Source organism: Pistacia vera, unplaced genomic scaffold, assembly GCF_008641045.1.
Source record: "Pistacia vera cultivar Batoury unplaced genomic scaffold, PisVer_v2 Contig250, whole genome shotgun sequence".
NCBI classification, from domain to species: Eukaryota; Viridiplantae; Streptophyta; class Magnoliopsida; order Sapindales; family Anacardiaceae; genus Pistacia; species Pistacia vera.
In genome coordinates this window covers 1,534,642-1,649,108 of record NW_022196058.1, presented here as the reverse complement: position 1 = coordinate 1,649,108, position 114,467 = coordinate 1,534,642, and the positions used below count along the sequence as shown (strand labels likewise).

The 114,467-nt window shown below is 35.6% G+C and overlaps 4 protein-coding genes and 2 long non-coding RNA genes across 15 annotated transcripts; 4 read left to right on the top strand and 2 right to left on the bottom strand.

Annotated features, from left to right (window-relative positions):
• The first annotated feature begins 3,711 nt into the window (after window positions 1–3,711).
• LOC116132344 lies at window positions 3,712–5,224 on the top strand. Its single transcript, XM_031417990.1, has 5 exons — window positions 3,712–4,002; window positions 4,408–4,475; window positions 4,679–4,826; window positions 4,911–4,991; window positions 5,153–5,224. Exons 1-5 carry the CDS (start codon window positions 3,736–3,738, stop codon window positions 5,222–5,224), a joined length of 636 nt encoding a protein of 211 aa, XP_031273850.1. The 5' UTR covers window positions 3,712–3,735.
• A 6,382-nt stretch (window positions 5,225–11,606) lies between these two features.
• On the top strand, window positions 11,607–58,663 carry LOC116132315 (serine/threonine-protein kinase TOR). Its single transcript, XM_031417970.1, has 58 exons — window positions 11,607–11,933; window positions 12,045–12,383; window positions 12,470–12,544; window positions 12,916–13,088; window positions 14,257–14,355; window positions 14,770–14,929; window positions 15,064–15,207; window positions 15,366–15,541; window positions 15,636–15,840; window positions 15,917–16,111; window positions 16,693–16,845; window positions 17,935–18,056; window positions 18,943–19,042; window positions 19,195–19,290; window positions 19,698–19,828; window positions 20,391–20,493; window positions 20,572–20,751; window positions 20,910–20,912; window positions 29,311–29,403; window positions 29,508–29,543; window positions 29,964–30,062; window positions 30,154–30,252; window positions 30,374–30,536; window positions 31,906–32,030; window positions 32,173–32,225; window positions 35,226–35,349; window positions 35,439–35,624; window positions 36,453–36,605; window positions 36,675–36,827; window positions 38,678–38,749; window positions 38,861–38,995; window positions 39,096–39,157; window positions 39,351–39,448; window positions 40,520–40,629; window positions 40,703–40,876; window positions 40,968–41,033; window positions 43,854–43,922; window positions 44,051–44,161; window positions 44,348–44,488; window positions 44,593–44,721; window positions 45,077–45,242; window positions 45,316–45,530; window positions 47,599–47,805; window positions 49,043–49,156; window positions 49,229–49,432; window positions 53,224–53,304; window positions 54,633–54,707; window positions 54,784–54,850; window positions 54,937–55,097; window positions 55,295–55,468; window positions 55,609–55,737; window positions 55,831–55,914; window positions 56,713–56,774; window positions 56,854–56,926; window positions 57,027–57,161; window positions 57,749–57,922; window positions 58,009–58,274; window positions 58,400–58,663. The coding sequence occupies exons 1-58, from the start codon at window positions 11,811–11,813 to the stop codon at window positions 58,416–58,418; spliced, it is 7,434 nt and encodes a 2,477-aa protein (XP_031273830.1). The 5' UTR covers window positions 11,607–11,810; the 3' UTR covers window positions 58,419–58,663.
• LOC116132316 lies at window positions 23,144–24,318 on the top strand. Its single transcript, XR_004128392.1, has 3 exons — window positions 23,144–23,221; window positions 23,533–23,691; window positions 23,825–24,318. It is a non-coding gene; the product is annotated as an uncharacterized LOC116132316 (long non-coding RNA).
• Window positions 25,367–26,302, top strand: LOC116132317. Its single transcript, XR_004128393.1, has 4 exons — window positions 25,367–25,446; window positions 25,675–25,794; window positions 25,886–25,919; window positions 26,118–26,302. It is a non-coding gene; the product is annotated as an uncharacterized LOC116132317 (long non-coding RNA).
• A 3,773-nt stretch (window positions 58,664–62,436) lies between the features above and the next one.
• On the bottom strand, window positions 62,437–69,133 carry LOC116132374 (inositol-tetrakisphosphate 1-kinase 3-like). Of its 10 annotated transcripts, none has more exons than XM_031418020.1 (10): window positions 68,674–69,133; window positions 67,321–67,402; window positions 67,000–67,032; window positions 64,576–64,696; window positions 64,361–64,453; window positions 63,846–63,965; window positions 63,577–63,753; window positions 63,260–63,315; window positions 63,070–63,154; window positions 62,437–62,914 (listed from the first exon to the last, which is right to left on the bottom strand). In XM_031418020.1, exons 1-10 carry the CDS (start codon window positions 68,835–68,837, stop codon window positions 62,877–62,879), a joined length of 969 nt encoding a protein of 322 aa, XP_031273880.1. In that variant the 5' UTR covers window positions 68,838–69,133; the 3' UTR covers window positions 62,437–62,876. The 10 variants fall into 10 exon arrangements, with proteins under 10 accessions (XP_031273880.1, XP_031273878.1, XP_031273882.1 ...); XM_031418018.1 differs by having other exon boundaries at window positions 62,439–62,833; XM_031418022.1 differs by having other exon boundaries at window positions 62,439–62,833; window positions 64,576–64,688; window positions 68,674–68,812.
• A 36,778-nt stretch (window positions 69,134–105,911) lies between these two features.
• LOC116132343 lies at window positions 105,912–106,319 on the bottom strand. The gene has a single exon (XM_031417989.1). It carries the CDS (start codon window positions 106,317–106,319, stop codon window positions 105,912–105,914), a length of 408 nt encoding a protein of 135 aa, XP_031273849.1.
• Window positions 106,320–114,467: the final 8,148 nt, after the last annotated feature.

Genomic DNA, 114,467 nt, shown 5'->3' with positions numbered 1-114,467 from the left:
CAAGCACCCATGTGTTGCACCAGGTTGTCACCAAACAACCTTGACAAGTGAGATCAGTCACTGCCTTTCGACAGGGTCGTTCAACACTATGATAGCCTTACCGTATTATCTGTGCCCTTACTTCAGAATAATACTGGGGCTACGGACGTTTCTAGAATGGCCACCATATGTGCTCATAGGGTTCTCACTATCAAGATCTGAAACACTTTATACCCTCGTCACGGTTATACCATTCTAAGGACATATATCAATACATATTGCAATAATAATGATTTACGCGATATAGAATAAAATGCCTTTTATTATTGATTAATGAACATTATTACAAAAAGTCAATTCTACAATAATTGATTGGCTCTAAGGCATCTACTCTAACAATTTCAGCATCAAATCGGTTATTGCACGATAATATTACCCTCTATAAAGTGACATAGACCAACCCTTTCAATTTAATAATCTTCCTACAGCATAAGGAGGCGAGGAACTTACCGAAAACCACGATTAGAGTGCTGTTGGGAGCAAACAGATGTTGACAAAGAGCAGAGGTTGCTGTGATGTAGATGTTGGACCAACGACAAAGGCAAAAAAAGTTAGGGTTTGAAATTGCAATCCAAACAAATCACGTTGCAACCATAAAAGTAACTGAAAATGCAATTCATACACACAATTTCAGCAATTTCAGCCCTAACACACATAAAAAAGAACACACCCAACCAAACCTTAAATAGAAAAAACAAAGGAACCCTAACTCAAATGTAACAAATCACGACATTAAACCCTAAACCCTACTGCCATTACAAACTATTTTCATGTAATTTCAGGATCAAATCGGTTATTCCATGGCAATATTACCCTCTCTAAAGTGAAACAAACCAACCCTCTCAATTTAATAATCTTCCTATACCATAAGAAGGCGATGAACTTATCGATAACCGCGATTAGAGTGCTATCGGGAGCAAACAGAGGGCGACGAAGACTCAACATTGCTGCGACAGAGATCATGGACCAATGACAGAGGCAAAATGGACAAGTTAGGGTTATGCATTGCAATCCAAACAAATCACGCAACATAAAAAGGAAATAGGGCAAAGGACTTACTGGAAATAGCGATCGGACTGACGAACTGGCGAACGAGATCGACGAGAAGAAAACTCCAGCAGCGGCGAACAAGTTTTAGCACAGAGAAGGAAATCGTGGCTGTACGGTTGTGAATTTTTTTTTCATTTATACTGCAGTTTTAATGAAGTTCAAGGGCATATTGGTCACAATAGGCAAATATCTGAGGATAATATTGGTACACCAATCTTCATGGCATTTTTGAAAAAAATGATAAAAGCAGGGCATTTTCATTTGGAAAATAAAAAAACTAAGGATAAATACGTCTGTTTGTGCAAATTGACTATTTTGTAATTATTAATAAACCAAAGGATATTTTCATCCGCATAATCCACTGTTTAGGGGCAAGATTGGACAAAAATTATGATTACCGGAGGAATGTTTTAATAACAACCCCCCTTTAGGTAATATTATTCCTGGCAATTTACCCTTTTTTTGGCACTATTTGTCATCTTCTTTTTCTGAAATGTTTTTGCACAAAAATGTCAAACACGGTTATCTACTCAATTAAACAAATATTACCCACGTTAAAAAATTTCAACCCGATCCAAACAGCCCCTATATGTATTACCATGCGACATATTATAAACTTAATAAGGTGCGTTTGATTAAGAGAATGTTGAATTACTGGAAAGTTGATTACCTTGAAGATTACTGGGAATCTTTAAGAAAATGTGTTTGGTTAGTTAGAATAAATTGGTGGGTATGTTATATTAATATGTTTGGTTGGGAGGAATAAATTGGTGGGTATGTTATTTAAATTACTAAATTACCCTCTTTTTAAATATTAATATAATATTATTTTTATTACTAATTTTTGAATAATTTATTTGAACCCCCAACATTCAACGTTTCAGATTTAGCTAAAATACCCCCGCTTATATAAAACTTTAATTTATAACAAAATCACCCCCACCAACCCAAGCCATTGCTCGCCACCGCCATCCGCTGCTAGAAGTCGCCTGGAGTCGCCATGAGTAGCCGAGAGATACCGGGAAGCTCTGATATGGCCGTTTCTAGCCATATTGATGGCAAAAAATGGCCATATTAACTGCAAAATCCATCAATTTGGTTGAAAATGATTAAAATAGATGTGACAATTTTCATTCAGATCTACTCTAATATGGCTATTTTTTGCCATCAATATGTCTAGAAACGGCCATCTTCTTGGTGTCTCTCAACTACTCACGGCCGTATCAGAGCCTCTTTAGTTGACTTCTAATTAATAAAGGCAATATAAAAAATATTGAATTAATAAAACACTTTAAAACGCGCAATTTTAGGTTTGAATCCTCTAACTCTCAAAATTTAAATAGGTGATCATGGTTTCGGGTATCTCCAGCATATGAAAAGTGTGATATAGACCAAAGTTCATTGTCCAACACTAGGTAAAGATTTGGATTTTGGACGAAAAGTAATTATAAAGTTTTAGATTTGATCTTGAGTGGTTGTTACCAAAATGATCACTACTTATGTTGGCTGATGTGCGATTCAATGGATTCATCCCATTTTGGACCAAATCAATATGAATATATAAAGCCCATAATCAGATGATGCATAAAAGGATTCCTACCAAAAACCATTATCATGTAATATCCTTTTACGTTAGGAGGCGTTTGGTCGGGATTATCCCATTATTAAGGTAATGTTATTTTATATTATTTAAATTATTTCATTTGATTATCAAATAATATAAGATTTCGATAATCTTTCAAAACCAATAGTAATTTTCTCAAGTATTTTAAGATTATTTAATAATCATAATTGTATTACAATTTTACCCTTAACTGTTGAATTTTTTGATAATAATGCCCTTGTTTTGAAAACAATTTACCAAAATATTTATGGACTATTTTATTCTTATATACAAAATTTTTAGGACATAAATACCCTTAAACTTGAAAAAAATTACCCAAGGCTGGTGGCTAGATTTGGCCACCACCGCTGGCCGCCAGCTATTCCGACCACTGTCGTCACGATTGGCAGTGACTTGGGGTACGTGAGGGTGATTTTGTTAAAAATTAAACTTTTATGTGATTGGGGTGTTTTAACAAAATCTCAAATGTAAGGAGTTAAATGAATGATTCAAAAAATAATAATAAAATAATATTATATTAATATTTAAAACAAAATGTAATTTATTAATCTAAATAACATACCCATCAATTTATTCCTCACAATCAAACGTATCAATATAGCATATCCATTAATTTATTCCAATCTAACCAAATACATTTTCCTAAATATTTCTAGTAATCTTCAAGGTAATTTAACATTCTTAATAATACAACATTACTAAAACTAAATCTATCTCTTAGAAATACTATCTTAATTTTTGTGTTTAAAACCGAAATATTATTTTTATTATATTATATGTGAAATATAATATTACTTAAGTTCTTAATTACCTTAAAAATTTCAAAGAAATGATCGACGGCCACGTAAACTCAATCCACATCACTAACATAAACGAGTGGTGGAATTGTTCATTACAAAACTACAGAATCATGATGGTTCATCCAACGGTAGATGACGATCCACATCCATGTTATCCAATCCCAGACTCTCACCATATAAAAATCCAAACATATAAATTCTCTTCGTTGAATCTTATCAAACATGGCAAATCTTCCTCGTCTAACGCTGCACCACAGGCTCCCACTCTTTGGTGCTCTTTCTTCTGCTTCAGTCTCTACTTTTTCGTGTTCTACTTCTGTTTCGAGTCTTTCCAAAGCGCTGAACAAGTGTGGCATTGGAATTAGAGCGCCTCGCCGTCTGGTGTTGGGTCTGGGAGCCGCATGTTGGACTCAGTTTTTTAGTATGGCGAGTAATGTTGCCTCCAAATCTTTCATTGCTTCTGCAAGGCAAAAGGGTGCTGTTGAAGAGGTAAAGTTTTCATCTTTAATTGCTGTTAGCAACAAGAATTCTTTTGTTGGTTATTGAATTGTGATATATTATTGTATTGGTGCATTCTTGATGAAATATGATGGGATAGTCTTGGAATTCAATTAATTGAGCTTCTGATAATGTAGCAATTGAATCATCTATTCAGTGATCGTTTTGGTTCAAATTAGTTGGGTGCGTCATGTATGTTATGTGCTCTTGTGTTTGAGTGGGAAGTCGTTGGCAGTAATTGACTTGGTGGAATATGGCTCACTGCAGTTACATTCTTGTAACTAATGTGTTTGGTCTTAAATCTAATAGATATTCTTAGATTTTTGAGAATTTTGAGGCCATATGTAAGTATACGGTACCATTATTTCAATAATTCATTTCACTTTCATCTCATAGATATTGAAGAATGTTGAGTGGCCAGAGCAATTCCCTTTCAAGGAGGAGGATTTTCAGCGCTTTGATGAGTAAAGGCTCTATACTTTATTTTCTTGCTTGAATTAAACTCTATATCAGGGACAATGCAAGCTGCTCATCTAAATGGCCACCATTTTAGCTGAAACTTCATAATATCTATTTGTAGTTTCAATTGTTACGAATCCCGTCACTGCAAGCTTATATACAGTGTTTGAGTTTTCTATATCTGAAATACAATAATTGATAATTTCAGGACACCTGATTCAATTTTCTATGAAGCTCCTCGATTTGTGACACACATTGATGATCCAGCCATTGCTGCATTGACTAAATACTATTCAGAGGTTTTACCTCCTAGCAATACTCCAGGAACAAGCATTCTAGATATGTGTAGTAGTTGGGTAAGACATATTTATCTGTATGACAGTGCCATTCCATGGTGCATCTTATATTATCATAACCCTCACTCTTGGCTTCACATTTAGGTGAGCCATTATCCACCAGGGTACAAACAAGATCGTATAGTTGGAATGGGCATGAATGAAGAAGAGCTCAAACGGAATCCAGTAAGTTTTTACTTTAACTGGTTATGATGTCTTTTTGTTAATTTTTACTGTAGATATTTCATTTAACTGATATAATTCGACGTTCAAAAATCCAAAATTTGTTACCGCTTTGGCTGATTTTAGCAATTGCAATTTTATTAACTTAATCAAATCTTGATTAGGGTTCCTCCTTCAAAATTGTTATTGGTTGGATAGTGGTTGTCTCCTTCAGTTATTTCCCAACAAAATATTAAACAAGGAAAGGCTAGTATTTTTTGCAGGCATTATTTTGTTTCCTGTAGATCAGTACGATCAGCATAACTTCATAGGTATCATGTATCACGAGACAAATAAGGAAAAAGTATGAGCATGTAAATAATGACAAAGTGACACCCCTCTTTGAACTGGTTGAGTTGAAACCTTTGTCTATATGACGCTGCTATAGTGGACATCATAATCATGGACTAATTTGCACACATATTAGTATATGACCATTATATTGATGAGGTAAAGACATTCAATGCTTTGAATTATGTCTCTACGGGTTTTGACTGAGTATGCTGTTCGAGACATAAATTTAAATCCTAAACTTCCATTTGAAGATGATTCCTTTGACATCATTACTAATGTGGTATGTACATCTTTTACATCTCAAGAATATTTCATTGTTTTTTCATGTACATACTACTAGTGTATGCTTTCCTAATACTGCTAAACAAATTCTTACCGAAATATTAGGACACATCTGAATTAATATGTTCTTTTTCCTTCTCATTTGTGTATTACTTGTCATTATATTTTAAGCTTCAGCTGGTTACAGCTTAGAATCACTTGACATGTCACAAGCAAGTAGACTGATGACATCTAAACTAAACTGCGACCCACTAGGTTGTAAGATAGGCTTCAAAAGAAGAATAAGAGATTTGCATGTACTGACAGAAGAATTACTTATACAGATGCTCTCTCATGTGATATTACGACAATAAGGCATAAGCCACCATCCTATTTGTGAATTTGGTGGCTCAAAGTACTGAAATGATGGGTATACTATCTGAAGTTGTCAGATCTGCTAAAGATCTAGGCATCATTATAAATCTGTATGCCTTTTTTCAATATGATCCATAAAAACCACCAAAATAATGACAATATTTAGAATGCAAAACTAGGGTATATGATCTACTTCAACATACAGAGCAACAACCACATCAATATGTGAACACGAAAGGACAATTGCATAAACATCAATCAGTGTATCCAAATAAATCACTAGCTACTAGGAAAAAAAACCCCTTACATTGACCAACCATATATCTCTAAGAAAAGAAAAATGGCCAAAAACAATTACCTTAAAGCTCTCTATGTTAGTGGACCAACGACAGTTTTCAAAAAGTTGTCTTTGGGGAGCAAACAGAGGGCGATAAAGAGCCGACGTTGCTGCGGCAGAGATGGTGGACCAACGACAGACAGAAAATGGACAAGTTAGGGTTTAGGGTTGCAATCCAAACAAATCATGCAACATACAAAGGAAATAGGGCAAACGACTTACCGGAAATAGCGATTGGACTGACGAACTGGTGAACAAGATCGACGAGAAGAAGACTTCACCAGTGGCGAATGAGTTTTAGTGTAGAGAACTGAGAAGGAAATCGTGCTTGTTTGTGCAATTTAGAAATTTATTTTTTCTTTTATCCTGTAGTTTTAATGAAGTTCAAGGGCATATTGGTCACAATATGCAAATATCTGAGGATAATATAGGTATACCAATCTTTGTGGCATTTTTGATATAAATGATAAAAAGCAGGGTAGTTTCGTCCGGAAGATAAAAAAACTGAGGACAAATACGTCTGTTTGTGCAAATTGGCTATTTTGTAATTATTAATAAACAAAGGATATTTTCGTCCGCATAATCCATTGTTTAGGGGCAAGATTGGACAAAAATTATGATTACCAAAGTAATGTTTTAATATCAGCCCCCCATCAGATAATATTATTCCCGGCAATTTGTCCCCTTTTTGGCACTGTTTGTCATCTTGTTTTTCGGTAATGTTTTTGTACAAAAATTCCAAACACGATTATCTGCTCAATTAAACAAATATTACCCATGTTAAAAAATTTCAACCCGATCCAAACGAGCCCATAGTATTATTCTTTTTTTTTTTTTTTTTTTAAATGTGAGTGTAATATCTGCAAGTGTGAAGAAATCTGTAAAAAATAAACAAGCAAGATTATGTAGTAGATAGGGAGTTGGCTTGTGTTATTTCTTCTTGTTTATTTCTTTTTTCATTTGGTTCACATTAAACACCTAGGGTGAGTTTGGAAAAATGATTATACACCAAACTGATTATGAAAGTTTGTAATTCACCTAGGGTATATTTTGTAATTCACATATGTTTTTCAAAAGAAATTCAAAAGCATGTATTTGTAGCTTTTAGAATCTAAAAGTTGATTTTGGAAGGGTCAATTACAAAAAAACTCTAAGATGAACTTAAATTATAAATTCTTTTTATTAAAAATATTAAAAACAAAATAGTTGAAAACTGGCCTATGGAGTCGTCGACTAGCAGTTGTTGATAGTGGTTGGTTGCCCGTTGGCGGAAAATTCTTTGGTGAGTAGGTTGACACCGTGGCATGATTTCATAGATGGCCTACCAGTGGGTGCAACTATACCGACGATGTTGTAAAAATGGTGGCATTTGCCCACAGTGATACAGCAAAGTTCGACCAAAACTTTGCAAGCTTGCTGCAAATCAATGGTGCAACATTTGATGACACTGCCGACACAGTTGCACTCGTCGCTCGATGATCTACCCAATCATATCAACAATGTCAACTCACTTGCACCGGAAAATTTTCCACGACAGCAACTGCTAGTCAATGAATCCGTGAGCCAATTTTTAATTTTTAAAAATTTTGAACTTTTTAATGAAAAAATAAATAAATTTCAATATACTTAATAATAGAAACAAAACATTTAAAAAATACTTATTTGGGTCTTTTTGCATGGGTTGTAACTCATTTCTCAAAATCAAAAGTAATTTTTGAATAAAGTTAAATTACATTAATCCCCTTGAGGTATGTTATAATAACAAGAATCCGTTTGGGGTCGTTTGGATCAGAGGTATATAAGATAACGGGGGTAATCTTCGTTTATTTTGCAAGATTTTGGTGTTTGGTTTGCAAGTAATAAAATATTACGGTAATCTTTTATTGCAAATAATGTTTACTATTGGTAATTTGGGGGGTAATCTTATTACCTTGTTAGTGGGTGTTATTAAAACATTACCAGGGTAATAAGATTTTTCTACTTATTTTGCCTTTAATTAAAAACCATTTCGAATACAAGTATCCTCAAATGTCTACCAATAACTATTACACAACCCCCCTACATTTGAGAAATTAGCTAAAACACCCTAACCACAAAAAAGATTAGAAGTTTACAAAATACCCCTAACCACCCAAGACCACCGTCAACCGTGACTCATCACCGCCAGTCACCGATGTCAGTCAATGTAATGGTGCACAACTAGTGGGATATGGCTAGTCGTGCGCCGTTAAGGCCTTCTCTGTGATCCATGGCTGTAAACAGCCAGATCTGGTGTTTCTATGGTTGTTTCATGGCCAAAGATGTGGCCGTGAAAATGCCAGATCTTTTGATGTGAAATGGCATGGCCAAAGATCTATGGCCATTTCAATGCAACATCTTTGGCCATGAAATAACCATAGATCTAGCCGTTTTCTGGCCATGGATTTGTGATCCATGGCCATTTCTGGATTTGTCGGCGCACAGCCGGCCATATATGGCCAGTCTGCGCCATTTCGTCGATTGTTCGCGGTAGTTGGCGATGGTGGCTAGCTGCCAGTAGTGGCTTGGGGTGGGTGGGAGTGATTTTGCTATAAATTAAAGTTTTATATGACTGTGGTGTTTTAGCAAAATTTCAAATGTAGGGGTTTAAAAGAAATGATTCAAAAAAATAATAATAAAAAATATTATTATATTAATATTTAACAATGAGGGCAATTTAGTAATCTACATAACATACCCACCCATTTCTCAACTAAAAATATTATTCACCAATTTATTCAAACCAACCAAACATATTTTCTAAACATTCTTAGTAATTTCGAAGTGATCTTTTTTCCGTTAATATAATATATCCCTATAATAAAACATTATATAATCCAAATGCCCCCTTTGAGGTTTTTGAAATAACATCGTTAATAAACTATTAGTGAACCGTTAAAATTTGCACTATTATGTGTTAATAAATATTACCAAATTGCCCCCTTACCGTTTATTTTAACACCTAAACTTAATAGCAAGGGGATTTCTGTTATTTCCAAAATTTTCATTATATCATATCTTAAGGGAATTAATGTCATTAACTCTTTCAAATATATATAACAAAACAAACACCTCATAGATTATTTTTGAAGTTGATTATTTGAAAAATGGACCTATAAATGATTATGGTACATGCTACAATAATCCCAAACTAAGCCTTATTATGATGCGGGAAAATGTCAATGCCCACTTCAATTCCAAATTTGAGCATTGGTGGCTTTGAATACTAGTAACTTTTTGGGTAAACCCGTAATTGTCTCCCCCGCGACTGAAGATAAGATCCTGGACAAAAGTAACTATCGATTTCATTACAATGTACAATGAAGAAAGAATAATCATGCAAAATTCGATTATAGTGTTAGGTAAAGTTATTAGTAAAAGTAAACTTATTATAATTAGTTTGTAGAATTAATTTTTTATTTAAAAATAGTCATTATTTGATAATTTTTAGGGCCAAAAAATGTCCTTGGCCCAAATAGGGTAACACTTCTGACAAAGAGGAAAGCCTAGGCCCAGTCCCGATGTAGCCCAAGCTAGAATTCCCCAGATGATGCCCATTCGATATGAAGTGCAGTCGGTCCATACCATCTGGACCCAGGCCCCCTGATCCTAGCATACCCTCTGGGCTTATGGTCAAGTTTGGAGCCCACAGTCACCCACGGATTAAACTCATACTTAAACTCTGATAAGGAAGTTGACTACTGTCTCAATTCCTCCAAAGTCTGTATCCGAGTCATGCTCGAACTCCCTTTCACGCCAGGATAAAGGGGCCAAAGTATACACCCCTGGGAGGAACAATTACTACGAGGACTCCCAATCCCATCAGGATTGGAAAACCATACAGTCACTATTTAAACAAAGGCCAGCCCTCTCACAAGGGAGATGACATTACACCTTCAGACCCTGGAGTTCCCGCTTGAGAACTTCGCAGTACAGCCGTAGTCATGTCCCGACTAGACTTCTAGTAACCTCTCTTCTCTCTAGCCCTCACTAAATTAGCCTCTTTCAGCCTTGTTGACTTGAGCGTCGGAGTGCCTATGGCAAACACTACCCTGGTGTTTTCCGTCACTTCACGTTTGTTTCCTTACGTGTGCAAGTGCAGCATATCGCTAGTGACCTTAATCTCACGGGATCAGTCCCTCTTTCCGTACAGGTAGATTTTTACGTCTACTATAATCTTAATACATAAAAGCTCTTTAATAAATTACTTGAAAAAATTAATGAAATAAAAATTTAAAAATAAGGTGATGACATTATTAACATTTCTCCTATAAAAATGTCAATGTTGGTCAAAAGGAGCAGCCTAATTTGATTGAATCATCAGGTTCCATTATGTTATTTTTGGCAGCATGAGACAATCTAAGCTGCCACAACCTTATTTGGCCAAAATCAATGTTAGAATCCGATGTAATCACCAAATTCCTGTGGATTTGGATTCACCGGTTTCCATAGAACCAAATATGACATCAATGTGCCACCGTTGATCATCGTTGACCACTGGTCAACAGTGGTTGCTTGATGCCATAAGTCCAATATTTTGAATATTTCTAAATTATTAATTAATCAATAATTTATTTAATATAAAATTTTAATACATTTTAAATATTTATTAAATACCTATTAAAATATCAATTTTGAATTTAAAAAAATTAAAAAAATAAATGTAATTGTTGGTCATTATACATGCAACAACAATTAAAAATCTAATTTATTAAACACATTACATATTATTTTTAATACAATAATTTCAAACTAGCCATAGGTTATTTTTCATATAGGAATTGGTTTTCAGATTGCATAATGCTATACATCACAAAATTCACATCCCAAATGACTTGTCATTTTGTTTGATATTGTCATATCATTCAATAAATCATTTTTATTTACATCTTAACACCATATAAGATTACACAGTATTTCGGAAGAGAAAAATAATTTTTGGAATGTGTATTATTATTGTTCTAGATTACTCTCTTTATATTGCATATTAATTAACAAAAAACATAAAAATTATGTAAAAGAAGAAATAAGAAATGATAATTCATTAAACACAAATATCATAAAAAAAGACAAAATATTTAAAAGAAATTTAAGGAAAAGGAAATAAAATAACATATTTGATCCCCAAAAATCATGGCAAAAATTAAGAGGGAAAAAAAAAAATAATAATAAATAATAGCCAAAAGAGTTGGAGACAGTGGGAGCATAAGCTTGGAAATTATCAGACAAACAAATAAACACGCGTAAAGTTAAAGCCTACCACTACTATTATGACGCCGTTATCATCAAACACAACTTAATTCTCAATTTACAAAGTACTTGTTCTCCTCTCTCTCTCTCTCTCTGTGGCTGGCTCTCAGTCTCAGAATCCAAGAAATCATTTAATTTATTTGGTTTGCTTTCAATTTCTTGAGAAAATTTAGGGGATCTGATAGTATTCAGAGAACGAGAGAGTGAGAGAGAGGTTAGGGTTTAGGGTTTGAGGAGCAGGCCAATCAATGGCCTCCACGTCGCAGTCCCTTCGCTACGGCGGCCCTGGAGGAGCCTCCGCCCCGAGCGGCGGTAGCTTCGACGCCCTTAACAGAATTCTCTTGGACCTTTGTACGCATGGCAATCCTAAGGTACGGTTAGTTGTACGGAAAGACAAGGAGAGTTAAATAAAGAAAGTGAGAGTGAGTTATGTGGATGCTTCGAGTTTTACTTGATTGTTTTGTGTAACTGTTTTGCAATAGGAGGGTGCTTCGTTAGCTTTGAAGAAACACCTAGAGGAGGAGGCGCGTGATCTTAGTGGAGAAGCTTTTTCTCGATTTATGGATCAGTTATATGATAGGATTTCTAGTCTATTAGATAGCAACGATGTTGCTGAGAATTTGGGCGCTTTAAGAGCCATTGATGAGTTGATAGATGTGGCTCTGGGTGAGAATGCCTCCAAGGTTTCCAAATTCTCGGGTTATATGAGGACTGTATTTGAGGTAAAGCGTGATCGAGATATTTTGGTCCTTGCAAGTAAAGTTCTTGGCCATCTAGCCAGGGCTGGAGGAGCAATGACTGCAGACGAAGTGGAGTTTCAGGTTTATGGCTATGTGCATTTTTTGTTTGGTGGGTTGTGGTTTGTTTATGGGAGCAGCATGTGATGAGTATTGTTTTTTGGTTTCAGGTAAAAATGGCCCTTGATTGGCTTCGTGGGGATCGAGTAGAGTATCGCCGATTTGCTGCCGTCTTAATCTTGAAAGTAAGTGTGAGCATGTTGGTTTACTTGTTGTCTACAGTTATTGGCTAGGTTTTATTAATTTTCTTCCTCGCATTTAGAAGAATGGAAACTTCGCCTTGATTGTACATTTATGCTATAGTAATGTTCTTTTTGTTTTTTCTTGTTTTTTAAATTGGAATGTTTGGCTTTTTAATTTTCGTTAATGCAGAACTGTTGTGTTCCAAGTCCATCCCATTCAATGTAGGGTGACTTATCTACCAACTTTTCCATTATCACCCCAAAATAACCGATTACCATTACATTAATTAAAAAGCAAAATTTATTAGTATAAATTTATTGCATATTTTGGATATCTTTTCACCTTTTTAATTTTTTTTGTAATTTTATAATAGGAAATGGCAGAAAATGCTTCAACCGTGTTCAATGTCCATGTACCTGAATTTGTTGATGCTATCTGGGTTGCACTGAGGGATCCAACATTGGCTGTTAGAGAGCGGGCGGTGGAGGCATTGCGTGCTTGCCTTCGTGTTATTGAAAAGCGTGAGACACGCTGGCGTGTGCAGTGGTTAGTTTTTCATTTTCTGAATTTTGAATTATAACTGTTAATTTATCATTGTGTATAGGTCCTTTTGCTTTCCCATGCTACTGCTTGTTTAGTGGCTGCTTTTGAATTCTGTAAAGCCCCTCTTTAGTAATGCAAATAAGATAGTTTCTTATAAATAACAATAAGAAATAACAGTTGATTAATACTTTTTGCGCCAAGAACCCTCTTTTTTTTTTTTTTTTTTTGTTATTAAATGTAGAGAAAAGGAAATAGTAAGGGAGAAAGTAGAAAAACCTGAGTTGAAGCTCTATTGAAATACACGAAGTGACATATGGTCGGTGTCTTGATTTACCATGTGCAACCGTGCCTAATTTTTATGTTCATTTATGATATCTTTTTGCTGTTATAAATTTCCACTATCCAGACTGTGGATCAAAATTTGGGAGGAGCCACAATCCTATCATGTTATGGTTGGAGCAAGCTTGGAGAGTTTGATAAATTGAACCAATTGATACGACTCCATACCTATTTGAATTCTAAACTTGTTTTCAACTCTTCGAACCACTTTGTTGTGTAGTACAGAGTTGTTAGTTTTATACTAATATCATCTCTTTTTCAGTTGCATGTGAAGAGTTTGAAGATACCTTTTTCTTCCTGATTCATCTTAACTAAAGTGGGGTTCTAGGTTGATTTTGTTGTTGTTTTGGGGTTGCTTTAGGTGTACATATCATACAGCTAATGAGTCTGTTTTCACTACCTATACAAAGTTCTTATCAATATTTCTTGTACAATTTTTGCCTCCCTCTTCAAGAGGTAATCTTACACCTTAGTGGAGTTGATGCGCTTTCCTACTTCTCTCTTTCTTTTAACATACTTTCCTGTTTCCTATAGAAGAAAAATAATCTTAACATGACTAGTGAGCCTAGTTGTCTGTACTTATTTGATGCTCTGTATCTCTTATTGAAGAGGGACAGTATATTGTTGAGGGTGGTGATGCTACAAATATTGTTGAGGGTGGTGATGCTACAAATTCTAATGTTTCCTTCCTTGATACGCTAATTTCTTGTTGGTGCAACTGTATGTACACAACTTTTAAATTTTTCAAACAATTGAAAAACTCTTGCTTGGTCATCTGTTTTTATTATTTTTTGTGTGGGCAATGAGTCCTGATGTAATTTCTTTGTGATAGGTATTATCGAATGTTTGAGGCTACTCAAGATGGGTTGGGCAGAAATGCTCCAGTACATAGCATACATGGTTCTTTACTTGCTGTTGGGGAGCTCTTGAGGTAGGTGAAAATTTACAATTATTGTCAAAATCTTTGGCTTCTGAAGTTTTTTGAGTAGAAAAAACCACTTCTCTCTTTCCAATTTATTTTTCGTATTCCTTTTTTTTATTTTTTTTTTTATTTTCCTTCACCTGGTGGTATATAGGATCAAGTTTGAAACCGAGGTTTTGTCGTTAGCATCTTTATTTTACTTCTTTAGTCTCATTGCCCCTTTTTCGATTTCTTGTGGAGCTCTGATTTTTGTATACAGGACACAGGAATTGTGTCCCTTTTTTAAAATCTTCCAGATTTTGTTGAATAGAGGATGTGTGTTGTTCTCTATCAAAATAATATAAATCTGGCCATCATTTGGCCTGCTTTATTTAACTGATTTTAGTGTTTGATGTGGATATAATGGAAATGTTTTCTGGACAGGAATACGGGTGAGTTCATGATGTCACGGTATAGAGAAGTTGCTGAAATTGTACTCCGGTACTTAGAGCACCGGGATCGGCTTGTTCGCCTTAGTATAACTTCCCTACTACCTCGCATTGCTCATTTCTTGCGTGACCGATTTGTTACAAACTACTTAAAGGTTTGTGGATTGCTTCATTTTCTATCATATAATTGTATCTAGCATGGAGAACATTTTGGATAATGGAGTTATCCTTATCTATATAGCGGTAAGTTACGCTAGTAATATGTGCATGCACTTGTGATGTGTTGCAGATATGCATGAATCACATTCTCGCAGTTCTGCGAATTCCGGCTGAACGTGACAGTGGATTTATTGCTCTCGGGGAGATGGCTGGTGCTTTGGATGGGGAACTCATCCATTATTTGCCGACAATTACGTCTCACTTACGTGAAGCAGTAAGACGTAAAGAATTTTGGTTGACATAAGTCTTGTGCCATTAATTTAGTTCTCTTTTGTTGCATGTTCTTTGTCACCACAATTGTTTTTGAGTTAATGCTGTTTTCATTTGGTAGGCAACGAGACTTCTAATTAATGGCATATTTATGATATGTAGATTGCTCCACGCAGAGGCAAACCCTCACTTGAGGCTTTGGCTTGTGTTGGAAATATTGCAAAAGCAATGGGTCCTGTAATGGAATCTCATGTGCGTGGTCTCTTGGATGTAATGTTTTCTCCTTCTGCTAGTCTTTCCAGTACACTTGTTGATGCCCTTGAACAAATTACTGTCAGGTACACTGAGGCATTCTTGTATGTTTTCTTTAGTTGCTTGTTATGATTATTTTATTAGAGAATTGACCTTTTATATAAGTGGTTGCTGTTTCAGTATTCCTTCTTTGCTGCCTACTATTCAAGATCGGCTGCTTGACTCTATTTCACTAGTTCTTTCAAAATCCCATTATTCTCAAGCTAGGCCAGCTGCTCCCTTGGTTCGAGGAAATATTGTGAATATTCCTCAGCAAGTTTCGGACCTTAATGGTTCGGCCCTAGTGCAACTTGCATTGCAGACTCTTGCTCGTTTTAATTTTAAGGTGTGCATCTAGATTTTTTCAGATATGAATCCTATGTTAGCTTCATTGTTCATTCTGACTTTAATATATGGTTTAGGGCCATGAACTTCTCGAGTTTGCAAGAGAATCAGTTGTTGTATATCTGGATGATGAGGATAAGGTCACACGAAAAGATGCTGCCCTATGTTGTTGCAAACTAGTTGCTAATTCTTTCTCAGGAGTATCATGTACACAGTTTGGTTCCAGTAGGTCCAATCGAACTGGAGGAAAGCGAAGACGTCTTATTGAAGAGGTTTGTATACATCAATATTTTCTTATTTCATAATTTTCTGTGGAGCTAAGAAATAATGTTAATACTAGAAACAAAGATCAGTGAGCACAAGATCTAGTGGTCCAGAAGTCCACTTGAGAAAAAAGTAAAAGATGATACCGAGAGATGCAGAGGAAAAAAAAATTAAGAAACTTAAGTGTTCCAACCTCTTTAGATAAACAATTAAGCTTCTCTTGAAGATGCTTAGTTACCACCCCCAAAGATGTCTTGACATAGACACTATTTTTCAATTTTTTTTTTATGTGTACATATATTTATCTATTTATACCCTGAACTTTTACCTTTTGCATTAACCGAGTTCTGAACGGGGAATTTAAAATCTTAACGTCTTGGTTGACATCAAGGATTTTTATCATGATTTGAGCTCCTTTCCTAGGAAAATCAAAGTCCACTTCAGGACCATCTTCAAAATATTTCCTGTTCCTATTTCTGTTATATTTTCAATGTTACCATGCCCATGCTCTGCTTTTTTTAAATTTTAAATGTAGCTGTCCTTTTTTTTTTTTTCCTTAATTTTGATTTTTCTATATGGGCTTCTGCAGCTTGTGGAAAAGCTTCTCATTGCAGCTGTAGCTGATGCTGATGTTACTGTTCGCCATTCTATCTTTTCCTCTCTGCATGGGAACAGAGGTTTTGATGAATTTTTAGCACAAGCTGATAGTCTGAGTGCAGTTTTTGCTGCTTTGAATGATGAGGTATGATTTCAATTAGTTCTTGATATGTGACTTTTATGGATATATCAAATTGAACTTTCACGTTTGAAGCCAATGATATTCTAACTTTTATCCTTTTACCTTCCCATTTTGAATGTTGTTTTACACTTTGGAATCCTGTTTGTGTATGACCTCTTTATTAAGTACTGTCATAATGTTTGTCATATTTATTTTCTATCTTACTATAGGTTTTGTTAGTTCTATTGACAGTGGAGGAAAAATATGAAATAATGAGAGGACTAGTAGTTCATAATATGCTTACATAACAGTGTTAAAGAAAAGAATACATGAGTCAAGGAAAGAAGAAAATCAGTCTAAACAACATTTTTTCAATCCCGAAATAAGGAAAGGTTATGGAAATTCCTCAAAAACTGTTGAAATTTAAGCCATAAGTGAGCAAAAAAGTTACTTCACTCCAATGTTTTTCAAACTTTTTGCAGAAGGTTCTAAATCTTCACCCTAAGTGAACTTTAATGATATTCTGACTGAACATCTCCATAAAGTTTTACCCTTCTTTGGAGTTTATGAGAGAAGAGGTGGAAGTGATGGCTTTGTGGCAGTGGGTTTAGATTTGGGGAGGTTAGAATTTTCAGAGAAAACAATAATGGTGAGGGTGTTTAAGTCCATTTAGGTTAATTAACTGATTCCATAGACACCTGTTATCTCAAGGGGCTATTTTACTTGTATTTCAAAAACTGGCTTGATTTCTGTCATGATAACTGGAATTCAAGTTGCAAAAAAAATTGTTGTATTTTTGTTTAAAAGAAACTAAGCAGTATATTTTTTGTAAGAGAAGAGAACATCACAGGAAGGGAGTGAACCGGAGGCCAATTTCAGTGAAACAAAGTAAAAATTTCCATAAGAACAATAAAAGCAACCTAAGTTCTTTCACTTTAGTCACTACTCACTCTGATTGCAAATAACTACAAAATTATATTTTACTTGTATGAAGCTGTTTTGAAATTGCAAATTTTCTGATGCATTGCAGTAATAAGTTTGATGTCCTTTTTATTCAATTTTAGAATTTCTGGTGTTGCTTATGTGAAAAGCTAAATGTTTCTGTTGTGATAGGATTTCGATGTTCGAGAGTATGCAATCTCAGTGGCTGGGAGATTATCAGAAAAAAATCCTGCCTATGTTCTTCCCGCCCTTCGTCGTCATCTTATACAGTTATTGACATATTTAGACCAGAGGTAATGTTGATAGGGCTATAGACTTGGGATTTGGTTTGTCTTGTCCATTCAAGTCTTGAATACATCTTAATAGAAGCCATTGAGACGTTTTCGGTGGTTTGTTTTTCTGCTTTGATGAGAATTCTCAGATATTTTTATCTGAATAGATGAAAGCCTAACTTTTTGGCTTAAGTTTGAATCAGAATTGAATTAATTATTTCATTAAATTTTATTCTCTAAAATATCCTTACATAATTAATTTATTTATATTCTATCCATTTGAAATTATTTCTTCTAGGGATTATAAATAATGTTAAAATCTCTATTATGAAATATTTTGATAGCATAATATTTTTTTATATCTTCATTTTTAATTCAATGACTACTCTATTACAAAGTTGACTAACAAAATTAAATTAAAAAAAAACTATGTATTATACAATCAGATGAATTTTTAGTATTATATAATTAGTTGAATTTCGTACTAAAATAGTATTTTCTTTACTTCTAAAATGAATTATCTAAATAAAGTAATTGAGATTATAGCTTTTTTTTAGCCTTTTTTTAGATAAAATGCCATTTATTATCTGTAAAGATATATATGTTAAAATATTAGTTTTTAGAAATATTTGGTGTGTAAAAACAGACAATTTAGTATTTATGTTCAGATGTTGTAAAAATAAAAAGTCATTTAGATTCATACATCAAGTCTATCTAGATTTTAGACCAATTAAAATATTATCCGATTTTAGATGAAAAACAAACCTAACTTACAATTGTTGATGGCTATTTTTGAAATTATTTTTGTCAATTGTGTTTTGCTTTATCTGGGCTAGAGAAAAGAACATATATTATGCTTTTTTGAAGTTAAAGTGCCATATATTGACTTCTCTTGCGGCGTCAGCAGTGCAGATAACAAATGCAGAGAAGAAAGTGCGAAGTTACTTGGTTGCTTGATACGCAACTGTGAGAGGCTAATACGTCCATACATCACTCCAATACACAAGGTTTTGTCACTCATGTGCTACTTATGGTTATATCTCGTACTATTCATTCTTCCTTTCCTGAGAAGTTTTTTTTTTTTTTTTTTTAAATTTTTTATTAATAATATTTAATGCTCTTTTTCCTCCTTCATGTGGTGAGTATCTGGATTTTGCAGGCACTTTTGGCGAGACTTCTTGAGGGTACTGGGATCAATGCCAATAATGGCATTATTAGTGGAGTTCTTGTAACCGTTGGGGATCTTGCTAGAGTGGTGGGTAAACTTGTACTCGTAACTTTTATTTGAAATAATGCTTGAGTCAAGTTATAAATTGTGTTTAACTGGTACATGTTTGATTGAGAAGAACTCGAGTACACTAACCAACTTCAGAGCTGGCTGTTAAATTTCTCGCTCTCTTTGAGTGAGTTTGTAGTGAAGTCGTTGCATTCGTGTTTACCTTTCTCTTTGATTCTGACTTTTGGTTCACCCCTATGTAGAATATATTAAATGAAGAAACTTTTATTGTGTCTAATAAAAAAAATATTTTTTTAATCATTATCTGATGTTATAGTTTATTAGGGTATATGATAAGTATCCTAGCCTAATTGCAATACAATTAAGCTTATTCGGCTCACATAAAATGATTTCTGATAGGGTTTTGCACTCTTACTTTTGTTTAGGGTGGTTTTGGAATGAGACAGTATGTATCCGAAGTTATGCCTCTAATTGTTGAAGCTTTATTGGATGGAGCAGCTGTGGCAAAACGTGAAGTGGCTGTGACAACTCTTGGACAAGTTATCCAGAGCACTGGGTATGTGGGATGCCTCTTTTGTTGATTTATGGTCAATAATTTTCTTAAGAGTTAAATTTTGCGTCACTTTTGATAAAGATGGAGATTATGCACATTCACTTTCTGTTCAATGAACCAATTTTTGAAGTCACTTTTTAATAATTGATTCCCATATTTGATGACTCACGAATGAAATGTGTTTTTTCCTTCTACACTGATGCATTTTACATGTTTATGGATGCCTTTCTGCAAAATCAACTGTATAGGTAACATAGTACGATATTGGTTATGACATGGCAACAATTTTAACTAGGTGCATGGCAATCTTTTAGGGAATTAGGAAAATATTTTCTACTCCTTTAGTTGGAATAAATTCAGTACCCACTATGTAGACATTTTTGGTTTTAATGCTTGTAATATCCTCTATATGTACTTTTAATATCTGTTTTGTTTTACCATTTTGTGGTGGGCTGTTGGTTCTCCATCTTTGTATCTATCCATATGATTTAGTATGTTTAGTTCCATGTTTCTCATCCAATAAAAAAGGGTACTCCTAAAACATTTTGTTGTACGATTTTGGCAGGTATGCGATATCTCCATATAATGAATACCCACAATTACTTGTCTTGCTCTTGAAAATGTTGAATGGTGAGTTAGTTTGGTCTACAAGACGGGAAGTGTTAAAGGTATAATTTTGGACTGGAATGCTTTGTTATATCCTCTAAATGTGTTGCCATGCTAAAAGCATTTTTGGACACCACCAGGTGCTTGGGATTATAGGTGCTTTGGATCCTCATGTGCATAAAAGAAATCAGCAACTATCAGGGTCGCATGGAGAAGCTACCCGTGCTGCCAGTGATTCTGGCCAACACATTCCTTCAGTGGATGAGTTACCAATGGACCTTTGGCCATCATTCGCTACAACTGAAGATTATTATTCTACGGTAATATTTAAAAAATAAAATCATAGCAGTTATACCTGTTATGTAGTATTTTTTTCTAGCTCGTCTTAATTTCTCTATGAGCCCATGAATTTCAGGTTGCTATAAATTCTCTCATGCGAATTCTTAGGGATCCTTCGCTTGCTAGTTACCACCAAAAGGTGGTAGGATCTCTTATGTTCATATTTAAGGTATCTTTAATTTAAAGAATTCTATTTTCTTTCTCTGTTATTGTTATTTTCTTTATTGTCTTACATGATGTTTATTAATTTTATATGTTTCCTTGCGAGGTTAGTCAATGGGCCTTGGTTGTGTTCCATACTTACCAAAGGTTTGTCTTCTAACTTCTTAGTAATAATAAGCTCTTATCTGCAAAACCATACTCTTTGGTAGGAACTTTAGTTTCCGGAGCATGATATATCATGTGAAAATNTTACACTTGATTGAAGGATCTATTTAGCAGCCATCATGATTTTTGTTAAGCAACTAGTTGACTTAAATGTTTAAAGATGATATTTAAAAGGCTCACTATAGTGTTGAAGCTCTAAAGTGTCCTCTAATGTGAACTTGCATGCAGACTAAAAACAACAACAATCGCCAATACAACTACAACCACAAAAAATTTATAATTCAATTAATGTAACGTGAGGGATTCAAACATCAGATCTTTGGTCGACCTAGCTTTAATATTGTGTTAAGTAATCATCTAATCTAAAAGCTTAAGATAATAGATGAAGGTGCAACAATAGGATTTAAGTTTGGTGCTGAATATTGTATAGAAAATATGCTATAAATATCTTTGTTTGTTTCACTAACTTGCAAATCTTTTGGTTGATCACTGGTTTATCCTACTATTTTGTATTGCTTTTAGATAGCTATAAAATTATTTTCATTCCTATATATATGTAAAGACAACTGTATTTAAGATTTAACTCACTCAAATTAGAAGGATGCCAGCTAATAGGAGATTGGGATTAGTTATCCTCGTTATCATTGAGAGGTTTGAGTGGTTAGGCTTGTGGTTTTACGCCCATTAGTTAGGCTTGTGGTCTTAGTGAAGATTTTGGGCTTCAACGGGGACCCTAATCTTGAATTTGTGTTCATTAAATGGTTTGGCAGAGGGGTTTGCTGAGATATCAAACTAAAAAAAAAAAAAAAAAAAAATTAACAGTCTTCAATTTATTTTGCCAGAAACAACATGATTTCTCTTTGGTGACACTGCCGTGCTTCACGAGGTAATAATAAGTTTTCAGAATGAGATCAACAACAATCAGAAGTAGAAAAAGAAAGGGAAAACTGAAGTTTCTAGAGTTGAGGAGACTGAGCAAAGACTCTACTCTCATAGTTTAATTTTACAAATATTGTTAAAAGATTATTTCTTACTAGGACAACTGTGCCCATGAATTTGGTGAAAAACAAAATATAGAAGGAAAGTATTGGAATAGATAGCAGTGTTACTCTTTATGCTTACCAGTTGGTAAATTAATCTTAATGAGTTTGTCCTCTGCTTTCTGTGGTATTTTCCAGAAGAATAAAAGACAACAGATCATCTTTTCCTTTCCTACATGGTGGCTTCATTTTTATGGACTGAAGCTTGAAAAGAAGTTCACTTTCTGTGGGCTATTTTGATATCTGTTTCTTCCCTTTTGCTGAAAGTTCTTGTTCTTTTGGTAAGGAAATGTGCTAAGACCTTAAGTAAGTGAGGGGAACTGGTTCATCTTTGGATTGATTTGATGTGAAAGAAAAATAGGATTTTTGAAGATGTTAAAGTCTAGATTGCAATGTTTAGTGGGTTAAAATGCTTTTGTTTTATATTATTTTTATGAGCTTCAGTTTCAAGAGAGTTCGAAGATGCCTTTTTATTCTTGATTCATCTTAACCAAAGTGAGGTTCTAGGTTGATTTTGTTGTTGTTTTGGGGTTGCTTTACATGTACATATCATACAGCTAATGGGTCTATTTTCACAACCTATACAAAGTTCTTGTCAATATTTGTAGTACAATTTTTGCCTCCCTCTTCAAGAGGTAATCTTACACCTTAGTGGAGCTGATGTGCTTCCATATTCTCTCTTTCTATTTATATACTTTTTGTTTCCTATAGAAGAAAAATAATCTTAACATGACTAGTGAGCCTAGTTGTCTGTGCTTATTTGATGCTCTGTATCTCTTATTAAAGAGGTGAAGGTATATTGTTGAGGGTGGTGATGCTATAAATTCTGATGTTGCCTTTCTCAATGCGCAAATTCCTTGTTGGTGCAACTTTATGTACACAACTTTTAAGTGTTTTCAAACATTTGGAGAACTCTCGCTTTGGTCTTCTGTTTTTATTACTTGTTGTGTGGGCAATGAGTCCTGATGTAATTTCTTTGTGATAGGTATTATCGAATGTTTGAGGCTACTCAAGATGGGTTGGGCAGAAATGCTCCTGTACATAGCATACATGGTTCTTTACTTGCAGTTGGGGAGCTCTTGAGGTAGATGAAAATTTACAATTATTTGCAAAATCTTTGGCTTCTGAAGTTGATGTTTGAGTTGAGAAGACCACTTTTGTCTTTCCAATTTTTTCTTTTTTTTTTTTTCTTCGCTTCCCCTGGTGGTATATAGGATCAAGGTTGAAACCAAGGTTTTGTGGTTGGCATCTTTATTTTACTTCTTTGTGTCATTGCCTCTCGTTGGATTTCTTGTGGAGCTCTGATACTCATATATAGGACACATGAGTTGTGCCCCTTTTATTTAACTAATTTTAGTGTTTGATGTGGATATAATGGAAATGTTTTCTGGACAGGAATACTGGTGAGCTCATGATGTCATGGTATAGAGAAGTTGCTGAAATTGTACTCTGGTACTTATAGCACCGGGATCAGCTTGTTCGCCTTAGTATAACTTCCCTGCTACCTCGATTGCTCATTTCTTGTGCGACCAATTTGTTACAAACTATTTAAAGGTTTGTGGATTGCTTCATTTTCTATCATATAATTGTATCTAGCATGGAGAGCATTTTGGATGATGAATCATCCTTATGTATATAGCAGTAAGTCACCCCAGTAATATGTGCATGCACTTGTGATGTGTTGCAGATATGCATGAATCACATTCTCACAGTTCTACGAGTTCCAGCTGAACATGACATTGGATTCATTGCTCTTGGGGAGATGGCTAGTGCTTTGGGAGGGGAACTCATCCACTATTTGCCAACAATTACATCTCACTTACGTGAAGCAGTAAGACGTAAAGGATTTTGGCTGAAATAAGTCTTGTGCCATCAATTTAGTTCTCTTTTGTTTCATTTTCCTTGTCACTACAATTTCTTTGAGTTATGCTGTTTTCATTTGATAGGCAACAAGACTTCTAATCAATGGCATATTTATGATATCTAGATTTCTCCACGCAGAGGCAACCCCTGCTTGAGGCTTTGGCTTGTGTTGGAAATATTACAAAAGCAGTGGGTCTTGTAATGGAAGTTCCTCTTGTGGATGGTCTCTTGGATGTAAGTCTTTCCAGTATGCTTGTTGATGCCCTTGAACAAATTACTGTCAAGTACACTGAGGCATTCTAGTATATTTTCTTTACATGCTTGTTATGATCATTTTATTAGAGAATTGTCCTTTTATATAACTGGTTGCTATTTCAGTATTCCTTCTTTGATGCCTACCATTCAAGATTGGCTGCTTGACTCTGTTTCACTAGTTCTTTCAAATCCCATTATTATCAAGCAAGGCCAGCTGCTCCCTTGGTTTGAGGAAATATGGTGAATATTCCTCAGCAAGTTTCTGACCTTGACTATTTTTGATCTCATATAGGGTCAAAAGTAATAAATGAAGTCTTGGCCTACGGGAAATCTTAATCTTTCTTTAATGTCACAATGAGAACAAGAAAGAAAAGGTTTTGGTTTGAAAAGTCAGTAGGTCAAGTCAAATAATTTCTTTTATTCTCACCTCAGTGTTTTTAAATGATCTACTTCTCAGAGGAGCCTATTTATGTCAACAATCTAACTCTAAGGTTGGGTACTCAAATTACTTGACGTACAGCCTCCAGCACCTTCAATGGGTACAAAAAATAGCTATATAGTTAACTCGTAGCTAATAGTGATGCTATATGCCATGTAAATAAAATGTTATAGCTAAATACATTAATTAGTTACAATGTTTTACTATAGGTAATACATTGTAACTAAATAACTAGTTATTGTCACGATTTTAATAAGTTAAAGCAAGAGAAGAATATTAGCTTTGAGAAAGGAAGTCGTATCACTAAAATTATTTCAATTAGTTATAAATATTGACTTTTGTTGCTGTAAATATGTATTTGTTATAGTTTTCCTTTCTGTAGCTAATTTTAGTAGCTATGTGTCTATAATGTTGTAGTGAGCCTAGATGATTTGTTGTATAATTTATTTATTTGAAGGGAATCAAGGAATGTGTATAATGTAAGCCTGTTTTTTGTGGGTCTCATTCTTTAATTATGAGGGTATAAAGTTCAATATGTATACAAGTTAACATCAAAACTTCAATATGTATACAAGTTAACATCAAAACTTCAATATGTATACAAGTTAACATCAAATTTAAGTTAATTCAAACTCATAAGTTTAATTTTCTCTTCTCTTTATTGGACAAAAATCATGAAGGCTGAGGCATACTGCTGCGGATGGAATGTCAAGACTTGCTGGCTTTGTTGTTGCCTTCCAGTTTGTTGTGTGGTAAGAGTTTCTGCAATTTTTTATTTTTTTTTTCAAGGAAAATATAAAATAATAATTATTATTGTTGATTCTATTGAAATCACTTCATCTTTGGATCACATTTTAACAAGGGTAATGATAAATAACACTATAACAAGGTTAATGAAATATTTGAGTCACATACTTTTGCTTTGTTGGATTAATTTAATTTGTGAAATAAAATAAATTCGTCTGAATGTATGGATGTAGAAATGTTGCTACTATTGTTCTTGTTCTGTTGCTGAAGAATCAGAGCCAAAAAAGAAATGCTGCACGTGCAAGAAATCCAAGAAGCCAGTGAAGAAAGAGAAGGTTGACGATGAGATATCGGTAAAGTTCATCGATAGAATTATTATTTTCTCCCCTTTTTCATGTGCTAAAATTTTCTGTTCTTACATTTATTGGTTTTGTATATGTTAAGCAAAGAGGAATTGGAGAAGACATTCAATCAAATGGTAAGTTAGAACGAGGTCTTGCTTCACTAACTTAATTCTTGTATCAAATTGATAGCTAACTTTACCTCAATATTTATCTTAGATCTGCTAACATGTTGTGTTTGTTTGTTTACCTTCTTAATTTCTAATTTAAATAGTTAATTCAGTTAAATGTTGATGGATGTCATGTAACATGATGCATGATGTCTAATGCCACAGGATCAAAAGGAGAACAGGCTGGGGAAGGTGGAGAAGAAATCTGAGGCAAAGAGAGAAGAGTGCTCAATAACTCGTAAAATGAATTGTGGGAAATGCAAATAATGAGAAATGCAAGAAGGTCCATCAATTACTCATCAGTTTCAAGTGCAATTTGTTATTCTGTTTGTATTAATTATCACTTAATCGGAAGCTTAATTTGATTCACTCTAGAGGCTNTTTTATTCAATTTTAGAATTTCTGGTGTTGCTTATGTGAAAAGCTAAATGTTTCTGTTGTGATAGGATTTCGATGTTCGAGAGTATGCAATCTCAGTGGCTGGGAGATTATCAGAAAAAAATCCTGCCTATGTTCTTCCCGCCCTTCGTCGTCATCTTATACAGTTATTGACATATTTAGACCAGAGGTAATGTTGATAGGGCTATAGACTTGGGATTTGGTTTGTCTTGTCCATTCAAGTCTTGAATACATCTTAATAGAAGCCATTGAGACGTTTTCGGTGGTTTGTTTTTCTGCTTTGATGAGAATTCTCAGATATTTTTATCTGAATAGATGAAAGCCTAACTTTTTGGCTTAAGTTTGAATCAGAATTGAATTAATTATTTCATTAAATTTTATTCTCTAAAATATCCTTACATAATTAATTTATTTATATTCTATCCATTTGAAATTATTTCTTCTACTGATTATAAATAATGTTAAAATCTCTATTATGAAATATTTTGATAGCATAATATTTTTTTATATCTTCATTTTTAATTCAATGACTACTCTATTACAAAGTTGACTAACAAAATTAAATTAAAAAAAACTGTGTATTATACAATCAGATGAATTTTTTTGTATTATATAATTAGTTGAATTTCGTACTAAAATAGTATTTTCTTTACTTCTAAAATGAATTATCTAAATAAAGTAATTGAGATTATAGCTTTTTTTTAGCCTTTTTTTAGATAAAATGCCATTTATCATCTGTAAAGATATATATGTTAAAATATTAGTTTTTAGAAATATTTGGTGTGTAAAAACAGACAATTTAGTATTTATGTTCAGATGTTGTAAAAATAAAAAGTCATTTAGATTCATACATCAAGTCTATCTAGATTTTAGACCAATTAAAATATTATCCGATTTTAGATGAAAAACAAACCTAACTTACAATTGTTGATGGCTATTTTTGAAATTATTTTTGTCAATTGTGTTTTGCTTTATCTGGGCTAGAGAAAAGAACATATATTATGCTTTTTTGAAGTTAAAGTGCCATATATTGACTTCTCTTGCGGCGTCAGCAGTGCAGATAACAAATGCAGAGAAGAAAGTGCGAAGTTACTTGGTTGCTTGATACGCAACTGTGAGAGGCTAATACGTCCATACATCACTCCAATACACAAGGTTTTGTCACTCATGTGCTACTTATGGTTATATCTCGTACTATTCATTCTTCCTTTCCTGAGAAGTTTTTTTTTTTTTTTTTTTAAATTTTTTATTAATAATATTTAATGCTCTTTTTCCTCCTTCATGTGGTGAGTATCTGGATTTTGCAGGCACTTTTGGCGAGACTTCTTGAGGGTACTGGGATCAATGCCAATAATGGCATTATTAGTGGAGTTCTTGTAACCGTTGGGGATCTTGCTAGAGTGGTGGGTAAACTTGTACTCGTAACTTTTATTTGAAATAATGCTTGAGTCAAGTTATAAATTGTGTTTAACTGGTACATGTTTGATTGAGAAGAACTCGAGTACACTAACCAACTTCAGAGCTGGCTGTTAAATTTCTCGCTCTCTTTGAGTGAGTTTGTAGTGAAGTCGTTGCATTCGTGTTTACCTTTCTCTTTGATTCTGACTTTTGGTTCACCCCTATGTAGAATATATTAAATGAAGAAACTTTTATTGTGTCTAATAAAAAAAATATTTTTTTAATCATTATCTGATGTTATAGTTTATTAGGGTATATGATAAGTATCCTAGCCTAATTGCAATACAATTAAGCTTATTCGGCTCACATAAAATGATTTCTGATAGGGTTTTGCACTCTTACTTTTGTTTAGGGTGGTTTTGGAATGAGACAGTATGTATCCGAAGTTATGCCTCTAATTGTTGAAGCTTTATTGGATGGAGCAGCTGTGGCAAAACGTGAAGTGGCTGTGACAACTCTTGGACAAGTTATCCAGAGCACTGGGTATGTGGGATGCCTCTTTTGTTGATTTATGGTCAATAATTTTCTTAAGAGTTAAATTTTGCGTCACTTTTGATAAAGATGGAGATTATGCACATTCACTTTCTGTTCAATGAACCAATTTTTGAAGTCACTTTTTAATAATTGATTCCCATATTTGATGACTCACGAATGAAATGTGTTTTTTCCTTCTACACTGATGCATTTTACATGTTTATGGATGCCTTTCTGCAAAATCAACTGTATAGGTAACATAGTACGATATTGGTTATGACATGGCAACAATTTTAACTAGGTGCATGGCAATCTTTTAGGGAATTAGGAAAATATTTTCTACTCCTTTAGTTGGAATAAATTCAGTACCCACTATGTAGACATTTTTGGTTTTAATGCTTGTAATATCCTCTATATGTACTTTTAATATCTGTTTTGTTTTACCATTTTGTGGTGGGCTGTTGGTTCTCCATCTTTGTATCTATCCATATGATTTAGTATGTTTAGTTCCATGTTTCTCATCCAATAAAAAAGGGTACTCCTAAAACATTTTGTTGTACGATTTTGGCAGGTATGCGATATCTCCATATAATGAATACCCACAATTACTTGTCTTGCTCTTGAAAATGTTGAATGGTGAGTTAGTTTGGTCTACAAGACGGGAAGTGTTAAAGGTATAATTTTGGACTGGAATGCTTTGTTATATCCTCTAAATGTGTTGCCATGCTAAAAGCATTTTTGGACACCACCAGGTGCTTGGGATTATAGGTGCTTTGGATCCTCATGTGCATAAAAGAAATCAGCAACTATCAGGGTCGCATGGAGAAGCTACCCGTGCTGCCAGTGATTCTGGCCAACACATTCCTTCAGTGGATGAGTTACCAATGGACCTTTGGCCATCATTCGCTACAACTGAAGATTATTATTCTACGGTAATATTTAAAAAATAAAATCATAGCAGTTATACCTGTTATGTAGTATTTTTTTCTAGCTCGTCTTAATTTCTCTATGAGCCCATGAATTTCAGGTTGCTATAAATTCTCTCATGCGAATTCTTAGGGATCCTTCGCTTGCTAGTTACCACCAAAAGGTGGTAGGATCTCTTATGTTCATATTTAAGGTATCTTTAATTTAAAGAATTCTATTTTCTTTCTCTGTTATTGTTATTTTCTTTATTGTCTTACATGATGTTTATTAATTTTATATGTTTCCTTGCGAGGTTAGTCAATGGGCCTTGGTTGTGTTCCATACTTACCAAAGGTTTGTCTTCTAACTTCTTAGTAATAATAAGCTCTCTTCTGCAAAACCATACTCTTTGGTAGGAACTTTAGTTTCCGGAGCATGATATATCATGTGAAAATTATTTTTTCATACTTTCTTTCTACTAAACAAGGAAAAAAAAAGTTCAAAATCTTGAAACTGTAGTATGTTTGTAATCTAAGGTAAGTATTTAGACGAATTAACATTTGCTGGAAAAAATGGGTATCTTTGAATGCCTATCCTTGATCTGAAACTGAGGATTTAAAATTTTGGGGGATAACCTTGTGTTTGGTGAAGTTTTGTTTTTGATTTTATTCTTGAATATTTCTTTTCCTTGTGCTGAAATTCATTATCTTTCTTGACAACTTTGATTGGGTTATGCTTGGTGACCTGTAGTTTCCCTTGGTCATTTTCCTGTAGGTGCTGCCTGATCTCTTTCTCACAGTTCGTACATGTGATGATTATCTGAAGGATTATATAACATGGAAGCTTGGAACTCTTGTGTCTATAGTACGACAGGTATATATAGATGTGAAATGTTTTGGCTCATTTAATTACTTTTTGGTTTTTATGGGTATCAGGATATATGGAATTCTATGTTCTTGTGCAGCACATTCGTAAATATTTGCAAGAATTGTTCTCTCTAATTTCTGAATTATGGTCATCCTTCAGTTTGCCAGCTACTAATCGTACTTCTCGTGGTCTTCCGGTATGTATATTTTCTGTGCGTTTTTTATCAGCAGTTATGATAATAATATGCATGTGTATTGTTTGATATATTTATGTGTTCCATTCTCAATGCTTCCTTGGATTCTTTCCCTTTTGTGCAGGTTCTGCATCTTGTGGAGCAGCTTTGCTTGGCCCTTAATGATGAGTTCAGAACACATCTTCCTGTTATTCTTCCATGTTGCATTCAAGTTTTAAGTGATGCTGAACGGTGCAATGACTACACCTATGTTCTTGACATTCTCCACACCCTTGAAGTGTTTGGTGGTTGGTTTTCTCTATCTCATGATAATTTGTTAATTATTTAACATCTTGCTCATCTGAACCGGTGTTTTTTTTTGGTCCAGTGATGAAGTATATAGTGAAAAGAATAATCATTTGTAGTTTGAACTTGGTACTAATTTTCAATCTAAAAGTAAAATGCCGTTTGGAATTAGTCATTCAATCTATCGACTTTATGTTAACCGTGGGTTACTTATCATGTTTAAAAAGAAAAAGTAAACACCATGAAATAAAAGAGAAATTTTTGTTCTCTCTTTTCTTTTAGTTTGACAGAAGAGTTAATTTATTTCATAGAATTTATGCCAAAAAAAAAAAAAAAACATCATTTGGATGTGTGGATCTGTGCTATTTGTTTTCTTTTTGTAGGGCCGAAGAAAGTCAAAAATTTGTTAGTATGGTATGACTTGAGTTTTATACTCTTCTGACTGATTACTGCTGGTGGTTGGACCTCAGAACTGTGGTGGACCTAGAATATTTGATTTAGGGAAACCAGTGTGTAAAAGAAATTACTGGAGGGATCATGATATGAAGAATTATAATTTAAGAAATATTCATATGCAGCTTTTTAGTTATTTAATTACTTCCTCTATTACCAATGTGGTTCTGCCATTAAAAGTCAATTAAGGTCATTTTGCCGTAGTGTTTACAACATTTGTGGTGCTTTAATGTGTTCTGAAGAAAAGGTGCTGAGGGCTTTTTGGTAGGTTTGGAGTGCTTCTTTTGTGTCGGCCTTGTGCCTCTTATTGAGGCATTTTTGTAGATTCTCTTAATTCTTAGTTTCTTATGTCTTGTGAGACTTGTGTATTGATTTTAAATATCACCTAATCAATTTTGGCCGTTATCTTCCACCAGAAAATATAAGAAAAAGAATAATTTGAGTCATTAGAAGAGAGCAGACAGAAGGCTTGCTTGAAGAAAAAATCTGTTTAAATAATTTCTAGTATGGAGCTTGGAAAGGCTCATTGGTTGGAATCATGATGTTAAATTCAAAAAATGATACAAGATAGGATCCGTTATGGAACTCGAGGGAGCTATAAAAATATCGCTTTGCTATATTTCAAGCTTGCATTCATGCAATGCCCCTCATTTTTGACATATTACGATTCGAAGTTGACCATTAGATCAGTGGACTGTGCATCATTGAGACCACATTTTCATGCATGATTAATAGACTTTGAGATGATAGTTGCAGGGTATATTCTTAACCATTCAAAGTCCATTTGTTTGATGATCCCCAAGTTGTGTCGTAATTAGTATAAAAACCATCGTGTTCATAGAGTCTATATATATATATATATATATATATATAAAGTTGCAACCTGGTAAAAGGTCTCATTGCAATTACATGATATAGGGACGCTGGATGAGCATATGCATCTGCTTCTTCCTGCACTTATTCGATTGTTTAAAGTGGATGCTTCTGTGGATATAAGGCGTGCAGCTATCAAAACTTTGACTAGATTGATACCTCGTGTGCAGGTTGGCACCTTAGCTTTGTCCAATTGATTCTAGAATAAGATTTCTTTGTATATTCGAATTTCACTTTCCCCCCCTGAATTTCTCTCAATTGTTTTTTTTTGGTGGTTCTTTTTTCATTTTTTGTTATTGCTTTTTCCCTTAGGTTACTGGTCATATATCTGCTCTTGTGCACCACTTAAAGCTGGTCTTGGATGGGTTAGTTTCCACTTCCCTAATTTCAATTATGTGATCAAAAAGCTTGCTTTTGTTTATGCTTATGTTTGTATTTGTGCTTAGGTGTAGTATCCAAGGGCTTAGGTTGAGAGGGATTAATCAGTAGGATAACTTTGTTTAATTGTTCCCAGTTGGGTTGAGATTCAAAAGCTGCCGTTAGTTTTTGTCAAGTGGAGAATTTTACTTGAGCAATTGGAGAGCATTTTTTTTTCTTCTTTTTTTAATAATAAATTGTTTAAACTTTGTATGCACAGAAAAAATGATTTGAATGAAGTGAACTTGTTGTCCACATAAATCTGATGGAATACAATGAGCAAAAAGGCCGGGAGATCTTTCTAACCAAAAGCTTAGGGTCCGTTTGGTTCATTTTTTTGATACTTTTTAGAATAATATTTAAAAAAAAGTTAAATTAGGTGGGTATTACGATTTAGGATTTGGAAATTAACAAAAATACCCCCTATGTTTGTTTATTTACTAAACACCCCTATAATAAAATATTAAAAGTTAACAAAAATACCCCCAACCCACCCATTAAATACGAACAGCCGCCACCACCTCCGGAGGGTGGTCGGAGTCGTCGTATCGACGCATTACCGGCTGGATCTTGCCGGTCGTGTGTCGATATGGCCTTTTCCAGCCAGATCCACGGTGAATCTGGCCAGAAAAAGCCAGATCTGGTCGCATTTGGTTGTCAACGACGGCCAAAGATGTGGCCGTCGTTGATGGTCAATGAAGACCATTTTTGTGCCGTCGTTGACGACTGGCTACAGCCAGATCTTTGGCCGTAGATCTGGCCAGAAAAGGCTAGATCGGCGCACTACCGGCTGAATTATACCAGATTCTGGCCAGCTTTCGGCAGTGGTGACCGGAATCTGGTAAATGTGTGTTGCTGGGGTGTTTTTGCAATTTTTAAAAAAATATTTGGGGGTGTTTAGTTAAATTAACAAATTTAGGGGGTTTAAAAAAATTGAATAATATAATAATATTTTGAGAATAAGTCAATTTTACTCTTTAACTTTATTGGGAAAACCCATAATAGTATTCGGAAGAGTGTAACAAACGGACCCTTAAGTCCCAAAAAAATCTAAAAATTAGAACCCTAGTGATGTTGGACAGGACAGAGAGATAGAAAGTGAAAGAACGGAAAAAGGGAGGAAATGGGAGAAAATTTAGGTAGATGATACAAAAAAGTAGTGATTAGAGAAGAGCAGAATCTATATAGGAGATAATCTTCATATACTTCTGTTTATCAAAACAAGTTGCCTTCAATTATTAACTTAAAGTCTATAAATATAATCCAAAGAAGATAACCTAATTCCTAGATAATGCTAAATTAGAACACATTGAAATCCTAAGATAAACGTAATCAAAATAACATTATTCCTCAAGTATTCTTTCCTAAACTTTTTGAATCATGTTACTGTTATCTATGCATCAGCTAGACAATCTTGTCTCTCTTTCACACACTTCTTCACAGGCTTCGGTTACAAAGCAATTTGAGGATTCCTTTCATTCTTTATGCGAAGGGATTGGGTTTCTGTTGTAACTTATTTAGTTTTCTGAAATCCTTAGTCTTTTTTTTTTTTTTTTTTGCCTTTTATTTTGTCAACTACAACTTCTTCTCTTTGCAATTAATACTTCTAGTTAAATCTTTCATAATTTATTAAAAAAATAGCTGCTTCCAAGTTTTGTTGGATGAGAATTAAGTGTCTTTTAGATATACAGAACAAAAAGCCATAAAGATGCCGAGAAATGATTTTGATAACCACATAGGATAGGAGTTTCACTTTGATGAGGCGAAGTCGAATTTTGGGATTCTGTTTAGGCTTTGTATTTTTGAATTATAAGTGCCTTTGCTTGTAACAACCATTTGGGGGAAGCAATAACTTGAAGGACAGAATGACCCTGATAGAATTAGACCCAAATAGCTTTTTCAAAGATTCTTTCTTTTCTTTAATTCCAGATACCTGTTAGGATCCCACATTGAAAGGGAAAAGGGTGGGCATGTGGGTTATAAAGGCTTGGGCACCCTCCTTTAGCAAGCCGGCTTTCCAAGGAGAGTTTTACCCAAACCCATGAAAGACCCATGGCCCTGCCCAAATTGTTGGGTTATTGGAGTGGGTTTTTATCAATACCCCAAATAGCTTTCGTGCATCCTCCAAATGCATTGAAATTTAATGAGGATTGAGAGACAAGACTTTGGAATGACCTAACCATAACTTTAAAGCTACAGAATATTGAAGAAACAAAAGATTATAGTTTCCTACTTCCTTCCTACCCTTAAACACTTCAGTTTGGAGAAAGATAAATCACAAGCCATTTTGATTGAATCACATCTATTGTATTGAACTTCCTCATGAGTTAACAGCCAAGACAGAAGTTGAACTTTAGATGAAACTTTTGCCTTCCTTCTAAGCTGTAAAAGTGGAAATTATACCAAGAAGCATCATTGATTGACCAAATAAAGTATGTTCAAAGTAAAATACCCTGATGGTTCTAGATTTCATGCTTTATGTTCCTCTTTCATATCATCCAGATGATGTTCTCTATTTGAGGCAGAAGGGATGTTAACTATCTTCCTCATCTTTTAAGTCTAAAAAATTCAAAATTCCACCCAAATGATTTATCAGATAAAACCAGTCTACTCTCAACCTTGTTTAATTTATTTTTGCTCTAATTTTGTCGTGATTGCTGAAATTGGTTGCATGGTTACAACTATGTTGTTTTCTTAATCAGGCCTTTATATTGACCATTAAGAGGTAGTTGGTATTGGGCTTGATTTGATTTATTTTCTTTTTCCTTTGGTATACAAATTTGGACAATTCTTAAGGTCATATGTGTGCTAGATTCTTTTCTAGGTGCTGATTTAAGTTTGTATGGTATATTGAATTTGCCAATGCTGGACTTGTCTATATGGTAGATACCTACTTTTTTATTTTGTTTCATCTTCAACTTCCAACTTTGTGGATTTGTGATTTATAGGAAGAATGATGAGCTCCGAAAGGACGCTGTTGATGCACTTTGTTGTTTGGCTCATGCCCTTGGAGAGGACTTCACTATCTTTATCCCATCAATACACAAACTTCTGTTGAAATATCGGTTACGGGTACATATCTTATTTTGCCACATTCATTTTTCATCTGAGGAACTTTTCTTGCCTTTCTACATTGAGTATGAAGGTACTTCTGTTTTCAGCATAAGGAATTTGAGGAGATTGAAGGACGCTTAAGGAGACGCGAACCTCTAATTTTGGGGAGTATCGCTGCACAAAGATTAAGTCGACGAGTTCCAGTTGAAGTTATTAGTGACCCATTAAATGATGTTGAGAGTGACCCTTATGAAGATGGGACCGATGTGCAGAAACAACTTAGAGGCCATCAGGTAATAATTCTCTTGCAATTTTGTGCTTAGTAACATACATTGCTGATTCTGTTACATCTAAGCTGTACGAAAGCTTAGGCAAGCCCTGTCTAGGTGACAGCTAAGGCTCCGAGACATAAGCCTTGGTGCCTAGGCAATTGCCTCCTGTTTCATGCATCATATGCACGGGTGTAGCCAGAATATACAATAGGACAGGCCAATTGACTTGTTTTTTTCAGTAAAAGGCTTACTCATTAGTACTTTCCATCTACAAGAGAATTTTATTCGTAAAACAATATGATAAGAAGTTTTATTAACCAAAACTTGGTTTTTTGTTTTGCAAATTTTCACTTATAATACAAATCTACCATTTCTTATATATAAAAAAAAGAACAAGAAAAAGAAAACAATTGTTATTGCTATAAAATAGAAAATAGTATGTTAGAAATAATTACGTTCTGATGGGAAAATTTCATTGACTTCCCCCACAGTTCGGCTAAAATAATGTGGACCTCACTAGTTTTGAAATTTTTCAGACTTTCCCTTGCATTTTGAAAAGTGTCTTCGCCCTCTTTGTCAGAGATATATGCTAAAGTTTTATAAATTTTATCAAATACTTTCTTTGCGAGGCAGGTTTTTGCATATTTTTCCTATCAGAGGGTCCACCTATAATTAAGTCAAACCTCAGGAGAAGTCAATGAAATTTTGACCTATTCACTGATCTATATGTTTCGACATGTCTCTTTGTCACTTGTTGCTAATTAAATTGAGCTTGCATACACAGTTTTAGTTAATCAGTGGTATTGCAAACTTTTTTTATTTTTTATAATTAAAATGAGTTTCTTGTAGGTAAATGATGGCCGTTTACGCACTGCTGGAGAGGCTTCTCAGCGAAGTACCAAAGAAGACTGGGCAGAATGGATGAGGCATTTTAGCATTGAGCTCTTAAAGGAATCACCTTCTCCAGCATTGCGAACCTGTGCAAGACTGGCACAATTACAGGTATGGTTATAGTTGTGACCTGCATTTGTGTGCCTTTGGATTTTAGGTTCTGATCCTCAGCTTCTGCAGCCTTTTCTTGGGCGGGAGTTGTTTGCTGCTGGTTTTGTTAGTTGTTGGTCACAACTGCATGAATCTAGTCAGAAACAGTTAGTTCGGAGTTTAGAGATGGCTTTTTCCTCTCCAAATATTCCTCCTGAAATTCTGGCAACACTTCTTAACTTGGTATGTCTGTTTTACCCATGTATTATATCTGTTATTAGTGTTAGATACTGGAGTCTCAGAGGAGATAAAATTATTACTTGAAGTGCTTCAGGAAAATAATTTATTTGCCAAATGTTGCAATATAACCTCATAATCTATGTTTGTTCTGATTGTTTCAGTAATTTTAAAATCTGAAAATCAAAATGGAAAAATATAGAATGTAGGAAGAGAAGGTGAAAAACAAAAAGAAAAAGATAAATAGACAAGAAAAAATCTAGGAAAGTTAAGAGAGAAATTCAGAGCGAAAATAAGTAGGGAACAGTATTTTTAATTAAGCTTCAAAATATGTCTTTCCAAATAACCCTAAGCCTTTTTATGGGCTTAGAATGAAAATCCTAATTGTCTATGAAAATGTAATTAAAAAAGGAAATAACACAAATAAAAATAATAATAAACTTAGGAGTCCTAAATNCATGTATTATATCTGTTATTAGTGTTAGATACTGGAGTCTCAGAGGAGATAAAATTATTACTTGAAGTGCTTCAGGAAAATAATTTATTTGCCAAATGTTGCAATATAACCTCATAATCTATGTTTGTTCTGATTGTTTCAGTAATTTTAAAATCTGAAAATCAAAATGGAAAAATATAGAATGTAGGAAGAGAAGGTGAAAAACAAAAAGAAAAAGATAAATAGACAAGAAAAAATCTAGGAAAGTTAAGAGAGAAATTCAGAGCGAAAATAAGTAGGGAACAGTATTTTTAATTAAGCTTCAAAATATGTCTTTCCAAATAACCCTAAGCCTTTTTATGGGCTTAGAATGAAAATCCTAATTGTCTATGAAAATGTAATTAAAAAAGGAAATAACACAAATAAAAATAATAATAAACTTAGGAGTCCTAAATCCTACAGAAGCATCTAACATATTTACCCCTAGTGGTCTCTTGAATTGAGATCTCCATTAAAATGGTTGCCAGTAAACATGCAAAGTGTTTCGTTGAGGAAAGACATTCAGTATTGAAGAGTGCTTGTGGTCCTGAATCTTAATTTATATAAGCTTAAGCTGTCAAGTATTCATATGTTTCTGGAAAGAAGAAAAAAGAAGGAATAAATTCACATGCCAAATGTTGTTTGCCCGTTTTAACTTCATAGCCTTCAAAAGAAATTCTGAGCAGACATATAGTTTGTGGACGGGCAAGCCTTTAAGCACTGACAAAGCTAACAGTCTCAAAAAAGGATGAGGCAAACTGAAGATGGAAAAATGACACTATTTTTCCCACTCGTGTTGTAAGACGTTCCTGCAATTGTTGAAAATTTTCTACTGAAAACATCAACCAAAAGGGTCTTGGCTCATTATATTTCTTGAACTCGAAAAAAGCACTTCTTTTTACCACCATGTGACCTGCTAATCAAACAGAAACATCTTAAAATTTTCCGGCATTATTGAGAGCAACCTGCACGTTTTCTTGGTTAGAGACTAGAATCATTTGTAATGACCAAATTTGATTTTGTGCATACCTGTGCATGCTCAAAAGCTCATTTGTTTTTCCCCGTATAATCTCAATCCATAATGGCTGAAATTTTGAAACTTAGTGGATCTCACCATTTTTAATTGTTTTACTTGAGAGTTATTGACCTCATACTGCAGTGTAGGCGGACTTCATACAAAACTTAGTATTGAGTTATGTACTCCGTTCTAAGAGTGTTAATAAAATTTCCTTTTCTTACATGCAATATAATTGTAAAAAGAAGAAACTCTATGAAGTCTTTTTACTCCAGTAATCTTGTGTTTCTTGTGCATGAGACTAATTTTATACTTCTTCTTTATTTTTTTTCCTTATATATGTGTGTTTATGAACTTATCTTGCAGGCAGAGTTCATGGAACATGATGAGAAACCTCTTCCTATAGACATCCGTCTCCTTGGGGCTCTTGCAGAAAAGGTGTGATCTAAAAGACATGCGATAAATTTTGAATCTATATGTTTCTATTATAAATTTTAAATCTGAGATTAAATTTATATTCTATGTTTCTTTTTGGCCTCTGCATCTCAGTGTCGTGCATTTGCCAAGGCTTTGCATTACAAAGAAATGGAATTTGAGGGTGCACTTTCCAAGAAGATGGATGCTAATCCTGTTGCTGTAGTTGAAGCACTTATACATATAAATAATCAGTTACATCAGCATGAGGTTCAGAGACAACTGATATTTACTGATTTTGTTGTTTTTGCTATTACATTGATGGCACTTTGATCTTTCTCGTTATTTAAAAAAAAAATTTGGTCCTTAGGCTGCAGTCGGAATACTGACCTATGCTCAACAAAACCTGGGTGTTCAATTGAAGGAGTCATGGTATTGTTTTCTCTGTCCCTCAAATAAAGCATGCATGGGTTCTCATTTTATTGCAGTTTTAACCTTGTTTCTTGGTTTTCTTGTGTCATTATACTTATTTTTATCTTACATTGATAACATGGTAGAAAGAAGATCCTTTCTTTTTTCTCAATACAAATAATAAAAGATTACTCCTTTTGTTCTTCATATTTAGGTATGAGAAATTGCAGCGGTGGGATGATGCTCTCAAGGCTTACACTGTCAAAGCTTCTCTAGCATCAAATCCACATCTTGTATTGGAAGCTACTTTAGGTCTGTATCAATTGTATTGTGGTGGTTTCTGCTAATATTTGGTTATTTTTCTTTTCTAGAAATGTATGGTAAATACTTTCTGTATTTTGGAGATATTCTGCATGATAATAAGATGAGTGGTCTAATATCTAAAGAACTTTGATTTGACATTTGATATTCAAAGTAATGCAACAGACTACTGTTTCTCAATTTTGGTTCGCTGAATGGTTCTGTAATGATAATGTGTCACGACGTAGTTCTATTGGTGCCAACCTGTGCTATCAAATTTGCTTATCAATCCTAAAATACCGAATCTGCCTGCTGCAATCTTGTTCAGGCATTAACTAGTCCAGGATAAGGAGAATCTTACTCCTTATTTTGAATAAATAATTAAAAGAAGTCATTGTGGGCCATTGCAAGCTTTTCATATTATAATCATACTTTTTCCCCAGTTCCATTGAACACTGTCGTTGATGCCAACACTGTCGTTGCCTAAAGAAGGGTGTCTGTGGGACCTATGCCATCTCAATATGTTTAATATGCTCTACCACCCTTGAAATTGACATAACTATCAAGCCTGAGTGGAAGTAATTTGGAATAGTGAGATGTAACAAAACTCTTAGGTCCAATTAAGAAATGCTTGTTTGGTGGTTCCATTAAAACATTATCAATGGTTCCTGGTTTGGTTGGGAGAAAAATCTACCATGCTATGTGGCTATCGATGTTATGAATTTGTGTTGCAGTCGACCATCAGATTATTGGCACATGAGCTGGTCAGTGTAAGCCCACACTTGACAATTTGGTGGCTACCTTGCCCCATTAATAAGGCAAAACAGTCGATCATGTTTTCATATATCTCTGGTAGATATCAAATGCAAATGTATGTCAAATGAATCTATTGAACTTAGATATGTGCTTTCTTTCTTGATATTGATACTTTTGAAACAGTTCATTTAAAGATAGGATGTCATCTTCAGCCCTTCTTTTTTGAGACATTTCCTCAGAATATCTTGCTCTTACAAAGTTGAGTTTGTGAGATCATTGTGTTCTGTATTAATTTCTTGAAACAATATGTTTTGTTATGTTTTGTAGGGCGTATGCGTTGCCTTGCAGCATTGGCTCGATGGGAAGAACTTAACAACCTGTGCAAAGAGTATTGGACTCCAGCTGAGCCAGCTGCGCGGCTAGAAATGGCACCAATGGTTGTATTTAATGTTTTTGGTGATGTCATCATTATTTTGGCTCATGCTTATTGTTATATTGTTCTTGTCCCAGGCTGCAAATGCTGCTTGGAATATGGGGGAGTGGGATCAAATGTCAGAATATGTGTCTCGCTTAGATGATGGTGATGAAACAAAACTCCGGGTTCTGGGTAACACTGCTGCTAGTGGTGATGGAAGCAGTAATGGTACATTTTTTAGAGCTGTATTATTAGTTCGAAGAGGAAAGGTATTCTGTATACTTGATCTATATTATCCTTAATTATATTCATTTTCCTCTCTCTGCATTGTTATTTATTTTTGTACTTTTTTTCTTGTAGTATGACGAAGCACGTGAATATGTTGAGAGAGCTAGGAAATGCCTTGCTACGGAGCTTGCTGCTTTGGTCAGTTTCATAACTCCATAAGTCTTTGCTTAGTTGAAGGTTTTTTTTTTTTTTTTTTTTCTCGTGGTAAACAGGGTAGTATTTAAAGACACTGGACATCTTGGTCAAATTAACATTGATGCCTTGTTAAGTGATATGTAAACCCAAAAACTACTGATGATAGTTAACTGTTCAAGAATAATATTGAAGTTCTTAGATAAGAAATTCGATATGTAAGNCAACAAAACCTGGGTGTTCAATTGAAGGAGTCATGGTATTGTTTTCTCTGTCCCTCAAATAAAGCATGCATGGGTTCTCATTTTATTGCAGTTTTAACCTTGTTTCTTGGTTTTCTTGTGTCATTATACTTATTTTTATCTTACATTGATAACATGGTAGAAAGAAGATCCTTTCTTTTTTCTCAATACAAATAATAAAAGATTACTCCTTTTTGTTCTTCATATTTAGGTATGAGAAATTGCAGCGGTGGGATGATGCTCTCAAGGCTTACACTGTCAAAGCTTCTCTAGCATCAAATCCACATCTTGTATTGGAAGCTACTTTAGGTCTGTATCAATTGTATTGTGGTGGTTTCTGCTAATATTTGGTTATTTTTCTTTTCTAGAAATGTATGGTAAATACTTTCTGTATTTTGGAGATATTCTGCATGATAATAAGATGAGTGGTCTAATATCTAAAGAACTTTGATTTGACATTTGATATTCAAAGTAATGCAACAGACTACTGTTTCTCAATTTTGGTTCGCTGAATGGTTCTGTAATGATAATGTGTCACGACGTAGTTCTATTGGTGCCAACCTGTGCTATCAAATTTGCTTATCAATCCTAAAATACCGAATCTGCCTGCTGCAATCTTGTTCAGGCATTAACTAGTCCAGGATAAGGAGAATCTTACTCCTTATTTTGAATAAATAATTAAAAGAAGTCATTGTGGGCCATTGCAAGCTTTTCATATTATAATCATACTTTTTCCCCAGTTCCATTGAACACTGTCGTTGATGCCAACACTGTCGTTGCCTAAAGAAGGGTGTCTGTGGGACCTATGCCATCTCAATATGTTTAATATGCTCTACCACCCTTGAAATTGACATAACTATCAAGCCTGAGTGGAAGTAATTTGGAATAGTGAGATGTAACAAAACTCTTAGGTCCAATTAAGAAATGCTTGTTTGGTGGTTCCATTAAAACATTATCAATGGTTCCTGGTTTGGTTGGGAGAAAAATCTACCATGCTATGTGGCTATCGATGTTATGAATTTGTGTTGCAGTCGACCATCAGATTATTGGCACATGAGCTGGTCAGTGTAAGCCCACACTTGACAATTTGGTGGCTACCTTGCCCCATTAATAAGGCAAAACAGTCGATCATGTTTTCATATATCTCTGGTAGATATCAAATGCAAATGTATGTCAAATGAATCTATTGAACTTAGATATGTGCTTTCTTTCTTGATATTGATACTTTTGAAACAGTTCATTTAAAGATAGGATGTCATCTTCAGCCCTTCTTTTTTGAGACATTTCCTCAGAATATCTTGCTCTTACAAAGTTGAGTTTGTGAGATCATTGTGTTCTGTATTAATTTCTTGAAACAATATGTTTTGTTATGTTTTGTAGGGCGTATGCGTTGCCTTGCAGCATTGGCTCGATGGGAAGAACTTAACAACCTGTGCAAAGAGTATTGGACTCCAGCTGAGCCAGCTGCGCGGCTAGAAATGGCACCAATGGTTGTATTTAATGTTTTTGGTGATGTCATCATTATTTTGGCTCATGCTTATTGTTATATTGTTCTTGTCCCAGGCTGCAAATGCTGCTTGGAATATGGGGGAGTGGGATCAAATGTCAGAATATGTGTCTCGCTTAGATGATGGTGATGAAACAAAACTCCGGGTTCTGGGTAACACTGCTGCTAGTGGTGATGGAAGCAGTAATGGTACATTTTTTAGAGCTGTATTATTAGTTCGAAGAGGAAAGGTATTCTGTATACTTGATCTATATTATCCTTAATTATATTCATTTTCCTCTCTCTGCATTGTTATTTATTTTTGTACTTTTTTTCTTGTAGTATGACGAAGCACGTGAATATGTTGAGAGAGCTAGGAAATGCCTTGCTACGGAGCTTGCTGCTTTGGTCAGTTTCATAACTCCATAAGTCTTTGCTTAGTTGAAGGTTTTTTTTTTTTTTTTTTTTCTCGTGGTAAACAGGGTAGTATTTAAAGACACTGGACATCTTGGTCAAATTAACATTGATGCCTTGTTAAGTGATATGTAAACCCAAAAACTACTGATGATAGTTAACTGTTCAAGAATAATATTGAAGTTCTTAGATAAGAAATTCGATATGTAAGCAATAACGGTTTACTTTAGATTCAAATTTTTCTGATACTTTGTGTGTGTGTGTGTGTGTGTTTATATTTTGGGACTGTTACCTCTCCTGAGTTTTCTCAAAAATACATTGAAAACCACAAGTTTTCTCAAAGAATTACAAACATATATGGCAGAGGTTTGCTATTGAATTGACTATTATAATGATTGAGAGTTCTTGGCTTGTATATGGAATTTCAGTTGTTAAATAGGGTCATCATCTATTGTCGCTCACTTCCAACTTGGTGTTAACAATTCAAATTTGTAATGTTAAAATTTGATTTTTCCAGTGGTGTATACTTATATATCATTATCCAGTGCTATATACTTGTACATCATCATCTAGGGGTATATACACTATGTGAGTGACCATGTGAGAGACTTTAAAGCATTATTTCTCAATTCTTACATTCTATTTTTTGGGTGTTATGTCGTCTAAGTATTTTCTCTTGTTTAGGTTCTGGAAAGCTATGAGCGTGCATATAGCAATATGGTCCGTGTTCAGCAGCTATCAGAACTAGAGGAGGTTTGTAAACTTTCTTTCTCTCCTGCGGATGGAGAGGGGATATTTCTTTTGCTAATGTAGCAATCATTTTTCCAAAGCTTGGATGATACATATAAGTAGTAACATATGGAATGGGATGGTTTACACAGGTAATTGATTACTGTACTCTTCCTGGGGGAAATCCTGTTGCTGAAGGGCGGCGGTCTATAATCCGCAATATGTGGACTGAGCGGATACAAGGAGCAAAACGTAATGTTGAGGTATATGCTTTACAGTTCTAGTTCTGTTTCTTTCTTTTTTCTTCCCATTGCTCTCGAACAGAATACAGTTGATATAATTGCCAAAAGCAGATTATGTCTGAATAAGAGTGATATCTTAAGTTTGAAGTATTTTTGAATAATAATTGCATTGATTCCCTCCAATCTTTCTTTTGCTTGAATGTCTAGGTCTGGCAAGTACTCTTGGCTGTTAGAGCTCTTGTACTACCACCCACTGAAGACATTGACACTTGGCTCAAGTTTGCTTCTCTTTGTCGGAAAAATGGACGAGTTAGTCAGGCTAGATCTACTTTGGTCAAACTCTTACAGGTCTGAAATCATGCATTTGTAACCCGCGAGATTCTAATTTTTGATGTTTTTTCATACTTTTTCCTACTGATTAATTTAACTTAAATTTCAAATCATGTATTTAGTATGACCCTGAAACCTCTCCCGAAAACGTACGGTATCATGGGCCTCCTCAAGTAATGCTGGCATACTTAAAATATCAATGGGCACTTGGGGATGATCTTAAGCGAAAGGAAGCATTTACTAGGCTTCAGGTATAGCGTATTCCTCTCTGGTAGTATCTTGATTTTCTGAATTTCTTTACCTGTTTGAAGGAATATCTGTAAAGTAGTTTCTGATCTTTTTTCTATTTTGACCTCTATCTAGTGGACTTCTTGTTCACATGTGAATTAATTTTATTGTAATTTCCTATCATAAGAAAATATAGATATCTCTTGGCTTATATAAATGCTTGCAAGCCAATGTAGACACCGATACACTATTACCACTTTATGAACAAATAGAAGACTACGTTTAATAAGCACTTCTTTCTCCTAGCATTATAGCTACTCATATCATATTTTAATTGTCATGTTTTATACTTTTTTGGTTGCAAACCTGCTGTTGTAGAAATTGGCTATGGAGCTTTCGAATGCCCCACATATTCAACCAGTTGCTGCAACTGGCTTAACCAGTGGTACTGTTACAACTGTTCCCTTTGTTGCCCGTGTATACCGTAGACTTGGAACTTGGCAATGGGCCCTTTCTCCAGGATTGGATGATGAATCTATACCAGGTAGTTAAACACTTTAACCTAATAATTTGTTTTTTACTGAGAAAATGTTTTTGATCTTCTGTTTCTGTTATAGAAATTCGTGCAGCCTTCAGGAATGCCACTCAGTGTGCTGTAAAATGGGGGAAAGCATGGCATACATGGGCATTATTTAATACAGCAGTGATGTCTCATTATACCATAAGAGGTTTCCCTTCGTTTGCCTCACAGTATGTTGTTGCAGCGGTCAATGGATATTTTCATTCAATAGCATGTGCAGCACATGCTAAAGGTGTCGATGATAGTTTACAGGTAATGATATTTCACATTCCAAATTTTGTATGAATGCTTTGTTTTCTTCATTGATAATTCGGTTTTTTAGAACTAAACTTTATTGAACTGTTTGAGCTTGCCTTGGTAAAAAATTCTGCAAGACTAAGCAAATAGAGCTTGAGCTTTAATTTGATGCTGGTTGACTTATTGAATGCAAATTCAAATAATTTATTACTTTTATATTAGTTATACATGTTAAATAGAATAAAAAGACATTATGTTTACATTATTTATTTATTTATTTATTTTTTAATAGTAAACAAAAATATATGTATTGATGATAAAAATGAGTTGAGCAATAAAATCCCCAAGGCCAAATTAATTGATAACTGCCATCCTCATTTAGATGAATATAGAAAAGTGAAGAATCATGAAAATCCTAAGAGACCGAGGCCCAAAGAGATGCTAAGAGCCGAATCCTTTCCCATAAATCGCTAACATCTTCGCCTATTTTTTCTTAAAAAATGTGAACATTCCTTTCTTTCCAAATCACCCAAAGTATTGCAAAAACAATACAACTCCATAGGGTCTTGGCTTGCTTTCCTCTCTGAAAGGCAAAATCCTTCTCCATAAGCAAATCTCCACAGTTTTTGGGGATAGCCCAGCTAATTTTAGCTTCCTTGCATAAGTTAGCCCATAAACTTCCTACCACTTGACAATGCAAAAATAAATTGTCAATTGTCTCCAAGCATTTCTTACAGAAAACACACCAAGAAGGAGAAAGGTGCAAGTTAGCCAACTTTCCTTCCACAAAATCAGCTGTATTTACTCTACCATGAGCCAGAGTCCAAGTGAAAAATTGAAATTTAGGTGGTACTTTAGCCTTCCAAATTAAAATGAATTGCTTTAAAGTATCATGGTGGTTTTCTTCGCTTAAAATTCTAGCATAAGATTTACAAGAGTAATTTCCACAACCCACCAGCTTCTACTCTCTTCTATCGTCTTTGTTTCATCGATGACAACTAGACCAAGAATTCACTTAATTTCATAAAGTCTTAATTTCTGTGTCTTTAAGGTTTCTATTAAAGTTGAATTTCCAATCCCAGCTAAGATTAGTGGAAGAAGAAGCAATCATCTCTTGAATAGAAGCATTCTTCCCTCTGCATGGTCTATATAACCTGGGGAAAAGTTCATAAAATGGTTTATCTTCAACTCATTTATCCTCCCAAAAGTGGATAGTCTTTCCATTTCCACTTTTGTGATCAATGAACTTAGAGTACTCCTTAGATATTGCTTTCCAAGAGCCTGTAAGAGAACCCTAGGAAATCACTTTTGAATCCCATCCATTTTTGTTTGGTTGCCATACTTACCTTTAATGACAAGGATTTGCTTTTCTAAAGGATATCTCTAAAGCCATTTTGCTTAAGAGCTTATTTCTTTGCTCCAAGTTCCCAATTCCAAGCTCTCCTCTATCCTTTGGTCTTGCCATATTGCTCCATGCTGTTAGATGAGAATCATTATCGCTCCCAAAACCGTCTCATAAAAAATCTCTCATGATCTTATGAATCCTTGTAGCTACCCTTCAGTGATCTTAAACAAGGACATAAAGTAGATGGGGATTGCTCTCAAAACCGAGTCCATCAAAGTAATTCTTCCTCCTTTAGATAGAAAGGCTTTTTTCCTTCCCCCAAGTTTTTTCTCAGTTCTTTCTATCACTGGATCCAGAAACTTGAACTTATTGGATTATCGCCTAGGGGTAGACCCAAATACATTTTTGCATATTTAATACAATTGAATTATTGGATCTGTTGCCCTAGCTCCTTTTGTGCGCGAACCTTTACTAACAGGGTTCAAGTCTACATTTTTAATCTCAAGGTTTTTGCTTTTGTTTATTATTTATTTTATTTTTAAGCGTAGCTTGATAGACCAAGTGTTTAGCTTGGCTTGTTTGCACCTTTAATTAATAGTAGTTGTGGAAGTTTTATTGCCAATGCCTATATATTAAGAATCATTTCATCTTCACATGCACTTTTGGATACAACCCTTTCTTTTTCGCTATGTCAAAGGCTCTAGAATACTTACAATTATTTCTTACTATTTGCTTTAGGATATACTCCGTCTTCTCACATTGTGGTTCAACCATGGAGCTACTGCTGATGTTCAAATAGCTCTACAGAAAGGATTTGCACATGTTAATATCAACACATGGCTGGTTGTTTTACCTCAAATAATTGCCAGGATACATTCAAACAACCATGCTGTGAGAGAACTGATACAATCACTTTTGGTGCGAATAGGGCAAAGTCATCCTCAGGTTTGTTTCTGACGGTCTGTGATTCAGAAATCATCACTTTAGGATGTTCTTGGTAGTGATGAAGGGATGCATGATGATATTGAAATCTTCTTGGGATTGTTAAACTGAGGGCTTCTTTCTCTTTCTCTTTCTAATTTAATGTACTCATTCCACCATCACTAGTGCAAGTATTTAACTATTCCGAAAGCACTTATTATATACTTATAGAATTGATACTTTTGGTGGGTAATCCTCTGATTCTTGCAGCCTTTTTTTGTGTATGGTAGAATCTATGCGCTCCTGAGGTGGAGTACAAATTTTATGAAGTGACAATATCTTTCTCTTTTTAAAGTAGTTGGTTGTTTAGGATAATTATCTTTTATTGTGCTATATACACCGGTTTTGGTATCTACGTCGTGTCTTCCTGTCGCTCTGATTTAATCCATGAGAGGGTAGTGTCAAAGGACAGTGCTATATTCAATTGTGTCGCTAATATTTTACTGTATAAATACATGAGTGCATACATACATCTGCACATAAGATCAGAAGAATGTAGTTAAGAATCACTATGGAATCTAGATTAATGGAAGGATTTTTTTTGGTAATCAGTGCATAATTTAGAGGAGCTGTCCGACATGTCTGGGAAATCAGGATAAAATATGAAGATAATTTTTAAGACCTTGCAGGTTGCATGGTACATAAAGTCTGTGAAGTTGTACATTGTAGATCTTACTTCTTTGAGAACGTTAGTTAATGGTAGGTTGAGATTGGTTAGAGTCTAACGTGTTGTAAGTTTAGTTAATGATATGTGGATTAGATTGGTTAGTGTCCGATTTGTGATAAGAAAAATCTATCTAAATTCAATTCCATGGAGAGCCGTGGGAATGGTTTCCTTGGAAGGTGAATTGATGATCTATTATTTGAATATGTTTCTGTTGAGTGGAGAGTCCTCTTGGCTGGGTTCTCGTCCGTATTTGTTGAGATCTATGGTTCAAATGGTACAAAATTGCTTTAGTAGTTTGGGTTTCTCGAGGAAAAAGGTGATTCGTCCCTTTAGCGTGATATTATTCTTTGTAGAGGGGAGAGTCCTTTGAAGGTCTTAAAGTTTTCTTAGGCTTAAAGTTTAATTTGCATGGTTGTAATATTGTTTTGTGTTAATCTTATATGTAGTTGGTTATCAACTTTAATGTTGCTTGAAATTTTATTTCCCTTGATAACTTGGCATCTAACATTGCTGAAAATTCAATTACTCTCTCAGGCTCTTATGTACCCTCTTTTAGTGGCATGTAAATCAATAAGCACTTTACGTAGAGCTGCAGCACAAGAAGTGGTCGACAAAGTTAGGCAGCATAGTGGTGTGCTTGTGGATCAGGTCATATAATTAACTTATATTTATTTGTCTCTTCTTTATTACTTTTATCTTATAAGTTGTTTTTCCATGCAGGCACAACTTGTATCGAAGGAACTAATCAGAGTTGCAATACTTTGGCATGAAATGTGGCATGAAGCACTGGAAGAAGCTAGCCGTTTATATTTTGGTGAACATAATGTGGAGGGGATGCTGAAAGTGTTGGAGCCATTACATGAAATGCTTGAGGAAGGGGCTGTCAGGGAAAATACCACTATAAAAGAGAGATCGTTCATAGAGGTTATATAAAATTTTCTGTGCCAGTTGTTACAATTTTGTCCATTATGACAATGCATGTTGAGTCATTGAGGCCTATCCAACTCCCTAAACATGTGAAACATATATTATTAAATCATAATCTGGAATTTTAATCTAGGATTCTGATAGGAACCCACTCCAATAACTCAATAATTGGGCTGGGCCATGGGTCTTTCATGGACTTGTGTAGAACTCTTCTTGGAAAACCGGCTTTCCAAGGGAGGGTGCCCAAGCTCTTTATAGCCTACATGCCCATTCTTTTCCCTTAAAATGTGGGATCCTAACAGATTCATATACTTTTGAGTGCTGGTTTTTGGAGCTGACGATGTATAATCAGACACCAAACTGTTGCTAGGAATTATTTCCTTAATTTGGGAATAATTCACTTAATTTCATAAAGTCTTTTAATTTCTGTGTCTTTAAGGTTTCTATTAAAGTTGAATTTCCAATCCCAGCTAAGATTAGTGGAAGAAGAAGCAATCATCTCTTGAATAGAAGCATTCTTCCCTCTGCATGGTCTATATAACCTGGGGAAAAGTTCATAAAATGGTTTATCTTCAACTCATTTATCCTTCCAAAAGTGGATAGTCTTTCCATTTCCACTTTTGTGATCAATGAACTTAGAGTACTCCTTAGATATTGCTTTCCAAGAGCCTGTAAGAGAACCCTAGGAAATCACTTTTGAATCCCATCCATTTTTGTTTGGTTGCCATACTTACCTTTAATGACAAGGATTTGCTTTTCTAAAGGATATCTCTAAAGCCATTTTGCTTAAGAGCTTATTTCTTTGCTCCAAGTTCCCAATTCCAAGCTCTCCTCTATCCTTTGATCTTGCCATATTGCTCCATGCTGTTAGATGAGAATCATTATCGCTCCCAAAACCGTCTCATAAAAAATCTCTCATGATCTTATGAATCCTTGTAGCTACCCTTCAGTGATCTTAAACAAGGACATAAAGTAGATGGGGATTGCTCTCAAAACCGAGTCCATCAAAGTAATTCTTCCTCCTTTAGATAGAAAGGCTTTTTTCCTTCCCCCAAGTTTTTTCTCAGTTCTTTCTATCACTGGATCCAGAAACTTGAACTTATTGGATTATCGCCTAGGGGTAGACCCAAATACATTTTTGCATATTTAATACAATTGAATTATTGGATCTGTTGCCCTAGCTCCTTTTGTGCGCGAACCTTTACTAACAGGGTTCAAGTCTACATTTTTAATCTCAAGGTTTTTGCTTTTGTTTATTATTTATTTTATTTTTAAGCGTAGCTTGATAGACCAAGTGTTTAGCTTGGCTTGTTTGCACCTTTAATTAATAGTAGTTGTGGAAGTTTTATTGCCAATGCCTATATATTAAGAATCATTTCATCTTCACATGCACTTTTGGATACAACCCTTTCTTTTTCGCTATGTCAAAGGCTCTAGAATACTTACAATTATTTCTTACTATTTGCTTTAGGATATACTCCGTCTTCTCACATTGTGGTTCAACCATGGAGCTACTGCTGATGTTCAAATAGCTCTACAGAAAGGATTTGCACATGTTAATATCAACACATGGCTGGTTGTTTTACCTCAAATAATTGCCAGGATACATTCAAACAACCATGCTGTGAGAGAACTGATACAATCACTTTTGGTGCGAATAGGGCAAAGTCATCCTCAGGTTTGTTTCTGACGGTCTGTGATTCAGAAATCATCACTTTAGGATGTTCTTGGTAGTGATGAAGGGATGCATGATGATATTGAAATCTTCTTGGGATTGTTAAACTGAGGGCTTCTTTCTCTTTCTCTTTCTAATTTAATGTACTCATTCCAACATCACTAGTGCAAGTATTTAACTATTCCGAAAGCACTTATTATATACTTATAGAATTGATACTTTTGGTGGGTAATCCTCTGATTCTTGCTGCCTTTTTTTGTGTATAGTAGAATCTATGCGCTCCTGAGGTGGAGTACAAATTTTATGAAGTGACAATATCTTTCTCTTTTTAAAGTAGTTGGTTGTTTAGGATAATTATCTTTTATTGTGCTACATACACCGGTTTTGGTATCTACGTCGTGTCTTCCTGTCGCTCTGATTTAATCCATGAGAGGGTAGTGTCAAAGGACAGTGCTATATTCAATTGTGTCGCTAATATTTTACTGTATAAATACATGAGTGCATACATACATCTGCACATAAGATCAGAAGAATGTAGTTAAGAATCACTATGGAATCTAGATTAATGGAAGGATTTTTTTTGGTAATCAGTGCATAATTTAGAGGAGCTGTCCGACATGTCTGGGAAATCAGGATAAAATATGAAGATAATTTTTAAGACCTTGCAGGTTGCATGGTACATAAAGTCTGTGAAGTTGTACATTGTAGATCTTACTTCTTTGAGAACGTTAGTTAATGGTAGGTTGAGATTGGTTAGAGTCTAACGTGTTGTAAGTTTAGTTAATGATATGTGGATTAGATTGGTTAGTGTCCGATTTGTGATAAGAAAAATCTATCTAAATTCAATTCCATGGAGAGCCGTGGGAATGGTTTCCTTGGAAGGTGAATTGATGATCTATTATTTGAATATGTTTCTGTTGAGTGGAGAGTCCTCTTGGCTGGGTTCTCGTCCTTATTTGTTGAGATCTATGGTTCAAATGGTACAAAATTGCTTTAGTAGTTTGGGTTTCTCGAGGAAAAAGGTGATTCGTCCCTTTAGCGTGATATTATTCTTTGTAGAGGGGAGAGTCCTTTGAAGGTCTTAAAGTTTTCTTAGGCTTAAAGTTTAATTTGCATGGTTGTAATATTGTTTTGTGTTAATCTTATATGTAGTTGGTTATCAACTTTAATGTTGCTTGAAATTTTATTTCCCTTGATAACTTGGCATCTAACATTGCTGAAAATTCAATTACTCTCTCAGGCTCTTATGTACCCTCTTTTAGTGGCATGTAAATCAATAAGCACTTTACGTAGAGCTGCAGCACAAGAAGTGGTCGACAAAGTTAGGCAGCATAGTGGTGTGCTTGTGGATCAGGTCATATAATTAACTTATATTTATTTGTCTCTTCTTTATTACTTTTATCTTATAAGTTGTTTTTCCATGCAGGCACAACTTGTATCGAAGGAACTAATCAGAGTTGCAATACTTTGGCATGAAATGTGGCATGAAGCACTGGAAGAAGCTAGCCGTTTATATTTTGGTGAACATAATGTGGAGGGGATGCTGAAAGTGTTGGAGCCATTACATGAAATGCTTGAGGAAGGGGCTGTCAGGGAAAATACCACTATAAAAGAGAGATCGTTCATAGAGGTTATATAAAATTTTCTGTGCCAGTTGTTACAATTTTGTCCATTATGACAATGCATGTTGAGTCATTGAGGCCTATCCAACTCCCTAAACATGTGAAACATATATTATTAAATCATAATCTGGAATTTTAATCTAGGATTCTGATAGGAACCCACTCCAATAACTCAATAATTGGGCTGGGCCATGGGTCTTTCATGGACTTGCGTAGAACTCTTCTTGGAAAACCGGCTTTCCAAGGGAGGGTGCCCAAGCTCTTTATAGCCTACATGCCCATTCTTTTCCCTTAAAATGTGGGATCCTAACAGATTCATATACTTTTGAGTGCTGGTTTTTGGAGCTGACGATGTATAATCAGACGCCAAACTGTTGCTAGGAATTATTTCCTTAATTTGGGAATTTTTTCTCTTTTGCAGTATTTAGGGATCTTAAGATACTGTAAATTTATTTCCTTTGTCTAATCATTATATCTTCTTGTTAATGCAGGCATACCGTCATGAACTGTTGGAGGCCTATGAATGTTGCATGAAGTATAAGAAAACTGGAAAAGATGCTGAGCTTACTCAGGTATGAAATGGATATTAAGTTATAGGTTTTTTTTAGGGGATTAGCAGTGGTCACCTATGTTGTTTGTGTGCAAGTGTTCTTTGATGTAGAAATACGAAATGAACACCAGGACAGAAAGAAATTGCATTTTGGTCTCTACACTCACCTTTTTGGTGTTTGTGTAATGATGTTTTATGCTGATATTTCCATTTTTGGATGCCAAAATAGTGTTGACCATCTTCATCTTGGTACTGTTCAAAACCTCAACTGGAATCTCTTGGTTGCCATTTAACCAGTGCTTGTTGTAAACTATTATTAAGGTCATACCCCTCAAGGTTTTTTTAATTTATTTTACCTGAGTTTCTAGTTTTAAGATTCTGTAGAATATATTTTGAGAAGTTTTCTGTAAGTTTCATGATACTCGAGGGGTGAATGATTGACCAGAAACTTTGGAAAACACTTGACTCAATTATTAATAGTCCTTGCATGTGCCTTTTTTTTGTAAGCGGTAGAAATTTTACTTGTCAATGCTATGGTTCTCAACTTCATATCTTGCCTTGATTTTAAGTTTGTACAATAATTTAGTCTATTTGCTATTCTGTGCTTGCCTAAATTCCCGCACTTTTTTTTTCTGCATAGGAAACAAAAGGTGTATGTGTATTTGATTCAGATAGAAAATACAAAAATGACATACTAACCCCTAAAAAAAGTACAACCTGTTCGAAAACCCTGAAAGGACTCCAAATTTTATACAAAAATATGAGTATTGCCAACTCAATATATAAACAACCAAGGGTCTTAAATTAGAAATGGAAACGCTTCACTGTTTTGCAATTAAAGCTTCCTCATTTTGATGAATGAAGAAAGTGGGACTTCTTTAAATTCCAAGCAAATAGACGTCCGTAAAACGGCCAAAAGCTGCTTCAGCCCACAAAGAAGAAACCTCTTCTCCACAACCAATTCTTGTTTCTTTCTAGCTACAAGATCCAAAATATTGCCATAGCTCCACAAAACGTTAGCTTTATTGCCTCCTAAAGCTCATACTTTTCCAAGAAAACCATGTGACAGGTAGGGAAAGAGCCTAGAGATATTAAACTCTTTAGCTAGATTATTCTGTAATCAACCAGCTATGTAGAAATTTCCTCACTTACTGATGCTTCTGCTTCCTAAACTCTAAATCTGTTCTTGGGTACATAGGAATCAAGAAATAAATCAACAACTTGTCTCTTTGGTGGTTTATCTGATTGTGAACTAGACAAACTTAGCACTTAGGTAGTTTAGCTTTCAATTTTCACCAGTGTATTACTAAAAACCTGGCTGATTAGGAATTCAATTGTTTTCTTGACCAGGCATGGGATCTTTATTATCATGTTTTCAGAAGGATAGACAAACAGCTTCAAAGTCTTACTACCCTGGACCTGCAGGTAAGAATGCCTTATGTTTATTTTTTACTCAAGTCAGTGTTGTATCACTAACTATCCACTATGTATGTGAAAACAGTCTGTTTCTCCTGAATTACTGGAATGCCGTAAATTGGAGCTTGCCGTTCCTGGGACATATCGTGCAGGCAAAATTGAATTTATATTCACAATTTTTCTTTGTTTCTAAATCTTGTGTGCCCCTCAATAATTCACATCCATTTTTCATTTTCAGATTCACCAGTGGTAACAATTGCATCATTTGCAACCCAGCTCGTTGTCATAACATCTAAACAGCGACCACGTAAATTGACAATTCATGGGAGTGATGGTGAAGATTATGCCTTCTTGCTGAAGGGACATGAAGATTTACGCCAAGATGAGCGTGTCATGCAGGTATTCTCTCTTTTCAACTACTCTGCCCATTTTTTACTTGAACAATGTGCTGGTTGGTACTGCCGCTTGGTCCAGGAATCTGGATTCTGAGGCGGTTATTGTTTCTGGTGTCTAAATTGAAATTCTATTAAGTGCTATGCATTTCAGTTACTTCATCATTACAAGAACTAATAAATTTGACATTCAAATTTTTTCAGCTTTTTGGTTTGGTGAATACATTGTTGGAAAATTCTAGAAAAACTGCAGAGAAGGATTTATCTATTCAACGATATGACGTCATTCCTTTATCTCCAAATAGTGGGTTAATTGGATGGGTCCCAAATTGTGACACTCTGCACCACCTTATTCGAGAGTATAGGGATGCCAGAAAGGTTAGATGAAATTCATTATATATTTTATTTTGGCCAATTGAAGTCAAAAAAATTTCTATTTCATGCCCGGTTGTGATTCAGTGGGTGGATGGAGTTTCAATGGCAACTGTATCCCTTTAATGTTATCTTCATGGTTACAGATCACCTTAAACCAAGAGCACAAATATATGCTAAGTTTTGCTCCAGATTATGACCATTTGCCTCTCATTGCTAAAGTGGAAGTATTTGAATATGCTCTACACAATACAGAAGGAAATGACCTTGCTAGGGTATGTGTTCTTCCGGAACTGTGATATGTATTGTTCTTTGTGTTCCTTAATCATCTTTCACTGGATTTCAAGGCATTAATCTGTTTTTTATAGGTTCTTTGGTTAAAAAGTCGCACTTCGGAGGTATGGTTAGAGAGGAGAACAAATTATAATAGAAGTTTAGCAGTCATGAGCATGGTATGTGTTTGCTCCTCATTTCTGCTCCTTTTTCTTGTGATTGTCTGTTTTGAAATTTATGTATTCTGTTACTCAGGCCACCTCTCCCTTGAATTGTATGAAACCCATACAATTAGCATGACATTGAAATTTTGCACAAGTTAGCTTTTAAGCTGTTGGCAACTTCAATGGTATCTTCAATGTCCAAAAAGGCTTAAAAACTGAATAATGAGGGAATTAAAGTTAGAAGGTGCTCCATTAAATCACCCAAATTTTGTTGTAATCTGACTAAGTTTATGCATTTTTGGCCAATCGGTGTTCATAATGGTTTATGGTTATGAACGGTGTCTCTTTGGAGTTTGTTTGGGCCCTACCCCTGGAGCATTTGGTGATTGCAGTCCCATCTGCTTTGTGTGTATGTATACATTCACACACATTCACACGCCATCTGAACGATCTGGGAAACAAGCTGATTGGTCTTAAACTTTTTAGGATACTTCTAGAGTAAGATCAATTTTTTTTTAAGTGTTGTAGCACTCAGCAAAAAGTATAATTGTCACTTCATTTAGTTTTTAAAATATCGTCAAAAAATTTGTGTGGAAGTGTGCTAGGGGGTGAAAAATGAAAAGGAATCCAAGATATCTTATTGCCTACAGAGATGTGAAACCTTTAAATTGATAGGTTCTACTGGCCTCATATTCCTTGCTTATCCATCTTGATGTTGGTTAGGGTTGACTTGTTTCTGGATGCCAGCGGATCTTCATTTATTTATTTTTTTAATGTGAAAATTTTATACAAATTATAGTTGATTTGTTTCAGGTTGGATATCTTCTTGGTTTAGGAGATCGACACCCAAGTAATCTTATGCTACACCGTTCTAGGTATGTTTTGATTGAAAGAGAGTAGTAGTAACTATAACTAAAACTTTGAGGTCTCTCATGTATGTTTGATGTTTTCTAGTGGGAAGATTTTGCACATTGATTTTGGGGATTGCTTTGAAGCTTCAATGAACCGGGAAAAGTTCCCTGAAAAGGTATATTCCAAATAATAGATCTGGCATTCGATTTGCTTTCTTACATTGAATGGTTGTCGTATAAATTAGGTATGATTACTTTATTGTTTATATTTTGTAGGTTCCATTTCGCTTGACTAGAATGCTTGTGAAAGCCATGGAGGTTAGTGGTATTGAGGGCAATTTTCGTTCAACATGTGAAAATGTAATGCAGGTTCTACGATCAAATAAGGATAGTGTTATGGCTATGATGGAGGTATTGGTTACTTCATTTATATTTCTACTTCATGGTTGCAATATTGTAAATTGAATTTTTTGACTTATAGCAGGATACAAACTCCAAACTGATTATTTATTTTAACTAACAATGGAACACCACATAACTTTTGATATTGCCAACTCAACTACCCCAAATATTGAACTGAAATAAATGAACGATTGAGAAATTTGTCCCATATTAGGTCAAAAAATTTCAAATAAAATTTACCTTGCACTTTCATATAGTAATTTCTACACTTAAATCCATAAATAAAATTGAAACACATTTGTAAGTTTAGTGCATGATGAAATTGGGAACATGATATATTTAGTATGTTATTCTTGTGTGTTAGCTAGGAAGAAAAACTAGAAATCATGTTTATTTATTTTCTGAAAATTTCGGTGATTGGTGTACAAGGTAGATATTATTATTATTATTATTATTATTGAGAGATACTAGTCTATATTTTGTTGTCAATATTTCTATATTATATAAGAAAGAGATCAATTTTCGTCAATGCTACTAATCGCATAATCTCAGATAAGAAATTGAAGAAGCTGACTCTTAGTTTCACTTGTTTTCAGGCCTTTGTTCACGATCCTCTCATTAATTGGCGTCTCTTCAATTTCAATGAAGTACCACAAATGTCTGTGTTTGGAAATACTCATGCCCCTGCTGTGGTAAATACTGAAGAATCTGCTCCTAATAGAGAGCTTGCTCACCCTCAACGGGGTGTACGTGAAAGGGAACTGCTCCAGGTTTTATGTTATACCCTTAACATTTTTCTTTTTTTTAACAAAGGTATCATTCCACAATTTGTACTTACATTATTATCCATATGTAGGCTGTGAATCAACTTGGTGATGCTAACGAGGTTTTAAATGAGCGAGCGGTGGTTGTGATGGCTAGGATGAGTCATAAACTTACGGGACGTGATTTTTCTTCGTGCTCACCATTGCATACCAGTTCTATGCAACATCTAGTAGACCCCAGCACCTTAATTTCTGGAGATAACCATGAAGTTGAGCATGGTCTAAGTGTTAAACTGCAAGTTCAGAAGCTGATTTGCCAAGCTATGTCACATGAAAACTTGTGCCAAAACTATGTTGGGTATGATTTTGCAATTTTGCTCTTTATTATTCTAGTTTTGCAGAGACCTATTAAGTTAACTCGTGTAAGATAAGACCTCACTCAATAAACACTTTCTGGAATCTAATATCTTTTGTTTGTTGCAGGTGGTGCCCTTTTTGGTGATTGAAGGCAAGGCAGCCATATATATTGTAAATATTAATGTACGTAGCATATAGTCATAGTTCCATGTGTAGAGAAAATGCATTTTTTCCTTTTTTTTAATTATGTAGTGTTGTAATTTATGTGAATAGGCCAAACTGCCAAGCAAAAAGGAGTATGTTATTTGTATGAATGTATAAGGCTATGAGAGAAATGAGATGGCAGTAGTAAATTCAATTTTCTTACTCATATATAACGGCCTACGCATACTTACTGGGTTAGAGCTACTTAATAGCATCATTTATGACAATTGGTGGCTCAAATTTGTTGCAATTCAATCATTTTGTTTGCTGTAGGCTCTAGCGGCCAGCATCATTCTAAGGGCATCTCCAACCCACACCCAAATGGCGTAAAAAACACCAAATTGGACCAACCCACGCCAAGCGTTGCACTGTAGCACCACGCCAAAATGGCGTGGTACTGTAGCCATTGTTTTAAAACCCGGACCGGAGGGTAAACCGTTTTGCTGTCCGGGTCACGGTTCAATCGGTCCAACCGGTTGGACCGGTCGGTTGGACCGGTGACGTCAGCAATATTTTATTTTTAAAAAATTACATATTAACCCCTTAAATCTTAATATATTACAAAAATTCCCCTAAAAAAGTTTAAATTGGTCCCTAAAATTTTTATTTATTCCAAAAATATCCCAATAAAATTACCAATTAATCTCTAAACTTTTGATATATCTTCAAAATACCCCTATAAAATTATAAAGTAACCCTCATAATTTTAAAATATTTCAAAAACCCCCCTGAGACCTAAACCGGACCGGAGAAGCTACCGGTTCACGGTCCAACCGGTCCGACCGGCCGGTCCGGTCCGGTTTTTAAAACAGAGACTGTAGCGCAAATAAAAAACATATATATTTTTTTTAATTTTGTTTTTTTGTTTTTAATTTTGTTAAGTTAATTTGAGTATTAAATTTTACACCAAAAATTACACCAAATTTGAGTATTTGTATTTAATTTAATTTGATTATTATTTATAATAATAAATTCATAATAATTATATAATTTAAAAAATGATGAAAAATTAAAAATAGAACGTTATTTAATACAAATATTAAACTACAATAAATCAGAATAAAAATTAACATTAATTTAAAAATACTAAAATTAAAAGAAAATATAACATAAACTAAATAACAATTTAGTATTCCGATAGATTAATTTCGAATCTAGTAAGATCATCAAAATATTGAAAAGAATTAGAGTTATTTTGAGATTCTTGACCTTGTTGTTGAGCTCTTTTTTGCATAATTCTTGATTGCTCATTTTGAAAAAACTCACGTAGACTTAGATCGGTTATAGAATTCAAATCCTTGAATAAAAGTTTTTCTATCATGTTTTTCCATATTAAATGTAATGTTTATTTAATTAAATAAATGCTTAATTTTATTAAATTAGTATAATTTTTAAAATAATTATTATTTAATAAAAATATCATTCCCAATATTTAATTAATATATACAAAAATAACGAATGAAATAGATTAATTGTTGATTATTACAATAAAAGAAAAAAAAAAGAATATTGGTGTAATATTTGGTGTTGTGGGTTGGAGATGGAATAGTGTTTTGCACCAAAATCTGTACCAAATTGGTGCAATGAGTTGGAGATGGTTAAGGATTTTTTTTCTGACATTTTCATTAGGGGTGGGCAAAATTTTAGAGTAGAATCGGAACTGACGGATACCTAGGTGTTGGTTTCGGTTCTTACTCGAAATCAGCTATAATAGGGTAGGTTTCGATTCCAAAAAATTGGAACTGATACTGTGCTGTTCCGATTCTGGTTAAAAAACAAAGGAACCAAAACTAGGATTAAATTGATAGAATATTAAAGAATTGGGGTTTTTTTATACTTTGATATGAAGGGGTTTTTTTTGATATTTCATATATCATGTAAATATAAAAGAAACTTTTGGTTTTTATATCTTGTTATCAAAATCTTATTAATTTTCATTAAAATATCAGCTTTTTAGAATATTCTTATTAATGATTAAGTTTCACTTAATACTTGATTAAAAAATTAATATACATTAATACCTTTATATTAAATAATAACATTTAAATGTTCTTATCGGTGAAAATAAACAATTAAATACTTATAATCAAACATTAGTAAATATAAATAAATATATTTTTTAATATTTTGTACTTAATTGTTAGGGCCTTAGGGGTGTAATATAATTTTATAAGGGTTTATTTGTTATTTTTTTTTAAAATAAGGGAATAATCAATATTTTTAGGGTACTTGGAATTAGAACTTGTAACATAGGTTCCGGTTCCAAGTTTTTAGGAATCGGAATTGGCAGTTTCAGCTTTGCTTTCAGTTCCTTTGGTTTTGGGCAGGTACTTGAACCCGTCCACCCCTAATTTTCATATAGTGATGACTGTATATTTAGAGTACTATTACATCCACAATTTTTTTTTTACAAACTTTCTTTCACAACTCTGACATGACAGCTGGTAAATGGTTAGTCATAATTTATCAGATGAGACTTTTTATGAGCTGATTAATTATTAGTTGTCACGTCAGAGTTGTGAAAAAAAAGCTGTGGGTGTAGTATTATTCGCTCATTTATCAGCTCTTATGGCAAACAAAACTAATAGTTTTCCTCTAACAGTGGAAATAAATTTCCTACGTCAAATATTTACTATAAGTCTATAACCATCCAATCATTTGGCTCATTTACTCTTATGTGGCACTTCAAGACTATATGGTTGTGTCAAATATATGAAAGACTTTTCGTTTTTCTGAACGAGACCATTTAAATAAGGTTTTTTTTTTTTTTTGAAAAACAGTTTTTTATTATTGTTCTATAGATTTGATAGTTATTGATTGAAGTGTAAAATAAGAATGCTTAAGTAAACATGTCCTTTCGTACATTTTAATATGTAAGAAAAATTAAATCTAGACTTTCTCCACTATTATGATGTTTTCAAAAATAGTATTTTAAAAAAAATAAAGTTGAGTTAAATTGAGTTATTTTTATGAGAAAAATAATTATTAATATTTTGAGTAATAAAATAGGATTAGATTTTAAAAACATTGAAACAAATACATTTTTAAATTTTTAAAATAGGATAGTGAAACAAATGCAGCCTAATTATTCTTTAGTCCTAACAAGTTTCACCGTGAACGCATTTAGAGAACAATAAATCAAACAAATAATATCTTCGTTGATGTCCAGAGTACACACTAATGTGGGCAAAGGACATAAATTCTTTATAAATTATTATTTATTCTTTAGTCCTAACAAGTTTTAAAAATTATTATTTATAAATTCTTTAAAATCACATGCCATCTAATTTTCATAAAATTATTTTAAGCCATCCTTCCCGTGCCTATCCAAACCTACGTCGGATATATGTTATATGAGAAACGCATTAAAAATAAGGGAAAATAAAATATTTTTTCATATTTCAATACTTTTTCTATCTTGAGTTCTATTAAAGTTTAGGACATAAATTCACTGCTTGAAAAATTATGGTTCAAAATTTAAAATAGGTTTAAGTTTTCTCCCAAAAAGCTTGTTACTTTATAGAAATGGATAGTATGAGAAAAACGAGAGTACATCAGTTGCTCTCTTGATATGAAGAATATCAAAAATATTTTATATTTCTTCGTCAACAAGGTTCATATTCTTTTATTTATCAATTTTTTTGTCAACAAGGTGTAGAGTTTCTTGAAGACGTAGAAGACACTTTTGCTTGAGATGACAATTTCTTTTCAGATTCTATCGAATGTGCTTACCATTTTTATCAAATAAAATCAGATGTAGACACTTTGAAAGCACAAAAATATTCCTTGATTTTGGGGCATACCGGCCATTTTGTGAGACATTATAATAAAATTGCTGTCTAAAACATAATGAATATCTAGTGGACAAATTTATATTGTTGTAATTTTTTTATAAGAATGAAACAGAGCATAAAGCTTTGTAGAAATATTATCCGAGTATTTTATAAAGAAAAACAGATGGTTTCATAATTAGAACTTGATCAGATGTTCTGTCAATATTTGTCTTATATCAGATACTCTGATGAAGAGTTTTGCTTCTAACCAAAATGTACACTTATAATTGCCTGATAACTGCTGAATTAATACGTTATAAAAAAGTGATTGAAATTGCATTGAGAACCTTATATGTACTTACATGGTTGTGCTTGAGCTAAAGCATTTCACACCAGTTACTATAAAACTTAAAACTACATTTTGGTAGTAGTGTTATTGGTTTCCCAAGGAGACCTAAACCTGCACTGAAAGAAAAAGAAGATGTGTATAATTAAGTATTAGGTCTCTTGTTATACTTGCTCTGCACTAGGCTCAGAAGAAAATCTGTAAAAATGTTCTCATAGTCTGGCATCTTCCCGTACCCTGCGGGAATCCCAAAAAAAAAAAAAAGAAAGAAACTTGCTAATTAACCGCCATCTTCAGCAGCTTCTATGGTGAATTGGACTGTTAAACATAAAAGCATATATGGATTTAAACATCCTTCCTTCATATGTTTGAGGGCATTTCTGAGTTGTGGGGAGAGGTACTGTATAGTATATATAGTTAAAATATTCAAATGAAACGACAAAATACTACATATGTAAACAAATTCTACTTGCCAGGAAAGTAGTTGATGTCAATGACATAAAATATGTCTCTGGTCCCATGCTCACGGATCATATCGATGTTGAACAACCGCAGGCCCTAAAAAATGCGGCACCATGTAAATATGAGTAGCATATAACCAGACATATTACACAGCTAAAGCCACATAGCTCAACATATTACAGCTGAGAAGCTATAATTTACCAGCCGCCGTCGGAGTTCCTTTGCAAGCCTTTCCAGCAAGGGTCGAGGAGGAAGTTCTGCAACGAGAATGCCACATTAAGCAGAGTGAAAAGCTATGGCTGGGAAAAAAAAAAATTTGCATCCCTCATATCCAACTTATGTTTAGTCAGGACCAACAAAATTGAGCTTAAACCTGAAAAAAAAAACGTAAATATATATGTGCTTTTGCCTGTATTTTATAACCTAAACACACCATTATAACTTGTGAACCTAAAAAAATTAGTAAAAGAGATAACTACATATTCCTTACACACAAATATTAGGGTCAAAAGTCTCACCAGCAATACTAGGGTCCAAATCTGCATCATCTGCAGAAGCAGCAGCAGATGAAACCCTTGGAAAAGGTATCAGACCAACAACTTTTGCTAGCTCACATTTACTGACATTAGGAAGAGAAAACCGCCTTACAACCTTTATAGCTTCCCCAACAATATAAATTTTAAAAAGAACACCTCCTACAATCAAACAAGTAGAAGAATTTAAATTTCAAACTCAAGTGATGCTACATGGAAATTATGAGGTTCATGCATCAGATGCAGCACTGTACCATGGTTAACAAACTCTTGAAGAACCAAGGGAGGCTCAAGTTCTGCAAGGGAGAATCGATCATAAGCAAGAAATAATTCATGCGACTTGGCACTTCCATCCACTACTAGAGGCTTAGCAACTGGAACAATAACCAAACCAGGGAAGTAAGCAAATAATACTCAGGTCAGACCAAAGAAACAATTAGAAAAATAATAAGAATAACAAATCATTTATCCCCAATCAAAGTTAGGCATCAAGAAATAAGATTTCTCGAGCTGATTTTTTATAAATTTTCCCAGTTTGAAGATTCTATGGTTAAGGCTCTTCAACAACAAAAAAACCGAACAACGGCATAAAACTTGAGAATCTGATGAGGTTCTCTTGGCCTTACCCCCATCAGTTCAAAACTGAATCCTCTACAACTTTCATGTACAAAGCTGCTAGTACTGAACAGATGCAGAACTTCCACATATTAAGTAAAAGCTATAATTAAACACCAAATCGAAACCCAAAGTCAGACAGAGAAAAACCTACCTATTGGCAACTTTAGACCAGCTTCAAAAACTTCATCAGGAATTGATAATGGATCGTTTTTTATAACCATTTGTTTTGGAATGCAGACCTTGCCTACAAAACATATGGTCAATGCAAATATCAATGAACTATTATCCCCACGGTTTCCAGAAAAAAAGGAAATAGGTATTTTAGAATATGATTGCCACAGTTCAACAAAATGGTGCTTAATCTACCATGGCAGTCAGACAAGTTAAGATTTGCCACATCCTGGAGCATTGATTGCCGATTGTGTAGGTGTTTTATTGCATCTGGAGGATCAAGGACAGTAACTTCTGGATGTTTCTGCCTGTAATCCTTCAACAAAAAAGAAGGGTATAAATGAGCCCCATCATACAAAATCAAAGACAAAAAAATGTCTATCTTTGTATGTGTGTGGGTATACATACTCCACTAAAACTTATAATTGCAGGAAGTTGGCTGGATTCTAGCCTTTTCATAACAATAAACCACAAATGATGTATAGCTAAAAACATAACTTTTAACAGAAACACATAATTCACAGATTTTCTATAACTACCGAAATTACAAACTGGAGAGGTGCAAACAAGAATTTGGCAGACCAAGAACATTTCACACCAGGAGACAATTTACTTTTAACAAGATGGAAATAGAACTAAAATGCGCATTTATTTAGATTCAATTCTTGAAAGAGTCAACAAAAAACTCTCTTTTCTCCAGAAGAAAGTTCCTAAAAAAGAGTGATAAAAGAACCTCAATTTAATCCATAGTATTTTATTATCCTCAAAGCCCCAATAATACTCCAATGAAGAATACTATTATCAAATATATTTCTTCCTCAACCTAGAATGAAAAACTTTCATTGCAGAAGCAGGCAGAAAAGGTGATAAGTTTTTATTGATGAGAATGCTGCAAACAGGAGACAAGTTTCTCAAACCACCATTTAGTTAAATATTTTGTGGAAACAGTAAGCTTATGTGATAAAGAAATACATATAACCTACAGTATATATATTAAATAAGAATTAAATATCATGCAGGATGAAGCTCGTCCACCTAAATACTAAAAGGACAGTGTGTCTATCAACTGTGTACAGCTGAAACAGGGGGTTATTCTGACATGCCTTCCATCATACACACAAGTTCTTTAAACCCCAACATGATTATGTAAATAGCAAGCATAATCTTACAAGGGATACAGGGAGTTTTCTTAGTAGAGATAAAACCATACATTAGATTTTTTTATGACAAGTTAAATATTTGATAAATAAGTCACAAAGATCAACACTGACCCAAGAGACTGCTTTTGGGTAAGAAAGAAACAGATATCCAAAACATAAGCATAATTTATAAACATAAGAAACGACAGAAGGAATAACAGCACATAAGCCGTGGCTTCTTTGTACTGCAAGTAAATCAGGGAATGTGATAAAAGAGACCACCATTAAATTTAAGAACCTTCTTGTCTTTTTCTAAGATGTCAGTTACTTGAAGGAAATGAAAACTAGGATTCAGAAATAGAGAAGACATTGATTAAAGTACCAAGTTATGTTTTACATACAAGACAAGAGGCACAAATTGTGTCATATGTTTTACAAGTTTCTAGTTAATGCAACATGTTATGAAACAATGTGACACTAAATAAAAAGGAACATTGAAGCATCCTTTATAGTAGACCAACTAATTAGATAAAGATAAAAACAGAAGTGAGGGGAAGAGGAAGGAGAGAGGAGTGAGAAAGATGATCAAGATCAACTAATTCATTTATACTTGCATTACTACCTATTTATAATGCTAAAAAAGAAACTTAGAAATAAGTCATAGATATCTAAAATGGTAAAAGACCAAAGCATCTAGGTTTGGCATCAAAACTAACCTACAAAAGTGAATTGTCATAATAGTTAAAATACAAAATAAGTGTTAAAATATAAAATGTTAAAAGATAAAGGTTGTTGGTTATGCATCACTTAATTGTATGATTAACATAATATAGTAATTTTTTTTAATTATATTTTTACCGTCTTATATTATATATAACAAAAAGAAGTTGACAGCACGTTTTAGTGTAAAAATTGGATGCATCAATTTGATATATTAGTGCACACAGCAGACTTGGCATATAATTGAATATAAAATTTGTTGACTTTCTTTTCACAAAGTTATTCTGGAACATGACACAGCATATTTTGAGCTCCAATATAGTCGATCTCAAATAAAAACATCAAAGTTATCCAAATGAGCCATCTATGCCCAACTAAGTCAATAAAAACCCTAGAGAAAAATTTCAAAACTGAACAGTTTATTCACAACCAAGCCCACCACACCTAAACAAATCATCTAGATTAATTTCAAAGAAAAATCCTCACTTGTTTGAATTCTTGAGGGACTGATTTCAACTATCTGATCATCATTCATGATGAGGAGAGCAAGTCTCTGCAAATTGTGTCAGATAAAAATAAGTTTTATGGTTCAGGAGATTTTGTTGTTAACCAAACACCATAATTCATGCTTCATAGTCAAACATGAAGAGATCACATAACTTCATATTATACCATACATAGAAGGGCCTCAAAAATAAAAGAGCAGGTCCACAGTTTCTATTCCTAACATGATAAAATCATGAAGTTTAGATGAACAAACCTCAATAACTTCGCACCACTCCTTTCCAGACATCTGCAAGGAACATAAGGCTCATCAGACATTAACTTAAATCGTAAGTACATATTTCTTGTTCTAATTGTTCTTTGCATGCTTTCTGCTTCTAATACAGTTTATTTGTTTCCTAGGTCTTAAAATAATACATATTTCAGCCACAAACAAAGAAAATAACCCTTGAGATGCAAACCTAAGGCTGCATACCAATTCAAAATCAGAATGGGACGATTACTAATTATTTCACCAAAAACTTTAGTTGCATACGAATTTCTGTATCAGTTTCTAAAGTAAGAAACCAACACTAACCTTATGCAAGACAACATCAAAAGGACCTTGATGTAACAGAGGTCTGTTTGTGTCAATGGCAACGAATAGAATCCCCTTATTTCTGCACCAAGCAAATATGTATTTCAATTGAGTATTATAGAATTTCAAAATAAATAGCAAGATTTTGGAAACGTAAGCTATCAAGGGATCAAAACTATTTTTTATCAAACTGAAATAAACAACCGGCATAGACATCTCAACAATTATTCTGATTTTGTTCAACCGCAAGGGATGTCCAAATATAACAACTAAAAGCAAAAAAAAAAGAAAAAAAAAATGTTTCCACCAATTGTAGTGCTAATAACCTACAAATTACTAACCACTTTTGATTGATCTAAATCAATAAAATCTGAATGACTTTAGGTAATCTTTTGCCACGTAGAAACCTCGTGAAAGAAGAAAGACCAGCATGACTTAAATATTATAAAACAAAATATAAAAAATAAAATCAATAGATGCATCAAGTACACGTCGAGCTGCACCAACTGTTCAGGGTCTCATCATCATAACTGTTCAGGGTCTTATCATCATCAAAAGAAATGTTTCACTGTTTATTCAGATGCAGAACATCCACAACAAGAAATTGCGAGGAAAAACAGAAAATTCATTTGATGCAAAAGCATACGGGAAGAGAGCTACCGGTCAGCTTGGTAATCTCATATTGGAGTAAAAACTCATTTCGTTTAAAGTTAGGTCACGCATAAGCTAAAAATTAAACCTAATAAAGAAGCACTACAGTATTTGGTAAAATATGATTTTCAACTACAGAACAAAGCACTATAACATTTGACTTTAAGTTCTTCACTAGAGACTAATCCAAAAGGTATATATGGTGGAATATTCCCATATAAAAATTCAGAAAAAGACTCAAGATTCCTGATACCCAGAAGTGAAGCATAAGTTAAGCATAACTACATTAAAAGTGGAATAGTCTTCACAACAAGAAGAAAAGGTGATTTTGCCATAAGAGTACCAAAGACAACTATGACTAGAAAACAAAATCAAATCTTCGATATGCCCAAATTTACGAAACAATAAATTACAAAATCCCACCAACTTTAATAACAAGCACTACACAAAAATAAAAAACAAAAACACGCAAAACAAAACCAGATAAAATAAAAATCAACAGTAATTCAGACCAAAATCACCCCACAACACAACCCAGAGAAACTAAAATTCAAAAATAATAGCCAAATTTTAAGCAATTCTAAAGCATAAAAAAAGAATTGACGAACAAAAAAAAAAATGGTAAAACTCAAAATTCATAAATAACAATAGATATAACATTCAGAAAATGATAAAATGAGTAAAACGGCTATATGTAAATACCGAGCCAAGACTTCAAATTTTGGTTGCAAGAAACTTTTTTTCTTCTTTGAAGTCAAAGCGTAGCCAACGACAAACTCTTGTGGCTGTAAATTTCCACTCCCCTTCTCTTCTTGTTCTTCGTTTGGTTCTGGTTCATGAGGAGAGATTTCTCCGTTGAACCTCATGCCCAATATTTTTCTTTCTTTGACTGCAAAAACCCTAATTTCTGAACCAATAATAAATCTTTTTATCTCCTTATTTAGGAGGATTAAGCAAGAAAGAACAGATTGAAAATAAGAAAGTTAAAAAAGAAAAAAAAGAAAAATTAAAGCTTAGCTCAATCTCTGTAGAATGAAGGAGAAGGAGAGAGTATTTGTTTTGTGTTTGTGTAGTTTAAGGATTTGAAGAGAGAGAGAGAGGGAGTGGAATTTTGTGAGGGAATATTAAATTCAATTTCAATACTCTGCTTCTGCAGAGGCCAAAGAAGAGAGCATTTTGTATCGTTGATCCTCAGACTTATGAATAAGCAATGACTTCTCATGACTCATTCCTTTCCAGCAATGACTTCTCATGACTCATTCCTTTGGAAAGAGATAGTAAATAGTGAAATTGAGTCCATTATGAGTAATCATACATAAAAGTAGTTAATTTCCCTTTAGGACCTAAATGAATAGGGTGCAAATGGATATTTAAAAAGAAATTAAAGACTAATGGATAAATTGATAAATACAAGATAAGATTGGTTGCCAAAGGTTATACATTGTAACGTCCCATTTGAGGTATGTAGTTAAATTATTATTGTATTGCTTAAACGTTTCTTGATTTGTTCTCAATTGAGCTTGCATGTTATTATTTTTGGTTGGTTGCCCCTTAGTTGAATTTTGTTAAAGTTATTTTGAGAAAAATGTGAAGAAAATCCCTTAAACTTTCATTAGGGGTAAAATGGTATTTTCACTCAAAATTAGTTGAAAACTTGGGGAGTGAAAAGAGATAGAATTTCATGGAGAATGCAATAAAAATGAGGGTATTATTGTAATTAACTAAGGGACATAGATAAAATTTCTAAGAAAGAGCAAGGGTAAAATGGGAAGGCATGTGTTAATTATGAGCTAATAAGGGTTTGGGTTTAGAAAACCCTTCATTTTCTCTTCTCCACCGCCCATCCCCATTCCTTAATTCCTCTCAACTTGTCTTTCAATATTTCAAGAATTTTAGAGGGCTTTTTGAGTAGTTTGGGATAGAAAGTTTATTTAAGGCATCCTAAGGTAAAGATTCTTGCTTTAGATGTGAAGTTTTGCTTATATATGTATATTGAAGTCTTATGGTTTTATTGTTTAAAGTTGTAGAGAAGAGACAAGCTATCAAAGGAAAGGAAAAGTGTTAGTGAAATCTCTCCATTACAAGGTAAGTAAATCTAACCCAAGTTGAGATTTGAGAAATCCTTTGAGTAGAAATTGAGTAGAGATTAATGTATGTATAAGTATGTTATTATTGAGAATTGAGTTGAGATGAATATTTGTTTTGTGGTTGTTGAATACACTTCAATTATGAGAAGTGTTGTTAAGTGATGAGAATGTAGTTTGAGATGAAATTGGAAGAATTGGAGAAATATTGTGGGAGTGTTTGTGCCATGGGGTTATGGTGATGATACAAAAGAGTTTTTCTCTCATTTTGGATGGTTCAGGAAACAAGTTGAATGATAATTAAATTAGGGTATGTTTAGGTACAATTGTTGTTTGATGAAATGCCTAAGTGAAAACTGCCCTGTCACAGTTGTGACTTTCTGAGTGATTTTTGGGCATCTTACCAATTGAACTGGATTGAGATCAAAACATAAAAGTTGTATCCCTATCTCTAAGCTTTAAAACGAGACCAAAATCGTAGTAATCCGATGTGTATAACTCAAGTTATGCCTTCTGGAGTGTGACCTGTGCAGAATGACTATCTTGATGCAATATTGCATTTGTGCGTTTCATAAGTGCATTAAGTAAGAAATTTTAAGCATGAACCATCCTTATGCATTAATTGTGCATTGAGAAGTAGTTTGAGAAAGAGTAGAGAACTTTGTGAATGAGCTACTCTAAAAGTAAAGAGAATGAGAAAAATCTAAGAATGGGTTGGTGCTTTGTGAACTCCACCCGGGAGTTGTGAAGAATGGGTTGGTGCTTTGTGAACTCCACCCGGAAGTCACGAAGAATGGGTTGGTACTTTATGAACTCCACCCGGCCGTGCCTCTAGTAAGATGAGGCCGTGACATTCAAGTGAGAATGAATGAGAAAAACATGAGAAAGAATAAAGAGAGAATGAGTAGAGTCACGAAGAGTGGGTTGATGCTTTGTAAACTCCACTCGGCCGTGCCTCCGTTAAGATGAGGCCGTGACTTACAATAGAAAATTAATAAAAGAGAGTTATGTGAAAGAGAAATAGAAAGAGAAAATAAATGAGACGAGAAGTGTGTAAGGAAAGAACTAAGAAAGAGAGTTATGGGGACAAATGAGTAGAGGATTTACTTACTAATCATTATTTTTGTGCTCACCCCGTTGTTTTCTTTGTGGTTGCAGGATCTAGGTGAGGACGCGGTCGGATTGGCATCGGCAAGCGAGGAGCAATAGCTATACTGTCCACTGTTTTTTATAACCTTTTGTAAATGATACCTTACTTGATATAAAGAATGTTTATATGTAATAAAAGAAAATTTTTGGCCCATTTACTTTTGCTAATATAAACGTATTTTTACTTTATGTATTTCTATGAGTATCCTAGTATAAAGGAGTCATTACATACACAAAAGAAAGATATAGATTATATTGACACTCATGCTCCTGTAACAAGAATATCATCAATTAGAGTGTTAATTGCTTTAGCTGCAATTTACAAATTACATATACATCAAATGGATGTAAAGACAGCTTCTCTTAATGGAAACCTGGACGAAGAAATTTATATGAAATAACTAGAGTGTTATGTTATCCTAGTAATGAGCATAAAGTGTGCAAACTGGTAAAGTCTCTTTATGGACTTAAACAAGCACCAAAACAACGGCATGAGAAGTTTGACCAAGTGTTAGTATCAAATGGGTATATAATTAATGGTTTAGATAATGTGTATATTCTAAATCATTTGAAGACAACACTTATGTGATAATATTTCTCTATGTTGATGACATGTTAATATTTAGTGCTATTATGGATGTGATAATTAAGACTAAAGAGTTTCTTGCCTCAAATTTTGATATGAAGGATATGGGAGAAGCAAATGTTATTCCCGGGACTAAAATCATTAAGATAAATGATGGTCTTCAGTTATCACAACAACACTATGTTGGAAATTTCTTAAGAAAATTTAGGTATTTGAACAGTAAACCCATCTCAACTCCTTATGATGGAAACACTCAACTTAAGAAAAATACACAACATAGTGTGAGTCAAAATACATATGCCCAAATCATAGGTAGCCTTATGTACTTAATGAATAGTACGGGCCTGATATTACTTATGTTGTCACTAGATTGAGTAGGTATACTCATAATCCTTATAAAAGCCACTAGATAGCATTAGACAGAGTTGCTAGATATTTGAAGGGCACCGTTGATTATGGGCTAATGTTTGGAAGTATACCACTTGTATTAGAAGGATATTCCGATGCCAATTGAATATCAGATTCAGATGAAATAAAATCCACAAATGGTTATATCTTTACACTTAATGAAGGTGCTGTGTCAGGAAGTCTTCCAAACAAACTTGCATAGCTCGGTCAACCTTGGAGTCTGAGCTTATCACCTTAGAAAAGGCATGCTTCGAGGCTGAGTGGTTAAGGAATCTCTTAGCAGATCTTCCCATTGAAACTCACCCTCCTGTTTCAATATCAATCCATTGTGATTGTCAAGCTGCAATAGTTAGAGCAAAGAGCAAAATTTATAATAGGAAAAGTAGACATATCCGAATAAGACATACCATTCTAAAACAGTAGCTAGAATATGGGGTAGTGAGCCTAGACTTTGTGAAGTCAGAGTTAAACTTGGCCAATCCTCTAACTAAACCACTAAGTAAAAGGTTAGCGAAATACATGTCGAGGGGGATAGGATTTATGCCTAAAGCATGAGGCAAGAGTGATGGTAACCCTTCCTATGTGATTGAAGATCCCATGAAGTAGGTCCATAAGGGTAATAACAAGTCACTTGTTGTCTTGATAAGTATTATCAAATTTTATCTATAAAGAGTCCTCCCTATGGTGAGATAATACTGATTGCAGTGAATAAGGTTGAGTAAAATTACTCTTAATGAAATCCATAGCCAGCATAAATAGTGGTGTGAAAAACTGCAATTCACACCTGATAGAGGTTCACCTATGTGAGTGTGGAATAGGATCGATTCCTATGAAAGCTTAGGTAGACACTTCTAGAGCACTCATGAAATCCAGGCTAGCACAAGACTATAAAGTGCCAAACCGCAAAACAGTATACAATGCAGAGAATTTAGTATGAGAAACTAATCCTCTGAATTACATAAAGATATTTTTGGTTCATAGAAACTTAGTTTCACCAAATTTCTATAACTCACGTTTAGTTACTCAATGATTGGTTCATAGTCCGAAAGACGCCAACTCATAAAGATTAAATTCTATAATTAGTAGTGATTGGTTATTTTGAAATATGTTGGGGATTGTTATAAAAGCTGAGCCGTTATTGGTATTTCAAATTACCAATTGTTTGGACTGTTATGCAATTAAAAGTAATTGCGGTTTTTTGTTTTATTTGAAAGCAAATTGCTTCGGTTACTGCAATTCAAAGCATGGCAGTTTCTTATATTAATTTGGAGTGTAATGGTGGCAATTATAAGGGTTGTTATAGAATTAAAAGTAGGGCTATTATGAAGGGATTGTCAAGTATAAAAAGGGGTGTTTATTCTCTTTTGAGGTACAATTTTTTCCACTCAATAGAATCCGCTTTTGCTTCTGCATCATTGTTCTATCAGCTTTCCTTCACCACTTCTACATTGCCTCATACTGTTCTAAGCTTCTGTTAAAGAGTGCACTTTAACTAGAAGTTCGTTATTGTATCCTAGAGGTNTAAGGTTGAGTAAAATTACTCTTAATGAAATCCATAACCAGCATAAATAGTGGTGTGAAAAACTGCAAGTCACACCTTATGGAGGTTCACCTATGTGAGTGTGGAATAGGGTCGATTCCTATGAAAGCTTAGGCAAGCACCTCTAGAGCACTCATGAAATCCAGGCTAGGACAAGACTATAAAGTGCCAAACTACAGAACAGTATACAATGCAGAGAATTTAGTATAAGGAACTAATCCTCTTAATTACATAAAGGCATTTTTTGTTCATAGAAACTTAGTTTCACCAAATTTCTATAACTCACGTTTAGTTACTCAATGATTGGTTCATAGTCCGAAAGACACCAACTCATAAAGATTAAATTCTCTAATTAGTGGTGATTGGTTATTTTGAAATATGTGGGGGATTGTTGTAAAAGCTGAGCCGTTATTGGTATTTCAAAATACTAATTGTTTGGACTGTTATGCAATTAAAAGTAATTGCGGTTTTTTGTCTTATTTGAAAGAAAATTGCTTCGGTTACTGCAATTCAAAGCATGGCAATTTCTTATATTAATTTGGAGTGTAATGGTGGCAATTATAAGGGTTGTTATAGAATTAAAAGTAGGGTTGTTATGAAGGGATAGTCAAGTATAAAAAAGGGTGTTTATTCTCTTTTGAGGTACAATTTTTTCCACTCAATAGAATCCATTTTTGCTTCTGCATCATTGTTCTATCAGCTTTCCCTCACCACTTCTACATTGCCTCATACTGTTATAAGCTTCTGTTAAAGAGTGCACTTTAACTAGAAGTTCGTCATTGTATCCTAGAGGTCAGTCCACTATTGAGCCTTTTTGTACCATGAAGATTCTTCCAATAAGGGCAGAATTATAATATTAAGGATAGTGCTTTTGCACACCTTGATGCTGTTGTATCATTGCTGTTTTATTGTTGTTTCATTGTTGTGTTCATTGCTGTTTCACTAATGTATCATTGCTATTTTGCTGCTGTTTTTCTTGCTATTTTCCTGTTGTTCTCCTACTATTTCACTACTATTCTTCTACTTTTTTGTTGCTATTTTTCCACTGTTTTGTTGCTATTCTTCCACTGTTTGCTACTAATTTGTATTAAATTTCAATAGATAAGTCTCGTGCTTATACACCATATGAACTATAAGCACCCTATGTTGAATCCAGCCGTGATGTCTCAAGTCTAAGGATCAATGGTACACAAGCACGATCCTATGATGCATAATTAACCACATTCTAAATGTGCATGTGATTCATCGTAATCAGCTGTATTCGATAAATAGTTCACTAACCATTTATCTATGCTAATGTCTTAGTGACATACCTCTTATAATTACTCACACTAATACCATCACATGATATTCAATGGAGACATCTAGCATGCCTACTATGCAATGTTATTGCCCAATTAACATTACTTGCATAGGGAATTCTTTGATGATTTGATCTTCTGAAGATTCGTGTCATCTGGACATTTCACATGCAATATTAAATATAATATAAATAAAGAAGTAAATCAACATGTGAAATAAGAACACTTTCTTTTATTCATAATACATTTACAAGATATAATGTCATGAAATTGACAACACGATTGGTTTCTGGTTTCTAGGGCATACACTAACAATTCAAATTAGTCTTAAGGAAGTTCATACTAGTTATATATATGATATCCTCATTTATAGCCCTGATTTAGATACTCACCTTCACCATATGCAACAAGCCTTCCAAATCCTTACCGAAAATGAGTTGGTAGTTAATTACAAGAAATGTTTGTTTGCACAACAAAAATTGGAATACTTAGGCCACTTAATTTCATTTAATGGGNTTTTATCTCTGTATTTTAAATATTTGAAAATATATTTTTTATTTTAAATCTCTTTAAGAGATTTGGGCCAGTTTGGTTTGTGATTCAAAAATAATTTTAAGAAACTGATAGGATTCAGCAACTCAACAACCCAACAACGAAATGAAATAGTTAAAAGAGAAAATGTTAACAGAATATTTAAGACAGAAAGTTGTATTCAAATGAATCAGACTATGTATTACACTTTTGGAATTGCAAAAATAACCTAGATAATAAGTTCACTGCGTACTCAATGTCAAAGACTCAAAAACCACTCAAAACAGATTCAAAGAAAAATAAACACTGTTGAGCTTCGAGGGCTATCTTCCTCCCAAATTTCCTTGTCCTCTCTTGCCCTTTCCCTGGCGATCTGCCCCCTTTTTGTAATGCCTCAGTATAATAGAATATTGTACTACTCCTCTCCCATATTGCCATTTGTCTGATGCCTTAGTATAATAGAATACTGTACTGCTCCTCTCCCATATTTCCATTTGTCTAGTATTCCAATAACAAAATGTTGTACTGCTCCTCTCCCATATTGCCACTTGTCTTATGCTGATTGTCCTCTGTCATGTTGCCATCTGTCATGTACTGTTTTACCAGCCCAGCTTGTGATCCTCTACTACTCTTCCCCTGCCTATTGTAGACCTGCATTGTGTGTGATCTATCATTACCCTCCCCAAGAAGAGCCACCTTGTCCTCAAGAATAGAAAGAGGAAAATTGAGTATTGAGGGTGTGGAAGTCCTCCCAAGTGCTCTCGAATTTTGGCAGTCCCTTCTAATGGATGAGAACTTTCCATTGCCTATTCAGCAGTTTCCACTTTTTAAGAACTGTTTGGGGTTCCACATTCAAAACTATGTTTTCGTTGAGGTTGTTCGAAAGGGGCTGGCTGTTGGGAATTGGAAAAATGGCTTTCTTTAATTGAGACACATGGAAAAATCATGTATGCAAGTTGAAGGAGGAAGATCTAATTAGTAAGCTGCTGCCCGAATTTTGTTTTTGATTACAAATGGACCATAAAATCGTGGACTAAGCTTTTCATTGTGGCACCGTGCTAGAGAGTGTAGCCTGTATGGCTGAAGTTTCAAATATGATGAGTCCCCCACCTTAAAATCGACTTCTCTTCTCCTTTTATCCGCACACATTTTCATGCGATTTTGGGCTTGAACCAGGTTGTTTTTTAAGTCTTGGAGAATGTAGCTGTGGTCTTGGAGTTGGTGGTGGACTTCATTAACTCGAGAGGAATGGTCTGTGTATTTTAGTACCACCGGAGGGTCATAACCATACAATGCTTTAAAGGGACACATACCTGCTGATACATTGAATATGGTGTTGAACCAGAATTCTGCCCAAGGTATCCATTTCGGCCATTGTTGCGGCTATCCATTGACAAAACACCTAAGATAAGTTTCTAAGCAACGGTTTACCACCTCTGTTTGCCCGTCCGTTTGTGGATGATAGGCAAAACTCATGTGGAGCTAGGTCCCCGATTGGCGAAATAACTCACCCCAAAAATGACTCATAAAGATCCAGTCTCAATCAGAAACGATCGATCATGGAAACCCATGTAGGCGGACTATCTCCTTAATAAATACCTCAGCGACTTCCTTAACGGTGTAGGGATGCTGCAATGTGACGAAAGGGCTATATTTTGAGAGTCAATCGACCACCACTAGGATAGTGTCTACCCTTCTAGCCTTCGAAAGCCCGGAAATGAAGTCTATAGATATATCCTCCCAAATTTGATTTGGAATGGGTAGTGGTTGCAACAATCCCGCAAGACTCAAGGCCTCGTATTTGTTTTGTTGGTAGACAGTGCAAGCTTCCACAAAATCCTTGATATCCTTTCTCATTCCCTCCCAATAAACCACATTGCCAATGCGTTTGTAGGTTCGAAAAAACCCAAAATGCCCCTCCATAGGTGAAGAATGAAACTCATGTAGAAGGTTTTGTATGTGAGGGCCTATTTTAGGGACTACTAACTTGCCTTGATAGAGTAAATGATGGCCCGCAAGTTGGAAAGAAGGTCGGTCATTTGGATCGATCAAAATCTGTTGAATAATGTGACGAAGTTTCTCATCCTTCTGAATAGCCTCTTCTAAGTCTTTCATACCTGCAAAACAACCCACGGTTATGGCATTATGTTCCGCCTCTTCTTCCCTGCGAGAGTGTAATACCCAAGATGTCAAAGATATGTTCCTAACTCAAAATAGTCCTCTATATGTTGATTTTATGTTTTACATAAAATCTAACTAAAGGCTAGTCAATTCATTTGGAACGGTATGAATCAATTATCCATATAAAGGTATTAAGGGCAAAATAGTCATTTTGCCTATGGATAAGCATTGAAAAAGTCAAGGTTGAGTAGGCTTAATTGCATTTAATGGCATTAATTAAGTAATAATTATGTCTAGTGTGAAATGACCAAAATGCCCTTATATGAAGAATTAAGGACTTATGAGTTATATAATTAAAATAATTGGGCCAACAGCATAATGTTGGAAAATTAATGAAATATTTTCCTATAAATGAGATGAAATTCATTCAAGCCAAGGGAGAGAGCATTTCTTCAACCTTTCTTCCATTTTCTCTCAAATCTTCCATGAAACAAGCCTTCTCTCTCTAAGTTTTAAAAGAGTGCCAAGGGAGAGAGCATTTCTTCAACCTTTCTTCCATTTTCTCTCAAATCTTCCATGAAACAAGCCTTCTCTCTCTAAGTTTTAAAGGAGTTTTGCATAATTTTTCAAGGAGAACAAGATAAGAGCCTTGGATCTTCAATTTGAAGGGTTTAAGGTAAGGATTGAAAACCTTAGTTTTGAGGTGATTTGAAGATTTGACGTAGAGGTTGAGGTATAATGTGATATATGTAGGATTAAGGTGTAAAAGAAGACAAAGGCAAAGGATTTGTTGGAGGATTCTTTAAAAAGGTAAGGAAGAACCTCCCATGACTTTAGGGATTATGCTAGGGTTTGTAGATATTTATGAAACCCTAAATTAAGGCTTTAAGGCATAGAATTAGTTCATGGCAAGTGTAGTTGAACTCATTTATTCTACTTATTGCCTTAAATTCATTATACATGAAGTTATTGCTATTTAAGTTTTATGAGTTGTTGAGTTTGATTGAAGAAAATGAAGTGTGATGCTGATTGTGGCAAAACTTGTAGTATTGAAGGCCACATGGTGTTGAATGGTTGCTATTAGAAGTGTTGAGCTGTTGTTTGCATTAGCTTACAATGTTATAACAATAATGGATGATTATGGGAATGTGATTTTACACTTCCTTTAACTTGTTAAAGACTATTAAGGGGAGGTTTATTTGATCCATAAGTTGACCTATTGGTTAATTGTCAATAGGAATTGATGTGGCATAGTTAATATGAAAAATTCGGATTTAGTAAGCTTAGGGGTTATGTTAAACATGCTTCAGTATTTTGACCATAACTTGCGTTATAAAAATCTAAATGAGATGATTCTTGAAGCATTAGAAAGCTAAGACACAGCCCTATAACTTTTATGTTTATGCCAAGAGCCAATTCGTTTGAGAAAAGGATGGAAAATGGCCTGAAGCATAAACTGGTTATTAAAGTTTAAGATTTAACATAATCAATTCTTATGATTATGAATTGATTATTAATGTATTATTGTAATTATGCCATGTACTAATGTTTACCCATTAGTTAGATGATCTTTGAAAGATATACATGGTCATGATGTCAATGCATGATTAATGTTATGAAATGGCATGAAGATGCAATGTAATACATGTTTTAAGATGATGTATGTGAGCAAGAGGTAATGTAAATGGATTGATAATCCATAGATGAATTAAAAGTATTAAGCTCACCAAAATATGTATTTACATGCCATAAGATGTTAGAGATGCAAATAGACATGATAGATATGCATATAGACATGATGGAAAACGCGTAAGCATATCCTCGTATACCGGTTGAGGAAAGATGAATATATGCTTTAGATGTTAAATAACGCGTAAGCATGCCTCTCGATGATATGAGCTCTAGATGAATTTGAGGCTAGATGATATGAAGTGCTTAAGATGCTAAGAAAAGTCCGATCGGCTACACGTTAAATGTTTCATATGCATTTAGTTGCACTACATGAGTTATGATATTATTTACATCATGAGATGATTTATACTCATGTTAGATGATATTTAGATGTTATATCATGACATGTAATGTGTGTGTACTATGTTTACATACTTATTTGTATGTGTATGCATTGATGTTTATATAGTCATGGGATAAAATGATGAAAGACATATGAAATAGAAAGGAAAAAAAAAAAAAGGGAAAGTATCCCTAGATGTAAAAGATAAGTGGTATGTTAACAAATATATTTAAATGAGGATCAAATAGCACATTTAGAAAGCAATGGATCATTCCTTACTAAGCGATTAGCGCTCACCCTTTCATTGTTGATTGCTTTGCAGGTAGACCAGAAGCGAAGGATGATAGAGACAGCGGGGCTACACGTGAGGGGAGATGATTTATTCTCATCTTGATGTAAATAATGTAAATGATAAATGTTTGTGAAACACCTTTTGGAAGCTTCCACCCTATAAATATGTTTGATTGTGTAATTTCCGAGTAAATTCTTAAAGTTTTTGAAATTATAAGTTTGGATCCTACATGGCATTTTATATCCATGTTTTGGATATTATTATTATTATCCTTACACAGGTTTTTTCTAAATACAACTCGTTCTCCAGACATGTATCCTCGGGATTCTCATTGAGGGATATTCAGAGGATACCTGACTAGAGGGGGGTTTTACAGAGACGGTGCATCGACAGCCTTATTTTCTGCTCCCGATCGATACTATATGACAAAATTCAATCCTAGCAGCTTGATGACCCATTTCTATTAACTTTCACTCAACAATTTTTGGTCGGTCAGAATATGCAAGCTCCGTTGGTTTGTTCAGATAACAAATTTATGTCCCATGAGGTAGTGATGCCACATTTGAGTGGCTAGAACCACTGCCACGAGTTCCCGTTCATAGACTAACTTTAACTAAGACTTCATCGACAACCCCTTACTTAGGTATGCGAGTGGTCGTCCCTCTTGCATCAAAATTGCCCCTAATCCATTACCCGAAGCATCTGTTTCTATCATAACCTCTTTGGAGAAATCAGGCATAGCTTGAACCGGAACGCTAGTCATAATTCTCTTCAACTCTTCAAACACTGTTTGGGTTGCTTTGTTCCATCCGAAAGCATCTTTCTTAAGTAAAGCTATTAAGGGTGCTGCGATCTTACCGTAATCTTGGACAAAATGCCGAAGTAGCCTGTTAAACCGAGAAACCCGTAGTGTGCTCTCACATTCTTTGGTACCGGCCACTTGATGATGTTTTCTACCTTGGATGGATCGACGGCTATGCCTTCGGCTGAGATGACATGCCCCAAATACTCTATCTGTCGCTGCCCGAACAAACATTTTTTTTTTCACGATCAACTGATGTTTTAGTAGAATTTGAAGGACAGTTGCCAAATGTCCCGAGTGCTCGTTCCTCCCCTTACTATAGATGAGTATGTCGTCGAAGAAAACAAGTATAAACCTGAGCAAGTGTGGCCTGAAAATTTCATTCATTGATGCCTGAAAAGTGGAAGGTGCGTTTGTTAATTCGAAGGGCATAACCAAAAATTCATAATGTCCATCGTGAGTCCAGAATGCCGTCTTGTGGGTGTCTTCAGGGTAGACTCGTATTTGGTGATAACCTAACTTCAAATCAAGTTTAGAGAATATTGACGCTCCTCCTAACTCATCAAATAATTCATCAATTGCCAAAATTGGAAACTTATCTGGTACTATAATTTTATTCACGACCTTGTAGTTAACACAAAATCTCCATCCACCATCTTTCTTCCTCACTAGTAGCACCGGACTTGAAAACAGACCACACCATGTTTGATGATCCCGAAAGCCTAAATCTCTTTAACAATGCACTCTATCTCATTCTTTTGATAGCATGGGTATTTATACGGTTGAAGATTTGGGGGTTAGGTTCCTGGCACTAATTGAATTCAATGGTCTTGAGTCCTAATGGGTGGTAATCTAGCCAAGGGTTCGAACACCTGTCCAAACTTATCCAGCACCTCTACCAACTTTTCGTCAATTCTCTCTTCGTTTCTTGTTTGTCTCTGAGTCTCCCTAAACTCGATTAACACTCCATGTCCTTCCCTCTATACAATCTTAATCATGGCCTTCAAGGACACTAGTGTTTTGCTTAAGGAAGGATCCCCTCGTAGTTGTACCATTCGCTTTCTTGATATGAACTTCATAGTCTGCTTCTTCCAATTAATTACTGTCTCCCCTAAAGTCTCCAACCAAGCCATCTCGAGTACTAAATCTACGTTCCCCATTTCAAACAAAAAAAAAATCTTGAACCACAACCATTCCTTGTAATTCCAACGGAATCGCTTTACATTCCCCCTGACATGTCACCCGATAACCATCTCCCACTCTGACTCTGAAGGACGGGTTCGTAACCACTGGTAGTTCTAACCTACCTACTGCCTCCAAACCAATGAAATTGTGGGAAGCCCCACTATCAATCAATACAATTAATTCCTTACCATGGACACTCCCTTTAAGCTTCATAGTTTTTGGCCCTTGTATTCCCACTACCGAGCTGATGGATAGATCCACATGGCTTTGATTTTGTTCAGCTACAACTTCTTCCTTTTGCTCCTCTTCTTGCAACTTTGGATCCTCATCTTCTCCCTCAAGCAAGACAATCTGAAACTATTTCTCACTACACCTATGCCCAAGTGAAAATTTTGCATCACATCTATAACATAATCCTTTTTCTTTCTTTCTCTAGATCTCAGATTCTGTTAACCTCCGAAAGGGAAAATCTCACCAAAAGTTGGAAGATCTGAAGGTTTCTGCTGGAGTTGATGCATAACTGGAGTTGCTCTCACTAGATGCATGCCTGAAATTTGTGTTTTGGGGCTGAATTTTCGTGTAGAATGTTGAATGTGTTTGGGTGGTGTTGGGTTGGGTTATGTGGGTTTGGGCTCTATTTTGCTCTTCCATTCTAATTAGGTTTAAGTTGAAACATGGGCCATTACTAACTCCCCTAAACTTTCCTTGTCGGCCCAATCCTCCTTTAGCCTCTTCCAATATTGCATTCCTTTCTTCCATTCTCTAGGCCAAAATTGCAATTTGAGTTAAAGAATTTGGCTGGCCCAAAATGTCTGGTTCTTGGAGCTTCACCTCTGTACGGATCTCGGGTCGTAACCCATTCAAGAATACTACAGAAAGCACGTCCTCCCTTTCTCCTACTATCATTGCCCACAATTTCTTCAAACCACTGACTGTAGTACATAAAAGCTCTCGTCTGCCTCATTGACATAAGGAGTTCCAGCGGGCTGATTTCTTGTGCGCTGTTGAATCTCTACAGAAAAGCCACCTTGAACGCAAGCCACATCAGTCCTAGCGTCCTGCATTCGCTCCATTGATACCAATAAAGGGCCTCTCCTTCCATGCACAGCACCATGGAGAGGACCTTGCTTCCGTCGACAACCTGGTTAAGGGCGAAGTATCTTTCCACATGAAAAATCCAGCCATACGGATCTTCGCCAGAAAAAAAGTGGAAGCTCTAATTTTTGGCCTCCCCACTCTCGTCGGTATCCCCCTTCGTGGTGGTGATAGCCTCCTTGGTAAGGAAGAGGTGGCGGTGGGTCATTTTCCCTGCGGTGGTCTTCATCATGGTGGTTCCCCTGTGCTTGAGTTGTTGGCTTCTTCCTGCCCACAGCCCTTTGGCGAGCCTCTTCCTCAGTTTTTCATCGTCTTTATTCTTCTGCTCTATTGTGAGCTTCTTCTTGTTTGTCTTTATGCCTTATCCAGTTTTGCACATCCATCATCATCTCCCTCATGGACGCCACTGTTTCTGTCAACTTTGAAATGTCTCTCTTCACCCCAGTAACTTCCTTTTCAACAATGTCCATTCTAGTACTGACCATACCCCAGCGAACATCCTCGCTCTGATACCAATTGATAGGATTCAGCAACTCAACAACCCAACAACGAACTGAAACAGTTAAAAGAGAAAATGTTAACAAAATATTTAAGACAAAAAGTTGTATTCGAATGAATCAGACTGTGTATTACACTTTTGGAATTGCAAAAATAACCTAGATAATAAGTTCACTGCGTACTCAATATCAAAGACTCAAAAAACACTCAAAACAGATTCAAAGAAAAATAAACACTGCTAAGCTTCGAGGGCCAGCTTCCTCCCAAATTTCCTTGTCCTCTCTTGCACTTTCCCTGACGATCTGCCCCTTTTTTGTAATGCCTCAATATAACTAAATACTGTACTACTCCTCTCCCATATTGCCATCTGTTTGATTCTTCAGTATAATAGAATATTGTACTGCTCCTCTCCCATATTGTCGCTTGTCTTGTGCTGATTGTCCTCTGCCATGTTGCTATCTGTCCTGTACTATTTTGCCAGCCCAGCTTGTGATCCTCTACTACTTTTCCCCTGCCTATTGTAAACATGCATTGTGTGTGATCTATCAGAAACTAAGTTACAATTAAAAATTTTAAAAGTTTTATCTCAATATTTTAAATATTTGAAAATATATTTGGTATTCAAAAATTGTTTTTGAAGTTAAAAACTATATAAAGACTGAGAAAGGATATTTTTCTTGTTTTCTAATTTTACACTAATTTTTAGGATTACATGCAAGAACATTGTTTTGAAAACATTTCAACTTATTTTAATAAAAAACTTATTTTCATAAAATTCCCTTATATTCCTTGTTTTCGAAAATAAAACACTACTTAAATTTATATCAAATAGGCTCTTATTTAGATTATAAATTTGTATTTGTATTTATGTTATATTTATGGTTGTGATTATGGGTGTTCAGTGAACGAGATTGTGTTAAATTTTAACTATGGTTGTTGGATGCTTAGCTATCAATTTAAGCTTTAAGTCAAGTTGTTACATAACAGTGTTAAAGATGTCATTGAATTATGATACAACTGCTTAGTATTTATTGAATGTATGCAATCCTTGCTAATTTAACTCAATGTGTAAAGATGCTTGCCTTTGCTCCTTTTCTCAGGTTACACCCCGCTTGGAAGAGCTGCAATTATTTAGGTGACAGCAAGAAGCCAAATTTGTTCCTAAACTAATAGATCAGAAAGAAAAGTCACATAAGAAAAGTGTTAATGGAAAGAGAAAAACAGATTCGAACATGACTGATGAACAGTCTCCAGCTAAGCGGCAGAAAAATACTACCCAAAACCCAAACAAAGTGCATGGGAAAGAAAAGGGACGAGCACAGAACTTAGCTGAAGAAAACGAAGTAGAAGCAAAACCCAAGTTTGAAGAGCATCTAAATGACCAGCACATCAAAGACTCTACCACTGGAAGAGCCAAAGGATACACTGACAAGTGTACTACATTTTTATCAAACCTTAACTTCAAGGCAAGTAGGGATTCTCTCGCACTTCAGAGAGAGATTGCTTTTTATTCTTTTTTTAATGCTGGATAGGCAAATATAGAGAGATAATTCTGATGGTTTTAAATTTTTTACAGCCAACTTCTGAAGATCTGAAAAAATTCTTTAGCGATGTTGGTGGGGATGAATCTGATCGAATTCTGTAGGATAAGTTCACTGGAAAGTCAAGGGTACGACTCTCTTTCTCTCATTCATTATTTGTCAATGTTTTTTGTGCTTTATGCTTCAAATGAAAAAGAGGAAGCTATCCACTGGACCTTCTATGTGCACATCAGTCTTATAGTCAAATCCTTATTTAACATTGCCTGACCTTTAAACTTCAGCATATGTATGCATAATGTGGACTGTTCCACAGAAATCAGCCTTAAGAAACTAATTTTAATGCTTCAGGGAGATCAGCATGGTTGATGCTTCAAGGAGATAGAAACTGCTAATTGCAGTCCATTCTCTTTGATCAAATTTCTCAAGGGTGCTCACTGAAACTTCAGTTTGATTTCTTCCTTTCATGCAGTCAATAAATCATTTAGTTCTTACGCTTTTAGTTTTAAAATGAATGTCCTTCTAGAGACGATTATGCAGTCTCAAAGAAACCTACAAAAGGGTTGAATTCCATAATTATGGTAAAATTGCTTAATTTTCTAAGTATAAAGAGTCTAATTGTCTAAGAGCATATTTTTTTCATTTTGATAGCAAGTGATATGCTTAGGAGACTCAACCATAGTCTCATACATATTTACCCATATTCTAGCTTGCCTTTAATTGTAGAGCATCTGTCTAGGATCGTTGCATACTAATTTATAATATCCTCTGATCGATTTTTGAAAGGCCTGGCATATGTAGATTTTGCCAATGATGCACACCTTGCTGCAGCTGTAGGAAAGAACAAACAAATGTTTCTTGGGAAGAAGATAAGCAATGCAAGATCAAATTCGAAGCAAAAGAAAAAGGATTCTACTAGTGGTAGGCTAAGTGGAATTAGGTTTTATCTTTGTTATTACTTGTGTGTGTTTGTTTGTGTCCAATGCAGTCTATAGACATTTGCATGTTTGTGTTTCCCACTTTTACATTTTATTTTTTTACTCCTTTGGTTTAAATAGCAGTGCACAGTAGTAATCAAACTTTCAGGGAGTCTAGAGCGCCACACTCTGCTGCTAATAAACGTAGTGATAACATCCACCTGAAGGGGAGGAACACATTTGCAATGCCAAGGAACATCAGACCACTTGGTGTCCCCACAACAAATTCAAAAGTCGGGGAAGTGGAAGATGAGAAGCTGAAATCAAATAATGAGGTCAGAGAAATGATCCTAAAGAAGTGAGGTTTGTTCCTGAGGTTACATGTTACATGTTAACTAGAATAGCACAGTAATTGACAAACTTCTCTTTCTTATAAAAAAACATAAGGTCTTGCCTTAATATGTTTCTGTAAACACAATTATGACAAACGATACCTATTTGAGGATGAAAAGTATATATCAGTATCCTTCTTGTAAATTTTCTTCCAGATATGTCAAGTTTATAACCATTTTATTCAAAAAGGGTAAAGTTCTAATATGTTTCCTGTGGAACATATATTTCATCCAATTTGTGATGAGGATAGCCTCAATACCTTACCCCAAGATTTAGAGAAATTTTAATCAATTAGATGGTGCTCAAGTTCCTTTTTATGTGACAAATGACCAATGTTATAGGATCCAACAAGATCATGAAAACTATTATGGGTTGGTAGTCTATTGTTGGTCTAAAATAACATTGAATACTCACAGTGCATTTGTTAGGTTCTTTGCTTTTTTATACCTATTGATTCTATCCTAATGGAGAATCCATTTTACTATTTGTCATAGATGAAAATCCTAATGCAGAAAGATAGACCACTAGAGCACTATTGAGTTTGTGTACTGAAATAGCAATGGCCTTGCATCTCATGCTTATGGAAAATATGAAAAAATGTCTTTGGTCTGGAAAATGTGTAACATCTACTGAAAACNGGAATCAATAAACTGTGAGATCTAATCTATTTTTCTTAGTGTTCAATTTTCGTGTTTGAGTATTGGGTGTTCTTCTGTGCCTAATTTTATGATTGTTTCGTTTAATTACTAGGAGGCCTACTAGTTTATTAATTGTTGCAATCTACTGCTAAGTTAGATATCAAATCCGTAATTGTTTGATCCCTCTAACTTGTGAAGTAATTAGGGTTTAAGAATTTGCTGCGTCAAGAATTATTAAGTCTTAAGAAGAACACTCAACTAAATTAAATACAACCGCTTGAGTTTGCGTTGTTTAGCTTCATCGATCTCTCTAATTCTTAACGTTGCCATTAGATTAAATCTTTAGCGCTTGTCTAGGGTTGTTTAGTGGTAAGACTAATTAAGATTGCTTGTTTCCTAATTAATTACAATTAAGGAGAAATAGGAAAATAGTTCTAATGGTGAATATTCAAAGCAAGAACTGATTTATTTTTGCATCAATGATCAGTTGTAAGATTCCAATAGTGGATGTTGACGGAGACCAAGTTTTGTTATTTTGATTGATTTAGATTTGAATTGCTTTTGTTTTTTTCCTGAGATTGTTTCTATTTTACTAAAACCCCCCTCAGCCTTGTTCACATAACATAAAATATGGCTAGACACTCTCCGTGGGAACGACCCTGACTCACACTACTACATGTGTTTTTAGGTTTTAATCTTGGTTGCCTACGACAGCACACCATGCGCTAGGATCTCACAAATATTGATTTGTTCTTATCCCTCCCGAGATGTTCGAGATAAGGCTTATCCTTTAGTTTGTCGAACAGCTGTATTGGATGGTAGCGACGAGGTTATGCTGAGTCGGACTTCAAGATTCCATGACCTTGAGATCACGTCGATCTACTGATTTTTGGGCTACCGAGACTTTTGAGCTTACGACAAAAATCACACATAACAGAATTTCTTGTGGTCTTTCTTGCTTTAAATATAAGTAATCAGTTTATGCATGTTTAAAGTTAAATGTTTTGCACTTAAATAATATTTTTATAGAGGAGATTAAATTAATAGTAATCATTTTGATTAAGCATTATTGAAGTTATAAAAGTAGTTATGTTCTTGATTGACGTAANAAGAAAATGATATATCAATTTTTGGGAAGAGATCAAAATCTCTAAGAACCCTAAATCTTTCTCTTGGTCAAATTTCTTCTTCCCTTGGTGTGGATACTCTTTTGCTTAATTTCTCTTGAAATTAAGAGTCTTCAAGGTTGCTAAGGGCTTAAGGTAACAAGTTCTACCTTACTTATTTCAATTTGATTGAAATTTATTTTTTAAACTATGACTATACTTGTTATAGTATGATATGCTTGATTCTCCATGCATCTATCTTTCATATTCCACGCCACTCTTTCATTATGTGTCTTGCTTCACTCGGTCGGCTTCGCACTATGGATCGGCTCAACTCTCATGGTGTCATTACATCCTCCTTGTGTGTTTTGTGCAGGTCGGCTACAGAGACCCATGACCATTTGTTTTTCAACTATGACTTCTCTAGTTATGTTTGGCGGGAGGTCACTACCAAGACACTCTCTACTTGGCCTACTCTCTCTTGGCTCCCTTTGCTCCAGTGGACTAGCTTGCATCTTAGACGTAAATGGGACTTTAGGCACCTTCTTTCCCGGTTAGTCCTTTCAGCTACAGTTTATTTCCTATGGTTTGAACGGAATAATCGTGTGGTTCTTCAACACTGTAGCTCTCGCAGAGATACGGTCTTAGCTATTTGTGATTTAGTCCAGGCCAAGATATTGGGTTTAGCACCCAAGTATGAGATCTCGACCCAGTTCTGTGCGATTTGGCATCTTCCTGATTAGCTTTGTGGGGAGCCTACGTGCTCTTTTATGCCGGTTTGTGGCTTTGTGGTTTATGGCATCTTCCTGATTTGTTTTATGGGGAACCTGCGTGCTCTTTTATGCCAATTTGTGGCTTTGTGGTTTTCTTCCATGTGTTTTATTGACTGAGTTTTATCGGTCTTTCTCTTGGGGTATGCCCCTCGTATTTGTACATTTTTTGTCTCTTTTATAAAATTCTTACCATTCCAAAAAAAAAATCCCCACCAACCTAGCGACTGCCGGCTGTCGGAAACCACTGCAAGCCGCCGACAACCTAACAGCACACGGAAGGCAGGAAATGGCCTTCGTGCGCTGTATGGCCATATCTCTAGCCAGAAATGGCTAGACATGACAAATCTGGCTGTTGACGGCTAGGTGGGTAGGGGTGGTGGCTTGGGTGAGCTGCAATTTGTTTTGAATTCAAGGGTAATTTTGTCCATAAAGTTAATTAATTGGGGTGAAATAGTAAAAGCCATATTCATGTAAATAAATTCAAAAATAAGGGCATTATTGTCCTTAAATTTTATTAATAAGGGATAGAATTGTAACAAAAAAAGATAACCCTGATAATCTTAGAATACCTAAGAAAATGAAGGTAATCAGATTACCTCCAATATTACCAATAGTAACCACTATTGGTATTTGAAGATTACCAATATCTTATATTACTTGATAACCAAACATGGTAATCAAGTAATATAAGATGACTTAACCTTAGTAATTTCCAATAATTGCCAACCAAACGCCCCTTAAAAACTATCAACCTAACCATCGAATTTGAAAATACTTGTGAACATATCGAATCGAGTTCTATTGTGATCAAATTCGACTCGATTAACTACTCGAACTTGGACTATAATCTACTAATGCTGAGTCGAATTCGAGCCAACATCGAGTTGAGTTCAAGTAGCTTGCGAGCGGCTCGACTTGATTTTCACCTCTACTGATCACCACCATACTCAATCAAGGAAGGAATGGCCGTAGTCATTATGACCTATATAAACAAGATAATCTCATTAATAAAACAATTTCACATTAAGTTAATGTTTAAGTAATTAATATTAATTATAAGTTTTGATTTTCATATCACAGTATATCAAAATTACTAATGTCAAATAATTAATTAATATTATAGTTGTATATATCAAATTAACGTTACCAAATTTATCACAAAAATAACCAATTCTACGATATGTTATAAATTTAATATATAATTATTTCTTATTGACATTTTTTCTCATTTATTTTAAAATAACTAAAATGTTGTAATTTGGGAGAAAAAACAATTTTTTTTATAAATTTTGAAGAAAATGGTATTTTGGGTTGACGGGACTTGAGTGTTTAAGGTTTGCTTGGGGGCATTTTATTAAAAGACCATTTTAACTAAAAATTTAATTAAAAGGCTATAGAGTTTGTAAATTTTAACTAAATGGCCTTGTTTTTTATTAAGCTTAATTAAACATGATTAGGGGGTTAATTAGGATTAATGAATAATTGTGTAATCTTTTGAAAATTATAATAAGTCTCTAAAGAGTCAAAAATCTTGCAAACAAACCCAAACACCTTCTTCTTCTTTCTCCCGCCACATTAACGAATTCCTCTGCCATTAACATCTTCTCCAACACAGATCCTCCTCCTCCTCCTCCTGTTGTTGAAATTTCGTCCAGGTATGTGTATCTCCCCTTTTGATTTACAAAGATTTAATGATGGATTGGGTTTAGGTTATGATTTTGATTTAGTTGTTTAGGTTGTTGGGTTGTGTTTGATGTAATGGAAGTTGAAAGGAGTGGAATTTGTTGAAAATTTTCTTGCATTGTGGGTAGCTGGGGGTGGTAGCACCGATTGTAGGTGGAGATGACTGAAAACGTGTTCTGGATCATGCCTATTTACACTGGATCGCTTAAGCAATCCATTATATCGCTTAAGCGATCATGCTTATTTACACTGGATCGCTTAAACGATCCATTATATCGCTTAAGTGATCCAGTAAACGATATACCAGATCGCTTAAGCGATACACCAGATCTGTCAAGCGACTGTGCAGATGTTTTTTAAAATATTTCAACCCTTAGTACATCAGCTAAGAATATTTTTTTCTTGCATTATAGGTAGTTGGCTATTATTAGACATGGGACAAGTTGTTTTGGGTGTTGAATATTTTGGTGAGTGGGTGGAGGAAGAAAGTAGGTGGAAGTGGATTGGGATGAGCAAAGAAGTTATACCAATTGCTGTGAGCACAGAGGTTAGTTTTGATGAGTTGATTGATGAAATAATTAGAAGAGGTGATTTGAGTTGCTCACGTAGTGATATAGTTGTGAAGTATGTTTTAAGCAGAGTTCCTGAACATTATAAGATACCTCCTGCTATATTAAAGTCAGATAAAAGTGTGAAGTTATATATGATTAATGTGGCCGATAATAGTTCGAGGCCGATTTTAAGGGTTTCTTTTGTAGGAAAACCGTTGGAAGTTGGTTCAAAGGAAGGGGATAACAAGGAAGTTGGCGGAGATTTGCCTGGTTTTAATTTGAACTACGAGGGCATTGATTTGTTAGTTGAAAAATCAAGAGTAGACGGTGAATTGGGTGGTGAGGAGGACATTGTAGAAGAGGTTGGTCATGGGCAGCAGAATGAAAATGTTGAGGAGGAGGACCCCATACATGTTCCCGCAGATGTAGAAATTCCTTTAAATAAAAATTATGCAGAAGGTGTAGTTTGTGAGGAAGAGAACACTATGGTTGTTTATGTAGGTTCAGAGGGGGCAATTGCAAGTAGTAATGAATCAGCTCATATTTTTACGAATGGATCAAAGTTGTGCATAAGGTATTTATTTGACAACAAAGAGGAAGTGGTGAGGAAGCTAAAACTTGTTGTGGTGAGAGATAATTTTGAGTTCATCACCAAAAAGTCAAATTCATTGGTTGTGACGGCTGCATGTCGTGACCGAAAGTGCAAGTGGCGGGTTTATTGTAGAAGGTTGGCGGAGTCCGAAAAATTTATTCTTAGCACATATACCCATGAGCACACATATGGTTTGGGACATATTTCAGGTGAGCATCGACAAGCCTCCGCTGATGTTATTAGACAATTTGTTAAAAGTCAGTTCGTTGAAGGGAAAGGTTCATCTCCTAAAGAGATTCAGAGACTTGTGCACACAAAGTTGGGATGTGTTGTTAGTTATTGAAAATGCTGGAAAGGGAGACAACGTGCACAAGATTTTGTGAGGGGCATGCCGGAGCACGGGTACGCAATATTAGAAGCGTACCGTTATATGCTTGAATTAACAAACGAAGGTAGCAAGATGGCTTTGAAGTGGGACAGGAATATGATATCTAAATATTTTTTTCTTGGTTGCGGTTCTACTATAAGGGGTTTTGTAAACATGAGAAAGGTGTTGGCTGTTGATGGTTGCTTTTTGACGGGAAAGTATGGAGGTACATTGTTGGTGGCCATTGCACAGGACAACGAGAATCACACATATCCTGTTGCATGGTGTGTGGTTAACTTTGAGAATGACAAGTCGTGCACTTAGTTTTTTCAACAATTACATACGATAGTGCCTGATAGTGACGAGTTATGCATAATATCTGATAGGCACAACTCTATAAAGAAGAGAATTAAGAAGAGAATTGCCACTATTTACCCTCAAGCACATCAAGGATTCTATATGAGGCACCTTGGTGAGAACATAAAACAAAAGTTTAAGTGTGCTGGCCTCCTTCAGACATACTACATGGCAACAAAAGCTTATTGGATTGATGAGTTCGACGAGCACTTCCAGCAAATCTGAACAAGGATGATAGAGTTGCTAAGTATCTTGAGCATGATGTTGGTTTCGAGCGATGTAGTAGAGCTTACTTTCCTGGAAGAATGTTTGATGTCATGACCATGAACATAGCCAAGTCCATAAATTCAAAGTTGTTAATAGAAATAGAGTTTCCAATAGTTGCATGTTTTGATGCAATCTAGAGGACATTGTCACGGTGGTTCCATGAGCGTTATACGAAGTTAGATAATTTTACTACAACCCTTGTTCCGTCAGCTGAAAAATTATTGCGAGAACGTATGGAACTGTCAAATGCACTGTTTGCCTATCCTCTTAATTCTCAAGAGTTTACTGTGCGCTGTTATGGTTTTGATGCCCTAGTTAACCTTGTTAGTAAAACTTGCAGCTGTAAAGTGCTTGACATTCAACGTTTATCTTGTCCTCATGCACTAGCAGCACTGAAACACCAACGGAAGCCAGATTTTGGTTCAAGAATTTACATGGAACCTTGCTCCCCTCTCTATATGGCAAATCACTACATGCTAACTTATTCAAAAATGATATATGCAATGCCTCCAGAAGAGCAGTGGGTAGTGCCGCCAGAGTTGACTGACATTATCATCCATCCGCCATTCAAGAAGACAGCAAAGGGGAGAAAAAAAGTTAAGCGTATTCCATCAACCTCTGAGGTTCCTCGAAAGATGAATAAGTGCTCAATTTGCAAGCAACCTGGCCACAAGAGAAGCAGTTGCTAGAAGTAATCACATGCAGATCCAGAAAATTAGGTTCGAAGAAGAATAAAATTCAGGGAGTTGCCAAGGCCAACTGTTGATGAGTTATTGTATTCAATTCTTGATGTTTTCAATTTTATTGTTACCTTGAATAAATAATTCTTTATATTTAGTATTCTTGTTACACGGCCTAAGTATGTGTTGGTTGGTGATTTTAGTTTGGAATTAGGTTGTCAAATTGAGGAGAAAGTATGGAATTAATATGTGTTGGTAATTTTAGTTTGTAAAAAATCAGGAGAAAAGATGGAAAAGTATGTATTGCCCATGATCTATTAAGCGACTAAGTATATCGCTTAAGCGACAAAGGGTTTTTTTACAAAGGATTGCTTAAGCGATATCATGGATCGCTTAGGCGATCATGCACCTGGGCAGATATTGATTCTGTCCATCACATGATCGCTTAAGCGATCTACGATCGCTTAATCGACCAAGTGAAAAAGAGAAGAATCGCTTAAGCGATATCACGGATCGCTTAGGCGATCGTGCACCTAGGCAGATATTGATTCTGCCCATCACATGATCGCTTAAGCGATCATAGATCGCTTAATCGACTAAGTGAAAAAGAGAAGAATTGCTTAAGCGATATCACGGATCGCTTAATCGACCAAGTGAAAATTTAACCGTCTTATTCTTTATCCATATCTCAACTCTGAAGCCATTTTCTTGCTCCAACTCTGAACATATAGGGTGTACGATTGATTCAGTGGAACTTGACCGTTATTATATTTTAATTAAACATATAGTTCTTGTATGTCTATATCAAACATATATGGTGTAGAATGTTTACGTCTATATTGAACATATGTCCATAAACTTGGAAAAGAAATATGGTAGTAAATTACCCTTAATCACCTAAGCGATCTCGTCTATTTAGCAGGCAATCGCTTAAGAAGGTTATAGTAGTTGTGTTGAAAACCTTATTGTGATAACAGGAGCCGTTGTTAATAGTCAAAAAGTTTCTGAAAAATTCTGGTACTCTCTTGGTCTACAGACTACAGAGCATATGGTTACAGGGTTCAAATTTTTATTATTATTATATTTTAGTGTTAAGCAAGACATTAAATCGCTTAAGCAATTAAACGAATTTCCTTTTGTTGAGGCGATCAAGAATCGCTAGATCTTTGGGTCGAAGAGAACTAGATAACCATGCAAGCTTAGTAAACATATCTTCTTCTTCTTTCTTCAGAACGTAAAGGGTGCATTTGGTTGAATATTCCTATCCATATTCCCAATCCTCTTCCCAAAATATTTGTTTGTTTAATTATTTAGGAAATATTAGTATATTTTTTTAATTAATTAAGACCCCTTAAGTTTATTAATTTCATTAAATAGCCCCAGAAAAAAAGTTTAAAAATTAAAAGAAACACCCCTACCCACCCATACTTGCCAGATTCCGGCAACCACCGTCGGTAGTAGCCAGAATCTGTCACAACGGCCTACAAACAACCAGAACTGGCCGGTAATTCACCGATGTGGCCTTTTTCGGCTAGATCCATAGTGGATCTGGCCGGAAAAAGCCAGATCTGGCTGTCATGGATGGCCAAAGAAATGGCCATCGTTGACGGTCAACGACGGCCAAATCTTGGCCATCATTGACCGACAACGATGGCCATATTTTTGGCCATCAGCAGATCTAGACTTTTGCGGCCGTCGACGGCCAGATCTGGCTGTAGATCTGGCCTTTTTCGGTCAGATCCATGGTCGATGTGGCTGAAAAAGGGCATATCGACGCCCTACCCTCTAGATCCGATAGGTCTACGTTGTAACGCCCTTTTCCGACCAGATTCCAGCAATGGTGGGTAGGTGGGGGTGTTTTTGTTAAATTTTAAAAATTTTCCTACCGGTTTTTATGAAATTAATAAACTTAAGGGGTCTAAAAGTAATTAAAAAAATAAACTAATATTTACTAAATAATTAAACAAACAAATATTTTGGGAGGAAGATTGGGAATATGGATAGGAATATTCAACCAAACACACCCTTTATGTTATGAAGAAAGAAGAAGAAGATATGTTCACTAAGCTTGCATGGTTATTTAGTTCTTTTCGACCCAAAACTCTAGCCTTGAATTTAAAATGATTATTGTACAATACAAAGGAAATTAGGCATGATCGCTTAAGCGATGCGAGATATCACTTAAGCAAATCATGACTTATGTATATAGGATCGCTTAACCAATATATAAAATTGAACACTGTAACAATATGTTCTACACTTTGTAGACCAAGAGACTGCCAGAATTTTTTAGAAACTTTTTTACTATTAACAACGACTCCTGTTATCATAATAAGGTTTTCAACACAACTGTTGTAACCTTCTTAAGCGACCAAAGCTAAATAGACCCTTTCGCTTAAGTGATTAAGGGTAATTTACTGTCATATTTCTTTTCAAGTTTATGGACATATGTTTAATATAGACATAAACATTCTACACCGTATATGTTTAATATAGATGTAAAAGAACTATATATTTAATTAAAATATAATAACGGTCAAGTTCCACTGAACGAATCGTACACCCTATATATTTAATGTAGACGTAAACATTCTACACCATATATGTTTGATATAGACGTACAAGAACTATATGTTTAATAAAAATATAACAACGGTCATGGTCCACTGAACGAATCGTAAATGGCTTAAGCTATCCTATGTATTCAAATTTTATTTATTGTATTTCAGAAGATCGGTTAAGCGATTAACGCTATCTTAAACATATAAGGTGTACGATTCGTTCTCAGTAGAACATGACCGTTAGTATATTTTAATTAAACATATAGTTCTTTTACGTCAATATGAAACATATAAGGTGTAGGATGTTTACATCTATGCTAAACATATAGGGTTTATGATTCGTTCAGTAGACCATGACCATTATTATATTTATATTAAACATATAGTTCTTTTTGTTTTGCATAAACAAAGAAAGAGCAAGAAGTACCTCATGAAGTTTGAAGGGCTTAAGAGAACTAGGTAACCATGCAAGCTTAACATCTTTATGTTCCAAGAAAAGAAGAAGAATATCTGTTTAATATAAATATAATAACGGTCATGGTCCACTGAACAAATCGTAAACCTTATATGTTTAGGATAGACGTAAACATTCTACACCTTATATATTTCATATTGACGTAAAAAAACTATATGTTTAATTAAAATATAATAACGGTCATGTTCTACTAAGAATGAATCATACACCTTATATGTTTAAGATAGCGTTAATCGTTTAACCGATCTTCTGAAATACAATAAATAAAATCCGAATACACAAGATCGCTTAAGCGATTTGATATATCGCTTAAGTGATCCTGTGTATTTAGACTTAGTCGCTTAAGAGATCTAGTGTTATTTATGATATCGCTTAACTGATCCTAACCTTTTACACTTGGTCGCTTAAGCGATTTACGATCGCTTAAGCGATCATGAGCAAAGAATACATAAGTGCCCACATGGACGATCACTTAAGCGATGTTCGCGGACATGATCACTTAAGCAATCATAAATCGCTTAAGCGATCATTACCGAGGCAGAATCATCTGCCCAGATCTATAATCGCTTAAGCGATCCGTTTGTATCGCTTAAGCGATTCTTTGCTTTTACTCTTGGTCGCTTAAGCGATTTCAGATTGCTTAAGCGATCTTGTCCGCGGCAGAATCAACATCTGCCCAGATCTATGATCGCTTACGCGATTCTTGGCTTTTACTCTTGGTCGTTTAAGCGATTCTAGATCGTTTAAGAGATCTTGTCTGCGGAAGAATCATCTGCCCAGATCCATGATCGCTTAAGCGATCCTTACCTATCGCTTAAGTGATTCCTGGCTTTTACTCTTGGTCGCTTAAGCGATTTCAGATCGCTTACGCAATCTTACTCCAGGTAGAATCTTTTGCCCAGATCTATGATCACTTAAGCGATCCCTTTGTATCGCTTAAGCGATTCTTCGTAAAAGACTCTCGGTCGCTTAAGCGATTTTATATCGCTTAACCGATGTTGACCGAGGCAGAATCAACATCTGCCCAGATGTATGATCGCTTAAGCGATTCTTCGTAAAAGAACTCTTGGTCGCTTAAGCGATTTTAGATCGCTTAAGCGATCATTTATGGAAAACTCTTGGTCCTTTAAGAGATATATGTAGTCACTCATTAACGTAATTGTTTGGTACCATACCTGTTTTTAAGTTAATTAATTTCGAAATGACTGTGATTGGGATACATTTCTACCTCACTCATTTCCCTCCCAAATCCGAAAAGAATTTGTATCGCAAAATTAAGTAATTTATATCAATCTAATTCATCACAAATCAAAATATAAGAGACATCAATGTAATTGAAAGTTTAAACTTAAAATCATCCATAATAGTGCGAAAACACAATAATTCCTAAAACATTTAACTCTAGTTCTGATTGTAATAAAATTTCCTCCACCCAAACAATTGGAAAGAAGAACCCAATTCCAAGTATCATTTTTCGTCTCATTTCCCTTCCATACATTCTCATTTCCCTCCTATGACCTGCCAACCAGCCTTTGAGAAGTTTTCAAATTCTGTATAATCACTGTCTGAGATCATTGTTTGGTACCATGCCTTGCCAGCAACCTTGATTACAAATGCCTCCTCCTGCCAACCAGCCTTTGAGAAGTTTTCGAATTCTGTTTGCCAGGAACCTAACTGAGATTATTGTTTGGTACCATGCCTTGCCAGCAGCCTTGATTGCAGATGCCTCCTCCTGCTAACCAGCCTTTGAGAAGTTTTCAAATTCTGTTTGCCAGGAACCTGTCTGAGATCATTGTTTGGTACCATGCCTTTCCAGCAGCCTTGATTGCAAATGCCTCCTCCTGCTAACCAACCTCTGAGAAGTTTTCGAATTTTATATAATCACTGTCTGAGATCATTGTTTGGTAACATGCCTTGCTAGCAGCCTTGATTTCAGATGCCTCCTCCTACCAACCAGCCTTTGAGAAGTTTTCAAATTCTGTTTGCCAGGAACCTGTCTGAGATCATTGTTTGGTACCATGCCTTGCCAGCAGCCTTGATTACAGATGCCTCCTCCTGCCAACCAGCCTTTGAGAAGTTTCCTCTCATTGTTTGCCAGGAACCTGCAAAATTATCCGGCACACACCTGCAGCCACGTCAGCTTTTGTAAATTAAAAAAAAAATCCAAAAACTTATAGAGTGAAAGATTGAGAAGTTCACTTAGTCCGTCCATTTCAGTAAACCTCTGTATAAGCATGACACCTGCAGCATCAGCACCACAACCTAAGTATTAACATCAACATCACATAAACTACAATATTCGAAGTCCAACTTCCATACCTTTTGATTGGGTTCTGGTCACTCAAAACGGATCCATATGCCCCTGGAAGCACTCAACAGCCCAGCGTTCCCGACAATTACTCATTGTTTCGTCATTCAAGCCATCTATCGGGGTGTTGGTCATGTCAAACTGAATAAATTTCAGGGCATATGCCCCACAATCAGCACTACAATAGAAAGAAGACATTAGCATTAAAATCAACTTATAAAACAATTATATTATGTAAGTTAGTTTTATACAAAATTTACCTTGACTCGTTCTTTGGGACGGTAGAGTACTTAACTAGCCACTTTCCGGTCAGTACTTGATCATCGAAGTGCTCAAACATCAAGCTATCATGCAACAGCCGTGGGAACAACAATGATAGTGGCTCCAACTCGATCTCCAACTGCTTGTCTCGACAAATAGTTGAGTTGCAGTCAAGGATCTTTAGCAACCCCTCCTCCAGATGCGCGATGACTGCTATCCAATGCATATCTCTGACGTTGATAATGCAATAGACTCTTTTATAAAGGACCAACTGTGGCCATATTTGGGCCTTTCCCCCCGTACATACTACATAATCCTGTCATCAAACTTAAAATCATCAGGGATGCAGTCTGAGTCTTCTAGGGCCAATCTTTTTCGCTTGGCTCCTTTTGCTGCACCTCTACCAACGGCCTTTTTAATACGATATGTCGAAACAAGCGTTTGGCCAAACGCCACATCGGTGATGGCATAGTCGGGATACAATAGATCACCATTACTGGTCTGTCGTTGCCTTATCAGTGCCAATACCTCATCGATGTGTTGCATCAATTAAAAACAACATGATAAGTATGGAAAACATAAGAAAAAATAAGGAAAATTAAGCGAAAATAACTCACCGAGTCCTCAAGCCACCTGCCCATCTTCAACAACTGTTCAAACCATTCCCAATGATAATCCTCTATCTTACACTTTACATGGGCATCACTTCCTGATTCATTGTAATAGGCATATAAGAGTTTTTTTCTTTTCCTCCTCTATTGGCCTATACAAATCAATCTTTGAGTCCATTTCTGCTTGCCCATTTCTGCTTGCCCATTTCCTCCCTCTTCCTCCATTTGTACATCCTCGCCTCCTTCCCCTCCCACCTCACCCTCCTCCACTATCACTACCCTACTTCCTCTACCAACCTCTTTAACCTCCTCCATTTTTGCTTCTTCCTCTATTTGTTTCTTAATTTTATTCTTTTTTCGATGTGTTACTACCGTGTAAGGCGATTTGACAAACTTGCTCTTTTGGCTCTCTCTTTTCAGCCCAGGTTGCACTTTAACCACCTTTAATACTCCACCAACTTCCTCCTCCCCCGTACCAACTTTCTCAGCCACCTTATCCACTTTCTCCTCCACTATTTTCATCCGCTCTTCCATCTTGTCAAACTTGTCATAAACGGTTGTTGTTAAAACTTTTAAACAGGCCGTTTATGAGGTCAACCACCTCATTCTCCTGATGCCGACGTCTCGACAAAGTGGTACTTGTTGTACCGGTTTCCTGAGGCATACGAACCTCTTCCTCCTTCTCCTCCTCCTCCTCCTCCCTCCCGTCGATTGGAGCTTCATCATCCTCGACGTCAACCACGTTCTCAAGCAGTGGCCCTACAACTGCCGTCACATGCGTGACCCCTTCTAAGTCCCGTATCAGGCAGTCTATCCTCCACTAGTTTGAAACATGTGACATACTACTGTTCCGCTTCACCCCCAATAGCGGTGAGAAAGGGATGGACGACTCCCTACAATAAGAAACAGAATCAATCAGATTGAAGCGATATTATAAAGCAACTGCATATTCGAAACCTTAATCCTTTAATCTTACCCTAGCCGCTTCAATTTCAATGTCTATTTGGTCGTAATCCCAATGGGTACACTTCTCGACATGCCACCGCAACATCCTAGGAAATTGTTGTCGCATGCAAACGCTACCCTTCACCACCACCCCCCCCCCCCCCCTACAGTTTTACTCCACCCCCCCCCCTTCCCCCCTTTTCCCCCCCCCCCCACACCCCCCCCCCCCCTTCCCCCCTAGTGAAGACAAGAACGGCCTCATACATCTAAGCCTACATTGTAAAAAAGAGTCCATATGATTATTCAAACACATATATTACAAAAAATATAACAAAAAGCTATTAATATTTAACTGCATTGCCCACGTGCTCAGTTTATCCTTCCCGACCCATTGGGACTGCTTTAACGCCATGTTTTTCCCTTGCAAGGAGTCTATGGTTCGCTTAAATGATACCCGTCCCCACGGATAAGAATTAAAGAAGTCCAAGTTGCTTGCAAACCTCACCTAATCCATATCAACGGCTTTTGTAGAGTCACCAGCCATTAGGATCGAATGTAAGAATAATACCAAGCACAGTTTGAACTTCTCTGGATCGGTAAACCAAACTCTTCCTATAATCTTCTCTAAATTGCATCCTGTAATAGATGCTTTCCCTTGCAAAACCTTCTCAGCCAACCTTACGGTTGCCCCCACTCTCCTTTATTGCCTTTGCCTCATCCTCATCTGGCATTTTCCCACATCCTAAGCCGATCACCAAGGCATATTCCATCATCCCAAAACTTAGCGGCTTTCCATCAACCACGAACCACATTTCTTGCTTTTTTTGGCATTTTACTGAGTGCAGCAACATATAATGCACTCCTTGCCCCCAGAACGTCTTTTTCCAATTTGTTCCGATTTTCAAAAACTTACCAAAACAAGTCTCTTTGAATCGTCGTTGACCATTCCTCAATCCATCTAAAATCCCTTTTATTCTCTCAAAAACATCCTAACTCGACCTAACCGTCACCTTTACAGGGAAATACAGTACATTCTAGCTTACAATGTCCAACCCGTAGTCTTTATAGTTTACGGTCCGCACAATCTACACAATCGATATAAACAAAATATCAGCAACAAAAATAAACCAAAACAACTAATAAACAATATATCAACAACAAAAAATTACCTCTGTGGTCGCTTAAGCGATTTCGGATCGCTTAAAAGATCTTGTTCTACCTCATGCAAGATCTCTTAAGCGATCTGAAATCACTTAAGCAACCAAGAGTAAACTGAATGAATCGCTTAAGTGATACAAAAGATCGCTTAAGCGTTACGAAAGATCGCTTAAGCGATCTTAGATCTGGGCAGATGATTCTGCCTCGCACAAGATCGCTTAAGCGATCTGGAATTGCTTAAGCGACCAACAGTAAAGATGAATTGCTTAAGCGATACAAAATATCGCTTAAGTGATCTTAGATCTGGGCAGATAATCTGCCTCAGACAAGATCACTTAAGCGATCTGGAATCATTTAAGCGACCATGATAAAAGGGATGAAGCGCTTAAGCGATACAATGATCGTTTAAGCGACAGTACAGAGCAATACACTCCCAAAACAAATATGTGTTCTTTCTTCACCGGTCTCCTCATCGCCTGTATTCTCTCCGGCCTCCTCATCGCCTCTATTCTCTCCGGCCTCCTCCTCCTCGTCGGACTCCTCCTCCTCGCCTGAATTCTCACTGGACTCCTCTTCTTAAGAACTTTTACGATTCTTCTCTCTGTTGTGGTGCCGTCGTCATCACCTTTGCCTGTGGACCACCTTCACTGATCAGATGATCCACTGGAGCAGCCATTGAACTGCTTGTGCCACCGGACTCTAGGATTCCAAGTGGCGTTGGGTTTTTGTCCTCATTGTGAATGTCAGTCATGGTCTAGGACTGAATTTGGTGTGAAAATTTGCAGTTTTGATCAAAAATCTGGACTGTATCGCCGAAAATTGCAGAGATTCCATTTAGGGTTCAAGAAATTGATTTTAGGATTGAATTTGGTGTGAAAATTTGCAGTTTCGATCAGAAATCGCGACTGTATCACCGGAAATCGCTGTTGTATTCCATTTAGGGTTCAACAAATTGATTTTAGGATTGAATATGGTGTGAAAATTTGGAGTTTGGATCAGAAATCGTACAGTCTCCATTTAGGGTTCAAGAAATCCATTTTTGCCCTAATCAATTTCGATTAAGCGATTTGAATGGGTGGGGCGAACTTTTAAATTTCAAATTTTAAAAAATTTTATTAATTATGATTTTTCCCACATATGTTTTAATCTTTTCATTTTAACCCGTTTTACGTGTTTATTGAATCCTAACTGTGCCACGTCAGCTTCTCTAAATTAAAAAAAAAAAATGAAAAACATTTTCAAGGCCATTTTGTTAAATTGAAACTTGGGATGGCCGGGGAGTTAAATTTTCTCGTTTGCTTGAGTCTTCTCAACCGAACAACTTCTAGTGCTCGAGTCTTATCAACTCAAGTGCTAGAATATGTTCAAACTCGTGCAACTCGAGTCGCTTGAGTCTAGCAAAAAAGTTGCTAGATTTTCTTCAAATTTTCTAGAAAGTAGAATTTTTAAATGGCTTCTTTATACAATCCTAAGTTGATTTTTTCTGTCCAAAAGTCCATCATTTTAACTAAAGTAACCACACATTACATAAATAACACCCATATAAAATCTAAACAAATAAAAAAACCATAGATCTAATTAACTAAATTAAAGAAAAAAATGTAACAATTACCTTTATACTTGATTTTGAATATATTGTTCGTAGGATGAGTTTTGGACTTCAAAAGCTTGGTGACATTGGAAGAATGATTCTAACATATGAGAAGTGAAGAAAAGTTGATTTTTAGTCTGAAAGAAAAGGAGGCAACGAAGCTTTGTGAAGAGAAAAGATAAGTGTGTGTGTGTGTGTGTGTGACAGTGTGAGTGAGTTATAGTAAGGGCAATTTCATCCAAAATCAATGTCAAAGGTCTTATGTACACTAATCAACTTAAAAAGGTTTCAAGTTTTAAATTGGCTTTTTAAAAGGGGTTATTTAAGTGATTTTCTCCAAAATTATCACAAAATTTGTGTCCTAAATGGTTTGTCATATTATTTTTATCTTTTTTATGATCAAGGGTGAGTGTCCGGGCTAGCTTACACACGCTTCAGCTAATCTTCAAGGACTTTGGAACTATCAGTTGGGTAAGAGTTTCAATCACTACCCCTATTAACAACTAAGGAATTACTCGAACTCAAAACCTCTTGAATAATATACTCAATAGTCTTTATCAAACCACTTGGTCATCCAAAAATAGTTTTGTCATATTATTAAATCACACCTCATTTGCACCTTAATATCATATATCTATTTCGATCAATATATTCTTGTATGGGCTTTCCCACCCTCCAAATAATAGGAAATTTTCTAATTTTTTATGACTAAAAATGAAAATTTGGATTTTACAATATTAAGTTTGAAAATCGATTACATGATTTAATTTTAATTTAATATAATTTAATGGGCACAGAAGAATACAAATTCAGTTATTACATAAACAAAAGCTAATTGTGTGATAAAATCTAAAAATTAAATGATATTATTTATAAGGGTAAACGAATTTTTCCCACTCAAGGTTTGCCTTAATGACACTTTTTCACCCAAAAATTTTCAAAATACCGTTTTCCAACCCAAAGTTTATATTCTGTTAATACCCAAAATATACTTCACTTCTAAGCCGACGTTTAGCACCAGTTACTATAAGCCAGAAATCATTTATCAATTCAAAAGCATTAAGGTCTTTAATCTTTTTATTTATAAAACCCAATTTTATAGAGAGTTGAAAGCACTCATCTCACGAAATCCACATACATCTAACATATTGGATAAGTATACCCATGATAAAGGGGCATGAGAAGTGGAAACTGCCTTTGGCAGTTTCACATGAACCGCTGCCATATAAAAAAGATAAGTTCTTTCTTTTAGGTAGTAACACACTCACCAATACGCAAAGAAAAAAAACATGCTTTCTCTCTCTAAAATTGAAAAGAAGATACTCTACGTAGTTGATTCTTCCAGGTTCAATTTTTTGCTTCAGAGATAAGGAGAAGAGGTATTTATGCTGTGTAAATTCATTGTAGTTCGTTTATATACAAATGTGATTGCAATGGGTGACTATGATGTTGGGATTACTTTAGGATATATGTTATTCTATGTTATTTCCAACATTGGTATCAGAGCCGTGGTTGATATTGTTTTAAATTCATACTGTTTTGTTAAAACATGTTACTTATTTATTAAATACAGTTCTGATTTTTCAATTTTTGTACGTAAAAATTTGTTTTTTTGGTAATGATAATTACACTATTAGATTCCTTATGAAATTATGAAGAAAATGGTTTTTGAATCATAAAAAATGGAGTTAAAATGACTTAGATATGCCTCTTTGAAGTTTCGGGTTTCGTATGGGTTGATTTCTGGGTCGGGTACCTAGTTGCAGACCCGGACAAAGGTTGAAGACGACAAGGACCGACATGTCGTTTTAATTCAACCTTATAAATGACAAGTCGTTTTATTTAATTCCTTTTAATAAATAAATTTAAAAAAAAAAAAAACATGCAAACAGGCGTGGTTAGTGAGACTTTAACCCAAGTTTCCAAGGTTAAAGCCCAATTCCCTAACCACTGGGCTATTTTTGTTTTGTGTTAACTATACTGACAAACCCAATATATTCCTTTCCGGGCCAACCCAAAACCAAAATAAATATGGGTCAAGTTGACCCGCGGATCTGACCCAATACATTAAACGGGTTAGTCAAACCCGACCCATAAGGTCAAACGGGTCAATCAAACCCAGTCAACGCCCGACCCATGAAGTCAAACAAGTCAACAGGTTAAACTCAGGTCAAAATTGACCCGGTTAAATTGGAAACGGGTCTACCCGACCCAAATCCGTGTGAGGCGCGTGGCAGGCACGTGGAATGCCCTACCGACGCGTGATGGCGCGTGGCCGCTTCTGGGCGGCACGTGAAGTATTCTAAATTTTTTTTCTTTTGCTGTAAAGAATAAAATGCATACTTGGTATGTTGTTATGAGTCTAGTTTTTGTTATTAAACCATAAACACGTATATATATTATTTATCAAATATAGTCAACCTTTATTTGATAAATAAAGAGTTTTTTTTGTATTTTTTACAAAAAAAGTTACGTTATAAACGTGCAATGGTTGCTAAAACACCCGCTCAAAAGGAAAGGGTTATGAACATGATTAGAACTCTACAAACTCACACATTGATATTAAGAGACACAGAGGATGAGTTGGTGCAACTCTAACACATTAATGTCATTGTTGGAACCTGGCAAACCAAAAAATGCATGCCATATCCAAAGATCATAATCAGTTACAGCCTCGAGAATAATAGTTTGGGATCCACTATGACCAGCATATTGTCCTACCCAAGCTGTTGGACAATTTTTCCACTTCCAGTGCATACAATCTAAACTACCCAACATTCCTGGAAAACCACGTTGTTCACCAATATGAAGTAGCCTTGCAACTTCATTAGCATTAGGTGATCTTAGATATCGTTCTGCAAATACCTCAACAACAACACGACAAAATCTCTTCAAACTTTCAATGGTTGTAGACTCGCCTATTTTAATATACTCATCAGTAGCATCTGCCGGTAGACCATACGCTAACATCCGGAACACCGCTATTATTTTTTGAAAAGCAAACAATCTGAGCCTACCGAGCCCATCCCTTCGTTGTACAAAGTAGTTATCATGACCTTTTCACCCGATCAACAATAGAATGAATAAATTGCGAGACATTCGAAATCGTCGACGAAACATGGAATCATTAAACTGTGGATTCTCGGCAAAATAATCTTTGAACAAATTGCGATCAGCAGTTTCCCAGTTGCGATTGATGACTCTATGACCAGGAATTGATCCTCTACGGATCACCTGGTTGTTCTATTGATTGAGATAGTGAAGGAGGAGGAGGTTGTTGTTAGCTCTCATGCGAAGGATTGCTTCTTGCTCTGCATCAATTACTTCAAGATCATTCAACAATTCCTCATCATCAATTTCATTGTTCGAAAATGATGATGAATTAGAAGATGATAAATGAGATGGACCTCCAAAATTGAAATTCATCTTTGTAGATATATTAGTTGAATGATTTGGAAGTTGATTTGTTGTGAGTTTTTATAGTTGAAGAAAATACTATTCTAGATAAAAAATAATAATTCTAAAAGATGTATTGTCCATTCAAGCTTTTGAGATTTGTGACTTATTCAAAAAGATGTATTGTCCATTCAAGCTTTTGAGATTTGTGGCTTATTCAAAAAGATGTGTTATCCATTCAAGCTTTTGAGCTTTGTGGCTTATTCAAAAAGATGTATTGTCCATTCAAGCTTTTGAGATTTGTGGCTTATTCAAAAAGATGTGTTGTCCATTCAAACTTATGTTATAAAAGGGCATACAACACATTAGTTTTGAACACATCTCTTCTATTTCCTCTTAGAAAAAAAAAAAAAAAGCATATATCTTCTTCATTTGTGTTACAAAATGACTACACAACGAAGTTCTTCGTACACAAATGAAGAAGACATGCATCTATGTCATATTTATCTTGATATTTCTCAAAACTCGATTTTAGGTATAAACGAATCTAGTGATCAATTCTGGTCTTGAGTTGAGCTTGACTACAATAGTTCCAAACCTGTGTTTCTCACCTAGGTTCAAAACAAAAGATCTTTGCAATGTCGAATGCAGTTGATCTTTAAAGCTATTGGCAAATTGAGGGATACGTACGTCAAATTGAAAATATGAATCCAAGTGGTGCTTCTGAGCAAGATATTGTGAGTATTTGTTACATTTCATTCAAGCTTTTTTTTTTTTATCTAATTGATTTTAACGTTATACGTATATTGTTTTGTAGATGATTCAAGCCAAAATGTTACTAGCACAAGATAAAAGTTACAAGAAAGGTTTCAAATTTGATCATGTGTGGCCTATACTTAAGGATATTGAAAATTTTATAGATAATTTTAACTCCGCAGAAGTATTTCAAAGGCAAACCGGTAGGTTTGTATCACAAGAATCAGAGACTCCCACTTCAAAGTCTCCCCAATCGATGCCTTGTGACATGTCGTCAAATTCTCTAAACATAAGTGATGAAAATATTTTGTGTAGTTTTGCTCAACTACTTATTGGGGTGAAGAAAGCAAAATTTAAAAGGAAAAATGATAAAGAAGTTTTAAACAGTTTTGAAACTATTCAAGAAGAAAATCGACAGCTCGCTGCTATTTTCAATCGAGGCAATTCAACTAGGGCACAAAATTATGAAATCCAAATGAAAAAAATGGCTTTGGCAAAATATCAAGAAGATAACAAAATTTTATTCAAGGATTTGAATTCTATAATTGATCCAAGCCTACGTGAGTTTTTTCAAAATGAACAATCAAGAATTATGCAAAAAAGAGCTCAACAACAAGGTCAAGGATCTCAAAATAACTCTATTTCTTTTCAATATTTTGATGATCTTACTGGATCCGAAACTAATCTATCAGAATACTAAATTGTTATTTTAGTTTATGTTGTATTTTCTTTTAATTTTAGTGTTTTTAAATTAGTGTTAATTTTTATTTTGAGTTATTGTAGTTTAATATTTGCATTGAATAAAGTTCTATTTTTAATTTTTCATCATTTTTTAAATTATGTCATTATTATGAATTTATTATTATAAATAATAATCAAATTAAATTAAATACAAATAATCAAATTTGGTGTGATTTTTGGTGTAAAATTTAATACTCAAATTAACTTAACAAAATTAAAAAGAAAAAAAGAAAAAAAAAATTATTCGCGCTACAGTGCCACACCATTTTGGCGTGGCACTTTGGCGTGGGTTGGAGATGCCCTCAGGCAGCAAATAAGTATAAAATACTAGACATTAAGGGGGGTAAATATGACATTTTGCATTCTCATCAGAGTCCCTTCAGGACTCAGGAAAAGAAGGCATGCCCCGGTCCGTTTCCTGTTCGATGATCCATCGACATATAGGCTCCAGGTCGACAGGTTCTGAACAGTTTCTTGGGTGACTTCGCTGGCTTGTTGCTCGGATTCCTTTATTGGGTGATATGAGAATTCGGAGATGAAATCGACAACAGCCTGCCCTTTGATGGTTGCTTTCGGTTTATACTACAGAACAAATTGACTTAATTCCATGGCCCACTTGAGCAATTTACCCTATGCCTTTGGCTTCTGGAGGACTTGCTTGAGTGGGTAACTGGTCATTACATGGATTGTATGGGCGTGGAAGTAAGATCGCAACTTTTTGGAGGCGATCAGCAAGGCATAAGTCAATCACTCCATCTTCGGATACCGCATCTCGGCATCCAACAGATGCTTGCTCGCGTATTAAACTGGCCATTGAACGCTTCTCTCTTCCCGAACTAAAGCTGCACTGACCGCATACTGAGAGACGGACAAATACAGGAGTAGAATTTCTTGCGGGAGAGGCTTGGATAGAAGATGTGGTTTTTCGAGGTGCTATGAAATGCCTATTCGCACTCGAGAGTCTACTCGAACTTCTTAGTGGCCTTCAGGATGTTGAAGAATGGCAAGTAGCGATCTGTTGCCCTCGATATGAAGCGACTGAGTGTCGCTATTCGCCCACTGAGACTTTGAACCTGTTTTCAGTTGGTCGAGCTTTTGATGTCGAGGAGAGCTTGGATTTTCTCGGGGTTGATCTCTATTCCCCTTTGGTTAACCATGTACCCCAGAAATTTTCCTGAGGATACTCCAAATGAGCATTTGAAAGGATTGAGCTTCATTATATACTTCCGGAGGACGTCGGACATCTCAACGAGATGCGCTATGTGATCTGAAGCGACATGCAACTTAACTAGCATGTCATCAACATAGACTTCCATCAACTTTTCGATCTGCTCAGAAAACATTTGGTTAACCAGCCACTGGTAAGTCGCTCCAACGCTTTTTAGGCCGAAGGGCATAACCCTATAACAATACAACCCCCAATCTGTAACGAATGAGGTATGCTCTTCGTCCGGCACATACATCGGGATTTGATTGTATCCCGAGTATGCATCCATAAAACTCAGCGGCTCGTGCCCGGAGGTGGCATCAAGGAGCTAGTTGATCTTGGATAGGGAAAAACTATCTTTTGGGCAGGCTTTGTTGAGGTCGGTGAAGTCAACATAGGTCTGCCACTTGCCGTTGGGCTTCTTTACTAGAACTAGGTTGGCAACCTAGCTCGGGTAAAGTGCTTCCCAGATAGACCCATTCTGAAGGAGATTATCTACCTTAATTTTTAAGGCAGCATATCGCTCTAGATCCATCGCTCTTCTTTTCTGGCGGACCGGCCTAGCTTCACTATTGATGTTCAAGGCATGGCAAATGATGTTCGGGCTGATCCCGACCATATCGGCATGTGTCCATGCGAACACATCAATATTTTCTCTGAGGAAGCTGGTCAGATCAGTAGCGAGCTGGGGGTCGAGATTGCTTCTGATCCTCAACACTCGGCTCGGCTCGTTCTGGTCGACCGACACTTCAGATAAATCCTCAACTGGCCCACTAAAAGGGCATTCCTGGATACGAGGATCCATATTATCTTCGGCTGGGCCAAGCTGTGGTTCGATCCGACTGATCGCCATTGCCTGTTCGGGAATGCCACGGGGGATGTCTTTCCCCTTACACGCCATCTGCACTACCCTTACATAGCAGTCACGAAATGCGTGCTGAGATCCGCTTACTTCCCCTATCCTTGTCGGGGTGGGGAACTTCATCTTGAGATGGTAGATTGAAGTGACTGCCTTGAAGCTTCTCAGTAGAGGTCGCCCTAGGATGCCATTGAAAATGGAGGGGCAGTCCACTACCAAGAATTCAGTGACCCTAGTCACCTTGTCGAAGTCACCCAGCGTGACTAGAAGCGAGATTACTCCCTTGGGGATCAAGTGATCCCTTGTAAAATCATATAGGGGGATAGAAGCGGGCTTCAGGTCGGCCTTATCCAATTTCATTCTTTCGAAAGCTCGCTGGAACATGATGTTCACAGCGCTTCCATTATCCACCAACATTATGTGGACGTCGTAGCGCTCTATCTGGGGCGTGATGACGAGAGTATCATCATGGAGATGATGCAATTGAACTGTGTCTTTTTCAGAGAAGGTGATTTCCTCCTCTCTTCGAACCTTTGATGGTCGCTGCATTGTGTTCATCACACGGATAGGGTCGTAATGGTCTGCGCGAGCATATCTTTCTTGGGCACCTCACCAGTTTCCCCCGAAGTGTGGTCCCCCGAAGATTATCCCGATGCTACAGATACACTTGCGATCACGACGCTTCTTACTCAGTTCCTCTAGATTTTTCTCCCTTACGGGAGCAGAGTCATCAATATACTCTTTGAAATGCCCCTGCTTGATAAGATCTTCGATTACTTGCTTGAGAGCTCGGCACTCATCGGTGTTATGCTCATTGTCCCGATGATAACAATAGTACTTTTTACTGTTTCTAGCTGAAGGAGGATTTTTCATGGGCTCAGGTTCTCCGAGCATGCCGGCCTCTTCTGACTTGTCAAGAATGGCCAAGACAAATGCATTCAAAGGGGTATATTGATTTCTGTTACGATCGCGACGAGGAACTGGAGCATAAGACTTCTTGGGCTCAAACCGCTATTTCTTTCCTTTTCGCTGATCATTGTTAGCCCATCGATGATCAGCCCTCCTATTTTCCCCCCGACCTGGCGCACTACCTGAAGTGCCAGTGTCGTGGCAATGGAGCGCCACCGCAGAGTTCTCAATACGAAGGTATTTCTTCGTAAGGCTGTAGAAGCGGGTGAAGGAAACATCGTCCTCTGATTGTAACTCTTTCCATAGACCTATCTGTGGACGAACTCCTGCTATGATAAGAGTCTGAACAGACTCTTCGGGAGTATGAGCTACTTTATGGAGTTCCCTATGGAACCTATCGATGTAAGATTGGAGGAATTCATCCCTCTCTTGCCTTATGTTGCTGAGGTAGCTCAAAGGCATTGAGAACTTCCTATTTGCTTGGAAGTGTCTCAAGAATGTCAAGCTCATCTGATTCCACGAGCTGATTGATCCCGTCGGGAGCGACCTGAACCACCTCTTGGCATGAGATGTAAGAGTTACTGCTGAGCATCGGCATTTTGCCAAGTCAGAAACTTGGTGAAGTTCCATCAAGTCGTTGAATTCGTACAAATGATCCTGCGGATCAGAATTCCCATTGAATTTTGAATTTGGATGGGAGAGGGGCGGCTAACACAGCCAAAGAAAAGGGAGACGCCTCTGCAACTTGCCCTCGCTCATTTTGGTAAGCCTTTAGCGGATCCAGAGCTCGTTGTAGCTCAATCTGAGGCAATAGAGGCATTTGGGGATTGCTTTTCCCAATGCGGGTTCGACCCTTACGATTGCGGTTGAGGAAAGTATGAAGGTCGGATTCCTCCTCGCCTCAGCCAGTAATTTCGGCCGCTCTTAACACACGCTGACTGGTCTAGTGAACCTTCCCGACCTCTGCAGTGGTACGAACCGACCCGCAGACAGTAGGAACCTCCTGCACAATGATGATCGGAGTCATCATTGTGGTGATAATGGGAATCTCCCCGCCTTGCACTTTTGTGGGAGTGCTCACGTGACGTGGCACGGGACAGCTCGGGCTGTGACATGTCACCGATCTTCGCACCACGAGTATTCTACCTGGGGTGCGATTGGTGTTCGCTGGTCCCTCGGAGCCTCTAGGCCCATTGTTTGCCACTTGCTTTACCTTCCTTTAACCCACTACAGTGCACGTGGCATTGGCTATCACCCTTTTCCACGCTTTCATATGACCTGCAGGCATTTTTGGTAGTGGCACCGCCTCATTTGATTCAGGTGGTGCCACCCGATCCAAGCGCTCCAACCTTTGGTTGGCTATTTGGAGAGTATTGTTAAACCTCTCCATGTAGCTCATAATGGCTGGGTCAATCCGTGAGCTTGAAGGGATATCCCCCACGAGATTTTGCGGGACTGGGGGCACTTCGGATGAAGTGTCTTCTTGTACCTAGGGGATCTCTTCCTCACCATGATTAGGTCGCTCAGATTCGAATCTGCGAGCCATTTGCTATTGGACCGATTAGTTAGAGATTCTCCTTATGAAGGACAAATACTAAATCAGACCCTCCTTCTAACGCCAAACTGTTGATACGTGATTTTTACACCAACTAAACGCACATGGGAAATGCTGAGCTGACTCAAAAGACACACGTGTACGAGGGTGGTGAGCTGAATAGAAGAAGAAAAACAGTGTTTAAAGTGGTTCAGATGCTTAAGAAAGCGAATCCTACGTTCACTGGTATCGTATCAATATATGAGGTCATGTCACGTTTAGCGAGCTGACTTGCGAGGGATTACAAGAGAGAGAGAGAGAGAGAGAGAGTGTATATATGCTATTCCAGAGAGAAATTAGCTAATCTCACAAACGAGAGAGGATCCCTCTATTTATAGTGAGATGAATTGAGGTAATGATTACTAAATCAGGAAGTGGGTAAGATATCCGTGCAAATCCTTCCTTGCGTCCCGTTGCTCAGCTGCTCGAGTGATTTACTCGACTCTTGCAGGGATTGGACACGTGGATCGCCTCCAGCCTTTCACCAGCCTGGCGCACACCTACTGCATTGGCAGGAGCATGCTGCTATTGCGTCATTGTACGACGTGGCTACGTCTGAATGGCTGCAGGACTTACCTAAGCTCTGACCGTTTACGTTGACAGGGCTTTGCGTCAGCCCTACTTTTCCATGCATAACACACATCGTCATTATTTTTGGCTTTTATCTATTTAATTGTACGGGACCGTTTGGTATTTTCTTGCCTTTCGAGGCAACCTTAACTTACCGTTGCATGAGCAAATTACAAACGAGAAGCCTCTGATATAATTTGCACATGCTTCTTGCCGGAGATGAATCACATCCTCAAATGGCCCAAATCATGGAGAAGTTAAATAAATTAAACATGGAAATAAAGAAGTCAGGTTACTTTCCACATACTGACTTTGTGCTGCAAGATGTGGAGGAGCAGGATAAGGAGCAGATCTTGTGTGGGCACAGTGAGAAGTTGGTTGTAGTGTTTGGACTTCTTAATACTCCACCAGGAGCTCCTCTTCAAGTGATTAAGAACCCAAGAATCTTCTTTGATTGTCATGCTGTTATAAAATTTATATCCAATTTTGAAAGGAGAGATATATTTGTCAGAGACACTAATAGGTTCCATCATTTTAAAGAGGGAGTTTGTTCTTGTGGGGATTATTGATGGAAAAATGTTATGGCTGACTTAGAAATTTAGCATCACTCATTCACTCTTGAAAAAGAGGAAGTGAATTTGTGGAACTAAAATTCTTTGCTTGGCGTGCTTCTGTATTGGTGGAGTGGAGAACAGAAACTGGACGCAGTCATAGGTACTGTATAGTATATAAATTATTTAGCCAATTATGACGAGTAGTATCAGTTACATGGAATTTATTTTACTGTATCACTTTGTTCATCAGCCTATACTTTGCCTAGCATATATATATATATTTTTTTTTATTCCTTTAAAAAAGATAACAATGAAGTTTTTTAATTAAACAAAAAATGTTCTGCCTTAGGAAAAGAGCTTGGCTCTTCCAAAATTATACTACAATAGTATAAACAGTATAATCTTCAAGGCTTTAGGTAGAGTAGACAAGTATGTTTGATACTTAAAAATACAGGACAAAAAGAAAAAGATTCCTGTAGGACACTTTAGTTTTCTTTGTAGTCTATTTAGAAATTCTCTTGTGCAATTCCGC

Bases quoted from the DNA above. Each gene is read 5' to 3' on its own strand.
- LOC116132343 (XM_031417989.1), bottom strand. From the start codon at position 106,319: ATGTTAGCGTATGGTCTACCGGCAGATGCTACTGATGAGTATATTAAA.
- LOC116132315 (XM_031417970.1), top strand. From the start codon at position 11,811: ATGGCCTCCACGTCGCAGTCCCTTCGCTACGGCGGCCCTGGAGGAGCC. The intron at 19,043-19,194 runs GTTTTGTCACTC...TGGATTTTGCAG, and splicing joins ACATCACTCCAATACACAAG to GCACTTTTGGCGAGACTTCT. The intron at 30,063-30,153 runs GTATATATAGAT...GTTCTTGTGCAG, and splicing joins TTGTGTCTATAGTACGACAG to CACATTCGTAAATATTTGCA.
- LOC116132344 (XM_031417990.1), top strand. From the start codon at position 3,736: ATGGCAAATCTTCCTCGTCTAACGCTGCACCACAGGCTCCCACTCTTT. The intron at 4,003-4,407 runs GTAAAGTTTTCA...TTCATCTCATAG, and splicing joins AAAAGGGTGCTGTTGAAGAG to ATATTGAAGAATGTTGAGTG. The intron at 4,992-5,152 runs GTAAGTTTTTAC...AATCTTGATTAG, and splicing joins AAGAGCTCAAACGGAATCCA to GGTTCCTCCTTCAAAATTGT.
- LOC116132374 (XM_031418018.1), bottom strand. From the start codon at position 68,837: ATGAGGTTCAACGGAGAAATCTCTCCTCATGAACCAGAACCAAACGAA. The intron at 67,033-67,320 runs GTTAGTGTTGGT...TGTTCCTTGCAG, and splicing joins TTGATGTTGTCTTGCATAAG to ATGTCTGGAAAGGAGTGGTG. The intron at 63,155-63,259 runs GTAAATTATAGC...CGCATTTTTTAG, and splicing joins AGGAACTCCGACGGCGGCTG to GGCCTGCGGTTGTTCAACAT.